Source organism: Pholcus phalangioides, unplaced genomic scaffold (genome assembly GCF_987345545.1).
Source record: "Pholcus phalangioides strain wild (caught in Gottingen) unplaced genomic scaffold, Ppha-v1.0 ptg000017l_1, whole genome shotgun sequence".
Classification (NCBI taxonomy): domain Eukaryota; kingdom Metazoa; phylum Arthropoda; class Arachnida; order Araneae; family Pholcidae; genus Pholcus; species Pholcus phalangioides.
In genome coordinates, this window is record NW_028301610.1 from 47,601,349 (window position 1) to 47,745,351 (window position 144,003).

The 144,003-nt window shown below is 36.9% G+C and overlaps 1 protein-coding gene across 1 annotated transcript; it reads right to left on the reverse strand.

Moving 5' to 3' along the window:
* Positions 1 to 35,596: 35,596 nt before the first annotated feature.
* On the reverse strand, positions 35,597 to 110,545 carry LOC149073988 (uncharacterized). The gene is made up of 10 exons (XM_089247278.1): positions 110,460 to 110,545; positions 72,576 to 72,772; positions 72,370 to 72,457; positions 69,965 to 70,066; positions 57,576 to 57,704; positions 56,068 to 56,250; positions 41,373 to 41,835; positions 37,192 to 37,617; positions 35,834 to 35,892; positions 35,597 to 35,674 (listed from the first exon to the last, which is right to left on the reverse strand). The coding sequence occupies exons 3-10, from the start codon at positions 72,430 to 72,432 to the stop codon at positions 35,597 to 35,599; spliced, it is 1,503 nt and encodes a 500-aa protein (XP_089103404.1). The 5' UTR covers positions 72,433 to 72,457; positions 72,576 to 72,772; positions 110,460 to 110,545.
* Between the last annotated feature and the right edge of the window lie 33,458 nt (positions 110,546 to 144,003).

Below are 144,003 nucleotides of genomic sequence, written 5' to 3' on the forward strand. Positions count from 1 at the left end.
ACAGAATTATTAAAAACTCAGAATTAATGAGAAAGTTCCAGAATTATTAAAAATTCAGAATTAATGAGAAAGTTACAGAATTATTAAAAATTCAGAATTAATGAGAAAGTTACAGAATTATTAATAACTCAGAATTAATGAGAAAGTTCCAGAATTATTAAAAATTCAGAATTAATGAGAAAGTTACAGAATTATTAAAAATTCAGAATTAATGAGAAAGTTACAGAATTATTAATAACTCAGAATTAATGAGAAAGTTCCAGAATTATTAAAAATTCAGAATTAATGAGAAAGTTACAGAATTATTAAAAACTCAGAATTAATGAGAAAGTTCCAGAATTATTAAAAATTCAGAATTAATGAGAAAGTTCCAGAATTATTAAAAACTCAGAATTAATGAGAAAGTTCCAGAATTAATGAGAAAGTTCCAGAATTATTAAAAATTCAGAATTAATGAGAAAGTTCCAGAATTATTAAAAATTCAGAATTAATGAGAAAGTTACAGAATTATTAAAAACTCAGAATTAATGAGAAAGTTCCAGAATTATTAAAAATTCAGAATTAATGAGAAAGTTACAGAATTATTAAAAACTCAGAATTAATGAGAAAGTTCCAGAATTATTAAAAACTCAGAATTAATGAGAAAGTTCCAGAATTAATGAGAAAGTTCCAGAATTATTAAAAATTCAGAATTAATGAGAAAGTTCCAGAATTATTAAAAATTCAGAATTAATGAGAAAGTTACAGAATTATTAAAAACTCAGAATTAATGAGAAAGTTCCAGAATTATTAAAAATTCAGAATTAATGAGAAAGTTACAGAATTATTAATAACTCAGAATTAATGAGAAAGTTCCAGAATTATTAAAAATTCAGAATTAATGAGAAAGTTACAGAATTATTAAAAACTCAGAATTAATGAGAAAGTTCCAGAATTATTAAAAATTCAGAATTAATGAGAAAGTTCCAGAATTATTAAAAATTCAGAATTAATGAGAAAGTTACAGAATTATTAAAAACTCAGAATTAATGAGAAAGTTCCAGAATTATTAAAAATTCAGAATTAATGAGAAAGTTACAGAATTATTAAAAATTCAGAATTAATGAGAAAGTTACAGAATTATTAATAACTCAGAATTAATGAGAAAGTTCCAGAATTATTAAAAATTCAGAATTAATGAGAAAGTTACAGAATTATTAAAAATTCAGAATTAATGAGAAAGTTACAGAATTATTAATAACTCAGAATTAATGAGAAAGTTCCAGAATTATTAAAAATTCAGAATTAATTAGAAAGTTACAGAATTATTAAAAACTCAGAATTAATGAGAAAGTTCCAGAATTATTAAAAATTCAGAATTAATGAGAAAGTTCCAGAATTATTAAAAATTCAGAATTAATGAGAAAGTTACAGAATTATTAAAAACTCAGAATTAATGAGAAAGTTCCAGAATTATTAAAAATTCAGAATTAATGACAGTAATAATTCCTGAATTGATGGAAATTGACAAACGAAATAAAATAAATGATCTTTCATAATGAAAATGAAACTAAACCACGGCTCGGACTCGAGTGATGACCTCCACTCGGCATACACACGGATCGGCACGGTCAGAGGCTTATTTATGGTGTGCTGCTTGGGTTTATACAAATTTTGTCGCCCTTCTCCTATTCAAGTCTAATTTTAATGACTCAAATTCACAGCCCTGTGCCATTACGAGCTTGAGGCGACCACCGATGGATAGCGCCTTCATTTCCAACCGATCTCACTAATGGCAGTAAATTGCAATACAGCGATATGGCCAGAGTGGTGTTTGGTGAATTAGCCCATGTGCGCCGTAACCCTCTTGGGCTCCGCCCCTGTAAATACAGCTTTGTCTCTTGGTTACACTTATGATCATTCAAATGCTCGCACACTGTTTTTGTCACTTTACATCCTCACACTCGTTCTAGGTCACTCTTTTGGTCACTCACCATCTTTGTCCTTCGTTCTCTGGTGTTCCTATTCACGTGTTTGGTTCTCTGTTAATTATGCACATGGTTTTACAACGTTTTGTTCGCTCACAAACCTGGTCTCTTGATCTCTAGGTCAACTCCCATGCTCTTAGACTCCCTGATTCACCATTTTGGTCAATCACTGAGATAGTACTTCACTCTCTAGGTGCTCTTTTGGTTACTTGCTGACGTAGTCCTTCGCTCTTAGGTTACTCTTTTGGTTATTTACATGCTCTTGCACACTGTTCTGGTCATTCACTGACCTGGTCCCTTGATTTCCATTCCTCTTTCACGCTCAGACATACTTTAGGCCATTCTTTTGATCGGCAACCGACCTCGTCCCTCGCAACTCTCGGTCACTCTTTTGATCTCTCGGTGATTGGCTATCTGCTCTCTTGGTCACTCTTTTAATCCCTCACCTACTTCCATACTCCTTTGTTCACTGAAATGCTTGCAAACACTGTAGGTTACTCGTTTGGTCATTCACTGATCTAGAAGCAGACTTATGGTTCTTATCGCTTGTCGGCTATAAAACTTTTTAACATGCTTCTCCCACTCTAATAATTTTCTTCACCATTCATTCCTTAAATTTGCCGCCCCTCTGAACTTGGCGCATTGTGCTATAGCCCACTATGCCCCTTCGTAAATACCCATATGGCACGCAGCGGATAACTGCGGAAATGCGGGACGTATGGTCACTCTTAAGTATATCTCTTTTTCTGAATTTTTAACGAACTATACTTGAGTTAGCATTCTAAACAGAAATTGGGGGATAAAGAGACACTTCTCTTTATTTATAAAAAGTACATACATCATGATATTTCTCACGTATGCCCACCCCCCCCCCCCTCCCACAAAGCCTGCTGCAGGGCCCTTAGGCTGGGATTTTTGGTGGGTTCCTCGGCGTATAGTGAATTTAGAGAGTGGAAAAACAAAAATCACAAGAATTTTCTCGGGCTCTGTCAACCCCACCCTTATGGGTGACCATGTTATCATGGTATAAATATGAATATTCATGTTACGTATTTGTCATGATCGTTTTTTTTTTGGTGAAACACATTAAAATATATTTTCCCTCCCACCCTCCCCCCCCCAGGGCTGGAAATATAAAGAGTGGACCAACTGCCCTGGGTTGAAAAATTTAGGGGGGGGGGGAATGGCAGTTTTCGGCTGGAACAGAACACCGCTACAAAATTATCGAATTTTAAAGTTGTGAGGTCGGAAAAAACATGTTTACCCGTGCGACAAAAACTAGTTACAGCCCCGCGTTCCCCCTCCGCTATCTTTCAGCAATTTTAAATGTAATTGGCTAATATGCTCTCTTGTTTGGTAACGTCATCAAGGTTGGGGTTCTGACTGGGATCCAGCCATGGGGCCAGGACGATTCTAACATTTTATTTTTTCTCGTTGTAAATTATCAAAAGACCTATGAAAAGTTCGCTCTGGTGGTCCGCCAAAGGTCCCAGCCGAGGTACTGTGATTTTCCCATAACTGGAAATATTGATCTTATTTTTAAGATCATTATTTCCAGTTTTCTGTCGATTAAATATAGTCAATCCACGTAACTACACCCTGATCTTTTCAGCCCATTTGGTGTCGCCATCTAGTTCACAATAACATAAATAAAAACCTTTGAATTTTTTCCAGTTACAGTGAGAGTTAACAGATGGTGCAAAAATATGCGCGTTAGAATGTTTTGCGCCATCTGTCAGGCATAGAAAATCCAGTGTTTCTTGAACGTTTTTAGCTTATGTATAGGCTGACCATATTTCCTCGAGAGAAATACGGGACATTAAGATTCCAAATACGGGAAAATACGGGACACTGCCAACTATCGCCAAAACCGAACAAAGTTGCCAAATATTGTTGAAATTACAGAAAAATCAAAATGGTGGGAAATGAACCATTACTGCAAATTGAAGTGGATTAAAATGAATTCCACGAAGAAAAACGTTCACCAAGACGAATGTGGGAGATTAATATTCTTATTTATAGTTGTAATTATCATAAAATAATTTATGAGTTGAAAAATAATGTCAATCTTTGACTTCAATAAAGAGTAAATATTCATGTAGGCTTCGTGTAAAATACGGGAAAAACCGGGACACTTTTGCCAAAAAGTCGGGACGACCAAAAAAACAGAAAATAACGGGACTGTCCCGGGAAATACGGGACGTATGGTCACCCTACTTATGTATGATTACTTATGTATGATTATTATGACTTTTTAGCTTATGACTATTATGAAGCTTATGACTATTATGATATGACTAGGGTGACCATACGTCCCATATTTCTGTTTTTCTGGCCGTCCCGACTTTTTGGTGAAAATGTCCCGGTTTTTACCGTATTTTACACAAAGCCTACTTGAATTTTTATTCTTTATTGAAGTCAAAGATTGACATTATTTTTCAACTCATAAATTATTTTACGATAATTACAACTATATATGAGAATATTAATCTCCCACATTTGCCTTGAACGTTTGTTTTTCGTGGAATACATTTTAATCCACTGCAATTTGCAGCGATGCATCATTTCCCACCATCGTGATTTTCCCGTTATTTCAACAATATTTGGCAACTTTGTTTAGTTTTGGCAATAATTAGCGATGTCCCATATTGTCCCGTATTTCTCTCGAGGAAATATGGTCAGCCTACTTATGACCCCTTTCGGACCATATTTCCTTTTCGTGGCCAGGGCTGTCCTTACCAGAATGGGAAGCGGTGCGAAAATGATGGAGGGGCCAGATGCGAATTGTGAATATTGTGAATATTGTGAATTTGATTTAATATTTGTACAATTTGTGATAAAGCTGTGTACTGGTATGGGTTTTGTATAGGTGGTATATACAAAGTGAATGGGTATAGTTATATATATGTTTCAGTTATTTTATAATTTTCTAAATGTATGGTATTTTCCATATATGTTGATGTATCAAAATTTTTTTTCCTACCCTAAAAAACTAACAAACTAACACATTAACCTTGTATATTTCTTTTTTCTACCCGTCCTAAAACCCTAGGTTGGTACAAAAGGACGTAAAACAAGTCAAGTCAAGTCAAGGGGCCAGATGCGTCTTGATAATTTAGGGGGATTCCCTTAGCCCGAATTTTATATATTCTGTGGGAGAGGGGAATCGAAAATTCAGAAAATTTATATATCATGAATATTCAGAATACATGCTGAAAATAATTCCAGCACCAATGGATATTCAAAATAAATAGCAGAAATATTTTTAGAATAAATGAAAATTCTCAGAATAAATGAAAGAAATACTTTTAAAATTGAGAATTCAGAATAAATAAAATAAATATTTCCAGAAGTTCATGAAAACTTCTGAAAATGATGAAAATTCAGAATTCTAGAAATGAAAAGCTTATGAAAAATTATTCCAGGATTACATCGTTGTGATGTGCTCAGACATCTTACATATTTACTACAAAAAATGTATTTAATATGCCTATGTTTTTGGTAATTTGTGTTACCGTAAATGCGGGGCCTTCAAAAACGCGGGGCACGGTGCTCTCTCACCTTTCGCACACCCGTAAGTGATGCTCTGCTTCTCATTCTCATCCCAATTATTTTTGACAGGTCTCTATGTCACTGTAGTTCACTGCAGAGCTATTCCACATCATTTTAGTGGCCCGCGGGCCACCAACCTGAGGTAATTTATTTTTACAGAAAGATAAACACAGGGGCCCAAAATAATTGAAGACCTCGTTTAGTCTGAAATTATACCTTTATCGCGTAATTCTGTGTGACATAATTTCTTACTGGAAACATTTCTGATTAATTACTACTTTTAATTATTCTGGAATTTCTTTGATTAATTAATTAATTTACAGCTATTTACTGTAATTATTTATTTCGAAAATATTACTCTGGTCAATTTTGAAACAATTTCTTTCAATAATTCTGGAATCATTTTTTTTATCAATTATTAAATAATTTTATCACTATATATATAATTCCGAAATTATTTCTTTCACTAATTTTAAAAATATTAGTTTCAAAATTATTTCTCTCATTAATTCTGGAAATATTCTCCCATTAATCTTTATCAATAGTCCCTCATTAAGTTTTATTAATTATGAAATAATTTTATGAAATTCAATTACGAAATAATTTCAATAATTCAGAAATTATTGCTTTCATTCATTTATTTCAATTATTTCTTTCTAAAATTCTGAAATTATTTCTTTCAAAAATTTTAAATCACTTTTCCGAATTATTATTATTCAAGTGAAATATGATGGGAAGAAAGAGTATAACTGCTTTTAGAATCCCGTAGAACCAACACCTTCTAAAGCACATAGCTATAGATGGCGTTGGTAGAACTCCCCACAAGAGGGAGGCTGACGCTATCCTTATTAAGTTTCTTGGGGGCCCCACAGGCCAGGAATTTTCAGGGGTCTCTTCATATAAAATTTCTGATTCAGGAAACAAATTATTAAATTCATCCAAGACTTCCTCTACAGTAAAATTTCTAGAGTAAAAGAATAATATGAGATTCATTCCTGTCTGGAGTCTCACTAGCGTGTCCCATGTAAGGGCTATTGAAGAAGTTTTGCACACACACATGCTTTTGATCACCATACGTGAGAAACTTCCTCCTCAAAAAACTTTAGCTATAACTTGGAAAAACTGATGGGGCTCCCGGCTGTGACGAATCTCATACTCTTTTTTGACAAGAAACTTGAAGTAGAGAATTCGTAAAAAATTCCTTTTCCTGACGAGCCATAGTATTCATTCGATTTTAATATTGTGGGATGGAGAAGTCCCTGGAAAATCTTGTTTTGGAGCCCAAAAAAGTGTACACGTCTCTTAGGAGAGCCTGAGAGAGTTCCAGCCCCCCCCCCGGGGGTCTTCATTGAATCTCTTTTATTTTGTTTTTCAAACTGTATTTTTATCACTGTGGGGTCCTTGAAAATTTCTGGCCCATCCACCTGAGAGGAATTTTGTTTTGTACTCTAGAAATTAAACGAGAGGGAGTGTTTCTGCTATCTAAAGTAGTTCCTACATGGAAAGACTGAGAGCGGTTCGTTCCGGGGGCCCTCATTGAATCTTGTATATTTTGTTATTTTATACTGCGAATATATTATAGCGGGCCACTAAAAATCTTTCTACAGTTACCCTGAGTGAATTTGATTTCATTGTGTTTTATGCAACAGAAATTTAATTTAGAGGGGCCATTGAAAAATCATATTCTTGGGACGACCTCACAAGAGGAGGCTAACAGAGTTCCAGCCGGAACCCTCATAGAATCTTATGCATTTGTTACATGTGCATTTTTTTTTATAGGGGCCTTGAAAAATCCTGGCACCGGGTCTCTGGGTGAATCTTTTTACGTTTTTGTTTTTTATATCAGAAATTTACTATAAAAGGGCCCTGAAAACGTTTGGTGTTGGGGTTCCATTAATGTCTACATCAGTGTTTCTCAAAGTGGGGGCATCGCCAACCTTTGTCAGAGGCGGCAAAGTTGGAAATATTGATGTGTGCGCCTATTTATGCTTTGAAGTGGTTCTTTTAAGAATACACATAATATTTATTAAACTCTTCTGGGGAGCTGCAGATGAACCATGAGTTGGGCAAGAGCTGCAAGTGGCAAAAGGTTGAGAACTATTGGCGCAGAAGGATAAAAATTGACACACATGCTGGAAACGACGTGGAGTTGTATTGAAACCTTAAAAATAAGTACAGAAATGGCCAAAAAATGGCACTTCATCTGATAACAAAAGCAAGAATCGGTATTACAATGCACCTGTTAGAAAAGATTAATTCATATATTAAACATGGATTAAAATTCTGTCCAGTGCCATCTTTTGGCCATTTTTGTTAATCAATTTTTAAGGTTTCAATAAAACCCTATGTCGTTTTCAGCATGTATCAATTTTTATACCTCTGCAAACATTATTCCGTGAATTATTGAATCTCGAAATGTTAACCCTTTGAGGGGGCGGTGGTTTCGCTGAGAAAACACTATTTTGTGTTGCCACTTAATATCTTTATTGAATGTTATAACTGTTAACTAGCTTGTGCTAGTTAAAATAGAAATAGAGAATAGAGGAAATGTATATATATATATTTAAAATTATTATTTTCAGATATATTTAAAATTGATAGTTTGAAGTATTTAAATTTGTTATTTTGGTTTCAACTATTTAGAACTGTAGGTCAGGCGCCGAAAGCAGGCGACAGTACCCGATATACTATAGTAGAGCAACAAATAATTGAATAATAGGAACGTAAATAAGAATGGTTGTCTATGGATTGGTAGACATGTTTCTTGAAGGTTTAAAGTAAGTGGCGTCATGTTGATGAAAGAAGCTTTGTCCAAGCCGGTGGGAACATAGTCCCAATTAAAAGAAATACAATCACAGGCCGATGTAGTAGATGGGGCAGTCGCCATTCTAGGGAATCCATTAGTTACCGTCACAAAGCATCTGGTCGGTTGTATTTCAAGGGGTGCCCTAGGCAAGAAGGATCGTCCGAGGAGTGTTGTGTTGGAGAAAAAGCGGGGAGTCATAGAAAATAAAGGGGACCAACGAATGAAAGACAAATTTCAAGATTGAGAATAGATGACGGCCATTTAAGTAGAAATAGAATCCCTTTATTTAGGGGGTGCAATTAAAGTATAACAGAGGATCTAAAATGCCGAGTATGTTAGTCATGAGAAGCTTCAATGAAAGAGAAAGCTTGAGATGGTTAAAGGTTAGGCAATGGCCGTTGGGGGTTCTCGGGGTCCCGAAGGGAGAGTCGCTTGGACAAAGAAATTAGGGATGGATCGGCAACGGCCAATCTTTATTCATAAGGTTGATTCCCCGCTTTTTCTTCTAGACAACACTCCTCGGACGATCCTTCTTGCCTAAGGGCACCCCTTGAAATACAACCGACCAGATGCTTTGTGACGGTAACTAATGGATTCCCTAGAATGGCGACTGCCCCATTTCTTTTAATTGGGACTATGTTCCCACCGGCTTGGACGAAGCTTCTTTCATCAACATGACGCCACTTACTTTAAACCTTCAAGAAACATGTCTACCATTCCACATAGACAACCATTCTTATTTACGTTCCTATTATTCAATTATTTGTTGCTCTACTATAGTATATCGGGTACTGTCGCCTGCTTTCGGCGCCTGACCTACAGTTCTAAATAGTTGAACCCAAAATAACAAATTTAAATACTCCAAACTATCAATTTTAAATATATCTGAAAATAATAATTTTAAATATATCTGAAAATAATAATTTTAAATATATCTGAAAATAATAATTTTAAATATATCTGAAAATAATAATTTTAAATATATCTGAAAATAATAATTTTAAATATATCTGAAAATAATAATTTTAAATATATCTGAAAATAATAATTTTAAATATATCTGAAAATAATAATTTTAAATATATCTGAAAATAATAATTTTAAATATATCTGAAAATAATAATTTTAAATATATCTGAAAATAATAATTTTAAATATATCTGAAAATAATAATTTTAAATAAATAAATAAATAAATAAATATATATATATATATATATAAGGGGAGGAATGTTAACTAGCTTGTGCTAGTTAAAATAGAAATAGAGAATATGTATATATATTCCCTCTATTCTCTATTTCCGCTCAATGAAACTGGTGAGTGATGCATGGATTATATTCTCTCTCCCATATGTGATTTATAGTGTAGGTTCTCGTAATTAATTGTTTTGGGGGCGAACTGAGGTGTAATGAAAAATCACGGGCCATATAATGTTCAGGGCCGAGAACTTAAATATTTTGGGGGCCAATTGAAGAATTTGTTAAGTATTTTTAAATGGAGTTGTATTAATTTCTTTTAATAAGGATGGTAATATGAGAAATACAATTTGCATTAATTCAATTAACTACAGTGTAAATAAATTAATTAACTTCCAACACCTCGTGTATGACTACTCTGTGTAAACTTTGCCTGGAATATACTACTTTATAGATAGATACACAACGCAATTGAAATCAGGGAACGGTATTTGCTTATGTACTTACGAGAACGGTCTCAAACCCGAACAGGCTGACATAACACGTAATTTTCTAAATCGCCCACCCCTGAACCACCGCCCAGTTGTGAAGACAATTTTGAACAGGTGGTTTCGCTGAGAAACCACCAGGGTTGGTCGATTAGGAAAATTGCGTGTTATAACATTCAATAAAGCTATTAAGTGGCAACACAAAATAGTGTTTTTATTGACTTATACAGGGTGATTTCAAATTCATGGGACAAACTTTTAGATTTGATATAAGACAACTAAACAAGCATGTTTGATCATGTAATGTGCGGTCAAATCACAATTCCTTTTGTAACAGTACAGGCTGTATACCCTGTAGTACAACACTTCACCAAAAAAATAAAAATAATCATATTTTTCCAACGAATTTTCTGCGACATGTTCTATCAACCATTTAAGGGTGCTTATGCACCTTCGTATTGGATTGGAGTTTGCTTTTTACTAGTGCAATCCTCATATGATAAAGAGGTACAATGACTTGTGATAGAATTTGCGTTACCCAAGTTGCACCATGAGATGGCCTACCGCATTACAATACCCTGCATCTTGGCAAGAACGGACCTTGAATCCTGCGAACTACGGGGCAGCAGAAAGGCGCCAACTGCAGGGGCCGATTTTTTAGGGCGCACTGAAGGAGGCGATTTTTTATCAACAAAGTATTATTCGCAAAGTATTACAACTTGAAAAATGTCCAGAACCGGCCCTGATTGGAAGCGAGTTTTTATACGGCCACTCGAACCTTAGGTAAAAACATTATAGGCAAATATATTGAAAATTATGAGAATAATCAATTTATAAAAGAAATTTCATGCAATTGATGTGTTGTATGATCACATCAGCTACGAGTACATGCAAAAAGAAGTTTCACTCATTCAAATACGTTTGTAAGCAATTATTTGATTTTAAATGCGAACAAAAAACGAATTCAACTGAAACAACTAAATCGGTTCCTCTCTTTTCTTTTTTTCTTGGAGTTTTTATCCATTATTTTTCTTGGGAATCAATCGAGAAAACAATAATCGCAAATTTCATAAAAGTAAGTAAGTTACTTACGATTTGAGTCATCAAGATTAGCTTCAGTGAGTGGCACAATAAGTGACAAAATCATTAAACAAACAATGACGAAGAAAACTCTTCCAAACATTCTATAAATAAAATAATTTACGAATGATTATAGTTTGCACTCACATAATAGTAGATGAGAATAATATTCCATAAGCGATTAAGACGAAAAATATATTAACATTTAAACAATACTTTTTACCCTATTAGCTCTTGTTATTTGATATATATATATATTGTTCGATTGCATTTTTCTGTTGAAAATAATGTTTTTAATTTTCATAAATGCATTGCTTATTTAACTAAGAAATACCAAACAACGTACTTCCGACAGCTCAGATTACAAACGTAGAGAGAAATTAGCTTTGAACGTAAAAAAAATACAATAATTAAATCATTGCAATATAAATTAAAAAAATGGAAAGATAATGTCTGTAATTTCAGGTAATCTGACCTGCTGATAGTCCAAATTAGTGAAACAGTATGAATAAAACCTCTTGGAGCTTTATTGGTAGGAGAGCGTTTGTAAAAAGTCAAAAAGAAGTGTGATTTCTCTGCGACTAATGTGAGAGAGAAATGTATGACGCGTTTTCAGAATATACCAAGGCATCTATATACTGCTGGTGTTGGTATTTTCTCGAATATTCGATGGACTACGTAAACAGAAATACCCTCACACTCACACACACTCTTGATAAATTTGGAACAAGGCCAACTATACTTGCAGGCACGTGGACAGGTTTACCATGCAATTTTTTTTTAACGTAAAAACTAGGCATTAGAGTTTTCTTCATCATGAGACACAATCCACTAACATATTTATTTTCGCATGAGGCTTTTTCGGATCACGTGATGTTTCCTCTTTTTAGCGAAGGGTTTGAGGGACATACAAACGTATCCATGGCAACCAACATGGCGACTTTTTCCGCGGCTTATGAAAGAAACAAATACGCATAGATTCAAGAAATGTAGAAATAAATCAATTTTTTTCTTCTTTGTGATGGGCGCTAAATGTATCGATTTTTTTGAAGTTCAAGTTATGGATCTGCCTGTGTGTTTCAAAAAATGCTTCAATTAAAGTGGCAGAATTTCTTCAATGTAATCTACGGGCCATTATTAACCCTTTTACGATCACGTGAGAAACATTTCGTCCAAACGCCGGTAGAGAAAATTCAATCCAGTTCTGAGTCTTCTTTTCTCTCTCCTCACCAAGGCGAAGCTTTATTGTAACTATATGTACCGAAGCTGTTTTTTTTCTTTCCCTTTTTCCCATACTCCTGTTAGTGATTCCCCTCCCCTACATATAATGGTTTTCTACTATATGCATGTAAGAGTAAAAGAGAACACGTAGGGTGAGGGTGAAAAGAGATATCTGATGTATACCTTCTTATGTTATTATACTGTTTTTCATTTTTTTTCTATTTATTTATTTTTCTTCCCTTCTTTCAATTTTTTACTTTTCTTCCTTTTCTTCAATTTTTTACTTTCCCTTTCTTCTTCCTTTTTCTAACGTGTGGTTAGGTTAGGACAAGGTAATCAGATTTATTTCCTATTCGTCGAATAGAAATCATCCAAATTTGTTGCTAAAAGCTCGTACGTGAAGGGATTAATTTAAAAAAATCTGAGGGCACGGCAGTACCCCACCAAGTCGAGCAAAACAAGCACGGCCGTAACATCCATTTATACAAATATACAAATACAACGCCACAACAGGCAAAATGCCCAACGAGGTGGCTGAGAAAAAGATGCCCATAAAAATATGGATGTCACATATTTCACAAATACAGCAACCCAATTAAAAATGCAATTAACAAAAATTGTAAACAATATATACACATGATAAAATACTATACAATGCCCATAATGTATTTATGGTTGTCTTATTCTAAGTATGGATAGCTTCTAGATTTACACCAACATGTTTATCGTATTTCTTCTTAAACGTGTCAATTGTGCTACAATTAATTATCTCTGGGGGTAAGCTATTCCATTTATTAACAACTCTATTAGAGAAAAACTCTCTGCGGCACCATAAACTAGAATTGTCCCTTTTCAATCGATACTGGTGTCCCCATGTAAAAGCAGTCGATTGACGGTGTAGCAATAATTCATGGTCCATCCTATCCATCTCGTTAAAAATTCTGAATACTTCGATCATGTCTCCTTCACACCTGGTGCTAACAAAGACGCGCGTAGTTCTTCTCTGCACCCCTTTAACCAAGTCTTTGCTTTTCAGAGGCTTAGTTCGTCCTGGACTGGAGTATGCTGTGGTGTCCCTCTGTAGGTATGGTCTCCAAAACCTTAAGCATACTCCAGTCCACGACGAACTAAGCCTCTGAAAAGCATAAGACTGACTTTAGGAAAACGCGAAGAGACCTTTTTGAAAATGAAACCGAACGTTCTATTCGATTTTTTGACCACCACTGAACAATGTTCAGAAAGCCTAAGCCGCTCGTCAGTAAAAATTCCCAAATCGGTCACACTAGTTGCATCCGGGATAGTGACACCATTCAACTCGTTAGAGAAACGTCGGTTGTCCTTACCAAAATCAGCGACTATGCACTTGTCAACGCTGAAGTCATCATCCATTCATTTGCCCATGCTCCAATCCCGTTTAAGTTGGTCTGGAGCAACTCCCTATCGCTTTGATGCCAGACTACACCCATCAGCTTCACGTCATCTGCGAATTTTATAGCAATCCCATATTCCCACCGATAACCTGCTCAAGTTTATGGATAAAAAGTAAAAAAGTATGGGGGCCAAGGACACTTCTCTGAGGTACTCCACTTCTGACGCCTGTCCAATCAGAGAATTTCCCGTTCACCGAAACTCGTTGTGACCATGAGTTTACCATGTAGGTATTACACATTTTTGGCGCGACGCGCCCATTATTTTCATTCCTCCTCTGCGACTGCGTGAAGAAGGTCGATGCTTTCTAGCTGCTGCTTCGTGTGTTGGTGTTAGCGAGTCGGCAGTAAAGTTTTACGTCTGCCCCCTCCTGGGGCTAAGGGTTCACTCCGTCGTTTTTCCAGCGGTACTTTGGACATTGTACTGAAGTTGCTGGACGGTCTTGGACGAGAGCTTGGAGAGGTCGCCTTCGGGAAGATTCATGCTTGAGCGGGCCCAAGAGCCGCTAAATATCGCATTTTCGCATATTTTATTTCAGATCTGGGGCCCCGGCACTCTGCTTTCTCGGCGTGGTTGCTGTTTTGTCCTCGTGGCCTGAGCGAGGGAGTGTACCTCCCGGGAAGTCTGTGGATTTTAGGCGTTGGCTGAGCTGGATGATGACCTTGATACCGGCTTTACACAGGAAAATAGCAGGAAAGGCAGGTGAGTGCACTTGAATACTTGTCTGCGCAATATGGTGAAATTTTGCCCCATTTTGGACGCGAGTTTGGGGAAAGATAATGATTTTATTGTTTTAAAGGGAAATGCAAATGAAATTTTTGGAAGGGAGTAGTATGGGCCGCACTATAGAACCGGAAGTGACGTGTTGAGATATAGTACGAGGTGTCTTATCTCTTTTCGGGTGTTAAGTGGCAGCTGTTGTTAATTAAATGACTTCCGGTGTTGAGATATAGTACGAGGTATCTACTATAGTACGAGATGTATAATTACAAATTATCTCTTTTCCTTTCGTTAAGTGACATCTACTGTTAATTAAGCGACTTCCGGTGTTTATCAAGTGACTTCTGTTGTCTATTAGGTGACCTACGCTGTTTATCTCTACAGAATGCCGACATCCGGTGTTTATTAAGTGACATCTGTTGTTCATTAAGCGACTTCCGGTGTTTATTAAGTGACATCTGTTGTTTATTAAGTGACATCTGTTGTTCATTAAGTGACATCTGTTGTTCATTAAGCGACTTCCGGTGTTTTTCAAGTGACCTCTGTTGTCTATTAGGTGACCTACGCTGTTTATCTCTACAGAATGCCGACATCCGGTGTTTATTGACATCTGCTGTTAATTAACCGACTTCCGGTGTTTATCAAGTGACCTCTGTTGTGTATTAGGTGACCTACGCTGTTTATCTCTACAGAATGACGACATCCGGTGTTTATTAAGTGACATCTGTTTTCTATTAAGATACTTCCGGTGCCTTATCTCTATTCAGGTGTTTATTAAGTGACATCTGTTGTTCATTAAACGACTTCCGGTGTCTTATCTCTACTGTTTTCTATTAAGAGACTTCCTGTGTCTTATCGCCATTATTTTTGACTTGTGTGTTGACTTATTTCTATTGGTAATTAGGGACTACGGATCATTGAGGACTACGGACGCTGTAAATATTTTTGACAAGCTTCTAGACTCATCGAGTATCGAGTGACTATATTTTGAAAAAACGGGACATTTCACTCCAGAGCGTTTCCACCATCTAAGAGGGGGCTTTTGTCCTAATTTCCGGTTTTTGCCAGAATTCTCACCTTGTCTCGGCACTTCCCGTCTCTTTCCTTCCCCCAATGATATGCGTTTTGACGACGTTATGTTACGACTTTAAAGCATGTCTTTACGCCCCTGTTATCACTGTTATTCGCTGATGTATTTATGTTCTCTTACTTATCCCTCTAGCTGACAGTGTTCAACCACATAGAAGCCATCCGTGCAAAGAAAGGATCCGAAAATTTTAGCAGTTCCTTTTATTCCAAATTGATTGTATTATGATTTCAAACGTATCCTAAAACAATGTATTTAGAAAAAAGAAAAATATCTAGTTAAGAATCTCAAATATATTTACAAATCAAACTTCTATTTATCTCAGACTTGTCTCAGTAAATAGTTTGCATTATGTTGTTTGTCAGTCGTTATAACTATTTTTTCCAACTTGCTTCTCACCATACAATTTTTTTTTTCTAATTCGCTGTCGATCTACTGTATTGCCGTTAACGCTGAATCGTTTTAAAATAAGAAACATTGTAGAAAAATTGAGAATTAAAAACGATTTAAAACAAATTTTATAAAAGTAAAATAAAAATGACGTTTTATATAAAAAAATTAATCGAAATAAGTCTTCAAAACAATAAAAATAAGATATAATTACAGAAATAAATAATTTTGAACGACTAAAGATAATAATCTAATATAAATAAAATAACAAAAGTAATGAAAAAATGAAACATGAAATAGTAACGATGAAAAAAAAATAAAGGAGTGAAAAAACTAACAATGAAAATAAAATGATTACACAAAGATAATAAAAATCAAATAGATAAAATAATTACGATGAGTAAATTAAATAAAGAATTAAAAAATAACAAAAGAACGAATAAAACTAATGTTAAAATTTGAATAATTAAAAAATTAAATGAAATAAAATTGAATGATAATACAAATAAAATAACAAAGACAAAAATCCAATAGATAAGATAAAGACATGAAAAAAAAATTGAATAAATAAATGCAAAAACTATCAATAAAATTAACATAGCGGTAGTAAGAATAACAATGAAATTAAAATATTAAATGATTAATAAAATGAAGCAAAAACAAATGAAAATAAAAAATAATAATACTATGAAATAAATAAAATACTAACATAAATAGCTGTATTAACAACTGAAAAAATAAAACAGATCAAAATAATTAACTATGAGATGGTTGTTTGAATATATATTCTTACTAAATTTAAATGTATTCGAATGTGTTTCTCACCAAGCACCCTCGCTGCATACAACGATTTCAATATAACATTACTGAATTCTTCAGCGGAAACTTCATAGAGATTTTCATCACCACACTATAAACATTCAATTTTTCCTGATTTGAAGAAAGATTTTGCTGATTATATTCAAATACAAATACAACGCCACAACAGTCAAAATGCCCAAAGAGGTGGCTGAGAAAAAGATGCCCATAAAAATATTCTTGCAGCATTATTCCTTAGATATCACTGTTCCATACCATACATATGCACAAACATCTAAAGTGCACGCAGTCAACTGCTACCATTCACTGAAACGAACATTTTCTTAAAAGACGAGAGGAGAGGTTTCGGTTACTGATGACAATGATAAAGGCTAAAAAAAATAAACTGCGGTTTCTGTTATGATGTGTGTCAACTAAAGAGTGGACATCCTTCATGACATTGGTGCGAGAAAGAATACAAGTTACAATGTTCTCAGAAGCAAGTGTGTGTAACCAATAAAATAATTATACTCTAAGAAAAGGGATAAAAAAACATTAAAAGTGATAAAAACGATTGAAAAAAAAATTCAATATGAAAGTCAACTACCAATATGAGTCTTTTTTTTACTATTTCTAAATCGCATGTCATATCATAACTTAGAATGACTATTATTAACCGAGCATTATTTCTCTCTAAATTATTTAATAGGAATCTTTCATTCATTATTCCTTTCGTAAAAGTTCTCAGTGAATGCTTTCCCAAAACAGTTTTTGGTTTTCAATCTTTGATTCGGTTATACTCGATTTTTTTTCTTGATGAAGGACTGAATTCTCAGTGGTTATCCTCTCATTCAGTTTACTATCTTTTACTAATTTTGACACATTCCACTTCAAATCAAATTGAATTTGTTCTTTTTATACATGCAGAAAAAGGTGAATTTATGAGAAACATGTTTACCATCTAGAGGCACCGAAGATTAAGCAAATTACGTTATAATTAAGGAAATAAATAAAATAAACAAAATATTAAAAAAAACACACAACATTAGCAAGACAGAATTATTAATGTCAAATAAAAAATATAAAATAGACAAAGAAAAACACATACAAACACAACATAAATAAGACAAAATTCTTATCTTATGATGAAAAGTGCAAAAGAAACAAGGCTTTAAACATTGAAACAAGACAGATTTTACATTTACTTTCACACAAAATTACAAGATTTAACGAAATGAAATGATTTTTTATACATAAATTATTCTTCTTAGATTATTTTCATTTTTTCATATATTCAACGGAATGGGTTAAATCTCGTTTTTTCTAGTTTTTCATAGATTTCACAGCGATGTTCAAGGCCTCACCTAACCGTTATGCTTTAAAACGGGCCAATAACACACGAAAAGGAAGACGCAAACACGAAAAGGAAGTATTCCTTTTCGTGTGTTATTGGCCCGTATTTGTGTAATGTGTATGTGTGTGTATTTGTTTGCTTACAATAAAAAACCATACAGAGATAATAAACATTAGAGAAACTGCAGAAAGAAACCTCGACGCAAATTTGTTTTTATCGAAAATGCAAGTTTTATCTAAAAATAATTCTTTGAAACATAGCGAATGATGAGATCAAAATATAAGTTTGAGTTTGTATAGGCCTACAAAGAGTAAAATAATCGAATCCGTGTTTTAGTAACTCAAAACGATCAAGGTTTTCTGTTTTAATTGGTAAAGATGATACAGAAAAGTTATACATAAGTGTCTTTTTATCAAAAAAAATTGGTAATTTGAAAATTCAGGTAAAATGTATGGAAATAAATTAATGCATTGAAAGAATGTCACGTGAAAGAGCTGAATTAAATCTCATCATATTGAACATCATTCGAAAATTGTATGAATCCAAATCCATTTGAAAAATTTAGTTTAGAAAACGGAAGTTAATTTGGGTTTAAATATAAAAGTGGAAAATATATTATGGAGTAGAGAAAAAAACAAGCCAGAGTATGAGTTAAAAGACGTTGAATGAATCGATGATCTTAGTAAAATCCCTTTGATTTCGCGGGAATAGAGAAGTTGAAAATTGCAGTATGGATGCAAATGATTGCAATATCAAAGCTATGGACAAAACAAATGCAGAAATGTATGAGAACAAATACATAGCTAACCATCATATGCGAATCACATCGAAACCTATGTAATTTCAAAGATGAGAGAAAAATGAAATCATAACCACCGTATGAGAAGAGAATTAAAACGGAAGACTCATCTTGATTTGTTTGAAAAGAATACATGCAATCGACGTAGTTACTCCGGATTTGAAAAAACTCTAACAAAGTGTATTTTACAATATTAGATAAATATGGAAATTTTTAACTTTAGTATTGCTGCTCTTGTTTGGCATTCGGAGAACAAACCAATTAATTGATTCGTTTTAAAGCATAACGGTTAGGTGAGGCCTTGAACATCGCTGTGAAATCTATGAAAAACTAGAAAAAACGAGATTTAACCCATTCCGTTGAATATATGAAAAAATGAAAATAATCTAAGAAGAATAATTTATGTATAAAAAATCATTTCATTTCGTTAAATCTTGTAATTTTGTGTGAAAGTAAATGTAAAATCTGTCTTGTTTCAATGTTTAAAGCCTTGTTTCTTTTGCACTTTTCATCATAAGATAAGAATTTTGTCTTATTTATGTTGTGTTTGTATGTGTTTTTCTTTGTCTATTTTATATTTTTTATTTGACATTAATAATTCTGTCTTGCTAATGTTGTGTGTTTTTTTTAATATTTTGTTTATTTTATTTATTTCCTTAATTATAACGTAATTTGCTTAATCTTCGGTGCCTCTAGATGGTAAACATGTTTCTCATAAATTCACCTTTTTCTGCATGTATAAAAAGAACAAATTCAATTTGATTTGAAGTGGAATGTGTCAAAATTAGTAAAAGATAGTAAACTGAATGAGAGGATAACCACTGAGAATTCAGTCCTTCATCAAGAAAAAAAATCGAGTATAACCGAATCAAAGATTGAAAACCAAAAACTGTTTTGGGAAAGCATTCACTGAGAACTTTTACGAAAGGAATAATGAATGAAAGATTCCTATTAAATAATTTAGAGAGAAATAATGCTCGGTTAATAATAGTCATTCTAAGTTATGATATGACATGCGATTTAGAAATAGTAAAAAAAAGACTCATATTGGTAGTTGACTTTCATATTGAATTTTTTTTTCAATCGTTTTTATCACTTTTAATGTTTTTTTATCCCTTTTCTTAGAGTATAATTATTTTATTGGTTACACACACTTGCTTCTGAGAACATTGTAACTTGTATTCTTTCTCGCACCAATGTCATGAAGGATGTCCACTCTTTAGTTGACACACATCATAACAGAAACCGCAGTTTATTTTTTTTAGCCTTTATCATTGTCATCAGTAACCGAAACCTCTCCTCTCGTCTTTTAAGAAAATGTTCGTTTCAGTGAATGGTAGCAGTTGACTGCGTGCACTTTAGATGTTTGTGCATATGTATGGTATGGAACAGTGATATCTAAGGAATAATGCTGCAAGAATATTTTTATGGGCATCTTTTTCTCAGCCACCTCTTTGGGCATTTTGACTGTTGTGGCGTTGTATTTGTATTTGAATATAATCAGCAAAATCTTTCTTCAAATCAGGAAAAATTGAATGTTTATAGTGTGGTGATGAAAATCTCTATGAAGTTTCCGCTGAAGAATTCAGTAATGTTATATTGAAATCGTTGTATGCAGCGAGGGTGCTTGGTGAGAAACACATTCGAATACATTTAAATTTAGTAAGAATATATATTCAAACAACCATCTCATAGTTAATTATTTTGATCTGTTTTATTTTTTCAGTTGTTAATACAGCTATTTATGTTAGTATTTTATTTATTTCATAGTATTATTATTTTTTATTTTCATTTGTTTTTGCTTCATTTTATTAATCATTTAATATTTTAATTTCATTGTTATTCTTACTACCGCTATGTTAATTTTATTGATAGTTTTTGCATTTATTTATTCAATTTTTTTTTCATGTCTTTATCTTATCTATTGGATTTTTGTCTTTGTTATTTTATTTGTATTATCATTCAATTTTATTTCATTTAATTTTTTAATTATTCAAATTTTAACATTAGTTTTATTCGTTCTTTTGTTATTTTTTAATTCTTTATTTAATTTACTCATCGTAATTATTTTATCTATTTGATTTTTATTATCTTTGTGTAATCATTTTATTTTCATTGTTAGTTTTTTCACTCCTTTATTTTTTTTTCATCGTTACTATTTCATGTTTCATTTTTTCATTACTTTTGTTATTTTATTTATATTAGATTATTATCTTTAGTCGTTCAAAATTATTTATTTCTGTAATTATATCTTATTTTTATTGTTTTGAAGACTTATTTCGATTAATTTTTTTATATAAAACGTCATTTTTATTTTACTTTTATAAAATTTGTTTTAAATCGTTTTTAATTCTCAATTTTTCTACAATGTTTCTTATTTTAAAACGATTCAGCGTTAACGGCAATACAGTAGATCGACAGCGAATTAGAAAAAAAAAATTGTATGGTGAGAAGCAAGTTGGAAAAAATAGTTATAACGACTGACAAACAACATAATGCAAACTATTTACTGAGACAAGTCTGAGATAAATAGAAGTTTGATTTGTAAATATATTTGAGATTCTTAACTAGATATTTTTCTTTTTTCTAAATACATTGTTTTAGGATACGTTTGAAATCATAATACAATCAATTTGGAATAAAAGGAACTGCTAAAATTTTCGGATCCTTTCTTTGCACGGATGGCTTCTATGTGGTTGAACACTGTCAGCTAGAGGGATAAGTAAGAGAACATAAATACATCAGCGAATAACAGTGATAACAGGGGCGTAAAGACATGCTTTAAAGTCGTAACATAACGTCGTCAAAACGCATATCATTGGGGGAAGGAAAGAGACGGGAAGTGCCGAGACAAGGTGAGAATTCTGGCAAAAACCGGAAATTAGGACAAAAGCCCCCTCTTAGATGGTGGAAACGCTCTGGAGTGAAATGTCCCGTTTTTTCAAAATATAGTCACTCGATACTCGATGAGTCTAGAAGCTTGTCAAAAATATTTACAGCGTCCGTAGTCCTCAATGATCCGTAGTCCCTAATTACCAATAGAAATAAGTCAACACACAAGTCAAAAATAATGGCGATAAGACACAGGAAGTCTCTTAATAGAAAACAGTAGAGATAAGACACCGGAAGTCGTTTAATGAACAACAGATGTCACTTAATAAACACCTGAATAGAGATAAGGCACCGGAAGTATCTTAATAGAAAACAGATGTCACTTAATAAACACCGGATGTCGTCATTCTGTAGAGATAAACAGCGTAGGTCACCTAATACACAACAGAGGTCACTTGATAAACACCGGAAGTCGGTTAATTAACAGCAGATGTCAATAAACACCGGATGTCGGCATTCTGTAGAGATAAACAGCGTAGGTCACCTAATAGACAACAGAGGTCACTTGAAAAACACCGGAAGTCGCTTAATGAACAACAGATGTCACTTAATAAACACCGGATGTCGGCATTCTGTAGAGATAAACAGCGTAGGTCACCTAATAGACAACAGAAGTCACTTGATAAACACCGGAAGTCGCTTAATTAACAGCAGATGTCACTTAACGACCGGAAAAGAGATAATTTGTAATTATACATCTCGTACTATAGTAGATACCTCGTACTATATCTCAACACCGGAAGTCATTTAATTAACAACAGCTGCCACTTAACACCGGAAAAAAGATAAGACACCTCGTACTATATCTCAACACCGGAAGTCATTTAATTAACAACAGCTGCCACTTAACACCAGAAAAGAGATAAGACACCTCGTACTATATCTCAACACCGGACGTGTGACGTCACTTCCGGTTCTATAGTGCGGCCCATACTACTGAAGGGATTTTAAATCAGCTGTGGACACCCACGATTTTGAGGTAAAGCTTTTAGCATGGTTGGGGGGATATTATGATAAGCAACTCAGAGAAATATCTGCTGAGGGTGCGGACTGTCTGATAGCCGAAAATGTTTTATTAGAAGTTTTTGATAAATATATTACCGCAGAGGAGGAGGACCAGTGCGATTACCTACCAGAGGTGCTCACGGCAACTTGTGTATTTTTTGAATTTGTCGATAAAAACCCGTGTCGCCATAGTTTGGCAAGTAATTTTAGAGTGAATAAAAAGGGTAATAAAGTCGATGCTGGAAATGGCGGCGACATAAAGAAAAGGCTGAGACCCCGGAAGAGGAAAAATAGCAAAAGTGAGTGTGGAGAGGGAAAAAAATACCAAGGGTAAAAATGTAAACAAAGGAAACGCCTCCTTGGGAAATAGCGTTAGCAAAAATGTAAATGATGTAAATAATGAGAAGATAACTGAGGTAGTAGGAAATGATGGTGCTACGTAATAACACCTTCGTAATAAACACGGAAGATGAGAGTACAAGTGAGAGTGACGTGGAAACAAGGGGTAAAATAAAAATTGATGTAAAGATAAAAAATCCTGAGCTGGGAGTAAATGTCGGTGCGAGTACAAGTACCGCTACTGCGGAGGAGGCTAATGGTAATGGAGATTTGATGAGTACCGTGGATGATGAAAATAATCAGGATTTTGTACCGGTCCAAAGGAAAAAGAGAAAATTTAATATACACCCAATAGTATTGTCTGATTGGGGAGAAAACTGACTGAGGGACTACGGAGTCATGAAGACCAAGTGTGAGTTCATCCCTGAGGTTCAATCCACGGAAAAAACGGTCTCTGTAAAAGTATTTTCGGAAAATGATTACAGATTTGTAACTGCTAAATGCAGGGAACTGAAATCCCAATTTTACGCATTCCAACTGAAAACGGAAAGACACCTAAAAATTGTAATTAGGGGTTTGCCATATAATGTGAAGACCGATGAGATAGCCGCGGACTTGTTGAGTCAGGGTTTTGAGGTAGTGCGGGTCTCAAATATGAAAAATTATAGAACTAGGAAAACGTTGCCACTGTTTTTGATAGAATTCACCATGGAAAATAAGTGACTCTTTAATATCACCCAAATAGGTGGTGCTCCTGTGGAGGTGGAGAGGTATAGAGGCAATAAAAATGAATTGCAATGTAGGAACTGCCTTAGAACGGAACGGGACATGCATCGTATACGTGCTATGATAGGCCTAACTGTGCGTTTTGTGCACAGCAACACAGTACTCGAGAATGTCCAAATAAGGGAAATGACGATTGTAGAAAATGTTTCCTATGTGGAGAGGAAACTCACACAGGTACGAATGGAGTCTGCCCTGTGAGGTTAGATATGCGGAGAAAGGCAAAAAACATAAGAATATTCATCCCCTCGCTGCCCGTGGCTGTACGTAATGAGCTTTCACAGGTCTTTTGCAGATGCGGTGACAAACAGGGTCCAGGTAAACGAACCGGACGAAATGACGGCAGAAGGTGGGGAGGGGAAAGTGGATATAGGAACAAACAACGGGGCTGTGCAAACATCGCCCAAAGAAGTTGAGGGCCTAAGAAAGGGTAGACACCCCTTATTCAGGGAAAAGTCCCTAAGGGTTGAAGACTATGAAGCGGAGCTGGACAAATGTAACGAGATAAAAAATTTGGTAGCAAATCTGGTTGATAAAATTTGTGTGGACTTTGAGACTCAGGGGGACCCCAATCCACCGCCCACGACGGTGAATGACAGCTCGGTACATCCACCGGAACCCCTGAAAAAGCTCGCCGTGGAAATAGCAGCCTTCGGCGGCTGGTTCGAGCTAGCGGACGCCATCCAAAAGATGTGCGAGGGCAAAATTGAAGCTAGACTGACAGAAGAAAAATAATTTATTTCCCTCGAAAGCGATAGTGATCACAACACCGTAATCTCATGGCTTAGAAGAAAAAATATAGAAATTCTCAGAATCGCACCGCTAACCGAATCAACGAAAACGGTAATTATGAGAGGGTTGGACGCGGCAACGCCAACAAACGATATTCGTAACGAAACTGGGATACCAAATACTAAATATCTCACAGATCAAGACAAAAAAGCGACGCAACCACCGCAAATCGCTTCCCCTGTGGAAAATCTGTCTCCCTAAAAGTGACTTTTCAGACGACATACTACACCTCCAACGGTTGAAATTCATGTCAGTGAAATTTGAAAACTTTCACCGTCACGTCAACCGAAAAATACTCCTAAGGTGCTTAAGATGTCAAAGATGGACGCACGACACAGAAGTATGCAGCTTCGAAGAAAGATGCATAAAATGCCTGAAACAACATAAGGGACAAAAATGCTCAAAAGCATACGGGACGGATGTCCCGGAATGTATCAACTGCGGAGGAAAAGGCCATCCTGCTAATTACAGAAAGTGCCCTGTATACATGGCTGAATACAAGAAATTCTTGAAGAAGAAAGACGACCAACAAACGCAAAATCCAACTGCAAACATTTCCAGAACGCAGACAGCAATCAAGACAGCGGTCATCAAAAGAACGGGGAAAAACTACGGAAACACATCTTTTCTTCCAAGAAGTGTATGGGTCAAATTCAGAGAAAATGCTGAAAAATCCCGAACTCCACGGGAAAAAATAAATCCAATCTCCAACGACCTAAGCAAGAAATTGCCCGAAAAAGACAGCAGAAAACTGACCCCCCAAGCTGAAAGGAAGAAAAATTCAAGTCCAAAATCCACCGAATCGCTACAAAACGAGCCTACGGAAATACCAAAAAACTTAGAAAAATCTCCGCTTACTAGTGAGAAAAGCACAAGTTCATTCTCTACGGACTTCATGAGAAAAGCGTCTACTGACTTTACGAAAAACTGAAAAAATCCGAGGCAGTGCTGTTGAAAACACAAGACCACGATCTACGGACTTCAGTGATCCCAGTTCTACCGACTTCGAGAAAAACTTCGCAATCAACAGCGGAAAAAAGTTGAAGTCCAAACTCTACGGACTTGGTGCAAGTTATCTCTACCGACTTCGCGAAAAACTCAACAAAGTACGAAATCGAAATCAACGGATCGGAACTGTGACACGCCGTCAAACTCAGCGGAAGACTCGCCGCAGACGAAACGCAGCACGAAGAAAAACAAGATGAGCCCCGTTTTACTTAAATTTGACGTATCTGACCTGGAGCAGTCACTCGAAACGCCGAAGAGCTCAAGGAACAATGCCGCACAAAACATCGACTCATCCCCCGACCTAAGTGCAAGTTCCTCGTACGCTGACTCGGTAGTGAGTTCCAACTCCACATATAAAATGTTCGAATTTGCCAAAAGCTGTCTTACGGACGTAATGAACTTAAACTGGAAGAAAGACAAAAAAGCCATTCTAGAAAAATTTTTGCTAGAGGCCGGAAATATCCTAGTTAAATAATTTCATGGCGTAACATCCCAAAAAATATACTAGGAGACGACCGAATGGTATATCTATCTCTTTTTCTTCCTTCCGCTACCCATCTTTTCTCTAAAAAATTCTCAAAAATCATATGAAAAACAAAAAATCGTGTTATTTCTGGGTAAATAACCTTGAAACAACCAAAAAATCAAATAAAAAATCCTCTCTGCTTCTTTTCCATCTTTTAAAACGAGTAGCATCTTTCTCTTTCTTTTCCCCTTCCTATTTTTAGTGTATTTTTATGTGTAGTAATAATCTTGCTTCCCTTTCAGCTAATGTCGTTAGACCACACTCACCAGCCAATACGGTGAGACCATGGCGAATCTCTGACGTCACCAGCAGACTTCACTTTTCCTGCCGATATTAAAACGACGAACAATTTCGTCCGGATATGTTGAGTTTGTAATTCCTAGTTAACTTTAATTTTTAAAAATTAACTTAATGGACACCTGATTTTGACTAATTCCCGACTCTGACAGAATTACATGCACTTACACAATACACATACAAGTACTCTCTTGCCTTTCTTCTTCACATTGGCCCCCCGCGGGCCTACTTTGAGGGTGGCAGATGCTCACAAACGGGCAGGCCCCGCCATAAATTTTTAGCTCTTAGCTCTTACCATGTTGGACCCGATTGAATGCCTCCTGGAAATCAAAGTAAACAACATCTACATTTTTGCCTTACCAAAAGCCTTAAGGCGGATACACACTACACTGACGTGGCGTGTTACCACACGTTAATGCGCGTTCGTAAAGTCTGTGATGATGAAATCTGACGTAACACGCAAAAAATCCGTGCACATTACTCTGACGTGACGTGGGACCACGTAGAAATGCGTGCGATATAAATTCCATCTATGCGTCTTCTGTAGGTACGTTCACACTGTGCTGACGCGACGTGTGAATGTGTCGGTTCATGAAAATCAAATCGTTCAGATTTTCGTCAGTCGTGTGATGGCATGTGAAGACGCCATATTTGTTTACCTCGTTCTTTTTGCTTCGTTCGTGTTTTGATCAATTTTGTTTTGTGTTCGCGTTTTGATTTATCCAATTTTTTTTCGTGCTTTCATTTAATTTGCTTTTTGCTCGTGTGTTGATGATGGAAGAGCAACTGATCGAACACGTTCGTCAAATTCTTTGCTCTATGACCCTACCCACTGAGAATACAGAAATCAAAATGCGCAGAGGAAGGCTTGGGGCGAGATCGGAGAAAAACATGAAGTTTCAGGTCAGTAAACAAATTATTTGTTTAGTCTGAAATTGTAAAATTAAACAAGTCTATTTGAATATGAGATTAATAAATATATACGTTACGGTAAATTTGATATATGCGGTTATTATACATAGTAATTGATTATTATGTACTTACTAATCGTATTGGTGAGTTTGATAAATTGCCCTAAATTTATCACTTTTACTGGTAATTATGCATAGTACCCAAGCATCATTGGTAAATTTAATAACTAATAAGAAATTGTAGCTTTTACTGGTGATTATGCATAATAACCATGCGTCGCGTCGTTGGTAAACATGATAAAACGTACTATATTTTATACATAATAATTCATACATGTATTGCATCATTATATCGGGGCACGATCGTAAAATTTGTTATCATTACATCGGAGTACGCTCGTCAAATTTGTTATCATATCGGGGTCCGACTATGTTCATCAGACATAACTCATTTGGAATTTTTTTTCGGTGTTTTATCTTATATAAAAGGAGTAATTTCAAAGTTTGTATTTACAATATTATGGCTACAAGTGGTAAAAATATCCATTTGTTGAACTTTGGTTGACAGGTCAGTGCTTTCAGCCAGTGGGCGTCAAAAACGAGGGGCTATGTATACTCTATCACCCACCATTTTATGACACGAGTGCGAGCATCCCCCTCTCATAGTTAATAAAATTAATTTAGATATCATTATTTCTCTCACGAAAAATTCGAGTCACGCAGCCATAGGCGGATATAGACTTGAAGGTCTGGGGGGGGGGGAAGGCACAATTTTATGTGTCAATTCATATATACACAAATACATTAGATCAGGCGACTCCAACTTTGACGCTGGGGGGGGGGGGACATATCTCTGCTCATGCACGCACCAACATTTTTAAAACACTTCCGATGCTCTGCTTTTCGGGTATATGTATTATAGCCGGCTGTTTCGAAGGATATTGCTGTTCCTATTCCAATCTTAAAAATTACTAGGGATATTGGCAACTAAAGGCCCTTTCCCCTATGATTTTAAATAAAGTTAGTTAATGGAGAGCTAGCAGGGCCTCTGCCAGGATGGCTAAAAAGAAAGGTCTGCATAGCACCAAACGAACTCTCTCCGGTACCAAGTGGGGTTGGTTATCAATCCGACAGCTGTCACTTCTATCAATTCAATAGGCGTTACATGTCAATAGTCGCCGCAAGCAGACGCAAATTTTAGAGTTCGTAGATTGTAAGAGAGTGAGAGAAGGAGGGAGTGTTTTGTGGTTGTTTTTGACTTTGGTTTTTTTTATCACTGTGGGTCTCTCTCAAACCTTCGACTACAGTATAAACAAAAATATAGTAAAAAAGGAGCAGATGGCTGTCTTGTTATGTTCAGCTCACATCGAAAAAGCTGTACCATATAATTAATTTTCTAACGTGAGTTCCGCGTGGACAGGTTCAAGTAGTGTACGGCTAGGATCACACTATAAAAGTTTGATGAAAAATACTTTACAGAACTTGAAAATTGCTTTTAGGTTTTATGAAAGAAATTTTCAAAAACTTTTATAGAGTTATCCCGGCCTTTGTCAATAAATCTTCATTTTGAGAAAAATCAAAATAGTAGAAGTTCTCAAAAAACAATAGTAGGTATCACGATCAACGCACACAACGGCTACACTTCGACTGATGGTGTAAAGGCTGAAACACACTAAACTGATGTGGAGTGATTTAACGTCATGTCAGAGACATTGTGAATTTCCACGAATAAGATTTCACAAATTCAACATCGTAGTGTGTTTCGGTCTTAATGCATCAGACCAGTGTGCACACAGTATAATGTTTGATATGATATCGCGCAATCTGACGTCACGTGGTTACACGTCACGTCATAGCAGTGTGTATCCGCCTTTAGTTAGAACTCCTTAATACACAGGCTGGCGCATGCACCATTTTGGCCCTCGATAGCGCGCTGCTCAATGTTATCTTACCGTAGAATCCTTAGAACGTCTTCCTTTTTTTAAATATTATTAGTGTTTCTGAATCATTTTTGTCAATTTTTTTTCGAAATTACTGCAAAAATTCCGTGATTTTCGGCTCCAGAATGTCAAAATTCAGATAAAAAAAGGACTTCTAGAGTTTTATAAAGACCAATGCAAGAATCGTGAACTGTGCATTAGAGCGCCAAGTTCCTCACGGAAACGGAGCTTCCCTATGCGAAGTAAGTGAAATTTAATTATTTTTTTAAATAAATTTTTTTACAATCATATTTATGATACATATTTGTGATAATGATATTAAATTTTAGAACTAAATGATATTAATGAAAGTAAAAAAATCAGTGGAAAATAGCAGACGATCTTTGGCGTCATAATTTTGTGTTGTGTGTAGCATAAGAAAGTTACAGTGATTTTAATGTGCTCAATAATTTTCTGGTTTTTCCATTCCGTTTGATTTTGGAGAAATGATGCGTAAGTAGAGGATTTTTAACGAACAGAATTAGTTGAATCCTGAATTTATTGTAAGTTAATCCTGAAACATTTCTGATTGCTTACGTTTGTGATTCCTAGTTTGGCGAGTTATCGCTACTTAGTAACGACCTATCGCTGTTTCAGAGAAAGATTCGTAAGTTATTTTATGATGCGTTTAAAGCAAATGACATGTTTGAATCGTAAATAGTTTATAAATTTTGAGATTTTTAATTAACAAAACAAGTCGAAATCGAATTAATTGGACGTCAGCCCCGCAATCTTGCTTGATCACTCAAGTGAGCTTTTCCGATTTGGTGACTTATCGCTTGTACATTTGAGAGTATGCGGTGGAATTAAAAATAAATGTAATATATAGTAAAAAACTTTTTCAGTTTATTTTCATTTCTGTCCGTATTAATTTTTTTTTACAATAAACAAAATTATGTGTTTGTTGGCAATCGTTAATTAGTGTTACAGTACTGAGCAAAGTTAAGGCACCATTTATCAAAGATATTTCAAGGGGCTCTATATATATATAGCCAAATTAAGTAGAGTGGAGCCTCAATATGAGATATGATTTTCAGGTCATTGTTATCAGTCATAATCTCCCAAACATTAGTCCAGGAAAATAAATTAAAAGGATCCCCCCACCCCGTCAATGTTAGATAGGGATTACACCACAACTTTATTTTCAAGTTCTTTTTCACATATTTTTTTTTATAAATGTACAAAATGTTTCAAAGCTCATTCATTCTACTCTCAATCTTCACTTCGAGACAATGCCATAATTTGGGAAGGGTTAAAGTTTATGCTGTTTTTTTTGTGTGGTGGTGATGGAGGAAAGGTGCTAATATCACTTGTTAGATTACAGGTAAATATATGCTGTTTAATGTGTATTTAATGTATTTACGTTGTTAGTGTTCAATTGAAATTCAAATGCTTTATTCTGAAACAGCTTCAGACAATTTCTTATCACTTTTACTCCAAATAATCATCTGAAAATAACTATTAAAACTTGTATACGTGTCCACTGTTCGGAGGTAAATTACTGAAATTTTTATTCCAAAGAACTGGCACAGAGATATTTTTTGCATTTAAAAGAGACGCCTCTTAAAAGGAGGTTTGGCTGTATTTCAGTTGATGAAGAGCTGTACAATAGGAAGTAATTAGAAGTATATGTCATAGAATTTACCATATAGTCTACTGTATATTTATTCATACATGTTAAGCGACATGAACTTTTTTGTTTGATACTGTTTTTTCTTATCTTGATTTAAAATAGTAATTTTTTTATTAATTTTTTCAAATCAGGTACATTTTAAAGAAAGCCTATTTGAGCTCAAAAGGTAAGATGGCTGGAAGAAGTTGAAGCAAACTGCTGTGCCCCATAGTTTCCAATCCTCCAAAACCTCTCATTCCTCAACAGAAAAAGAATATAGGCCTTCCAGAATTTCTGAGCAGACAGAAAGACATGACCACTGACAGCCCAGAGAGACTATCTTGGGATGATTTTCGCTCTTTCCCAAAGGAAAAATTCCTGAGCAATGATTTGGTATGTAATGTGTTCGAATAACCTTATTTTCTCTGTTCTCTTCATTATAAAGCCAGAAAATGAACAATTAACTGTTTTGTTTAGTGCGGTTCATATCCTCAAGGGGACACGGGATTTCACGCAAGGTATATGAAGTGATTACTCTCCAAATTAATGATAATGTTTTAAAATGCATCATATCTTTAATCATTCATCTCAATTTAAACCGCGGTTTAAACTGTCAAAAACTGACATGCGTCAAAAACCTGCCAACCCTGCTCAGGAGTTCTTTATAAACTTAAATGCATAGTTGATAATAACTTCTTGAAAGATGTCTTCTATGCATGGGTTTATTCAAATATCAATTATATATAGAATGCATATGGAGAGGAGCGTATTATGAAAACATATGCAGTTTAGACAATCTTTATAATAAGTTAAGAGAACTAATAAATGTTCCAATAGATAACAAAAAAATACAGTGCCACATATTGACACTGAGACAGAACTAGATGTACAGAATATTTAAATCTATCATTATAAATGAAGAGTGGTTAGTAAAAAATGAAAACGGAACCTCTCGAATAGATATAGAAATATCAAATAACAATAGAAATACAGAATATAAGTTTTAATATGATAAAAACATATTAATGGAGTGATTTTAAATCAATTATTGTACAATGCATGTTAATAATATACAGTAAAATACACCTAATGTATAAAAGAGCTATTGCTGAAGGGAAAAAAATCAGTAATAAAAATCATATAGGCCTACTAGAGAAGAACCTTACCATCCCTTGAGGCTACATAGTGCATGTAATATATGTGTGTATTTTATGTCGTGGCCTTTGTGTAATTTATGTTTGTATACTGTATTATATTTTGTATATGTATCTTGTAATTTGATGTTTATTTTAAATTAAAAAAGCAACAATAGCTTAATTAAATGAGCAACATATAGCTGTTTTGGCAAAGTTTAAAACTTGGTGATAAAAATGCAAATTGTAAATTAGTCCTCTGAAAAAGTGAAGGTGGTGAGGGAATGAATGATTTGATTCTCTATTATTTCTTATGGGAAAGTTTCCTTTGGATTATGAGCATATTTACGGACTGAATTATGCACAGACCGATGTTCAGAATATAGTTAAGTTTCAAAAAAATCGACAGACTTTTTTTTTTATACTGAGAAATTGAAATTTTTTTTTATATTTCTTCTGGCGTTGCTTCAAGTATGGAATCCTACTGATTAATCAGATAAACCGACTCAAATGCCAAAGAAATAATCTGGTCAGCTAAAGTCAGTCTCCGATCAATCAATTTTATTTTAATTTACAAATGAACAAACATTGCATACCACAAAACATAAAGGAAAGTTATGACAACAGTGAATCTGACAAAAAACAATTTTTTTTAACAAAGAATTTATATTGGATAAACATTTTTACAGTAGTGACACAAAACACTAAGTTCACCGGGCATACAAGAATGAAAAATGAATTGCCAAAAAAAATATATAAGAACAATCTAACATAAAAACTGACTAAAGAAGACATCTCAGGGACAGAGAAGTCGTCCCAAAAAACATGAAAAGAATAAAAAAAACAATAGAAATATTTACATGGGTAAATGGCATTTGAACAGTTTTTAAAAATATTACAAAGTTTAAAAGCTTATTAATGTGCGCTGAAATGAAATATTATATAACCAGGGCTCGACAAATCCCATTTGCCAGGTTACCACGGCAACTATAAAATTAATATTGCCACCTAAAAATTTTGTGTGTGTTGTGATAACTAAAATGAAGCCAGAGGGCAACAAAATTTCCGAAATTGATCTCAGCATGTCTACAAAAATAGAGGTGTGTCAAAGTTGGGGAAAAATATAAAAATATTATTTTGGATCATTTTTAGGGAATAAAAAATTTCTTTTTAAAAATTGCAAAATAGAGAGGTAGCAGAATTAGAATTTATTAAACAGGTTTTAGATTCACGAGCCATATACACTGCTTAGAAACTAACTTGCATTGCACGACCAATGAAGAAAGTTCAATGGAAAGTTCATTCGACCAAAGTACAGACTGTGTGTAATACGTGCCAGTAAGTGGATGTGTGTGTGTGGAGTGAGAGAGGAAAAATAAATTTTAAACATATCTGGGTAATTTATTACTGTTCCGAATGATATTTAATTTTTTTTGCAGTAAAAATGCATACTCAGTGATCAATGGTTAGTCATTTAAAAGTTAAAGCTGAGAAAAATACAAACTTTACAAGCCATCCATACTGGACAGACATTCCACTCCATAACCAATCTTGTGGCTATGTATGAGCTAGTCTGGCAAAGGGATCCACTCCATGCCAACTATATGTTTGGCTACTTTTTTATGCAAGGCCAATATTGCTATTTGTATCCATCATCTAGTGCTTCACACACTCTTCATGTGGCTGAGCAGTCCCTACTGGGTGGACATTCCACTCCATAACTGATCTTGTAGTTATGTAAGAGCTAGTGCGTAAAAAGGGGGGTCCACTCCATGCCAACTATTATGGCATATTTGAGCTACCCTTTTATGCAAGGCCATTGCACCACGTATACCAATCATCTACCTCTTTACACACTCTTTGTTTGACCTTGTGGTAGCACTCAGCATATAATTCTTCAAGTTCATTTTGTGAATGCACTGATTTTCATTGATCAATCTCAGTGCTATTACTGCATTAGCTGAGACAGTGGTCAAGCTGTCTCGATATTGCATTTTATAGGATATGCAGGTGGCAATTACATGCAATTAATTAAAAGATAAAGCTCTGGGTTTTTCTCTTTTGATATTATATTAATTACTAATTAATAGATCAAAACATTAGTGTTGAAAAATACATAAAATAGAGTTTCTCATCTTAAAGCAGCAATATAAGGCATCAATTTGAGGCTTATTAGCATGATTTATGATTAATTTCTTGAATAAATGTTGTCTATAACAATAGTGCCAGATATGAAGAGTCCTTTGAAGTAGTAATGTCTATGTCATCTTTTCTGTATTGGATGGTGGTTATTCTTCCATCCCTGCCATGGCAAAAACATGTTCTGGAGTCTACAATGAGTTTCCCCTCCTGGAGGGGTTGTAATTGAATATATCTCTAGAGACCCATCAGCGAGTTTCAGAAAAATATTTAAAAAAATTATTTCAGAAAATTTTTGGGAGATAAAAAATTTCTTTGCACCTAAATTTTTTTATTTTGTCAAGCTCTGTTTCATGAGCAAGTGTTTAATAATTAAGTAGAGAACAATATTAAAATATATACTACTTTAACAATTTTCTACTAAAGTGTTAATATTTAATCTGGCAAACAAACAACATAAAATGCCTTCAGACTTTAATGAAGGTTTGTAATTTTCTCAAATGAAAATAGTCACATATAGACATACTATTACAATGAGACAACAACATTTATTATCAACTACTTATTAGAATGAGCAATGCTCCATAATACAAGATTTTCAGTAAAATATTTTAAAACAATTGACTTTTATTTTAATACACTGTTTAACAGTCAGGAGTTAACTTATTTTTTTATACTCATAAGTAGCTCACGTGATGAGCGAGCCAGTTTGAAAACCAGTCTGCAGCAGGGCTTGACAAATCAAGAAAAATCTGAGTGCCAGCCAAATTTTTTTGGAGCCAAGAGTATTTCTTTTGCTAGAGCTATAGTGATCACATAGAAAATTTTAGGTGCCAGTATAATTTTTTCCAGTCGCCCAGGCACCTAGGATTTGTGAAGCTTGGCCTATAGTATTAAGTGAAAAATGAAAGGATTTCAAATATCCTTTCAACAGGCAAAAACCTGTGAAGACAAACTTTATTAAACAATTTACACACAAAAGATATTCTTGTTGAGCATTATTTTTAAAAATTTTTTAATTAATCATTTAATTTTCTTGAGGCATTTGACAATCACAAAAAATAAAGAGTATGGTGATCCTATGAAAATAGTTTTTATGATGCGATAGATATATCATGTCACAACGTTTTATATGTCCATACAGGATACTGAAGGAAAAAAAACATTGGTGCAGTGGCACTGACATGAAGAAAACATTGGAGGTGTTGAAAGTTGCTGGTCGTCCCATATATATGGGACTCGAGCGTGAACACAGGAGAAGGAAGGTGCATTGCATTGTAACTTAAGAATTATTTCATCCAAGTGATACAGAGGGGATCATGTCAGAGGAAGAACCTGCACCTTCTTCGAAGTGCATACTACTATTTGGATACTAAAAAAAAAATGGATATGGTTAGCAGTGTCCATAGAATGTCTCTTATTGAACATATTAATGCTAGATATTCCACATAATAAAAACTTTTTTCGTAGGCTCACCACTTTATTTGTTAGTGATTATGTCAAGTGGTTTCAAGAATATTAAAGGACTGACCTCCCAGTGGGCATGGCCTTTATACCCACATGAAAGATGCTGTGTATTTTCTTGATACACTAATGTAAAAGTCCAGCAACTAAAATTTTGATATAATTAGTATGCAGCTAATAAATACAGATTATATAAATAAAAATCACATTTACTTTTATAAAAGAATATAAGTAAGTAAAAGAACAAAGGAACTAAAATTTTCATGACTAGAATTTTCAACTAGCCATTGCAGACATTGTGCACATTTTCCTATAGATTACACTTCCCATAAAAGGCTCTTATTAATTCATAAAATTTTTAATCATAACAGCATATTCATTTCCAGTCCGCAAATGTGCTTAGCATGCTTTAAACATATAAATTTCTAGGACATTTCACAGTTAAACTGTGTGATCTATGAAACTTAACAGGACGGTCACGTTATCTCAAGAATAAAAATTGCACCTGCGCAGAAACTTGCATCGAATGTTGGAAGACAATTTATGTAAGGCAATGGAGTTGAGAAGAAATAGTCAAGGACATTAACATGTTGAGTGTGGTTGTGAACAGCCTGTTGACATCCCTTGTTGCCTGATGCGTGTATTGATAATGTGCAGACATCATAATACAGTCGAATCCTGTTATGAAGAACTCCAAGAGACCGGAGAAATCATTTCGTTATAAAGGAATTCCAGTTTTTTTGCATTGTTCCTATGTAAACTTATTTGGGGGATTAGAAACGCGTTCGTTAAAACGAGATTTTCGCTATATCTGTATTCGTTAAAACAGGATTCAACTGTATAATCGAATTGGTGCAAAAAAAAAAAAATTTTTTTTTAGCCGATTCAGCATAGGGCAAAAGTTATTTTTTTTATTGGATAACCAATAAAAAAGATCGGATCATGTTAAGAATGTTATTGGAGATTCTGTGCATGCATGGTTTTGTAGTTTGAGGGATTGTAGATTGTGTTTTGTAGTTTGAATAGTTTTCTGTGAATATGTTATGTATGAAACTTTCTCAATGCATATACTGCTAACTACACCGATGCATAGATATCGGAACCCAGGGGCTGAAGCCATTTGAGCCCCCCCAAAAATATCTTAATGTAAATAATAATTCGAGGTACAGGTACTTAACCTGAAATGACTCCCTCTAAAGCATTTGAAAGAGTGCAGGTTCTCCCACTTTGTTTATGCTCAGCCATTTGCTTGACGCTAGTATTTTTATTTATCCCTCCCCATCCCATTAGAATGAGTTAGCTTGTGTTTTTTAAAATAAGAATTAGAGGAAAACTTTTTGTAGCAAATATTGCAACTATGGAGTTTAAGTCCTTGGTGAATTATTCTATGCGTGTTTAAATTGTGTATTCTATTAAATTTTTTACCACAGATATGACACTCATGTGGCTTCTCTCCACTATGGATCATATGATGCAATTTTAAAAAACTAGGTCGTGCAAATGATTTACTGCAGACATCACATTTATGTGGTTTCTCCGTAGAGTGGACTCTTTTGTGCATGTCGAAAAGACTATGGTATGAGAATGTTTTATTACAGACATAACACTCAAGCGTCGTCTTCTTCTCTCTGTGGACTCTTTTATGTTTATACAAACCACTACAATAAGAAAATGTTTTCTTGCAAACATCACATTTGTGTGGTCTCTCTCCAGTATGAACAGGACCATGTGCTTTTAATTGGTTCATTTGCTGAAACACTTTATTGCAGACAACACACCTGTGTGGTTTTCTTCCACGTGAATCCTCCATACTCCTAAAGAGGTGTTTGGGGAATCTTCGATTTTCTGTCTCTACAAAAGAAAAAATATAATTAGCACAGTCTAAATCTATTTTAATCAAGGTTGGCAAGGTTTTGGAGATTATGGTAAAAACCACTGTATTTACAGCACTATGTCCAAAACCTACACCTAAAAAACCATATGCGAAAAATAAAATTTGAAGTAAAGATAATGGGTTGTATTAATGAAAGAACAAAATGCTCACAAGCAAAAACAATGAAAGTAAAAGCATAAGCTTCTAGTAAAAGCATAAGCTTCTAGTAAAAGCATATGGGTCATTCCCAAAAAAAGTGCACAAACCGTTTTCGAGACTTTGTAATTTTTTTTACAAAATTCCAGAGCACTCTGGTAATAATTTAAATTTTTTTTAGTACATCATTTAATTCTCTGTCATATGGCATTTCTTAATTTGTTTCAGCTGGTATATATATATATTTTAAAAATCATAGTTGCAAAACATCAAAATTTGGCTGTCCCAGCTTCAAAAAAGCGTTGAACAAAGAGACTTGGTGCAAATCTGGAATTTTTTTCAAAAAACTTGGAATCATATCTCATATACTGTATTTGCCATAGATGAACAAAACTGACAATAAAATTTTGAAAAAAAATTTTTCTTATGAAAAATGTTTTTTATAAGTGTGATCGTGTGCTGAAATTTTTCCCATTTTAAAATGTCCACTCTGTTACGGTCATTTGGGAAATATATTTTTATACCGGATGAAATCTGATAATACTTTTGAGTTCATTGAAAGGTTTACTTTTATAATGTTTGATCAACAATTTTGGATTTGACTTTAACAAAATGACTTAATATTCACATTTCTTTAGTACCAGATTTTTCTGTCAGATGTCCACTCTGTTACGTCATTGTAATTAATTAAGTTTTTTTTTCTATCTATATTACCATCAAGTGTTAGTACATGGAGATATGCTTCAAAATATAAAAAAAGTGTTTTCATCAATCACTTAAATTTATAATAAAAAAAATTATTTAGGCTAATTTGTCTACTCTATTATGCCTTTCAAAAACTCAAGCAATGCAACAGAAAAAAAACTGATTTACAGTAAAGTTTTCTTAATTAAAAGGTTTTGAAGGTTTAAATTAAATTTTTAATATAAGTTATGTATTCAATTTAAACTTTTATCACATTCTTCACCACGTTATTTTTCTCAGTTAAATACGGAAATAAAGTAATACAGATTTTTAAAATCACTGCCAGGCATAGATCAAGGAAGATGTATCATAAGGGGCATTTTAATACGAGTGAAAGTCGTTATATGACAATATATTCTGTGCTTTATGGGACAGAACCATTATTTTCCTACATTTTTGTTTCCAATCCCCCCCCCCCCCACAAGTCCACTCTGGATCACTAACGTGAGAGGCATAAATGCAAGATTTATACCATCATCAAAATATTATTCTATTTCAGCAAAAAATTTTGAAGTAAAAGAAAAATCATCCTGATGATATAATATACAAGTCCAATTCGACAAGATTTTTAACACTTTCCAAGACCAAAATTCAAACTAAGAGGGATGGGGTGCGTGTTTTTAGAATTTGGTCATGCAGTGGACATTTCTCAAAGGTTATATAGGAGTCTATGTATGTATATATATATATATATGTCACCTATCACATTCTGTACATAAATTTTTGAGAAAATAAAAGTGTATTTGCATGGCCTATTTAGAATATTTGAGACCTTTCTCTCTGTTAAACATTTCTGTGCACTCGGTTACAATGGTGTCCACTCTGTTACGGGAAGTGTTTTTGCAGTTCGCTGGCCGAAAAATTTGAAAACACTTCAAACTAAGATGAAGTGAAGTTATTATAAATTACCAACCCATTGTCTGTCAGAAATAAAAAGTTTTGATTTTGAATAGCTAAATACAGGGTGTCCATAATTAAAAGTCCCTATTTTAAAGAAAGTAGCCAACAGGCAAAACCAGTCATCAGAAAATTGTGAAATTTTGTGGACGACTTCATGAACTGATGGAAATTTGTTTCCGGGGGGGGGGGGGGTAGTTGCACATGTCGCTACCAGAGGGCGTTTTATTAAGGAATTACACATTTAGGCAAACGTTTACAATTTTAACACAATTGTTACACAATTTACAATTGTTACTGCAAAAAAGCATGTTCCACATGATGGCCATTATTTTCAAATACCATGTGAAATTGCAAGATAGCATGTTCCACAACTGACCGAAGTGTGTGCAGGGAAATGTTAAGCATGTGGCGTGAAATGCTACCTTTAAAGTCAGGCAAAGTTCTTGGATTGCCATGACTTACCAGAGTTTCAAATGCCCGAAAAGCCAAAAACATGGATTAAGGTAGGGAGATCAGGGACCATAGATTAGGGAAATGCTGGCTGATGGCACGTCCTTCTGTAAAATGTGTTCAGATTCACATTCAGTGTTCACATTCTTAATACACACTGCAATGTGTGGAGGAGCTCCGTCTTGCATAAAAATTGCGTCTGCAAGGCAGTGATGTGCTTACAGAGCTGGAACAATTTCGTTCTGTAACAGCAATGCATATCGCTTCCCGGTGTTCGAACATGCCACTAGACCTGTAGAACATAACTCCTCATAGAAGTAGGCACTGAGAATAAATGATTCAGTAAATCCACACCATACCATCACTTTTGGTGAATGCAACAGAACCTCTAATAGCATGCAGATTTTCTGGTTCCCAAATTCAGCAGTTACAAGCCAAGTGAAAATGTACTTTGACTGTCTAGACTCTAGAGCAGTGTTTCTTAACCTTTTTTTGCCCGTGGCCTCCTTTGAACCATATTTTTTTTCTCGCAAAGTTTTCGACCCTCATCTAGAAGCAAGATCCTTTATACGTATTGAATTGATTTTTTCAGTGAATTTATACTGAACGAAAGTTTTGCAAATAAGATTGGCCTCCAGACCACTGGCCTAGAATTTATTGTGCTCCCTGATAGTCCAAGTTCTATTCAGGGGCGTCTCAACATCAAGGGCACCCTAGGCAAAGTGATGCTATGGTAGTCCTATACTTAGCTGGAAATAAACAGCCGACATATTTCCTACTTATTTTCAAAATTTATTGTACTATACAAAATATCATAAGGTGGGGTCACTTATGGACAAGAGACTCCTGGGCATGACCCCTCACAAGAGTGGGACTGACAGAGCTGCAGCCCGGGGCCTGATATGGTTTTCATCATTTTTTGTTTTTCACACTCTAGATTTAATATAGAGGAGGGGTCTGTGAAAAATCTAGCCGGGGCCGGTGAAAAATTCCATCCTAGGGAACCTGCTGCAAAATGTAGGCTGTGAAGCCTGGGTGGGTCCATGCCCTAAGACGGCCCTGGTTTTATGGGTGGTTTTGTTGGATTCTGTAAGTGTACAGTCACTAATATAAAATCATTATTTTTTTCACACCTTAATTTCTCTCCTCAGCTCTCTGCAGCCCTCCAAACCACCTGTCATGGCCCCTTTCTCCATTTTCTTCTGTGGCCCCCTTGAAGTATCCCAGTACCACTAGGGGGCCATATGGCCCCCGGTTGAGAACCACTGGTCTAGAGGATATTCCAAGGCCATTCTGAATCGACCTCAATACGAGCTAGAAACTGCAGTGAGAACCAGAATCGAGCATCATCACAAGAGAAAGTTTGTACGGATAATATTGGAGGATATTCTGCATGATCTTAATGAATCATTTTCATATTTATGTGATTACATGAAAAGCTGGATAGAATTAATAGATCAATACGTCTTTGCATAAAACTGACCTGTAAGTTTGTCATCATCTAAACTCAGTTGTCTCTTCTCATCATAAGATGTTGGCTTTGCATTATTTTCCTCTTCTTCACTTTCTGCAACTGGCATTACTGGTGGCTGAGGAGGAGGTGGAACTTCCTTTATTTTTTTTGCCTTACTACTGTTAGCCTTTTGCTTTTTCGGAGCACTGAAAGGTTTACTCTGATTAGTGTTTTTCACCTGAGTAGATGAACCAGTTTGAGCATTGTTCTCAATTTTTCTCTGCTTTGGTGATGGGCCAGCGGGTGAAGGGGCTACAACTACTAGTGGGCTATGAACAGGTGATGATGTGGATGATGCCAAAACAGGTGTCATGTCTGTATGAACTTCTGGTTTTGATTTCACTGCATATATAGCACTTTTTTTTTTCTGTTTCTTTTTATATTGACTACTTTGTTTAGTCAAGTTGCTAATTTCTTCAATTAGTTTTCTCAGCTGTGAAAAAATGATATGAATGAAGACAAAAATTATTATCAAAAAGCATTTCAACAACATTATCACAAAAAAATGTATATTCATAATGAATTTCAAAGGTTAAAATATTTTAAAATTTGAAATTAATTTCTATGAATAAGTATTGACATAAGAGATATTGGAATTCTAATTTGGAAAAATGGCACAATATCCTAGAAAATCTACTGACTTTGCTGTTTTTAATTTGATACAGAGTTGCAAATCATGACTAGACCAGGAATTGCGGGGGTGGGGGGGATTTCCTAACTATTCAAGAACTTCAAATATTTGTGGTGGAGATCTCAGAAAACCAACATGTCATTCCCAGAAATAAAGGAAAAAAATGCAACAATATTTTCAAGATTTGATGACACGCAGTATTTCATCATTGAGTTTCATAAATGCAATTCCTGATGTGACCAGCACAACACCATTCTAGTTTTTGAAATAAGGATAAAATTAAGGCTAGATCAGTGCACAATAAGATTTCTCACACACAAATACCCAGAATATTTGGAAAAGGATGCATAAAAATGTGGTTCATTTCTTTCCTAGTTCCAAAAAGAAAAAAAAGAGGAAAAGCCTCTACAACTTATTTCTTTCTTCTTCCCCCCCCCCCTTCTATCATCTATCATGATCTTGTGATCTTGAAAAGTAGTTTTACTACTTTGAAGTACAAATGAAGCATTTTACTGAGCTGTATTGATACAAACCGCAGGTTGTTGACAAATATCTAGTTGTGTCCCTGAATGAGGGGGGGCCATATACCAAATTTTTCAATTTTGTAGTTTTATTATTACATACCAGAAATTAATTGTTGGATAATCAACATGGGTTCAGGAAGGGGAAGTCATGTGTGATTAACCTCCTTTGTTTCTATGATCACATGACTAAGGCTTTGGGTGAGAGCAATGATAGAGATGTTCTTTACCTTGATTTCCAGAAGGCATTTGATCGGGTCCAACATAGTAAACTCTTGAAGCATTTACACGACATTGGGATTGGGGGCAGCTTGCTGCATTGGATAGAATCGTGGTTAAGAGATAGGTCGCAATGAGTTATGGTGAACAGCGAATTCTCTGGTTGGACGGGCGTAACACGTGGAGTTCCTCAAGGAAGTATCCTTGGCCCCAAATTTTTTCACTTTTTATCGATAAACTCAATCAGGGTATCAGTGGGATTGCTAGCAAATGCACAGATGACGTGAAGCTAATGGGGGTAATCGGGAATCAAAGCGATAGGGAGTTGCTGCAGACCAACTTGAACAGGATTGCAGCATGGACAAATGAATGGAACATGACGTTTAGTGTTGATAAGTGCATGGTCGCTCATTTTGGTTCGAACAACCCATGGTTCTCTTACGAGTTGAATGGTGTTACTATCCCGGATGCCACTTAGGTCACCGATCTGTGAATTCTCATGGACGAGCGGCTTTGGTTTTCTGAACATTCTTCAGCGGTGGTCACAAAAAGTGAATAGAATGCTTGGTCTCATTTTCAAAAAGGTCTCTTCACGTTCTCCTAAAGTCATTCTTCCGCTTTTCCGAGTCTTAGCTCGTCCTGGACTGGAATATGCTGTAAGGGTTTGGAGACCATATCTACAGAGGGACATAGACTTGGTTGAAGGGGTGCAGAGAAAAGCTACGCATGTCCTTATTGGCACACGGGGCTTGAGTTATGAAGAGAGACTTCATTTTTTTCAATATGTTAACATTGGATGAACGCAGGTGTCGAGGAGATATGATTGATGTGTTCAAAATTTTTTACGGAATGGATAGGATGGACCATGAACTTTTAGTACACTGCTTTTACAAGGGGACACCAGTATCGATTGGTAAGGGACAATGCGAGGTTATGGTGTCGCAGGGAATTTTTCTCTAATAGGGTTGTTAATGAATGGAATAGATTACCCCCGGAGGTAGTAAATTGTAATACAATTGACACGTTTAAAAAGAAATACGATAAACATGTTGGGGTAAATCGAGAAGCTATCCATACTTAGAATAAGACAACTATAATATTCTTTATGGGCATTTGCATAATATTTTATCATGTGTATATATTGTTTATAATTTGTGATTGGGTTTTTAATTGGGTTGCTGTATTTTTGAAATATGACATCCATATTTGTTATATGGGCATCTTTTTCTCAGCCACCTCATTGGGCCTGTTGTGGCGTTGTATTTGTATTATGGTACCTTTGCAGCTATCTACCGACATTCAAAGACAGCATCTATAAACTGCGTAAATTTGCTTCATTTCTACAAGATTGCGAATGCGTACTTCTTTAAAAAAAACCTAGAATATTGGAATGGCAGTTCAAATTGTAAAAAAAATTTGCCGAGATAGTTGGGGGGAAAAAAATCAAATCAGTAAAAACTCTACCTTGAATGTTCAAAGTTTTGTCATCTAGACGCTATGTGGTTGTCACTGTTTCGGTGTGTATGCAAAATTGGCCTTTGGGAGAGTAAATATTTCTTCATCAAAATTTTAAGTACTAACACTCAAAATAAACTTTAAATTAACATAAAATATATGAATGTATTTTTTTCAATATTTTAATTTTCTACAACTATATTTTACAATATTTTTAATTTTTATCTTCTTTTGGGGGGGGGGCAGACTCGTAACTAGGCTTGAATGGGGGCTTTACAAAAAATAACTTATTTTGCAACCTTATCAAGGGGCTCCAAGAAAAAATCTGTCATAGGCTCTTGAGAAGGCATACTAACTATGGTCCTGGAGAAGAAGGCATGGGGCCCCCATGCCCTCCTTGGAAAAAAACCAAGGGTTTGGAACCTGCGATTATGCAGTAGTAATCAGCTAAATACAATTTTCTAAAGTTTCTCAAAGGTCGAGTTGGCTATCCCTTTGAAAAAAAACCTCTGTTGTAATGCCAATCACACAGACCTACAACATAAATATGTGTACATTAAATTTCAAATCCACACATAACCGATTTGGAGGATAGATGGTACCACCTACTCAACATGAATGAATGAACGGCAGGACTTTGCCACTGGACTTATCCCGTTGCCGAGATCTCTTCTAGCCCAGCTTCGTGGTAGAGTGTGGAACACTTTATTTTGTGTCAAAAAGAAAAAAACCATACAAAATTTTTAACAACATATTTTCCCTGGACAATTGGGTACTGTCACGATTAACAAATTTTGTGGTGATTACAAAGGAGATGGGGTTGGGAGTTGGAGAAAAGTTTTGGGGTTTTCGTTAAAACGGATCAATGTACACATATTAGGATGGAGGTATGTTTTAAAAACAAGTGGGGGGGGGGGGTGCCCATGCCATCTCATCTGTTATCTTACACTTCCCATATTATATACAACGGATACAAAAAAAATGAAATGAGAATCTTATTGCAAAATTTAAAATATCCATCGGAGTGAGTCATCTTGCTTAACACCTTATTGGTGAGCAAATGGGTTTGATAACGGACTAGAAGCCAGCATCAGTTTTATTGGGTTGCAGGAGTGCAAGTGCCCCTCATCCATTTCGGAGCAGCAAATTTCATTTTTGGAGCAGAAATTTTGAAAATGGAGCAGAACTAAACACGAACTATATCTGCAATATAAGGAGTAATTTTTCTGTGAAATGTGAAAAGTTTTGCCAAAAATGGTTGAAACAAATAATTCTAAATAAATTCCATTCACAAATTAAAAGCCATTTAAATTTTTTCTGAATTATCTTATCTGTCATTAATAAAACGTGTATTACTGAAATGACGAATACAAATTATTACTCTTTTCAAATTAAGCAACATGCATACTGAAAACCTAGGCAGCAAGAATTTCTGCTGCTTGAACACCAAAATCTTATTCCTCCTGATATAGCAAAAAAAGTGTGTGCAGAATATAATAAGAGTTTCCGTGAAAAAAAAAAAAAATTGGCTTCTCACAGAATTTAAAGGGATTTATTAAATTTAAAAGCAAAATGCAAAAAATGAGAAAAATATAAATACCTTATTTACTTAAAGAATTTCTCAACCTAATAGCATGTTAATAGATTACAAATCACGATTCGCTTTCAGAAGTACAGCATCTCAATGAATATTTTTTTCCAATTTTTTATGCCCTTGAACATAAGATTTTGTATGTCTTATTCCATTAAACATTAAAGCATTGCATGGACAGATTTTTCAATGTTCGAACAGACTTTTATTTATTTGTTAACAATGAACTCTTTTTCACTGTCTGTGTTACCATGTGCTGAAGATAAAAAGGTCTTCAACAAAACTGGCAAAATTTTGAACTTTGGGCAGCTTTCAAAGTTAAAGTTTGAATATGTCTGCCCAATATCTATCTATCTATTCTCTGAACTGATTTCACTTCTTGTAATTGTTTGGATTGTAGTACAACCCATTCATCACACATAATCAATAGTTCTGTTGGTGATACAATGTTAAACAACATCCCAGCAATACGTGAGGGAGTAATGTACCATCCCAGCAATGCACGAGAGGAAGTGCGAAAAACAAGAAAGGGTGCAAATATTTCATTCTCTCCAACAACATGTTTTGGAAAAGTAGGACATTAATATATATTAGGTATCTCACAGAAGTTATGTAAAATGAGCATGCCCTAGTACAAACTCCTTCCTCTGACTGTTGTTAAGAGCATGCCCCTCCCCCACCAATGCAGTGGCGGACCGTGCGGCCATATTGGGCGCCGCTAAAGGAGGGGTGCCAAATGGAGTTGAAAGGGTGAAAAAGGTTTGTCGACCAAAAAAAACGTGGTCAGTAGCGCCAAAAAAAAAAGGTTCTGCATGGGTAGAGATTTTTTTCGCTCAAGCCGGCCCCGTTCGCCAAATCCGGATTTTCGCGATGTGAAATTGTTACGATCGGCAACCGCCGACGATAACCACATGACCGCATAGTGGCTAGATGACAAAACTATGAATATTTTAGATGGAGTTTTTACAGATTCTATTTTTTCCCAACGATCTCCGAAAAATTTCGGTAATTTAAACGAGTAAACCAATCCTCTTTTCGATGCATGCCGTCTTAGGGCCCTTTCACACGGAGCGGATGCGGGTCCGGAAGAAGTTTTAACAATTGGAATATACTGCGCCTTTCAGACGAGCCGAAAAATCTCCGCACCTAGGAAATGTTCATGCGGGTCCGGACGTCGTCCGCATGTGTCAAAACCTAAGTGCGGGCTCCGCATCCGCACATAGAAGTTTTGACAATAGGTTTATTCGGGGCTATTCAGACGATGCGGATGCGGATGCGGAGCGAATTCGTCCGCATCTTTGGCTACTTTTTGAAGGTGATTTTGCACGGAATTTTTTTAATTATTTGCCATAAATACCCTTGAAAACACCATATGAGGGTCCCTGTTCATCAAATACGATGTACCCACATACGTCTATCCCTTTGTTTCCTTCTGAGATTGAGATATAGCAACTTTAACGGCCACTGACGGGACCAAAATTATAAGCCGTTCTGTTCATTACGAATATTTAATTGACTAAATACTTTAATAACTTTTAAATTTAATTTAAAAATTTTAATTTTTTTTCTTTTAAATTTTTAAAATTATTTAAAAAATTATAAATATTTGAAATATTATTTTAAATATTTATTATTTTTTTAAATTTTTAATCTTTTAATTTTTTCAAACTTAAAAAAAATTCTTTTATAAAACAGTGTTATCCACGTACAGTGTTCACTCAGGGCCGGATTAAGACGTTTGAAGACCCTAGCGCTTGAATATTTTTGGTGGTTCCCCCGATACCTACAAGTTTATTTTACTCAATATTCAGTCTATAAACTTAAAAAATGAAATTTTATATTTCAGAAATGACTAATCTAAGGATGGGATTTCACTATAAAAGGTTTATGAAAGTTATTTTATAAAACTTGAAAAAAGCAACTAATAAATTTATCGGTTGCATTAGAGCAAATGCAACCGATTTTTTTATATATAACCGATAAATTTATTAGTTGCTTTTTTTTAAATAATTGTTATAAAATTTTTATAGTGTAATCCGGCCGGGATTATACTATAAAGTTTTATAAAAGAACTTTTATGAAAGTTGAAAAATTCAACCAATAGGCGCATCGGTTGTATTCAAGAAAATGCAACCGGTGCACACACACATTTTGCATTCAAAAATTTCAACCAATAAGATAATATTGGTTGCATTTTTCACGTTTACAAAACTTTTATAGTGTAATCCCGGCCTAAGGCTGGTATTACACTATAAAACTTGAAAAATGTAACCAATAAACACATCTGATACATTCGAGCGAACTTAACTGATCGGCCTATCGGTTGCATTTTTCAAGTTTTATAAACTAACTTTTATAAAACTTTTATACTGTAATCCTGGCCAAAGACAGAATTGTGATGTGAATATTTCTAAGCACAGACATTTTGAACGTTCCCACCCCTCCCCTTTTCTTCTACTTGCAAATTCTTTGATATCTCCTGAATTTTTTTTTTAGGAACATATTAGTTTTGGATGTTTTTGGATTGGATTTTTCGAACATTGGATGTTTTTGGAATTTTTCTTTCATATGTTTCCGGAAAGACAGATTTGTTTTCAAAATCTTTGAAAATATTTGAAGACATTTTCTCCCATCGACTACTTGTGAGGATCGGAATTAAGACATCTTTATTCCCATATTCTATGTGGCTCTAGACTAAACCACCAAAGAATACCTCTAGGCTGCATATGGGCACTGAATCAGGGGTGAAGGAGAAAAACAGTTACAAAAATTGCGAAAAAATAGTTTTTATGCACGAATTTCAACCTAAAGGGGCGAAACACCCGCATCTTCAGTGCTCGTGTGAAAGGGTATGCGGACCCGCATCCGCATCCGCTCCGTGTGAAAGGGGCCTTAGAACGCAGGTTGGCAGCCGCGAAATTACCGTTATTTTCAGTATATAGCAGGAGAAAAAATGGTCTCCGAAATCGGAAAATTCGGCATATTTATTCAGGGACTTTGATAGCCCGCCAGTTATACCAATAACAGTACAGGACTTTATACTTCAAGGTAGTATAACTACTTTCCAAGGTCACGAGATAACGCGATTGTGGTAGATGGTGGGAAGTGAAAATAAAATTGAAGTTTCTTCCCCCCCCCCCGTATCTTTTTCCGTGTCTCGGAAAGAATGTGTCCCGTGAACATCATTTTCATGCGAATTTTTGCTTAATTAAGGGTATTTGACGTACTACAGTGCATTAGCGGTACCTCCGCGAACCACAAACAAGAATTGGCGCAAATGCGCAGGGATTCGGCGCCTTGGCGCACCATGTAGCAAGAGAACCGTTTCGGCGCAGTTTGGCGCAATTGGCGCAGCTCTTGCACCCCTGGGGTTGAGTTCCCTCGCTCCGGTGAATTTGATGAAAAAAAATACAAAATAGAAATATTGTGTGGGGGAATAATATATGCAATTTAGGGATCACCCGTGCCATCTCACTTAGCACCTCACTTGGTGAGCAACATGAATACAACAATATGAGTAAGCACGTGTGTTGTGGACATGAAATGCATGAAGAACTTGAATAGAGGAAAGAGAAATACACATATACACACATTTACATATATACAACTGCCAGGACGAGTCGTCTTGTCCCAAACCTATTTTGGTGAGCAATGAGACACCTCTAAACATCCTTTGGTATTTCAGGTCAGTATCTTATCGACCTGGGCTACCGCGCCCCTCAAAAATTAGAAACAGTTGGACTAAACAGTAGGATGGGAGATGGTACCCCGCTTAGGCACCATAATCATATAGCAAAAAATCTCAAAAACAAATTTGTTTTTATTTTAAAAATTTTGAAACCAAATTTTTTTTCATACCACTATTTCAATATCCTATAAGATTGACTCAAGCCAAAGCAAAATGACAGAAATGACTTGGTTACAAAAACAACTTTTGGAGAAAACACAAATAATTAATTTTGGTACCTCTTCACAATATATACTATATTCTTTTTTGGGGTCTTCCACAGTCCAGTCTGTCAACTCTCTTCAACAATGCACACAGCAAATTATGAAGACACGTAAGTTTTGGCTGTGTTAAGGCTGTATACACTAGTGCCCGGATCATGCAAAGAAAGCATTCACAATTGGTTGTTTAGTAATTTATATGGTGTTGTGAACAATTCTTGAGCTGTTTTCACTGGAACCACCTGGAATCAGTTTTTTCAATGAACACAAAGGAAGTTTGTATACCCACAAACGGATTAGAACCGCTGCAGGGGGTCGTGCGTTGCAAGATCAGTGCACTAGTGTATACGCGCATAAGAATGATGCTCCTTCGAAACCACTTCAAAAGCACAGTGCAAAATGTGTAAATTACAAGGGCCGATATAAATAAGTCGAAATGGACCAGATGGTTTTACTGTATTGACCATCCTTTTTTTTTTAAGTATTTGTTTACGTTTTAGTGTTCAATGCCAGTGTAATAGTTTTTGACAAATGAAGCATTTTCATTCCTAGCTCTTTGCTGAGCATTGTAAATATTGTTTATGCCTCTGCATGCCCTAAAAATACAGAAGACAACTGAATGCTATTGGGTATCATCAGTCACAAAACCTAGAATAGGACTATGTATCCAATTGCTTTGTTATGCAAACTGTTGTTTCACCTATATACAAAATGTGCACCATAATTTTGAATGATGAATGTTAGTTACTGTCCATGGAGTAGTAAATACAAAATTATATTTTTTCAACCAGGCGGAAGTTTTTAATGACTACTCTACTTGTTGAACTCTCAAAATAAGCAAATTAAGAATTAATGAAACAAATGGTGCACATACACCCCCCCCCCAAATAACCTTAAAAAGATGCAATTTCTGCTTTGACAGAATCATTAATTACAATCTACTATGCTTGTATTTTTTGGTATTATATGGACGATTTCCCTCCTCAATTAAAATCAATTACACAAATTTTTTGATAGGATTTGGTAAAAAGGCTTAGGGCTTCCAAATGTCGTAATCCAGTATTGGGTATTCTGAAAATGGATGTTTCATTTCCCTTCCTACAGAGTTGTTTTTTGGACTGCCATTTTCATATTAGTCATCCAGTTGCAAAACCCATTAGGTGCTAACCAGATTTTTTTACAGAAAGTGAAAAAGAAACTTTTGTAGATAGTACTTTTTGAGCTGACTGCTTGAAATTTTAAATCTTAACGACATAACATTAACATTTTAACAAGAGTCAGCTCCAAAAATACACTACCAAAGTTTCCGTTCACTTTCTGAAAAAAAAATCTGGTTGCTGCTTAACAAGTTTTGTAACTGGACGATTCATATTATCCTAAACCGGCTGAACTATGGTTACAATTGCATCTGCCCTGCTTGGGTTCTTGGGTCTTCTGTGAATTTAGACGGTGATTGATCAAATTGTGTAAACGTGTGAGAAAAAGCACATGAAAAAAAAATTCTAAAAACCTGGAAAGGAAGAATTTTCAATATCTTAATATCAACCTATCATCAATATGAGTTTTGTTGATAGGTTTTTGTAAAAAAAGTAGGAGAAATATAAGACATTTTACCAAAAAGTAGGAAAAGTAGGACAAGTGGAAGCCTTGGAAATTACTTTGATTCAAATGGATACTAGTGAATGATGGGGGGGAGATCATACTTTCATTTTTTTAGAGGGTCCTACTTTAACTTAAAAGACCCTGATTTTGCCAATAACCTGGGTCCCAGGTAAATTAGAACATTTCTGTACAACTCATGCTAAAAGTTTTTCTCATAAATCACAACCCAAGATATACGACCAGAAATGTCTGCAATTGGCATGATTAATTCATTCCTGAAACTAATTCATATCATGAAAATCTGATAATCTGAATCAAACTTTTCCATGTCAAATAACTGAGATACAATTGATTCACTCCTCATCCTAAAAATATCAGTAATAATCAATTAGCATAGTGTTGTATTTTTAAAAGTATGTATCTTATACATAGCTGATGTGCTGTCATGTGGTTATCACAACAGTTTCGCATTGCAAAATGCCAGGTTAAATCCCCACAGGTGGCCAGATGAAGTTGGTTTTTGGTCTCATAGTTAGCAAGCAGTCCATCAAATTTTTTCAGACATTCAACTTTTAAATGCATAGCTTTGCATGTGTGTAAAGGATACTTTAAATGTTCATTACAACAGCCAGTTTGAAGATAAAAATTCAAAATCACCTTTGCACATAAATTGAGGTCATATTCTTTTCATTCTATATTTTGAATTTGCTAGTAGATGTTCCAATTAATGACAACTTTTGGTCTGTCGCAAAGCATGTGTGGTTGTGATTTCACTAATTTGCTAAAATGTTTAAGTAAGTTCTAGTCTCTGTAACTAGAGATGGGACAAATATTTGGTATTTGGCCTATTCAGCCAATTTGCTGAATATTTGGTTCAGCCAAACAATGCTTAGGTATTTGGCAGAATATTTGTGTAAATCTAAGTATAACAAATTAATTTTAAAAAACTATAGGCCTATTAATTGTAATTTTTTTCATAAATTGAAAATCTACTGAGTATATACTCTATTGTGTGGTGTATATCCTCTCCATGGAAAAAAGATTGTCAGGGTGAGTTTCTAAGAGTGGAAAAACATAAAACTAAAAATAGAATTCTACTGTAATAAGTTGGAAGTGAGCATGAATATACAATAGACTCTTGACTATCTGGCCTAGTTTAAAAACAATAACATATTAATGAATTACAATATTACCTTTTACATTTGTGTAATCATTTATCAATAAACAGTACAAAATAAGTTACAATTTTTATGTAAGAACTTAGCCTGAATTTTTTTATAATTATGTTTTGCTCATTTTGAAAGTGTGTATTTGTACTTTACAGCAGTGTTTCTCAACCTTTTTGACATGATGTCTTTTTTAAGTGAAGGTTAAGGCACCACAGACTCCCTATAGCCAAAGCCAATTTCTGCTCTGCCTCCTCATGAAATCCAGAATTTGTTGTTTTGTATAATTTGTATATCATAAAAAATTGAAACAGTAAATTAAAATTTCACAACACTAAATATGTCCATGCAATAAGAGTAAATGAAAATGATACTACAGACCCATGGGATCCGTTGAAAAAAGTGGCTGTACAGTGTACATGATTTTATGTTTCCTGCAGTTATAAAGTTTATCATGAAATGTGTGCAATAGTTTTATTCTTGTTCCTTTTTCTGTAGTAAATTTTTGAAACAGAACAGTTCAGAAGTGCATAACAAACATTTATCAAGTGCTCACGAGGTCAGACAGGGGTGGGAAGTGACTAAGTCCATTTCGGAGCAGCTTTGGAGCAGCAAAATTCAGGATTCGGAGCAGTTTTGGAGCAGCAAAATTCTGGATTCGGAGCAGCAAATTCTGGATTTGGAGCAATTTTGGAGCAGCAAAATGTGGGATTCGGAGCAGATATTTATAAATTGGAGCAGTGAAATTAACAAGAATATTTTCGTTAACCCTCAACCCTTTTCAAAATAAAACTGCACTGTCTTTTGCTATGAAACATCTCTTCATCAGCTTGATTTTTGTTTTTGGTGTTTTAGTCTTTTGACACCTTGTTTGAAAGAGTGGCTGTCATAAAATTTTTTGCACCCGTCTATTTAGGATGATTTTTGCTTACTGAGGGCACTATTTGCTGCCTTGAACAGCAGCACTTCAAATGAGCTAAAAAAATGTTTATAAGTTTTTAATTTTTTTATACTTGGAAAGAAATTGTTGCAAAATGGGAGAAAATTTCGGAAGTATCAACTCGATGTTTGGCGATTCAGCACTCATTATCTGGCGAGATTGGCGATCTGACACTCGTTATTTGGCGAGATTGGCGATTTAACGCTCGTTATTCGGCACCATTGGCGATTTAACCCTCGTTATTCGGCAACATTGTCGATTTAGCGCTCGTTATTCGGCAACATTGTCGATTTAACACTCGTTATTCGGCAAAGTTTCTAAACTAACATTCGTAATTCGGCGGACATGCGCTTTTTACTCCCGGAATGACAATTTTTTCACGAAACATCGGGATTTAACACAATGACAATCGACTACAGTAATTTCTGCTGCTTCCAGTGACGACTTTTTTTTAAACGGAAACACTCGAATTTGCACTTTAAAGCTGAAAGGCACTGCAAACCATCTTCAGTTCCACGATCACGGGCAATATCGGGATTTCGCAATGGAAAGCCCGATCAGGGGCCGATAGTTTAAGTATAGTGGAATAAAACACGCTCTTTTCGTAAAGAAACGTTTCGTGGCTAGCAGGAACAAAAAAAACTTTTGGCGTCCTTTCCGAAATTCCGGGCATACTGAAGCGAAATTCGCTATTTGGCGCAGAAAAATGCGAAAATACGCTATTGGAGCAGGGTGGCGCAAGATATTAGTTTTGGCGCAGTGCGGCGCAATTGGCGCAGAGTTCCCACCCCTGGTCAGAAAATATGAATGAGAACGGGTCCTGATATAAAAGGGATGTTTTTGATGGTATAGGTCTGGGTAGGAAATGCGTCTGCAGTTATAGGACTCTGGCCTATTCGACTTTTGTACCTGGACTTCCCTTCAACCGGATAATCAGGAGTCTATATTGAATATATTATTAAGTTCACTACCTGAAGGATGTAAGGATGTACCTAGACAAGATACGTATTGAGCTACTGAAAGAGGCAAAAGGGTCAAAGAACATCTAAAGAGAAAAAATAAGTAAATAAATCGTAAATATTATGATGCATTACTGGTTGAGAGTAAATAATGGTTATGATGAAAATTAATAACAAGTGTTAAAAAAGATAAAGATTTTGTAAGTAATATTAAAATACAATATATCAGTGTTTCTCAACCTTTCTGAAAACAAGGACCAGTAAAATGTCAGACAATTTGACGGACTACTTGTGTCCCAAATTACAGGGCATTCCAATAATTTTTGTGTTGACCAGATTTTTTTATACATTTATCCCGTTTTTTCAATGATACTTATTTGAATTTATAATATTTACTAAAGTCATGAATACACACACACACACTGCATCTTCATAATATGAATTATATTATGATAATTATGACATAAATTATAAATATTCATCTCACATTTGACAGGTTTAATGTTTTGTCCGTAATTTTTTTTTTTTTTTTTTGAATTTTAACTACAATCAGTGATTGTGCCCACTTCAGACAATATTACAATATTTTTGATGTCACATATTTAAGAATTATTATTTAAGATCTGAGTTAACCATATTTTTCTCAATGAAATATGGTCATCAGATCATTTGAATATTTTTTCCATGAAACACATTTTTGTTTACTGCGATTCATTCGTAGCAGCCTTTTATTTCCACACTTTTCAGCAATTTTAGTAGCAATTAATAAATTGAATTCAAAACAAATTGTGGTTTTTTGCACAATTTATTGTCATCCGTATTTAAAATCACAATTTTCTGCATTCTCCTCAATGATATATGGTAAACCTAGGTATGAAGGTATAATTTTATTTGAACCCATAAGGATATTACTAATATCAATTATAATGGGTAAATAATTTTATCAAGTCAGTCTGCAGACCACATATACCACCATCACAGACTATAGGTTGAGAAAAGCTGCAATATATCATCATTAAATTTTATTGTCAGTATCATGTCAATAAAAAAATCTTTGAATTACCAATTATTTCTAATATTTATTTAAATAAATTGTGCAGTTAAAACTCTCTATCAATCATTTAAAATCACCAATAATTTCATTTTCAATTAAAAACACCAATTTTATTTATAATTATGATGAAATTTAATAAAATCGATATTCAGTATTCAACCAAAACATTAGCCAAATATTCAAGTATGTGATTATTCAAACCAAGTCACTATTTGACCCAACCCTAATAGTTGCAACAAGAATATTTTTTCTTACTATAGTTTGAATCACACAAAGAAGGTAGTTATACACTTGGAAAGTAATATTACTTCAAGACATCCGTTTTATATGTGATTTTTGAGGGTCTGTATAAACAGTACAATTCAAAATATATTTCTTTTAAATGCTTTTTCTGACTTCCTATGTATATAAACATGCCATTAACTGAAAAAAAAAAATTCCATGAAAATTTATCAGCTTAAAAAAAAAATCATGCATTTAAGGGTTAATTTATCCTTGGATTCAGAAAAGTTGAGAAACACTGTTATAAACCAACTTATCCTCGAGTAATTTTTAAGCAGAAATAGAATAGAATTGTACCTTTTCTTGTAATTGCTGAAGCTTCAGTGCCCTTGCCCTTTCCTCTTCATCGCTGGAAGAACTACCAGAGGAATCTGAAGAGCAAGTTGAGCAAGTTTCCTCTTTTACTTGAGGTACAGGAACTAATGGTTCCACAGGCACTGGCTTGTCTGGCATCTTTGCATACTTCGTTTCAAAGACAGTCTGAAATACAGAATGCACAGAGAAGGAAAAAAAAACTAGATTTTATACGATTTTTCTGGAAACAATCTTTCATAATGAAACCACATTCATTCATAAAAGCTTCAGGCATTAACTAAAACTTAAAAATTAATTTATATTATTCGAGATGTTTTTCTCTTTTTTTTTTTGCATAGCAATGTATGAGTGCAAACATGTGTAAAAGAGTAAATGTTGTGTTTAAGCCCAAACAGAAGAACTGCTCAGGAAATGAGCCACTTGCTCCATTTCTGGAAATATATTATAGCTAATGTGTCGCATTAACCATCTTATTTACAAAGAATGCTCAAAAATGAAACCACCAACAGTAAAATAAGTCGGGTACTGTTTATGGTATATCAATGGCGTCACATATTCTATTGCTTTTCATGCACAGACAAAATTTTAGTGACAGGATCCTCCACAAGGTAACTCAAACAAATTGAAATTTTCAGATATTTTCTACTTGTAACTCATAAACTGAAGTAACACCATAGGTGAAGTAACACCTCAGTTAATTTAACTTTGATGGTTCACTTTTGCTTCAACTTTTTTGTGACAAAGTTTTCACATGACTATACAGCAGCATCTCAATCCAAGGTGGTCTGTCTCATTCACCTCGGATTACTGAAAACTTGTATCATCCGAAAAATTAATAGAAAGCTTTAAAAAATTGGGAGTTAGGGGGTGTTCCTTTTTTGCCCTTACCTCGACAGCCTAATTCATTATATAACTGCCAAGACCCATAGACTCTGCATGGTGGAGGCAGAAACGGGCTCCAGCCCCAAGAACCTATTATGAATGGTTTTTTTCCTACACTGTTAATTTCTTATAAAGCCTGCGAAAAATTCTGGCTTGAGGATCCACTGAAAACCCTACTCCACGGATCAAGATCCCTTTGAATTGAAATTGTTTGCATTTGTGGAGAATTTAATGAGGCAAAATGCAACAAAACTCATTTTTTAGCCAAAAAAAGATACTAAAAAAGAATTTTGAAAAATTCCTATACTTTGGATTTATATCTTATATTTATATACTTTTTGGATGTTATATATATGTTCAACTATTGTTTTAAAAAAGAAACTTCAATACAACTATTTACAAGGAAGCTATTTACAAGCTTAGCTTCAATATTCATGAGGAGACGGAAAATGAAAATATGTCAAATGTAAATGTAATTATAAAAATAAGATGTTTTACAAAAAAAAAAAAACTTGGCATATATAAGTGTTACTAAATATTTAATTGAAAGTGTAATCAGAGAAGTTCAATACAAGAAGCATGAGGAAATATGTGAGCATGAACAATACCTGTAATTTTCTAGCCATAGCTACTATTTCATGATCGGGTGGATTGTACTTATGGCAATTGCTGAATATCAATCTAACATCAGATAAAAATTCTGAAGGTATCCTGTATTCTCTGTTGTCTAACTTTGTCTGAAAAATTTAAGAAATAGTATATTAAAAATATTACATATTGTCATCAGGCAAGGTATATAGCAATCATTCTCCAAAACATTTTTCATAAAAATATGAGTGAAATAGTATAAGTATTCAAAACAATAAAAATAATTCATAGAGATGCCTCTAATCCTAAAACTCAGAGGGGTGCACAACCTTTTCAGTCTGCGGACCACATATGCATCATTGCTACCGCTTGCCAGCTAAAACTATCATAACTATATGACATATATCATACCCATATTTTACAAGAATTTCCAGTAACCTTGGAAGACAGATGATAGCACCAGTAAGAACACAAAACAAGCACAACTCTGACAACGTAAATGGCAGATTTTCACAAAATTGGCCTAAACAGTGTCCCCAGCAGTTCAAACTAAATACATCTGACACCAAACTTTTCTTTTTTGTCACTTTCAATTTATGTTAATTTCTGAAGAGTCGCTACTATGTTTTAAATTTTTTCATCAATGGGCTTTTTTTACTTTGCCTGGACCATTTCCATTTGTTAAGGAAATATCTTTCTCCTGGCTGTTTCCAGCCCATTTTTCAAATTTTATATACACTGGTGAAATAAATTAAGAGAATTTGCATATTTTATCGAATTTCATGAAAAGAACTGAACTGAATGTAAAACCACTGCTTCTAGACAAAAATGCAAATCTTCTACGTCAAATACGTAAGCGTACACGTGTGTGTAGGCGGAGCCAGTAGAGAAACAGGCGTTATAAGCGTGCGTAAGTAAAGACGCATTTCGTTTGCTAGCACAACTCTGCAAATTTCTTGGTGTTATTTTGCAGCAATCGGTTAATTTCAAATTGTAACAGTAAAAATGAGTAACCACCAATGTTTAGATGATGGAATGAGATGGCGAATTGTCGGGAGGCTAGAAGCAGGCCAATCTCAAGTCCAGATTTGTAGAGTTCAATTTAACGCCCGGCGTCGTGTGTAACTTATGGAAACAGTTCCAGGATACCGGATCCATCTAGAGAAAGCCTAGGCAAGGTCATCCAAGAGCCACAACCGCCAGAGAAGATCGCCATTTGTCGATTATAGCGAGGCATAACAGGAGTGCTACAGCTTCTCAGCTCTCTCGTGACTTGTATGCAGCCACAGGAACCCGTGTATCAAGGGTGACTGTTTCCAAAAGACTTCATGAGAGAGGGTTGTTTGCAAGAAAACCTGCTGTTTGCGTCCCGCTCACTTCTACAGACAGGAGAATCTGTTTATCATGGTCAGAGAGCACAGAGATTGGAGTATGGATCAATGGGTGAACGTTCTTTTCACTGATGAGTGCCGGTTCGGCCTAAGCACCAATTATCGCCGTACGTCCATATGGAGAGAACCAGGGACCTGCTACTTACCCTCCAATGTCTGCGAAATCGACCATTATGGCGGAGAAGGTATAATGGTCTGGGCAGGCATCATGTTGGATGGCCGCACACCTCTCCATGTCTTTGAAAGAGGCACTGTGACTGGTGTGAGGTATAGGGATGAGGTCTTGGAGCCCTATGTTCGCCTTTTCAGGGGTGCAGTTGGCCCTGAGTTTATTTTAATGGACAATAACGAGAGGCCACATAGAGCTCTTCTGCTCAACGATTTTCTAGAGAGTGAGGATATTCGCCGGATGGATTGGCCAGCCAGATCTCCAGACCTTAACCCTATAGAGCATGTCTGGGACTCTCTGGGGAGGGCAATTGCAACTTGCAACCGCCCTCCGGGAACCATCCAGGGAATGGAAACAGCATTGCTGAACGAGTGGGACAAATCGCCACAGGAAATGATAAACTACCTTATTTCAAGTATGAAATCGTGCTGCGAGACCTGTATAAGAGGGGACCATACTCTATTAACCCATTTTTTTGTTTATTCTGCAACTGCTGTTTCATACCTTCCGACTCCAACGAGTGTTACGCACAATCATGCATGTGGATTGGATTGGATTAAATTTATTGGCGCAAGGACCAATTTGGTCAAACTGCGCCAAAACAAATATAAAAATAAGAAAAATGTCCTTTTGTCATGTCAAAAACTAAAACTGTGCATGATAAAAAAGCAACATGAAACATAAAACAATGACATAAATTGTAAAAACTATAATTTGTCGTATAAACCAATGGCTTTGATGAACTTAAAAATATGAGATGCACAGCTATTGTCATTTAAAATGTCATGAAGTGAAAGATGACTTTGACCAAAAGCGGTTGTAAAATGATGACGATGATGTAAACAAGTAAAAGCATGAGCGATGGTCAATGGACTTTGACAATGAGGGCACTCTGGTTGACTCTCTCGTAATAACAAATATGATTGTGTGAGGCGACTGTGTCCTATGCGTAACCGGGCAAGCAGAACTTTCTCCTTTCTGTTAGTTCTGCAGCTCGAACGCCAATGGCCAAGTGTGGGCTTGATGGCATGTAATTTGTTATTAATTTGATTGTTCCAATGGTTGTGCCAGCGGCAATGCATCACTTCTCAGAGGATTGAGAAGTGGTCACTGGCAGGAACCAAAAGACTATTATAAATGTTGGTTGTTGTTCGAGCTGCGGTGTCTGCTTTTTTGTTGCCCGGTATTCCTACATGACCTGGTATCCAGTAAAATTTTACTGTGGTACCATGATGGATGAGGTGATGCCGTTCATGAAAAATGGCATGAATAAATGGATGAATGTGAAAACTAAAAGAACACAGTGCTTGTAATGAGCTGAGCGAGTCGCTATAAATGATGCATCGTCGGTGGCGTTCGCGTCGTATATAAGGTAGAGCCTGAAAGATTGCGTGCAGTTCTGCCGAATAAATAGAGAATGTGTCGTGAAGTTTGAAAGATGTCTCCTCACAGCAGATGTAGGCACAACCAACATGCCCAGGGCTCTTAGAGCCGTTGGTATATATGGGGAAGTACCTGTTGTACCTACCCCTGTGCCTGAAGAATATCTGTCGATATATGACATCTGCTGTGGTGGCTCTAGAGTAAGATGATAATGAAAGAGAGACATCTGGCAGAAACTGTTCCCATGGTGCCAGTTGCCCAGCAACTGGCGCCATGCGACTAATGTTTATTCGTAGTTCTTCTATGAGTGCCCTCATACGAAGACCACAGGACGGAACACATGAAGGGTGAGCAGCAAAAAGTCTATGAAATGACGGATTGAAAGTGACATTATGAAGTGGATGACCTGGCAAAGACTTCATTTTGACATAATGTTTCAAAGAAAGTTGTTGGCGTCTTGTTGTAAGAGATGGCTCGTTGCATTCAACATACAGACTCTCCACAGAAAGCTCCAGAGCAAATGCGGAGAGCGAGATGATGAACTGGGTCGAGCGCACTCAGATAGCTCTGAGGTGCTGACCCGTATACAATGGAACCGTAGTCGAGCTTCGATCTTACAAGGGCCTTATATATGTGGAGGAGCGACTTACGGTCTGCTCCCCACGATGTAGAAGAGATGACCTTCAAGAGGTTCATCGTCTTCATGCAACGAGCTCTTAACTGTGCAATATGAGGTATAAAAGTGAGTTTCCTGTCAAATGTGATGCCGAGGAATTTTGTGTTTTCTACAATAGGTATTCGATTATTGTTAAGAGACAGTTGTGGGTCACCATGAAGGTTTCTACGCCTACAAAAGTGCACAGCGACAGTCTTGTCGGCTGAGAAAGAAAAGCCGTTATCATGAGCCCACTTGCTGATCTTGTTCAGTGCAGTTTATAATTGTCTCTCGGCTGACCTCATATTCACTGATTGATATGATATCAACAGATCATCCACGTAGAGTGCGCCAGTGACTGACAACGGGAGTTGGTTCAACACCCCGTTGAGTCTTAAAATGAAAAGTGTAACACTTAAAATGCTACCTTGAGGTACACCTTGTTCTTGAATTTGGGGAGCTGATAATGTGTTTCCGATCCGTACCTGGAAGATGCGGCGAGCCACAAAGTTCTTAATGAAAATGGGCAAGTTGCCCCACAAGCCGCAATTATAGAGGTCGGAAAGAATTCCGTGCCTCCAAGTACGGTCGCAGGCCTTTTCTATGTCAAAAAATATGGTTATCATGTGCTCCCTCTTTACAAATGCTTGTCTGATTGATGTCTCAAGGCGTAACAAATTGCATGTCGTAGACCTGAACCGTCTAAAGCCGCTTTGATGTTTAGATAAAATATTGTTAACCTCAAGGTAGTGCATAAGGCGATAGTTGATCATGCGTTCCATGAGCTTACATAGACAACTGGTCAAAGCAATAGGTCTGTAACTGTTCAGTTGTTGAGGATTTTTGCCTGGCTTCGGAAATGCAAGAACTATGGCTGCTCACCAGATGTCAGGAAATGAATGACTGACCCAAATCCGATTAAATAAAATAAGTAAATGTGACAGTGATTCTGGTGAGAGATGTCGAATCATGGAATAATGAATGTTATCGGGCCCTACAGCTGAGTCAGGACTTCGCTGCAAGGCCGTTGTCAGTTCATGAAGGGTGAACAATGAATTGTACCCCCTCTGGTGTAGAAGGCCGGAAAATATACGATGTGCGTTCAGCTGATGATTTAATGAGATGAAACGATGAGGATAATTCGCATCGCTGGAAACAGCGGCGATGGTGTCCGCAATATCCCTCACATCACTGATGATAGTGCCATTGATATTTAAAATGGTGATAGGATGAGACTGATAATGACCATTGATTTTTCGGATCCGGTCCCAAATGATTTTGGATGAAGTTGATGAATTGATTCCCATCGTAAACTTTTGCCAGGACTCGCGTTGAGCCTGGCACCTGGTTCTTCTCGCTATCGCCTTCGCTTTTAAAAATGCCAACTTGTTTTCATGGGTAGGATACCGCCGAAACCTACTCCATGCTTCCTTTTGAGCTTTAATTGTAAGATTGCATTCATGGTTCCACCAAGGTTTAGGAAATTTAGGAAGTTTCGAGGAGACTTTGGGTATTGTTTCATTGGCTGCTGAGATCATACAACTGGTCACAAGGTCGACACAATGGTCAACATCGGGTTGCGAAACCATATCCTCCGTGATTTCTGCCTTGACCGTGAAGTCAGCCCATCGGGCAACCACAAGCTTCCACCGAGGAGGTCCCTCAGGTATGCTATGGTGTCGATCAAGGCACTTAACCACTACAGGGAAATGATTGCTCCCGTGGAGGTCTAGATAAACCGACCAGGACCAGTTGGGCAAGAGTGTGGGTGAACATAACGATAGATCTATTGCAGTGAAACTATTGTTTGGGGCATGGAAATGATGAAACTGCCATCATTCATGATGGCGAGGTCCATGTCATCTAACAGTCATTCAACTATTGTCATTCCCCACGAGGAGTGTTGCTGTTAGAACCCCATATCATGTTATGAGCATTGAAGTCTCCAAGAAGAAAAAATGGTGGTGGTAATTGATCAATCAGTTCTTCCAGATCTCTCTGTAAGATGGTGTCATTTGGTGGCAAATAAATGGAACAGATGGTAACTCTTAGGCCTGTAGAGATTTCCACCGCGATGGCTTGCAGGTTCGTGTGCAGCGTTAGAACGCACGACGACACATGATGTGGAACCAGCAGAGCAACACCGTGGCAGGCTCTACTCCCATTATCGTAGTCAATATGAAAGAGGGAATGTTGACTGATGTTCCATGTCTCCAAGGGCTTTGTGAAAGTTTCCTGGAGTGCCACGCAAACAGGATGATAACGATTGATCAAATCCTTGAGATCTTCGTAATTGGATCTAAGACCACGAATGTTCCATTGAATTATAGAATTAAGTAGAAGTGGACGGTTCAAGGTCTTTGAATTTATTCTGGTCTAGTTTACGGCGAGTAGTACCGGAATCTGATCTATTGTCAAGCTCCATGTCACCAATTGATGTGTCATCAATTAGTGACACATTCTTCATGGATGGACATTTCATTTTCATTCATTGAATGGTTTCTTTTTGGATTTGCTTGCAGAGTTGATTTTTGGTTTAGTACCTGTAGTTATTTTGAATGTGTTAGCCATTGCTTTTCCCGCCTCTTCTTCGAAGGTAGTGGACTCCCTCCGGAATCCAGGGGAGCAACAGCAGCCACAACTATTTCATGGTTGGTTAGATGATGTTTGAGTGAATGTATCAGCTATGAGTAGTTCGGTCTGAGTTGATACAGATACTTTAGTGACATTGTTAGTCTTATTAGCTGACGATGGATTTGTTACCATATTAGAGTATGATTTAGTACCTATTGGAGCTTGGTTAGAGGTTATGCGACGGCGTGCTTCAATATATGAGATGTTATTGAGGACTTTGATCTTCTGGATCTCTTTTTCTTTGTTCCATTTTGGACATTTCCTGTCAAATACGGGGTGGTCGCCACCACAATTGACGCACTTGAATGGTGAATTAGTGCAGTTATCCGAAATGTGGTCCTTCTCACCGCACTTTGTGCAGGTGGGTTGACTACGGCACGCTGTTCGTGAGTGACCGTATTTTTGGCAGTTGAAGCATCCAACAGGGTTAGGAATGTATGGTCCAGTTTTGAGGTTATAATAACCTATTTTGATATCTTTCGGCAACGTTGGTGATGAGAATGTGAGAATTATATTACGTGTTGGAGCTGGATTGCCATCTTTGCGGCTCATAATATGTTTGACAGATGTTACGCCTTGAGACGCCAGTTCTTGTGTTAGTTCTTCTTCATCCATGTTAATTAAGTTAGTATCTGAAATGACACCACGTGAATAATTCAACGTGGGATGGATTTTGACTGTTATTGGAATGTCTTTGAGAGATGTGAGCTTTTGAATGAGTTCGGCTTGTTTGGATGTGTTAGTTTCGATGAGAAGGTCTCCTTAACGAAGGGCCTTCACTGATTTTAAGGTACCTACTGTGCCATAGAGAGCTTTATCTATCAGGAATGGGATACTTTTGACAGCTGTTTATCGGTATCCGAAGAGTGAAGAAAGAAGAATGAAACAGCTGATGAATTCGAAGCAGTAGTTACAGTTACATTTGGTTGATTCAAAGCAGTTCTTTGATGTTTTGGTGAGTTTTGATTTTTTCCCATATTTAAATGGGTATTGTTCTACTCTCACCCACCATGCAGCCCTACGAGGGGACGTGCACACGTAACCGATGAAGGTTAGTAGTAACGCCAGGTTAGGTGAGAGCTATACATCACCAAAGCAGGCGAGCAGACGCGTTCAAGATCCAAGATCTTCGTGAAGCAGCACCAACAAACCTCAATGAAGTCCGGCAGGCCCGGCCCCTCTACCTGCCCAGTAGTGTAACCCCTTCAGCCACCGAGGCGACCACAGCCGATTGACCTGGACGGGGCTAATCCAAGCCTCCCGTTTTGGCTGAATCCGAGGCCAAAGTTCATCAGGCTAACCAGGATCCCCATCTCCAGCCTTACGGGTCTCCACGCATGGCAAACACGCAGGTAGACAGCGTCCCAGATAGGGAATACGCTAGAAGCAATGCCCCATCTGGGAGGACCCCTCCCCGCCTGAGCGAGGCCCACAATGAGGGGTTGGACACAAAAGACAAGGATATGTACAGGACAAACAGATGCAAGACAAGTATTGTAAGGTGTATGAAAATTAACATGTAATCTGGGCTATTGAAATGTGAATGATATGAGCACAAATATGTGAAGACAATGACGTGTGATAGATTTGGCGTTACCCAGAGTGCACCACGAGGAGGCCTATCACATTACACCCCATCATGCACGTGTATTACAATTATTGAATGGTTATTTGTTTTGCATTGTATCAATGTATGTACATTAGGGTGGAACAAAAAAGGGTGTTTTTTCACTTTTTTTGGAAATTGATGTTGCCTTAGTATTCAAAAGATGCCTTCCAAGGTTTTAAGACATTATACCAAAATCTAGGAAAATATTTTAATATCTTGAGGTTCCTCACGGACCCTAAAGGTCGAGCAAAAACACTTTTCTAGGTGCACATTATAAAAATCTTTTTAAACATTATACTTATATATATATATATATATAAGTGAACCATTTTTGTGGGGGTGGGGACAAAACTATAACTATGTTCCAAATTATAAAAACAAAAAAAAAACATAGTTTGACGTTATAGGTATCAGGAGAATGCCTCTATTGCTTCCTCTGCTATCACACTGTTATTACATTTCACTTTTTTGCAAAATAGTTTGCTTTTTTTTTTCAAACGATGGAAGAGTACTCCTTGATTTTATTCCGGCTTGAATGAAGCCTTCACGACTCTTGGTTGTTGATGCAGCAAGAGATGCTTCAGTTACGAGTCTTAAGCACAGTTCAACTGCTTGTGTGAGACACGGAAAATTTGGTATAGGTGGAAAAGCAGGTTCAGATAATTTTTTTGTGGGTCCATTTCGTGATTTTTTATAATGGGTGGTTCAGTCACTCGCACTTGATCACATGCAATTAGTTCCGAATAGTGCTTAGCAGAAAAGTTCATTTTCGGAACATGGAATGTACGGATTTTTGCTTTTGATAATCCTTCATTTCTAGTTTTCAGAATTCTCTTGATTCCCAGTTCTTTGCCCTTATCATTTCCACAAGATATCTCTGATCTGCACTTAAATCACTGTTGTCACTGTCCATTATCGGAATGTTATTAGAGATTGGTTTAAATTTCACAATATATAGGTAATCTTTCACAATTTTCCAAACTTTTTGCGATATCACTTTGAAGCCCGTGTGGACTGATGGAACATCCATCTAGATGCTTCGCAAGATCCCTTAGAGGATCGCTGAGACGCTGAGATCGCTGAGGATCGCCTTAGAGGACTCACTGAAGTGAAAAAGACAAATAAGCCATTGCAAGGAATAGCCTATTTCTTTCTCTATTAATCTGATAACACCATTTTTATAACCAGTATTGGCAACAGTTTCGCCGCATCCAATCGCCATCAATTCTTTCGTATCAAAATCTTACTTCAAAAAGTCTAGGATTGATGATTTTATATCCCTTGCTCTACTGCTTCTTGGAGTTGTGTGACCGAGATAAATTGACCCGGGTTCCTGCAATATAGTTATATGTTCTTCAGATATGGTTCTATATTATATGGAAAGAATCATCTACTTTGACATTAGCTACGGTTTCGTCTTTTCGACCATCAAAATATATTCCTTGCACATTTTGTTCTAGGAATTTTATCTTGCAAAAAACTCTCTGTGGTGCTCTTTCACTCCTTATTTTCATCCGGTCTATTGTCATATTTGGCTTCTCTTTCGTCAATAACCCAACATCTTCCAGCACTGCATTCGCAATAATTGCAGCTGATCGATCAGACACACCAGTTCTATCACAAGCAAGAGCAACATTTGATAATTTAGTTCTCATCTGTGAGGATGATGGCAGAACTTGAAAAACAAATGAAGTACTTGCGTCGGCACTGATTGATGGACCAGCTTCAAGTACTAGTAGATAGAAATGCTAACTTCAACAGCAAACTGTGTTTTGGCTCATATAGATCACTTTCCTCAGAATCGTTGGATATAGATGAGTTTTCAGTGGTTGATGAACTAGTTTCCGTCGTTTCTTCTTGAGATGACTTCAAACGGGATACCATTTTCATTTTGCTTTGTTCATTGTTTTTCAATTTCTTCGTTGTTAGGACATCTACTCGACCAATCGCCATCTTGCGTGTACTTCTTTGATCTTGCCAGAAATCTTGCTCTAAATTTGGGACCTTTCTCAACTTGTCACACTTAAAGTCTTCAAAATCACATTCACTTGCTGCAATGTCAAACAATTTTCGTGCTTAGCACTGAAAAGATTTCAAGTTCAACTTGAAAGTTTGAGAATCTTTCCTTGCTTTCATATTTTTCTGAAGATTCTTGTATTTAAGTCTGAAAATTTTGCATATCCGTTGGGGAGAAACTGTAGGAATGGAAGCAGTTTTCCAAATATTTTCTATCTTTGGCACGATAGTTTCAAGAATGTCTGCAATAGCTGGATCTTTTCTTGATTGTTGTGTCTTCATATTGCGTTGAGTCACCAAATAACAACGAATAGCGTAGCCATAGGTGGGCAAGACCCAAGAATCCAACTCTTTAGGATTTCCTAAAATGTCACAACAATAAAAGCTTCTGGTCGTCATTTTGACTGCTATACATCTTCTCAGTTAAGGGGTAAGATAGCAAATGAATACTGAAAACAAGGGAAAAACATCGAGGTCACTGAATGAATCATGTGTTCAGGGGAATAGGAAAGCCTCCTCCGAAGTGTCATGTTACAGAATTCCACACATGCGTAAAACTTTAGGGGCGATGAGGAACCTCAAGAAGTTTGAATTTTGGGGAAAAAAATTAGGAATAGCATTTCTTCACATAAAGGCATATTTTAAATTCTATTACAATGGCAATTTCGAAATTTTTTTTTTCCTTCCACCCTAATGTACATATCAAATTTCATTGAAATCAGTACAGTAGTTCTAGAGATGATCGACCAAGTCTGCAAATTCTCTTAATTTCTTACACCAGTGTATATAAAACAAATTTCTATCTTACAGTAAAAATATACTCTTATTTTTAATTAATAACACATATTTTTAGGATCAGTATGCTTTCATGTGTTTCATCTTTTTTATAATTTTTTAATATTTATCAATAGTTTATAGCCAAATGAAAATTTTTCCAGCTTTCTTTTCCATTCGTGACATAAAAAAAAAACATTGCTTAAAGTCCTACAATACCAGTTGCCACTTATCAAATTTCAAATTTTGTGTTAAGAATGTAGCCATCACTTGAATCTCCTTTTAAATTAATCAGAATTGTAAATTCATTCATAAATCAAGTTTATTCAGGAAAAAAAAGGTGAGTGTTTTTATTAAATGTTCCTTCTCCTGGTGCTTTTTTTTGTGAGATATATATAATTGAAAATCATTTTCACTTTTACCACATGTTTCAGTTCAGAGACTTCTATTGTTTTCAACATGCTTAGTTTTTTTTATCTTGTGCTCTATCAAAACAAAGACAAATTAAAAATCTGTAGTCATTCATAAACTTTACAAAACAGAGTGAGAAATAAAATAAAATAAAAATCAAATTGACAATTTTTTTTTAAAGTATCAGTGTGCTTGTCCAAGTTGAAAATGAGATACCAAAATAGGTGGAAGAACATGTTGCAATTGTCGAGCATAAATATCAAGTTGAGCGCTGAAACAGGCAAAATGCCTGGTTGGAGAGAGATCTGCCTATATTTGAATTTCAATTAATTTTTTTTTACCATGAATTTTTTAACAAACTTCATTGCTGACTACATTTCGTTTATTAACAGGTACAGAAAGTACCCCCTAAGAATTTTTTGGCTGACATTTTTCCATAACTTTACTAATTTTTGTCCTATTTCATGAGAATGACCCAAATATATGAGTTGTCACACATAAACATACACTCACACAACATGTTCCTACATGTACATGTTAGAAATTACACAGAGAAATGTGTACGTGGTGGCATGTACGGTTATGTAGTAGTAACCTTGGTCATGCGCGAGTGGTGCAGTGATGAGATGTTCATCTTCCATCATGAAGGTTACTGTCAGGGTCCATGGGTTCAATCGAAGAGAAAATAGAAAACAAGTTCTTTACCTACCGAGCCTGGGACGACCACAGTAGTGTCTTCATTTTCCACCCAACTACATTGGTAGGAAATAGGTATAATATGGCAATATGACTGAAGTTGGTGCGCGGTAAAGTGGTAGTAACTTTGATCTTTTTTTTATGAACTACATTTTAATCCGCTGTGATTTACAGAAATGCTTTATTTTGCACCATTGGTGATTTTCAGTGATGAATGGCAACTTTGTTTACATCTGACAACTTTTTTTGATTTCCTGTACTTTGCTGCAGAGATCGTGATTTAATATATTTTTTTGAAAAAATATTGTTGGTCTAAGAAAATATAGTTTTTGTGTATTTGTTATCTTTTGATTTATCTCTGGTAGAAACTTTCCTATTGGGATTTTTTCACAGGCATCAATGACCAATCAACAGGATATGATAAAATTTTAGGCACCATGATGATAATAAAAGTGGTATTGCCGCCTAAAATTTTTCATGTATGTGATTATTGGATTTAGAAGGAAAAAAAAGTACACTTGACTCTCAAAATATTTGGTAATGAACAGATTTTTTTCAAATTTGTCAAGTTCTGGCAATGACAATATGTGGTATTGTAAAAATTAAAATTTTAATCAAACAAATGATGTGAATTTTTAAAGGAATGAAAAGAAATAACTTAAAGTACTAACTTTGACAGTTCCCAAGTCCATCGGCTGCTTTATTATGTCACAGTAATCGAATAAACTTAAGCCTTTCACATCAACAGGTTTGTAAAATGGCCATGCATAACTCTGTAAAAAAATAGATTTTGCGATGAACCACAAAAAAAAATGGTAATGATTAACAATAATTGGCATGGGTCTATCTATGAAACCCCCCCATCCACAAAAAATTTATTATTTATAGATATTTATTTCCTTTGGTAGTTTAGGGGGGGGGGCTTGTTTGACTTGGATCCCAAGGGCAGATTTGTTAAAGCATCACTGACTGAGAGAATGAAATTCATAGTACAAGCCTATGAATGATGCATCTCACCTTCTTCTTTTGTGCTAATGTAGCCAGGATTTCAAAATGAAGGCCCCCTGTTTTTTTGTCTCATTTGGAAAATGCTGTAGTCATTAATATAAAACTAGCAAAAACATAATAATATAAAATAAATCAGCCCACACTATATCTTTGATCTTTGAAAAGAATTGTGGATGGCATGAGGATAATTGGCAGTTGTAGATAATTCATTTAAATTGTCATTATTTCTTATGGGGAACGTTAACCTTGATGCACAAGTGTTTTGAATTACTAGCATGTACAAGGAACAAATTATGCTCACAAACCAAGGTATCACTGTAACTGAAAAAAACATGCTATCATACAATAAATGCTTATCACTATATATACTCAACTATGTGTTACCTACAAAAATTTTCAATGCAACACATTCCTCAAGGGTATAATATTGTGGTTAAATGAGCGAATACAGTGAAAAATCTAAATTTCTTCATGGGGGTGATAGAGCAGGTTTGTATATAATCTTCACAAAGTATAATCCAACAACCAAATTGGACTTTCAAACATTCCTTTGAAAGAGGGGTTTATTTGGTAATGTGGTGAAACAAAGAATTCTCTGTGGTTGCTGGAACTGTCTTCTGCACTAGACCAAATTTTATAAGATGCAAAAAAAAAAGCTGAGGACAACAAAGAGAAACATTCAATGCAAACTTATTATACTGATTTTCTTCAGACTATTTTAACCATAAAAATATGTCATGTGACATTGGATGATTCTATTTTTATGTCCATTCTTATTCTTGAGGTATAAGTATCCCTCACTTTATGCAATTTATTCCACAAAATAATCACACAAAGTGAGTGGGTTTTGACATGGGTAAGATGGGGATGGGGGGTTTTCTTCAGAAGGATAAGAAAAAATAAATCCAATTTGCAGTAGCAAAATAAAATTTTTTGAATGAATTATTCAAACTTATAAATCTAATTAATTCAGGTTATATAGATAAATTTAATTAATACTTTTGACTTCTGTCTTCACAACTTCCAGCTGATTCTAGTAAGAGTACAGATATTTTCTTTCCTGAAGAGCCTGTCCTATCATACCAGGCTCTTTAGGATGATAAATGAAAATGGTGGAGATTCAGCTGGCAAGCAGCATTCTTCGTCTCTATAAAAACTTGGCAAGACTAGAGAATTTTGAATATTCTTCACAAATATGGCAATTCCAGATTCAATAAGTTGTTTCTTGGATTAAAATTTTAATGCCATTGTCAATTTGTTACCAAAAGATGTTCATTAGTGAGATCAGGTCAGATGGATTTCATTGTTTCTTCCACGTTTGTCTCATCTACATCAACAAATCCAAAATCCAACAGATATTGTCATTTTAACTATTTCACACCTTTAATCTGCAATCCCATTTTTAAGATTAAAACCAAACTACAGACCAAATTTTGCCGGCCAAAGTTTTTAAAATTAACTTTTCAAATTGTGTTATAGCAAAACGGCATAAAGCGAGGGATATCTACCTGCACTATACACATCAATGTACTTGTACTATATATACATAAGATACTAATGGGAATCACAGTCTAACATGCTCTGCAGATTCAAATTTTATTCTACTTAGTCTCAAATACTTTAAGAAAGAATTGAATGATAATGTTGAAAATACATTGATCAATTTGGCATCTGCATACTTCCCTCTTTTAAAATGAGTTAAATCAAGCAGTCTGATAAATGAAATGAAAATTTATCAAATATGTAATGTTATTTAGTTTTCCACCATAAATGCCTAATGATATTTTTAATTCAATTCACTACAATAGGAATTAATCATACGAATCACTTTACCTGAAACTATAGAAAATATTCACTACGTGATGAGCACAAATGACTTTTTATAACACACTGACATGTTTCAGCACTCATGAATGCCGAAACATACGTCACGTGTTATAAAATGTCATTTGTCCTCATCACATTGTGAAAATTTTCTATACAATAGGAATATGTAACAAAAAGTATGATAATTGGTACAGTAATGCAAAAATAGGAATAAACATAGCATACATATAGAGGTACTTACAGAATGCTTCTTTGCAAATAATTCCTTTAAAACTGACTGACAATATTTCATTTCCTTAAACATCTTTTTTCAATTTGGCATTGCTTGGCTGTAAATAATTAGAGCACAGGTAATCCTCACAGGTTTGAGTGAATTGTAATTCTCAACATTATCCATACAAAAGAAAAAAATTAAAAAATTTGATGGACATAGAAAAATTTGTTCACCTCAACTGTCACTGGAAGTTCAGGAAGGTCTTTTGAGGGCTATTTGCTTTGGCAACCGCTTTCTCGCCTTGTAGAAACTTTGCTGACTTTTTCTGGAACAGGTGCTACTATGGGAGGGGCAGGTAGTGGCGGTGTAGGTTCTAATACAACATTTGCTGGGGTTGTTGTATCTGCTTTCCACTTCACCCCTTTTTTACCTATAAATTTAATTGAAAACATTTTTTTTCATACATTCAATTTTCAAGTTAAGTAAATAATTTGAGTTTTTGATATTCACATTCAAAATGGATAAATAATAGTGAAATTGTAAAAATGAATAACACCATAATAATTAAGGAAACAGTTATTTTCCGGATATTATGCTGAGGTGAGCTCAGAAAGAAAAGTCATCACGTCTCTGCCGGGACTCGAACCCAGGCCCTCTTGCATACCGGACAAGCATGCTACCATCTACACCACTGAAAATTAGGAAGGCAGATTCATGTGTCTCCAGTGGTGTAGATGGTGGCATGCTTGCCCGGTATGCAAGAGGGCCTGGGTTCGAGTCCCGGCGGAGACGTGATGACTTTTCTTTCCGAGCTCACCTCAGCATAATATCCGGAAAATTACTGTTTCCTTGATATCTTTGGCTGAGAAAAAAGCCATCTATATCTCTCTAAACCATAATAATTGTTGGCGTTTTGTAAGGAATTAATCAATAACAAATCTACTTCAGATTCCTTATATGATTACTTCCCAACTAATACACTGCTGGCCACCCAAATTACAACACCAAGAAAGACAAGAGATATCGCAACAATATTTATTTTGTAGATAACATGTTGACCAAGCATCAAATGATTAAATTTATAGACTTCTGTGAAGTGTGGTTCCTGCCAAAATCAGTAGCCAGAGTAGCCGCCATTGTTGGAGATCACCGCTGCCACACGCCTCTGCATTGATTCAAAGAGACTTTGGATGTGTTCTTGGGGTACAGCAGACCAAGCAGCTTCCACGCGTTGCCAAAGATGATCTGGGTCAATCGTTGAGCAACCATGGACCACATGTTTTCTATCGGCGAAAGATCCGGAGAGCGAGCTGGCCAGGGAAGCAATTCAATCTGGCGATTGACGAAGAACCTTTGGACAATGCGTGCCACGTGTGGTCGCGCATTATCCTGTTGAAATATGGCTGTGGGCAAGCCCTGAAGATAAGGAAGGACAACTGGCTCCAACACCTCGGAGATGTAGCGCTGGCTTTTTAAAGTACCGGCAATGCGTACTAGAGGAGTGCGAGAGTGATATCCAATACTGCCCCATACCATAATACCCGGTGCAGGACCAGTGTGGCGGTGCATAACGCAGCTGTTCAGCATCCTCTCTCCACGGTGTCTCAGACCATCGTGGTGTTGCAGACAGAAGCGTGACTCGTCAGTAAAGACAATTTCATTCCATTGTGTCGTCCACATCCTTCTTTCATCGCACCATTGGCGGCGGAGACGTCTGTGGTTCTGTGTCAAGGGTAGACGAAGCAATGGACGTCTTGCGGACAGACCACTCTGCTGTAAACGGCGTCGAATGGTACACGCAGACACTGGATGATGCGGTACAGACTGAATGTGCTGTGCTATGGTTCGTGATGTGGCTGAGCGATCCGTCACTGCCATACGCACAATACGCCTGTCATCACGTGAAGTGGTGCACTGAGGTAGATGCGATTGAAAACGCCGGTCCGTCGTACCCTCCTGCATCCAACGATCACATATCCGCATTACAGTTGTTTGGTTTCATCCAACACGACTACCGATTTCCCTGAAAGATAATCCACAATCTCGGTAGGCCACTATCCTTCCTCTGTCGAACTCGGATACTTGATCAAAAGATGATCGCTGTTTTCTACGAGGCGTAATTGATTGTTTTTTTGAAAAAACCACAAGAAAAACACAATTGCCGTACTTCAAATCGTCGAAATCTCCAAGCCTTAAATAGCGCTTTGAAGTGATGCCACAGCGCGCGTGATGTGCGTCTGCGCTGAAATTCTAATCATTTGCATATCTCACTTCCGCTAATGCATGTTGTAAATTTCATATTATTTGCATACTTCAGGGTGTTGCATTTACGGTGGCCAGCAGTGTATAATAATTTACATTTTTACAAAATTCATGCATAACTTACACACTTAATCATTTAATGTGATGAGTAGAGCCCAGATTATATGCATTTGCGTATTTTGACCTTTTTCGGCATTAATGCATATAAATGCATAAAATCAAGGAATTTTCAGAATAAGTGCATATTTTGTGAAGGTTTATTGAAGCTCAATCACTTTTTCATAGTTTTTCAAACGAAAATTGCTCACAATATTTTCATAACATCGGTTTTTTTCTCGAAATATCAACTGTTTTATTGTAACGCTATTTTTAGAGATAGCATCAAAATGTTCAATTCTTTTAGAAATCTATATATATAAAATTGATTTTCTGTGTGTCTGTGTGTATGTTCTCTATACAAATCTACAATTTTAGATCGATCGTCGCCAAATTTTACATATATACCAAATGGGACCCGACTTGAACGATAGGCTACTTTAAAATTTCGCCAGACCAGGGCAAATGCCCTAAACGGGCAAAAAACTGTCCGGCAACAATGGTTTTTGGGCCTCAACAATCACTTTCCGAACGTTTACTTTGGTTACCGTGGTTCCGTAGCAATGCGTTTCAGACGTGTATATGCCTTTACAATGGTTTGTCACTTCTTTAATCCTGTTAGTATATGTATAATAGTTTATGCCTTTATAATAGTTTGCCACATTTTCAATATATTCTCAGTAATGAGGCTTTTTGAATAGATGTCATAATCATCATCAGCATCAGTTTGAGGGTCAAGCAAAGGATGATTCCCATAGAAATGAGTGTTAAAATTGCCGATTTTACTGTAGAAATGCGGAAATTTGGTGAGTTTTTCCGCCCCCATCAATAATTTTAAAAATTGTATTGAATTCTCGATTTTTGAAATATTCAATTCGCTTAGAGATATACGAAGCCCAGGAGATTAAACATGAAGTAATTAGTAGGTAGTAGTAACCTACTTTTGAATTGAATATCCATGCAATAACATTGATTTCAACTTTTATTTATATCTTCTCAAGCATGAAAATTCAGTTCTCCGTATTGTCTTTTGATATTTATTTGCATAAAGTCATATGGGTTAGGATATTTTAAAATTAGTTATGAGCCCGTAAAAAGTGGATCGAAAAAATTCCACAGCTTTAATTAAGCATTTTTTGAAAGCTAAAACAGGCAGATGGGTAACTTGAAGTTCAGGGGGTGGAGGTTTATCGAAATACCTAGCGCCCCTTAAAAAAGAAAAAATATATATTCATTTCTACGTTTCTGTAAATCTAAATTTGTTTATTTCATGAATCGCGCAGCAAGTCGTCATATTGGTTAACTTGGACACGGTTTATATGTATCCCTCAAGAAAAAGAGAGGGAGATATCACGTGATACAAAAAAGCCTCACTGAAGAAACCCGGGCAGCGCCGGGTATTACAGCTAGTAGCCTCTAAAAATCCTTTTTACTGGTATTTTGTTACTGAACAGTCGCAACTAACTAGAAATTAGAAATGCTTAAATAAAAAGTTTTGGAAGTTATTTGCATATGCAGTATATGCATATATGAGGATATTTTTTTGTAAATGAATATGCACCATAAAGCATATGCATTTTAAAACATATTTGCTTTTTTTGCATAGTGATTTTTTTACCGCATATTTTCTCGATTTTGATACATATTTTGGAATATTTAATTTTTTACACAATTTTTTGAATACAAACACAAATGCCACAACAGGAAAATTTTAGGTGGCGATAGTTTGCCACAACAGGCAAAGGTCTAACGAGGTGGCTCAAAAAAGATACCCATAAAAAATATGGATGTGTGTGAAGATACTATATATTTCGGCATTTTTAAGTGCATATTTTAGCATTTTTGAGTGCATATTTTAGCATTTTTGAGTGCATATTTTAGCATTTTTGAGTGCATATTTTAGCATTTTTGAGTGCATATTTTAGCATTTTTGAGTGCATATTTTAGCATTTTTGAGTGCATATTTTGCCACTTTTTAAGCGCATGTAATCCGGGCTGTAGTGATGAGAATGTTGATATAGTGCGCTTCTAACAGATCCAGTGCATGTCATCTTAAAAAAGCAAGACTGACTGAACATTAGAGATATATATTCGGTTTAGTTCAAATGTTTATTACATATTTGGCCAAATATCTGTAATTTTAAAGGTGCATCTAAATGTGCATGCATTGTTCTCGGGTAGTTTGCTGAAATTTCCGATCAATGTGTATGGCTGTCATATAATACATTAGTACCCAGAAGTTACAGGATATGTGGGACTGATGACATCCCTGAGCAAATCAGGTATATATAGTTTTCCATAGAAATACATATAAATAACGCCTGTCTTTTTCTTTCTTACTATGACTACAACACCATGGTATTCTTCTATGGCTTCACACCCTAACTTAAGTGGTTAGTTGGTAAAAAAAAAGCTGTATTCCCTAAAATCTGGGTAAATGAAAGTCATGCGTTAAATGCTTTAAACATTTTGATAACACCTTGGCTCATTGAAAGAAATGAGCTGCTTGTGTTTGGAGGCAAGAAAAATTTTCTGCTACAAGTTGAAATTAATTGAAAGTTACAGACCAAATATGTGTGGTTATCAAAAAGCATCAAAAACTTATTATTTTTTGAGCTTCAGGTATGAAATTGTGACCTCCTTTGTAGAAATGGCAAATACCAAACAAGCTTTGGGATTCCATTGCTAAATTCTGTTATTTATCTGTAAGAGAGAATGCAATAAATCTAAAACAAATATACAGTATTCATATATTGCTTACAACTTTCCCATTTAGAACGTTTTAGTACGCGCATGAGTGCGACTTACTTTTGTAAGTAATTCTCATTAAGATTTCCAGTTTGGAGTATTTTCCCACTTACAATGTTTTTTTTTTTTCAATTTTATAAGCGGTATCCACTGTAATTAAAAGTTAAGCACACACATTCAGAGATGCCATTGGCGCGCTACATAAAGTAGCAAATACCTGGAATTTCGGAAAGACTCATACAAATTTTGTTCACGCATAAGAAAAAAAGTCGAGAGAAAAACCTCCCCAACTTTTTTTACCATGTATCATGATCGCACGACCTTGAAAAAGTGATTTTACTACTTTGTACACTGTACTGTATTGATATACACGTGGGTTGTTCAAGAATAAGATGAGGGATATCTAGTTGCTTCCCTGAATTAGGGGCCATGTACAGAAGTTTCAAATTTAAGATTTTTTTTATTCCCTTGCAGATTTTCTCCCTTCCGGTTACATATTACATACAGGAAATAACGGTACTTTCGCGGCTATCTGCTGGCATTCAAAGACAGCATCTATACGGCGTAAATTTGTCTTGTTTCTACAATATTGCAAATGCACATTTTTTTTTTTTTAACGTAAAGGATTGGAATGCTTGTTCAAATTGTAAAACTTTCCAGAGATTGTAGAAAAAAAAAACAGAATCTGTAAAAACTCGACCTTGAATATCCACAGTTTTGTGATCTAGCTGCTATGTGTTAGTCACAGTTTTGCATTGCGAAAATCATGGGTGTGTACGCAGAATTAGCTTTTAGAGGGGCACAAGGATCTAATTCTTCACAGAAAGTTTGGGTAACTTACACTCGAAAACAATTTTAAGTTAACAGATAGTATAAAAGAAATTATCTTATTCCAATATTTTAATTCTCTACAAAAATATTTTTAGTTTTTGATCTTGGGGGGGGGGGGTGGAGGGAAGAGGCCCCCTTATAACCTCCCCTCATAAAGTTTTGCTTTTGATGAAAATCTCAGTGTTTGGAACCCGTGATTGTGCTATGGTAATCAGCTAAAAATGTGATTTTCTAAGGTTTTCAAATTTTGAGTTGACTGTTCCTTTGAAAAAACTTCTGGTTGCCACAGTGATCACACAGACCTACAACACAAATATACATACATTAAACTTCAAATGCAAGCATTACCAGTTTGGAGGATAGATGCAGGGCCACAATGGGAAGGGAGGAGGGACAGGCTGGTCTATTGTCCTGGGCTCTGGACTAGAGGGGGCACCAAAAATTCACCCTTTATAACTGCTTCTTCTACATTACATGGGTGTGCCAAAATGTGTGCTTGCCCTGTTAGAGAAAGTATCTAGTTGCCACCACCTACTGAATACAAAACACGCCAAATGCTGGGCACACACATAAGCACACTGTTAAGTTTCTCCAACACAAATGTAGCATAGCTCCCATATTCAGGTGCGAAAGAATGTGGCAGTTAAATGACAACAGATCAAAGTGGTGGACCATAAGGGAGAGAAAATAAAATCATTTTACCAGGAAAATCAAAGTATGAATAGGGAATCAGAAGATAGGCCCTAAGTGTCTGAGTCTGAGAGAGGAGAGAGAGAATCTAATTTGCTTTAAATTTGATCAGAAGATATTCAAAGTGCTAAGATTAAAAAAAAAAAATGTACAATCAATCAGAAGGGAATTTATAGATTGATTTATTAGTAAATATATAAATGTGTGCCGCCTTCAACTGTTAATTAAAGTGGATCCTGCTTATAACGTTTTTCAAAAAACTGTCAAAAAAATGATGTAAATAGGAAAACTTTAAACGGGAAATCTTAATGAGAATTACTTACTGTTAGGACCATGAAAATAAGTTGATACTAAGTGGAAAAATGTTCTAAATGGGAGAAAAATTATAAGCGGGATCAACTGTATAGTTGTTTTAGATTTATTACATGTGCTGAACTCCATACGTTAAATTCTCAGTGCTAATGAACTTCTTCGCAAGCTTTTCCTACTAGTAGACAATGAAAGTAAATGAACTTTCTTGTTGAGACGTGAATAAATAAATAAATAAACCTTTGGGTAGAACACATTTTTAGAAATGAATTACTTGATTCACAGATACCTTCTTCTCCTATCCAGAACATGACCCACTGCTCAGTCTCAACAAAGAAATATAAGCAGGTGATCAAAGACCTGGGACATGCTGGAAGAAAATTCAAAGAGATACCAGTGAATTATGGGGGGGGGGGGGCATAATTTTTTTCAAGGTAAAGAGAGGGACCCACTTTCACTCAAAAAGGACCTAGATTTTTCAAATAACCTGGATCCCGGGACCCAGGTAAATTAGAGTACAGCGGCATCTCCGCACATTTATATATTTTCCTCTAGCCCTGGGCACCAGACCCACCCGTCTCTTCCCCACTTCCAGTTGTGGCCCCCCCCTATCCTCCACATTAGCAAAGAGTGGATTTGAAATTTAATGTGTTGTAGGTCTGTGTAATCATTGTGGCAATAGAAGTTTTTTTTCTTCAAAGGAATAGCCAATTCAAAGTTGGAAAACCTTACATAAAACCGAAATTTTATTTTTAGTCGATTACCACTGCACAATTGTGGGTTCCAAACCTGGATTTTCACCAAAGGCAAAATCTGGATAGGGCATGGGAGCCGGTTCCCCCCCCCCCCAAGAAGATAAAAAATGTAAAATACTTTTGTAGAAAATTAAAATATCGGAAAAAAATACATTCTTATACTATTTGTTAATTTAAAATAGTTTTTGAGTGTTAGTGAAACAAACTTTTTCTGCAGGGCCGTAACTAGAGGGGGGGCAACTATCCCAAAATTTGGGGGAAAATTTAGGGGGGGGCAGCAGTTTTAGGTGGGAAAAAAGAACACCATTACAAAATTATAAATTTCAAAGTTGTGGGGGCAGCAAAATAATGTTTTCCCCTGCTTTTTTCTGTGAAGAATTATATCCTTGTGTAATGTGAGGGCCCGCCAGTTGCCAATGTTGTGATGGGGGATCCGCACAGGGGATCGTCATAAAACTCAATTATAATATAGAATATTAGTGTTTTGTAAAATGTTATATATTTGTGCAATATAATATAATTGTCCTGCAAAGTGTTATATACAAATGTGCAATAATTTTACCTTCATGCTGTCAGTGGGTGCTAGGACCATCTCACGGTCAATAATGTCATAAGCTTATACAATTTGCAATAGGCCTAAAAGTTGTGGATCCTGTCCAGATCTCCAATTTCCTGTATTTGTGTTGTTGCCAGATTCTGTGATATATTTTGTAAAATATTATTTCTCTCTCACGAAATATGTAAATTTGATGCAGAGTTCAGTGCTATGCCTTCGTTCTTGTGATTGGTTGCCATCATGAGGGGCATGGGAAGCTCTCATGTAAATACCAGATATAAGGAAAAATGTTCACTTACTTCTTCCTCTTGAAACCATTATCGAGTCATATAGAAGTTTCGTCCTGCTGAGGCGAGCTCCAGTTGATCTCTCAATCACAGTCATGTGCTAAATTGTGGAAAAGGTGGGCTTCGGCATCTGTAGCAACTCATCACCTGTTCTCATTTGATAATAAAACGTCGTTTTGGTCCCGTCGACTGTGTGGATTGATTGGTGAACAGATCGGCTGCCTCTGGGCTTCTCCCGATGGCTGCCTCAAACTGTCTCCTACCCAATGACTGGCTGATAGCTGTAACAGATACTTCAAGCTACAAATCGACGTGAACCTGGATCCAGGGTTTCTTCGACCGCTTGGCATGTGAAAGACCAACTATTGATTGAGACACTTCAGACTGTCATATGGACCGATGAGAGTGAAAACTTGTGTTTCCAGTCATCAAGACAAGTGGTGCGAGTGATCTAAATTATTGTTACATTATAATGGTGTGTTAAGAGAGAAAAAGTAATTGATAATCGAGTGTGTAAATGTTAAACTAAAATTTTGATTGTTTAATAGAATAAATATTTATTCTTTAATGAATGACATGTTCTTTTCATTGTTGTCATCTATTCAATGATCAATACTGGATTTAACTTAACAATGAACCGGGAAATGAAAGTTAAACATTGCACTTGCACCCCTTCAAACGCTGATTCTGCATACACACTCATGATTTTTGTGATGTGAAACGGTGACTACTGCATAGCAGCTAGATGGCAAAATCGTGAATATTCAAGGTAGAGTCTTGCAGATTCAGTTATATTTTTCTCAACAATCTCAGAAAACTTTTTACAAATTGAACGGGCATTGCAATCCTTTATGATTTTTCAAAAAATGCACATTAGCGATCTTGTAGGAACAAGGCCATATAGACGATGTCCCAGAATGATGGTAAATAGCCATGAAAATATCGTAATTTCCAGTATGTAACCAGAGGGGAGAAAATCAGCAGGGGAATAGAAACTCTGCAATTTTAAAATTTGGTATATGGCCCCTTATTTAGGGACACAACCAGATATTTGTCATCTTATTCTTCAACAACCTGCATGTATACAGTACAGCTCCATTTGTACTTCAAACTTGTAAAATAACTTTTTCAAGGTCGCACAATCATGATAGGTGGTAAATGAAAGGAGAAAAGTTAGGAAGGATTTTTCTTCTTGGGACTACGAAAGAACGTGTGAACTAAGTTTTTATGCGTTCTTTACGGAAATTCCGGATATTGCACCAATGAGCACGTCATTGGCATCTCTGAGCTCTTTCCAAACATTACACATTTTCAACCCATTTCAAAGAAAACAATTCTCTTTCAATTTTACTCATTTTTGGTGTCTGTAATGTCTGTGAACTATGTGTAGCAAGGAGGAGAATTCTATAAACAAAATATATACCACTGACAAGTTGTTTCATCCCATCCAGCCACCTTCCATACAACCCACGGGTAAAACCACCCCCCATGTTGACATAATATTTGAATGCCCCCCCCCCCATGCAAGGCAGCAAAAAAAAGGAAGGGGATAAACCATTTTCTCAGAAGAGATAGAAAAGAAATTAGAGCTGGCATTGGCTTTCTTTTAAACAATGGACAAGGAGGGTCTCTTCCAAAGCTGCATTAAGAGTAAGCATGAACACTCTATGGATAAACCGGAATCTAAACATGATATCAGCACCTTCTGTGTTCGGAAAGGAGGTACTACTACCACTGGCCTGTGATTGGCTGCTAGTGTCGGGTAGGAAGAGTCTTTTTTCCCATCCCGGCGCCATTTTGTTTACTCACGTGGAAAAGCTAAATTAGGTCGGCTGCTCATGGTTTGTCTTTAGGCTAATTGTTTATCTCTTAAACTATTGAAAAAGGCCTTTTTAGGACTAACTAAAATTCTCTGCACAGCTGGTGTTATATTAGACATGTCTCAGTATCCGAAATTTTATTGCAGGTAAGATGTTTCCAAAATGAACACCAAAACAGGAATCCATATGCATAGTTTTCCAAAAGTTAACAACAGGTATGTTGAAAATTACTCTTATTTTCTTATTTTATATTATTTTCAAGAAAAACTAGATATATAATTCTAAGATAATATATTCTAAGGTTATGGATGGAAAGTTGAGGTAAAAATAATATATTTGTCGCTGAAATAGCTAGGAAATCTGCGTGTTTTGATTTTTTATGGCGATTTCATCATTTGTATCCAAGTTAGAGGTCATGAAGTGCAATTCAGCCATATTAAATAAATAATAACAACTAATTTTTAAATCGCGATGCTTGAATGATGAATCTATTTCCTTTGTAATTAGTGCTTAATTAATTTAATATTAGTGCTGCTTGAAAAGCTTTCTTTGTTGATGAGTTAATTCTCACATCATTGACGGTCAATTTAGCAGTGAAAATCGGTGGCAAAGCGATGTAATCAGCAGTAGAGGAGGGGGAAACCACGTCCATCAATCAGCAAGTTTTTCATTTCGCTTCTCTGATGGCATGCTATAAATTCTGCAGCCATTCTTTAACATTGAGTGGATATGCTTACCTTTCAAGTGGGTTTGGTCTCCTCCTTAATCCATTTACTGAAAAAGAAGGTTCAGTGATCAACATTGGTTTCCAGTATATATATATGTGTGTAAAATCCCGCCCTTCAACTGATAAGACATTTTGCTTATGTATACCAAACTGTCTCTCAGTAAGGGATACAGAGGAAAATGCAGATAAAGATTGTTGATAAAACTTTATTTTTCTTCCAGATCCTCTAGGAAAGAATAAGAATCTTCTATGGGAGAAAAAGTGAAGAATAACCACTGGAATGGGAATTCATGCTCTTTTAATTTTTTTTCCATTTCAGATTTTCCCAAATATTAAGAATTTTCTGACTCTTGACAAATATTTAATTTTCCCTGACCATTTTCTGATTCCCTGATTTTCCAGGTTGCTGAAAACCCTGTAATGTTTGCCCCAAGCAGCTAAAATCCTAGTTACAGACCTGGCTCCCACTCAAAAATTAGTCATTTGATCATTTTTGTCGCACCACTGTCATTTTTTGCAATTAAGAGTTAATTATACAGGGACCTTACAATTCTGAACGTGCAAGCTTATTTTTTATACTCATCTAGGGGTTGGTGCGCTAACCCCTCGATGTAGGACTACCTGTGGTAGCAATTTTCTTCTGCGGCCATGTCGCCATTTCTGTTGTACTACTGTGTCAAGAAAGTTTCTGACAAGTACGAACCGGGTATCAAACTCGCAACACCCTTTGGTATTTCAGTTCAGTATCTTATCGACCTGGGCTACCACGCCCCTCAAAAATTAGAAACAGTTGGACTAAACAGTAGGATGGGAGATGGTACCCCGCTTAGGCACCATAATCATATAGAAAAAAATCTCTAAAACAAATTTGTTTTTATTTTAAAAATTTTGAAACCAAATTTTTTTTTCATAGCACTATTTCAATATCCTATAAGATTGACACAAGCCAAAGCAAAATGACAGAAATGACTTGGTTACAAAAACAATTTTTGGAGAATACACAAATAATTATTTTCTGTCTCTCTTCACAATATATACTATATTCTTTTTTGGGGTCTTCGACAATGAGCACAGCAAATTATGAAGACATGAAGTTTTCTAAAGACTGTATACACTAGTGCCCGGATCATGCAAAGAAAGCATTCACAATTGGTTGTTTAGTAATTTATATGGTGTTGTGAACAATTCTTGAGCTGTTTTCACTGGAACCACCTGGAATCAGTTTTTTCAATGAACACAAAGGAAGTTTGTATACCCACAAACGGATTAGAACCGCTGCAGGGGGTCGTGCGTTGCAAGATCAGTGCACTAGTGTATACACGCATAAGAATGATGCTCCTTCGAAACCACTTCAAAAGCACAGTGCAAAATGTGTAAATTACAAGGGCCGATATAAATAAGTCGAAATGGACCAGATGGTTTTACTGTATTGACCATCCTTTTTTTTTTAAGTATTTGTTTACGTTTTAGTGTTCAATGCCAGTGTAATAGTTTTTGACAAATGAAGCATTTTTATTCCTAGCTCTTTGCTGAGCATTGTAAATATTGTTTATGCCTCTGCATGCCCTAAAAATACAGAAGACAACTGAATGCTATTGGGTATCATCAGTCACAAAACCTAGAATAGGACTATGTATCCAATTGCTTTGTTATGCAAACTGTTGTTTCACCTATATATAAAATGTGCACCATAATTTTGAATGATGAATGTTAGTTACTGTCCATGGAGTAGTAAATACAAAATTATATTTTTTCAACCAGGCGGAAGTTTTTAATGACTACTCTACTTGTTGAACTCTCAAAATAAGCAAATTAAGAATTAATGAAACAAATGGTGCACATACACCCCCCCCCCAAATAACCTTAAAAAGATGCAATTTCTGCTTTGACAGAATCATTAATTACAATCTACTATGCTTGTATTTTTTGGTATTATATGGACGATTTCCCTCCTCAATTAAAATCAATTACACAAGTTTTTTGATAGGATTTGGTGAAAAGGTAGGAAAAGTAGGACACTCAAATGGTAGGAAAAATGGGAGCCCTGGATTCCCCTCAAGGACAGTGGAATTTCCTTTACTGGATATATCTTTGCATCAGTCAGCTGCCAAAATTTTAATAGTCTTAGTGGAGAAAGACATCTTCGGAAAAAAAAAACATTGTTGGAAGGGGAGACATTCAATGTCTGTGCTTAGCATAATTCTGCCTTAGATTAGTTACTTCTGAAATATAAAATTTCATATATTATTAGCTTTTTTCATTTATAAATTCAACAGAGTAAAATATACTTGTAAGGACTGGGAGGGGGGGGGGTCCAAAACCATTCAAGTGCTTAGGGCCTCCAAATGTCTTAATCCAGTATTGGGTATTCTCAAATTAGATGTTTCATTTCCCTTCCTACAGAGTTGTTTTTTGGACTGCCATTTTCAAATTAGACATCCAGTTGCAAAACTCATTAGCTGCTAACCAGATTTTTTTACAGAAAGTTAAAAAGAAACTTTCGTAGAGGCTCAAAAGAGCCTCTGAGTTTTTCAGAAAGTTTGTTTGCTGAGTTTGTCAGCTCAAAAATGAAAGTTTTTGAGCTGACTGCTTGAAATTTAAAATCTTAACGACATAACATTAACATTTTAACAAGAGTCAGCTCCAAAAATACACTACCAAAGTTTCCGTTCACTTTCTGCAAAAAAAATCGGGTTGCTGCTTAACAAGTTTTGTAACCGGACGATTCATATTATCCTAAACCGGCTGAACTATGGTTACAATTGCATCTGCCCTGCTTGGGTTCTTGGGTCTTCTGTGAATTTAGATGGTGATTGATCAAATTGTGTAAACGTGTGAGAAAAAGCACATGAAAAAAAATTCTGAAAACCTGGAAAGGAAGTCAAAAGGGCAAATTTTCTGAAACATAGGAAGACGCTTGGGGGTCAGTCAGGTGTTACGTCAGCATCGATGAGGGGAGGGAGTTTTGGGTTTGCTGACAAGGAAGGGGGGGGGGGTCTGAATGATGTTTATATCATCAACCACCCTTTATAAAAACATGAAATATTCTTAATGGCATCTTACTCGGTGTGCCAAAAACGAGGAAAACCTTTTGCTAGTTTGTGGGCACTTGTGAACTAACATTCTCCCTATTGATAAGTCCTCTACAGAGGCGCTTTAGTGATCTCTAAATGTTCTGCGGTTCCTTCAAGCATGGGCGGAGATACGGGGGGGGGGGGGACGTGGGGGCATTGCCCCCCCCCCCGAAGTGTCAAAGATGAAGTTGACTGATCTAATGTATATATGCATATGCGAATTGACATCATCATCATCGTGCGCCCCCCCCCCAGACTTCCAAGTCTATCTCCGCCTATGCCTTCAAGTGATCTGAAAATGTGTTATGCTGCTTAAGTGCTCTGAAACTGTGCAGCGGGTCACTCTAGTGATCTGTAATTATGCCGCAGATCACTTCAGTAATCTGGAAATGTGCCACAGGTAACTTGAGTAATGCAGAACTCCACTGGGGGCTGCTTAAGTGCTCTAAAACTGTGCCACATGTCACTCAAGGGATCTCTCTAAATGTTCATTGAACCACTTAAGTGTTCTGGAACTGCGCCACAGGCCTACTTGAGTGATCTGAAAATGTGCCACTCAGTTAATTTTTAGAAAATTATGTTTGAGGTGGTGGACTACATTTGGTCCGTGGGCCATGGGTTTAGTATATATGGCTTGAAGCAGTGTTTCTTAACCCCCGGGCTGCGAGAATATATTCATTACCCTTTCATTTTTCAAAGCATGTCTACGAATAACTAATTGGTTTATTTCACTATTATGGTACATAATATTTTAATTTTCAAGTCTAAAACTCATACAAGGGGAAAGATGAAAAACCCTCCTGGGGGGGGGGGGGGTTCTAGAACAAAGGCTTCCAGCCGCAATTGTAAATTATAAGAATTGGGGGGATCCCTCTTCTCGTTATCACACTGAAAATCCTTCGTTTTGTTACAAGGTTTAAGGGAACAGAAACATGTCTCTGGTCCTCCCCTCCCCCCTTGAAACTAGTATTTTTAATTGTATTTTTTTTCTTTTCGTATTTTTGGGTATCCCTCTTCACAAGACCCAAACAATACAGCAGGGGTAGGGAATGTTTTTCCATACTCTCCATCCCTTTCCACGAAAATATCCTATTACTTTAGGGCTCTGTTGACAACCAGATGATCCTGTTGTTAGTGTGATCACGGTTTGCCATTGTCAGCACCACAGAAAATGTCCTGAAGACAATAATACCATGAGAAAACTCAGTATCCCACGTTCCTTGGAGACTGGAAAAACATCTGTGCTACTTGCCAGTGACCAAGCTGCATAACTTCAAAGGGGAATAATTGTGAGTGATTATGAATTTCCGGGCAATAGAAAACCACCTTCGACCATTGGACCCGTTATTTATGACAAGTGGTAAAAACCTCTAGCAGTCTTATTATAATGATTTAGTATGTGTTCTCGGAAACAAAGTATTTTACACATGCGTGGCAAATGTCAGCAACTAATCAGTGAAGCACCTGCTGTATACAGAAAATAGTGTGTTTTGAATTGATCATCAAGGTGCATAACTACTGATAACTCAAATACTGTTTTCTTTGCAAAAATGCAGTGAATTACTTTGCGAGAATTTTCGTTTTGATTTTTTTTTTCCAGTGTCATATTTTTTATTTGTCCCAATGATAGGTTCACAAATCTAAATTTTCGTTAAAAAATAGAGAAAAGTTTTAGAGTATAAAAATCGCGATCAAAGTTTTGAAATTTATCAAGTTACACAATTTAACATAAGCATCTATCGTGAATATACCAAAAAGTGTTTCTCCCAAAAACAAACAATTTTCTGCTCTTCAGTGGACTTTTATAGTGAGTTACAATATAGACAAATTTTTTATATCATTACCTTTTTTCTAGCTAAGATTAAATACAAAGTTTGATCGTAAAATATATTTTACACTAATTAAATTTAAAAAGTGCTAATAAATAAGTGCTGTGTCAATGTCAGCACAAAAAAATGTCATTGCCCACTATGAATGAAAACTTCGTATTTTTACACACTATGCAAAATTAGTCTATAAAATTGAATTTCAAGACATTTCAATTGATTTGTGATCAATTGAATTTCTTAATGAATTAGAGGTGCTGAAATGAAGAAAACATTGAGGGGCTGGAAGTTGCCATTTGTCCTGTATATACGGGCTCAAGTCCTTATGCAGGAGAGGGAGTGGAGCGTTGCCCCCAAAGCAGAATGTTTAGCACTGTTCTGCGACGAGCCCTCAGCTGACTGGAAATGTTCTGCGGTAAAAATCCCCATACATGTAATAGTGTTTTTATGCACTTTTTCTTAAAATTCTTCCAAATTGTTCTGCAGTAACGCTAATTGTTCTGCGACGTACGTCACAGATTTTGGCACATTCTGCTTTAGGGAGCGTTGGATTGTACATTGATTATTGGTGACTCAGCCACCTCATAAAATATATTGGGGTGCTAAAACAGCCTCACTACTCAGGTTCCGGCACTTAAGCAATAAGGATGTTTACTGCAGTTGCTGATGAACCGCTTCATTTATGTTTTGACTTCTGCACGTTATAATACATTACCGAAAAAAGAGAAATGTTGCATCACTCTGCAATATAATCATGGATTCAATTCATTAAGCAGGTTTAATTAATTAAAATGATTTAAATTAATTAATCAATTAATTAAAAGGGTTTTAATTTATTATTCAATTAAATAAGTGTTTAATAAATTGATTAAATGGGTTTTTAATTACTTAATTAGCTCACAATCAAGAGGTAATTGATTGTTTATTAGTTATTAACTTATGAACGAGTAAGTTATTCCAGACCGGGCCATAGACTCATAGAAATTTGATTCACCGAGCTGCAGTTCCAAAAAGATTGAGAACCACTGGCTTAGAGGATGGGTCACAGTGAATTTCTCAAAAAGAAATTTTGAAAAGAGCACTGGTCTTATAAACCAGTGGTTGTGAGTCAAAGATTGACAACACCATGATTACACAAAAAAGGACATCATAATTCCAGAAATCATAATAACCATACTTGTTAAAAAAAAGGGATAAGGATAAAAGTAAACAAGGGGGGGGGGGGTAAGAGTAATTTACGAATCAATTTCAAATAAGAGTAAACAACAGAGATGCCAACATTGGCTTAAAGCTCGTCAATAGTGATGAATGTTCAGCTTTGCCATGGGGGGGGGGGGGGGTGGACAACATAATCATAGTACAATAAAAAATAATCACTCAAAAATTTAATTTTTTTTTAAATTTTAATTCAAAGTTCATTAAATGCAGCACCTCAGTGGCACTATCACCTAGAGGACAAAGGCCACATGAGCCTCCCACCTCTTGAAACTACGTTCAGAGGTTACTGAGTCCCTTAGTAATTCATGAATATTCAATGCGATCCCAACCTGCATATGCCCTTGTTGGCCATATATACGGACAGGGTTCTAGCAACCCTAGACCCCCCCCCCCCCATCCACGTTTTTTTCGTATTAGATCTCCTATGGCGAAACATTCTTTCAGACACAAGTTCCACAAACTTGACCATGCACTATGAAAATGAAGCCTGGTCCAGACTTGCGGCACTGAACCATACAAAAACCTGTTTTTATCCCACAGCGTGGAACGGTTTTGATGGAAAACAGGTTTTTGTGTGTTTGGGTATCGAGTAGAGCCAACACCTCCTATAGCAAAGCCTTTGCGCAAAGCTTTGACGCCACTGAGGTCGTCCATTTCATCTACAGCCATTGGATAAAGCACGACGACATATGTGAAATCTTAGAACATAATGAAATGAACGACTTCAGTGACATCACGAGTTTCGCACAGAGGCTTTCTGCTATAGAAGGTCTTGGTAGAACTGCAGGTTTAGATGTGGCTTTACAGATCGCTTTCCGTGCACAGACAAAACAGATTGGCTTGTCAATCCGAGTTTGTCTTCTCTTGAACTCTCTCACATGCGTATACGAATTCTTCATTATGATGTAAAGATTGATGCAGTTTTATAAAAATAATAATAGAAATAAGTAAAACCACCACAATAAACTCAAAGATATGATTTTTTTTAGAACTGATTTCTATAATATTGAGAGTGTTTTTCCATAGCTCTGTAGTTCATTGCAGCCGTCTGTGGAAACTACGGACAATCCGTAACAGTTAAAACTCTGAAACACATATTATTGAAAAAATTATGTATATCTAATAGAGATGCGAGGTGAGAATATTCTCCTGGGTGCAAAAATTAGAGAATAATTGAGAATATATTCATTTTTCTTGTGAATAATGAAACATTTTTTACTAATTTTGTTTGCATTATGAAATATAAATTAGTTTTTATTGCCTGAAACATTGAAAAAAAAGAGCAATTTTTGACATAATCACCCCCCAATGGCAACTTTTAGTTGGCCATGATGAGAGAGGTTTTAAAAGTTTGGTTATTAAGATTTTAGAAACCTTGAGATTAAAACCTTAAAAAAAAATATTTTAAAATCAGATAAATTTTCAGAAATAAGTTCAGAACAAAAAATTAAACCAAAGGTGATTGATAAAGGTATTAAATATATTAGAAAATTACCTGCTAACCGTTAACCATGATATACTTTAGTGCTTTATTTGTGGCAACACATGCTTTTGGCAATTTGCCTGTTGTGGCGTTGTATTTGTATAATTTGTTGTATTTGTATAATTTTGTTTACATTCATTGTTTTTGCGTTCGTTCAGTTCGGATGGCTTGTTTTTTGTGTCCATTAAACTTCAATTCCTTTTTCTGCTCACTTGTACTTAAATAATTTGATTAGGTTATGGTACCCAGTGATCCTCCACTTCGTAGTGAGTTTGATTGTTTAATAATCACGTCTACGGTTGCGGAATTTGGACTTCTGAAACGAAGTTTAGTACCTGTTTACTTTTCGAGCTTAAGTTTCCAATGCTAGTAGGAAAATGGAGAAGCTTCATTCCATCGATAAGTTGGAAGGTATACAGAACTGGACAAGCTGAAAATTTGATGTGGAACTACAGCTGACTATCCAAAAAGTGATGCCGGTCGTTTTGAGAGAAGTCATGTATCCCGCTTCGTTGGATGAAATGCAACCGAGCCTGAACGACCAAAGTTTGCCACTGATGTCAAAGCTTTTCAGGAGGCTGATGCTACTGCACAATATATAATTGGGTCAAGTGTTCATGGTGAGTCAAAGCAGCATATTCTTACCTGAAAATCTGGCAGAGATATGTGGAATGCATTGCACACTGTATACGAACAGAAAAATGAGAGACGCTTGGACTTTTTGTAATCTGTTATTTAACTACACCAAGGATCCAGCTGACAGTATCTCCTCCCATGTGTCAAAACTGTGACGAATTTAGCAAGATTTGCAAGAGCAGCTCGAAGAAGAAAATGTAAGTCTTCCTGTTTCAATTACCCTTCCGAGTAAGTATCAGGAGTTCCAAAACGCTTGGGAGTCAGTTCCACATAACGAAAGAATCGTAGCAACTTTGACTGAATGTCTCAGGCGTCACAAACAGAGATCTTGCAGTTCCGAACCAAGTACTGTAGCATTTATTGCAAAAAATGCTAATGTGACGGCTAAGAAAACGCTTGAAACTTCGAAAACCGAAGAAGAAACTGGTGAAGTGCTACTCCTGCGGGAAAGTTGGTCATATCAAAAAGAATTCTCAGGGACAAGCACACACATTCATGTCTGTCACAGATGTTAACAAGGACTGTTGGATAATTGATTCAGGGGTTTCTCATCACATATCGACTCGTTCGGATTTCTTACAAATACAAATACAACGCCACAACAGGCAAATTGCCCAACGAGGTGGCTGACTTAAGAACATCATGGATCCCCGAGCCATTTTTTGGAGGCCCTACCTACTACTACTACACCACACATGCACCCCGTCCACAACCCCTCCTCCCCGCGGAACCCCCCAACAAATCGGTACATGCGGGAATGTGCGTGTACGTGTAGTGAAACCTGACGTGAAGTTTTTTTGTTGTTTCTCTGTAATGCTTGTTATGTGTAGTGCTGCCATCTGCCACAAGTTATTCAAACTATGAGTGAAGTGTTATGATTGAATGATTTATCGCTGTAGGAATGTTGCTCTCTGTGGCGAGACTTTTTAATGGGGAGATCGGCTCGCATTTGCGCCTTGAAGTTGGGAACCACAGAAAACCAACTTCAGCCGACCACCACTGTGGGGTTCGAACCTGGATCCTCGCATCGCGAGTCTGTCACTATAACCACTCGACCACCACAGCGGCATTCTCTTCGTATGTTTCTTTTGATGAGTCAAAACCGCTTCGTCTTGGTGATGGAACTTTCATGTATGCTGAAGGATACGGCACGATTGATGTGGAAATGCTGGTATGTGGGAAGTGAAAACCAGGTCAATTGAAAAATGCTTGGTATGTCCCTAAATCTGACCAGAATCTGTTCTCACCAGGATCTGCTCTGTTTCATCGAATTTGCTACACAAAGCACAAGAGAGTTCCGAAATGGAAAGCAGATTGTTGCTGTTGGAATTCGTCAACTCAGTGGTGTGTACAAGCTTTTGATAAGTCATACTTTCTAAAGCTTGTCTTGCAGTGAAAAATTCTGACATTCAACTGTGGCATGACCGATTAGGTCACTAGAACAATCAACATGTACAGAAATTCCTTAAAAGTAAAGGTATGGAGATTCAGTCTAGTCGAAATTTTTGTGATGCATGTGCATATGGTAAAATGCATAGACTCAGTTTCGGTACCAGAACAACGAGGCCAACTACAGTTGGTGAACTGATCCATGCAGACGTCTGTGGGCCAATGCCTGAAAAATCGTTGGGTGGAAGCAGATATGTTGTATTCAAGGATGACTTCTCGAAGTACAGATCGGTATACTTCTTGAAAGCAAAGTCTGAAGTTCCTTCAAAGGTGAAACACTTTCTTGCTGAAGTACGAACTCAAGGTCATATTGTTAAAGTGCTACTAACAGAGTTTAAGAATTCCAAAGTTGAATCCACTGTAAAAGAAATTGGATTGATTCACCCAAACTCAATGTCATACACACCAGAGAAAAATGGAGCAATTGAGAGGTAAAATTGGATTCTTGTGGAAGCCGCCAGGACTATGCTACACGCCAAGGAATTGCTGGAAAAGCTATGGGCAGAAGCTGTTAATACCGCAGCCTATGTTATCAACCGAACTGGACAGAGTAGTGTTGAGGAAAAATCTCCTTATGAACTGTGGTATAACAAGGAGTCACCATTCAGTCACTTAAATGTGTTTGGTGCTGAATGTTTTGTACATGTTCCAAAACAGAAAAGGAAAAGTTTGATAAGAAAGCTCAGAAAGGATATTTTGTTAGGTATTGTGGCGATAAAGATGGCTACAGGGTATGGATACCCAGTAAAGATGAAATAGTGCTTTCAAGGGACGTTGTGTTCAAGAATGAAGTCATAAGCAAGCAGATTTTCATCAACAATTCAGAGTTTACTGAAAAAGTTGCTGAAGACACAGATGGTTCCAGGCAAGTTGAATCACAGTCAGACACTGATATGTATAATTTAAGAGACAGGTCAAAGCTGAAGCAGCCATCCAAACTTGATGATTATGTCATGCTGGCAGAATGTGATGAACCAGTCACTTACACAGAAGCAATGTCATCAAAGGATTCAAGTCATTGGCAAGCTGCTTCACAAGAAGAGATGGATTCTCTAATTAAAAACAAGACATGGAAGCTGGTGGATTTTCCAAGTGATAGAAAAGCCATAGGAAGTTGATGGGTGTTCAAAGTGAAGAAAAATACAGATGGTGCAGTGACTATAGATATAAGGCACGTCTGGTCGCTAAAGGATTTGGAGAGATACCTGGTGTAGATTACACTAAAACGGTTAGTCCAGTTGTTCGCTGGGATACTGTGAGAATAATGTTAAGCCTGGCTGCTAAGAAGAAATTAAAGGTTGTTCAGTTTGACATCAAACAGCATTTCTTCAAGGAGAACTAAAAGAAGAAATCTACATGAACTAGCCAGAAGGTTTCGAGAATGGTTCAAATCAGGTCTGCAAATTGATGAAGAGCATCTATGGACTGAAACAGTCCCCCCAGGTGCTGGAATGAAAAGTTCAGCAAATTTCTAGGAAATTATGGCTTAAAATCTTCAAGTTTAGATCCATGCTTGTTTGCTAATGCAGAGAAAACCTTTTTTCTTATCCTTTATGTGGATGATGGTCTGATATTTTCCAAGGACTTGGAAATGCTAAATATTTTTCTTGACCAACTCAGATTTAAATTTGCAGTTGTATTAGATAATGCCAAGTACTTTTTGGGTATGCAAATTAATTATTTGGATGATGGATCAATTTTCATCCACCAGGAATCTTATTGCAGACCAACCTTAGCCCGTTTCAATACGACAGATGCAAATCTGGTAGGCACGCCTATTGAAAAGTGTTGTTTAACAGCAGAGATGTCTACTGCGCTCCAGCCCTTAATGTTCCTTACAGAGAGGCTATTGGAAGTCTCATGTTTCTAGCTATGGTCACTCGACCTGATATAGCTTACATGCTTGGTATGCTCTCTTGGGTATTAGACAAACCTCAAGAGTGTCATTGGAATGTTGTGAAAAGGACGTTGAAATACCTAAAGGGTACAGTGATTTGGAGTATTTTGTACTCATGATTCCAAAGCTGGTGGTTTAGAAGCATTGTGATTCAGATTATGCAGATGATCCTGTGTCAAGGAGATCAACCTCAGGCATGGTGTTTTTGTGCAGCAGTGGCGCAATAACATGGAAAAGTCAACGTCAGAAATGTCTAACTCTATCATCTACAACTGAAGCTGAGTTTGTGGCGGCAAGTCAAGCTGCAAAAGAAATAGTATGGCTTCAGTACTTATTTCAAGAACTTGGGAATTCAAGTGGTGTCCCTTTACTACAGGTTGACAACCAGAGTGCCATCAGACTCATAAAAAATCCAGAATTTCACTGCAGAACCAAGCACATTGATGTCAGATACAAGTTCATTCGAGAACTGTACCAGGAAAAACAGCTAGATGTACATAACTGTTCGACTCAAGAGCAAACTGCTGACTTATTCACTAAGCCACTTCCTTGTGGAAGGTTTAATCATTTGAAAGAAATGATAGAGATGTGTGAATTGAAGGAAAAATTATGTGTGGCATTGTGTGTCTTTATATTTTTTCCTTTTTTGTATCCATTCAGTATTATTGCATCTAGCATCTGTGCTCATGTAGGCCTATTGGTTGCTTTTTTTGGTTTTTTTATTTGTTAGCATGTTTAATTTTAGGGGGAGTATTGAATATATTAGAAAATTACCTGCCAACTGTTATAACCATGATATACTTTAGTGCTTTATTTGTGGCAACACATACTTTTGTTTACATTCGTTGTTTTTGCGTTCGCTCAGTTTGGATTGGATTGGATTTTGAATTTTTTGGCGCAAGGACCAATTTGGTCAAACTGCGCCAAAGCAAGACATAAAAATGAGAAAAATGTCCTTCTGTCATGTCAAAAAACTAAAACATATAAAACGGAACATGAAACGTAAAACAATGACATAAATTTTAAAAACTATAATTTGTCATAAAAACCAATGGCTTTGATGAATTTAAAAATGCGAGATGCATCGTTATTGTCATTTAAAATATCATGAAGTGAAAGATGACTATGACCAAAAGTGGTCGTAAAATGATGACGATGATGTGAACAAGTAAAAGCATGAGCAATGGTCAATGGACTTTGACAATGAGGGCACTCTGGTTGACTCTCTCGTAATAACAAATATGATTGTGTTAGGCGACTGTGTCCTATGCGCAACCGGGCAAGCAGAACTTCCTCCTTTCTGTTAGTTCTGCAGCTCGAACGCCAAAGGCCAAGTGTGGGCTTGATGGCATGAAGTTTATTATTTATCTGATGGTTCCAATGATCCTGCCAGCGGTGATGCATCACTTCCCGGAGGATTGAGAAGTGGTCACTGGCAGGTACCAAAAGGTTATTGTCAATGTTAGTTGTTGTTCGAGCTGCGGTGTCTGCTTTTTCGTTGCCCGGTATTCCTACATGACCTGGTACCCAGTATAATTTTACTGTGGTACCATGATGAATGAGGTAATGCAGTTCATGAAAAATGGCATGAATGAATGGATGAGTGTGAAACGTACAGGAACACAGTGCTTGTAACGCGCTGAGAGAGTCACTATAAATGATGCATCGTCGGTGGCGTTTGCGTCGTATATGACGTAGAGCCTGAAGGATTGCGTACAGCTCTGCCGAGTAAATAGAAAATATGTCGGGAAGTTTGAAAGATGTCTCCTCACAGCAGATGTAGGCACAACCGACATGCCCAGGGCTCTTAGAGCCGTCGGTATATATGGGAAAGTACCTGTTGTACCTACCCCTGTGCCTAAAGAATATCTGTCGATATATAACATCTGCTGTGGTGGCTCTAGGGTATAATGATAATGAAAGAGAGACATCTGGCAGAGACTGCTCCCATGGTGCCAGTTGCCAAGCAACTGGGGCCACACGACTGATGTCTAATTCTAGTTCTTCCACAAGTGCCCTCATACGAAGACCGTACGATGGAACACATGAAGGTCGAGCAGCAAAAAGTCTATGAAATGACGGATTGAAAATGACACGATGAAGTGGATGACCTGGTAAAGACTTCATTTTGATATGATATTTCAAAGAAAGTTGTTGGCGTCTTGATGTCAGTGATGGCTCGTTGCATTCGACATAGAGGCTTTCCATGGGAGAAGTTCGGAAAGCTCCAGAGGAAATGCGGAGAGCGAGATGATGAATTGGGTCGAGCACACTCAGATAACTCCGAGGTGCTGACCCGTATACAATGGAACCGTAGTCGAGCTTTGATCTTATTAGAGCTTTATATAAGTGGAGGAGCGACTTACGGTCTGCTCCCCATGATGTAGAAGAGATGACCTTCAAGAGGTTCATCGTCTTCATGCAACGAGCTCTCAACTGTGAAATATGAGGTTTAAATGTAAGTTTCTTGTCAAATGTAATTCCGAGGAATTTTGTATTCTCTACAATAGGTATTTGACTATTATTTAAAAATAATTGTGGGTCATCATGAAGCTCACGACGCCGGCAAAAATGCACAGCGACGGTTTTGTCTGCGGAGAAAGAGAAGCCGTTATTATGAGCCCACTTGCTGATCTTGTTGAGTGCGGTTTGTAATTGTCTCTCGGCTGACCTCATATTCACTGATTGATATGATATCAACAGATCATCCACGTATAGTGCGCCAGTGACTGACAACGGGAGTTGGTTCAACACCCCGTTGAGTCTTAAAATAAAAAGTGTTACACTTAAAATGCTACCTTGAGGTACACCTTGTTCTTGGATTTGGGGAGCTGATAATGTACTTCCGATCCGTACCTGGAAGATGCGTCGAGCGAGAAAGTTCTTAATGAAAATAGGCAAGTTGCCCCTCAAGCCGCAATTATAGAGGTCGGAAAGAATTCCGTGCCTCCAAGTACGATCGTAGGCCTTTTCTATATCGAAAAATATGGCTAGCATATGCACCCTCTTTACGAATGCTTGTCTTATTGATGTCTCAAGGCGTAATAGATTGCATGTTGTGGACCTGAACCGTCTAAAGCCGCTTTGATGTTTAGATAAAATATTGTTAACCTCAAGGTAGTGCATAAGGCGATAGTTGACCATGCGTTCCATGAGCTTACATAAACAACTGGTCAAAGCAATAGGTCTGTAACTGTTCGGTTGTTGAGGATTTTTGCCAGGCTTCGGGAATGCAAGAACTATGGCTGCTCGCCAGGTGTCAGGAAATGAATGACTGAGCCAGATCCGATTAAATAAAATGAGTAAATGTGACAGTGATTCTGGTGAGAGATGCCGAATCATGGAATAATGAATAGCATCGGGCCCTACAGCTGAGTCAGGACTTCGCTGCAAGGCCGTCGTCAGTTCATGAAGGGTGAACAATGAGTTGTATCCCTCCGGTGTAAAAGGCCGGAAGGTGTACGATGTACGTTCGGCCGATGATTTAATGGGATGAAACGATGGGGGATAGTTCGCATCGCTGGAAACAGCGGCGAAATGGGCGGCGATGGTATCCGCAATACCCCTCACATCGCTGATGATAGTGCCATTGGTGTCTAAAATATTGATGGGATGAGACTGATAATGACCATTGATTTTTCGGATCCGGTCCCAAATGATTTTGGATGAAGTAGATGAATTGATTCCCGTGGTAAACGTTTGCCAAGACTCGCGTTGAGCCTGGCGCCTGGTTCTTCTCGCTATCGCCTTTGCTTTTAAAAATGCCAACTTGTTGTCATGGGTAGGATACCGCCGGAACCTACTCCATGCTTTCTTTTGTGATTTAATCGTGAGATTACATTCGTGGTTCCACCAAGGTTTAGGAAATTTAGGAAGTTTCGAGGAGACTTTAGGTATTGTTTCATTTGCTGCAGAGATGATACAACTGGTCACAAGGTCGACACAGTGGTCGACGTCGGGTTGCGAAACCATATCCTCCGTGATTTCTGCCTTGACCGTGAAGTCTGCCCATCGGGCGGCCACAAGCTTCCACCGAGGAGGACCCTCAGGTATGCTATGGCTTCGATCAAGGCACTTAACCACTAGAGGAAAATGATTGCTCCCGTGGAGGTCCGGATCAACCGACCAGGACCAGTTGGGCAAGAGTGAAGGTGAGCATAACGATAAATCTATTGCAGTGAAACTATTGTTTGGGGCATGAAAATGAGTGAAACTGCCATCATTCATGATGGCGAGGTCCATGTCTTCTAACAGCCGTTCAACCATCTCGCCACGTGGGGTGTTGCTGTTAGAACCCCATATCATGTTATGTGCATTGAAGTCTCCAAGAAGAAAAAATGGTGGAGGTAATTGATCAATCAGATCTTCTAGATCTCTCTGTAAGATGGTGTCATTTGGTGGCAAATAAATGGAACAGATGGTAATTCTTAGGCCTGTAGAGATTTCCACCGCGATGGCTTGCAGGTTCGTGCGCAGCGTTAGAACGCGCGACGACACGTAATGTGGAACCAGCAAAGCAACACCGCGGCAGGCTCTACTCCCGTCATCGTAATCAATACGGAACAGGGAATGTCGCCTGATGTTCCATGTCTCCGAGGGCTTCGTAAAAGTTTCCTGGAGGGCCACGCAAACAGGATGATAGTGATTGATCAAATCCTTGAGATCTTCATAGTTGGATCTAAGACCACGAATGTTCCATTGGATTATGTTGGCCATAAATTAGGTAGAAGTAGACGGTTCGAGGTCTTTAAATTTATTCCGGTCTAGTTTCCGGCGAGTAGTACCGGAATCTGATCTATTGTCAAGGTCCATGTCACCAATTGACTTGTCATCAATTAGTGACACATTCTTGAGGGTGGGACATTTTATTGCTCTCTGTATCGCTTTTCTTGAATATCCGGTCTTTTTGGATTTATTTCCAGAATTAATCTTGGGTTTAGTAACAGTAGGTTTTTTGAATGTGTGCACTGTTGCTTTTCCTGCCTCTTCTTCGGAGGTAGTGGACTCCCTCCGTAATCCAGCAGAGCAACAGCAGCCACAACTATTACACGGTTGGTTAGATGATGATGTTTGAGTTGATGTATCAGCTATTGGTTCAGTCTGAGTTGTTACGGATGCTTTGGTGACATTGTTAGTCATATTAGCTGATGATGGATTTGTTAGCATATTAGAGTATGATCTAGTACCTATTGGAGTTTGGTTAGAGGTTATACGACGGCGTGCTTCGATATATGAGATGTTATTGAGGACCTTGATCTTCTGGATCTCTTTTTCTTCATTCCATTTCGGACACTTTCTGTCAAATGCGGGGTGGTTGCCACCGCAATTGACGCACTTGAATGGTGAATTAGTGCAGTTGTCCGAAATGTGGTCCTTCTCACCGCATTTTGCGCAGGTGGGTTGACTGCGGCACGCCGTTCGTGAGTGGCCGTATTTTTGGCAGTTAAAGCATCGAACAGGGTTAGGAATGTATGGCCGGATTTTGAGGTTATAATAACCTATTTTGATATCTTTCGGCAATGTTGGTGATGAGAATGTGAGAATTATGTTTCGTGTGGGAGCTGGATTGCCATCTTTGCGGCTCATAATATGTTTGGCAGATGTTACGCCTTGAGACGCCAGCTCTTGTGTTAGTTCTTCTTCATCCATGTTAATTAAGTTAGTATCTGAAATGACACCACGTGAATAATTCAACGTGGGATGGATTTTGACTGTTATTGGAATGTCTCCGAGAGATGTGAGCTTTTGAATGAGTTCGGCTTGTTTGGATGTGTTAGTCTCGATGAGAAGGTCTCCTGAACGAAGGGCCTTCACCGATTTTAAGGTACCAACTGTGCCATAGAGAGCTTTATCTATTACAAATGGTGATACTTTGGCCAGCGGTTTTTCAGCATCTGAAGAGTGCAGAAAGAAAAATGAGACAGTTGATGAATTTGAAGCAGTTACATTGACATGTGTTTGGTTTGAAGCAGTTCTTTGACGTTTTGGTGCATTTTGATTTTTTCCCATATTTGAATGGGTATGGTTCCACTCCCACCCACCATGCCCACCATGGAGCCCTACAAGGGGACGCGCACACGTAACCGGTGAAGGTTAGTAGCAACGTCAGGTTAGGTGGGAGCTATACACCACCAAAGCAGGCGAGCAGACGCGTTCAAGATCCAAGATCGTCGTGAAGCAGCACCAACAAACCTCAACGACGTCCGGCAGGCCCGGCCCCTCTACCTGCCCAGTAGTGTAACCCCTTCAGCCACCGAGGCGACCACAGCCGATTGACCTGGACGGGGCTAATCCAAGCCTCCCGTTTCGGCTGAATCCGAGGCCAAAGCTAGCGCATCAGGCTAACCAGGATCCCCATCTCCAGCCTTACGGGTCTCCACGCACGGCAAACACGCAGGTAGACAGCGTCCCAGACAGAGCATACGCTAGAAGCAACGCCCCGTCTGGGAGGACCCCTCCCCGCCTAAGCGGGGTCCACAATGAGGGGTTGGACACAAGACATAAACATGTACAGGACAAAACAAGACGCAAGACAAGTACTGTAAGATGTGTAGAAAAAACATGTAATCTTGGCTATTGAAAGTGAAGGATATGAGCACAAAAAGCGATGACAATGACGTGTGATAGATTTGGCGTTACCCAGGGTGCACCACGAGGAGGCCTATCACATTACACCCCGGCTCAGTTTGGACGGCTTGTTTTTTGTGTGTCCATTAAACTTCAATTCCTTTTTCTGCTCACTTGTACTTTAATAATTTGAATAAACAGAAAAAAATTTTTGTTAAAAAAATTTGGTTTAATTTTTTGTTCAGGACAAAAAAAATAAACCAACGGTGATTGATAAAGGAAGCAATTTTTATACAATCGCCTTTATTCTAAGAAGATACAGAACTGTTGTTTTCTTCAATGTACATACACTTAAATTCTGTATCACTCATATTTCTTTAAAAGTTGTGCAATTCTGCCCTGTTGGTTTAATTTTCTTACTTTCAAACTTTAAAATTCCAGTCAAGAAGATGGGAAGAGAGACAGAGAATATTCTCTCAAAGGACTACTATTATAAATTACTAGAGAATATTCTTATCAAAAATAATAATTATTCTCAAGTTATTTATCGAGATTATTTATTATAATACATGTTATTACATATGTTCTTGATAATACTCTGGAAAGATTTTGGTAACTGGAGAATATTCTCATCGCAGAGAATATTCAAGAATATTCTCTGGAAGGACTATTATTAACAACTTCAGAATAATTCTTATTATTTTCTATAAGAATATTCTCAAGTTATTTATAATAATAGTCCCAGAGAATATTCTTGAATATTCTCCAAAAGATTATTCTCGAAAATTTTACATCTCTAATATAAAATTTCTATTTGATAAGTTAATATTTAATAATTGTAAAAATCCATTTTCATTATAATTAATAAAGGGTGGCATGCAGTTTAGAATATGGTTATAATCTTTATGATAATATGATTTAAAACGAAAAGAATGGTACGTTTAATTTCGGGAATAGACAACGACCATACGTAAGCATAGCCATATTAGGATAAAATATGTTCAACTTGATAAACCCAATTAAAAATGGCATTGTCATTTTTCTGATTTTTAAGGGCAATAAAACTTTTTTTAGTTAGGATGTTATCGCCAAGACTGGCAATGTAAACCCATAAAAAAAATTAGAATTAAAAATAGAATTAATTTTATTACTGATTGTTTTAGAGTTGCTCTTGTCCAGTTTCATGTGGTATTATATAACCAGGTGTGTTTGATCTCAATCAGAAAATTCTCTTTAAAAAAGTTAAATGGAATTTTTCAATTTCATCAAAGTACTCGTGACTCAAAACGCCAGCACTGTACAATAACGCTAGGGAAACAACTGAGTTAAACAATTTCAAATGAGTTCTAAGGTTATTGCATTTAACTTTAAATAACAAAGGTGTTAAAGAGTTAATAGCAACTTTTGCTTTATTAATAAAAAAAGCAGCTATGGAGAAGGAACCAGAGGAAGAAAAAAGCGCGCCTAGATAAGTGTATTGTTTGGACACTCCTATTTCTTGATTTTTCCAGAACCATCAATCTAATTTGCAGATTTTGCCCCTTTTTCTAAAAATATAACTTTTCTTTTTCTTCAAATTAACTTCCAATTCAATACTTTCAAAAAAATTTAAAACTAAATTTATTTTTTGCTGTAGATTTTGCTTCATATCAGCAATCACGACCATAGGGAGGCCAATCATCTGAATAAAGCGGGATATGTACTTCAGTATTAGAATCCACAAAGAGTCAGTAATACCCAAATTTTCTAATAATGAAACTATATCATTGATATATAGCCTATAGAGAAAACAGATGAGGGATCAAGATCTCTCCCTGCAATACACCAGATTTTATAGGGAAACTTGGTGGAATCTCGTTAAAATGTACATATGCTTTTGATTTATCATAGAAATTTTTTTATAGTTAAAACAACCAGGGACTAATTCCATAATGAAGTAATTTCTCCCATAGAATGCTATAATTTACAGAATCGAATGTGTGACTGAGATCAATGAAAGTGGTATAAAATTTAAGTTTCTTTTTTGAAAATTGCAATTGAATTTATTTCTCTTATTTTGCTTGTGTAAACAGAGAAGATATAAATCTCATAGGCTTTCTGGAAGGACAATTGTCCCTTGGGGCCACACAGACGTCTTTATTGTTTGTGTGCGCGCTCAACTTCATATGTATATTTGTGTATTGTTAAATTAATTTAAAAAAAAATTAAAGAGTTCACAGTGAAAACGTGATCAATGCAGCCAAAACGCTCCCTAAATCCTGCGTGATAATCACTAATGATATTATTTTCACCTAACCAGAAGTTAAGTCATTGATTTAGAATGGAGGCGAAGATTTTGCACGTACAGCAAACTAGAGAAATTGCATGATAATTTGATACAAGATGAACGTCACCTTTTTTAAAAATGGGGTTGAGAATTAATTTTGACCATGCATTGGGGAATGTATTGGTTGATAATATTTTATTAAAAAGAATTAACAAAAGAAATTTAGAATTTTCTGACGAGCATATTAAAAATTCATTTCTAATGTAATGTCCAGGTACCTTATTTTGCTTGAGTTTTTTAAGATTATAATCAAGTTCATCCATGAGAATGCCCGATCTAAAATCAAATCTTTATAAGAAATTATGAGATCTCTCGCAGAGTCATAGGTGTACTTGAATTTACACTGATGTCCATAAATTAAGGATAATGCCAGCTCCGGCAAATAAAGGTTCAGAAACGAAACAAACGTTACTTATTCATAAAGTCCATTTATTAAACAAAAGATAAAGCCCAAAAATGATGGTGTATGTATGATACCATTCATAAAAACTACGATTTTTGCTCCCTGGAGCAATTGTAAAAAATATCTCCTTCACAAAAACTTACTATTACATGGTTGGTATGATGGTTAATACATTGTATGTCTCCCATCCGATGAAATACAGACCGTACAACGCCTAGGAATGCTGAGTATCAAATTATCGATCTGATCTTGGGGAAGATCACTACACTCTGCAAGCAATGCTCTCCGAAGTTCCGGTACACATATAAGAGGTGGTTGACGGGCTGCAACTCGTTGGCCAAGCATGTCCCACACATCGTCTATCGGATTCAAGTCAGGTGAGAATGCTGGCCATTCCATACGGGTGATATCCTCAGATTCAAGGCATTCATTTACGATGTTTGCTCGGTGAGGACGGGCGTTGTCATCCATGGACACAAATTCTGTGCCCATGGCACTCAGAAACAAACGTACATGTTGTTCCAGAATGATGTCCAGATAAATTTGGGCTTTCATGGTTCCGGGTTGAACATGCAGATCTGTTCTGGAACCCAGTATAATTCCACCCGAAACGAGCAATGCTGCGCCACCGTAACGGTGTCGTTCAATGATGTTGTTTTGGTGGTAACAGGTACCTGGCGTTCTCCATATGAAAGTCCGACGTGAATCAGACTGCAAGCTAAACCTGGACTTGTCGGAAAACATCACACAAGCCCACTGTGATGATGTCCACATTGCATGTTCTCTACTCCAGGCTAATCGCTGCCGACAGTGAGTTGCCGTGAGCGGAACACATCTGACAGGCCTGCGAGCATATCGACCAATATCTCCCAAACGTCTGTACACGGTTTGCCTTGAAACTGTGGTACCCGTGGCTGCAGATAGCTGACGAGACAGGTCAGATGCTGTGCTCCGTCTGCTTCTTTTGGCAGTTACTGCCAAATACCGGTCATCATTTGGCATTGTAACTCGGGGGCGACCTGTACTGTAACGTCTACTGACATTTCCGGTATCTATCTTGGAATCGGTGCCAAAGCCTAGAGATGACACTTTGGGCAATTCCAAGTTCCTCGGATACTTCCATCTGAGTACGCCCACATTCCAGGCAGCCGATAATTCTACCACGTAAAAAATCATCCACATGCGTCCTCTGTGTCATAACTATTCGCTTATGGCACTGAGCGCCTTACAGAACTCTTGTGAACAATTTCACTTCTTTGCCACCATTCCTTACATACCCCCCTCTTACACTCTCGTCATTGTGACGTACTATCGGCATCATCTGGTGGCTTCCTGAAATTTGCATATAATTCTTGCAGATGTGTGTGATAATTCTATAGGTGAAACTTTTGCTTTAGATTTCGATTTCCGTGTGATTCTGAATTATCCTTAATTTATGGGACATGAGTGTATTACAGGCATTACATTAATTTATTATAAAAGAGAAATTATAAGTCTTGAGTTTGTTTCCAGTCCAATGACTTACAGCAGAGTAATATCAGTAGATAGCATGTTTATTTCTTGAATAAAGTGCACAAGCCAGATAATAGATTAAGATAATAAATGCTAATAAAAATAGCAGACTAATATTCTATGAACCTCCTACCTCTCTAATCAGGACCACAACTAGAGGGGAGCAAAAGGGCCTCGTGCCCCGGGTGCTAGACCTGAGGGGGTGCAAATTTGATTCTGAAAACTCTTTTTCAACATTACGGGGGGGGGGGGGGGGGTGTCAAAATGTGCGCTCGGCCCGGGTGACCAAGCATCTAGTTGTGGCCCTGTCTCCAATACACAATCAACTACTGATCTATGAACCTACTATAAAAAAAGGGAAATTTTCCCAGAATCCCCTGGGTTTACTCTGATTGGAGGATAATGAGTGATGTCACATAATTGCTAATTTACGTATACTGATGACACTTTTTTAAAATGTATATGCACAAATTATCTCTTCAAACTCAAATTAAACAAATATTATCTCTAACTTGATAATTACACAAATTATACATACTGTATATACTCGTATATAAGCCGAGGTTTTTTTTGTGGAAAAATTCATTCCCTGAGTGGGAGGGGGGGGGGTGGTCGGCTTATACTCGGGTCAGTTTGTGATAAGAAAATATCGACCCTGCAATCAGTAGTCATTTTTGTAGCAGTGTTCGAGAAACCGGCATTATTGGTATAGGATATGTTCAAACCCCAAAGAACTGATGTCAAAGCCGAAGCAAAGAAATCGAAAATATCATTGGTTGGTGGTGGCTAACGTTGATTGTACAGCCTTAAAATGTGAGCATCAACAAGTCTCTCAAAGACTATTTGAGGAATTTGTAGATTGAATGGATGAGTTCCGATGATAAAGAAACTACAAAAAGTGGTGCCTTAAAGAAACATGACATTGGCCTAGTGTGGCAATGGGCACATAAGGCGTGGAATTCTGTTTTCACCGAAATTATCATCTGATCCTTCAAAAAGTGTTGCATCAGCAATACGATGGATGGAACTGAAGATGATATCCTCTTTGAAAGTGACAATGGCTATGACAGTCCAGATGAGGATAAAAACGAAGATGCTGCACCCACTATGATGATTTGATGGATTACGATGAGCTTGAAGACTCAGAAGAAACGGATTAAAAAGTTTGAATCATTTTCTATTGTAAATTTCCGTAAGCTATTCATTTTGCATGAAAAATATAAGAATTCTCTGAAATGCACAGATTTTTTTGGGGGTCGGCTTATACACGGGTTTTCAATTTATTGCGGTTTTAGTGGCCCTGAAGTGGGAGGGGTCGGCTTATACATGAGCATATACGGTAAATATATATACTTCATTTGAGCAAAAATACATAAGTATATAATTCTTTCAATCTAACAATAAGTGTACAAATTTTCAATTGAAATGTCTGGAATGATTTTGCTGTTCCTTCTAAATTTATTATTCACCAGAATTCCTTTGAATTTCTGGTAATCCTTAAATCAATATTGAAATCTAAAAAATAATTTTGCTTGTATCGTCTCAGGGTACTTTTGTAACTTTTCTTACAAGATATATAATTTAATCTATCATTTTCTGAAAGAGGACCTAAATCTCTTAATGATTTGTTTACATGATGTCAAAACATTTTTTTTACACTCATAATTGAACCATGGTTCATATAGCTTAAAGTTAGAGCCAGTATTTCTTTTTACCATGCCCACAGAGAGAGCAGTATTTTTTGATGGCATTCTCAATAACAGACCTATTTTTTCAACAGAGACTTGGAAAAAATTCTGGAGAGATTGTCTTTTTGGAATTTAATGTCCTATGGAGCTGTTCTCTGAGAGTAGGATTCCAAGTTAATTTGTTAATGGTTAATTTGCAAAGTTTTTCGTTATAATGTTTCAAAGACGTATTTGAATGAAAGGATGTAATCAAAGGGTTGTGGTCAGACTCAATCCAGTGAAAAATTTCAAATTTTTTTAGTAGGGGAGATCACATCATAATCAATGACACTAGACCCCTGCCCCCCCCCCCAAAAAAAAAAGTAAATTGTCCAATAAAATCACTTGCCATTCTTCCTTTTAGGATTGTCAATGAGCAATCATTACATAGATCCAAAAATAATTTACCATGAATATTTAAATTATTATCAAGAGATTTACAGATTAATAAAAGTGAACGATGAAAAATATTATCCCCCGTACATAGATCACCTAACATTACATCTACACACAATATAATATTAAAACCTTAGTCATTCAAATTGAAGATTACATTTTTTAGGGGGGGGGGGAAATTAAATGATCATAATCTGTGCCCGAGGGTAAATAAACTCCAGCAATAGCGATCTGAGACATTAATTTGTTTTATTTTATTAATTTTACAAACAATCCAGTTTTGTGATGAATCAAAATGTACACTATTTGAAATACCTGATTTGATTTCAAATATTATACTCCAGAGCATCTACCAAATTCATAAGTTCTATTTGCATTTACTTGAAATAACTAGGTCTTTCCAAATTATTGGTGACACTATATCTTTTGACATCCAGGTCTCAGAATGGAAATTTCAAAATTAGAAATATAGCAAAAAACATTTTGCGATTACTTGAAAATCCATTATTATTCCAGTAGAAAATAGTAAATTTGCTCTTTGGCTACCAAGATTTTTTTTTTTCAATAGTTTCATAGGAATTATCCTCTGGTTACCATTAGTTATATTATTTGGATTTAAAACAAAAATTGTCATTTTGATTTTCCTCATTTGAATTAACATTTGGATTGTTAATATTAAAAACATGGCACAGACCATCAACATTCAAAACAGCACTTTGGTTACAATGATCCTTTCCGGCGCGGTGTCCACATAGCGAAACCACCTTTTTAAAATTCCATCAAAAAATAACAAATTTTCACACAATAATCATTTAAATCTTATTAAATAGCTTAAGATTTAGATTTTCTGTCAGAGATGGCAGCATCATACTGGTTTTGTTTTGCAAGTGGTAAAAAAATCCGCCATTTTCTCTATTTTTATGATACTTGATTTAAAATTTATTTCCTAATAAAAAAAATGTTTCTTCAAAAATTGCGGATGGTTTTTTATAGATTTTGCCCTATATGTTGAAATCAATCCATTCAATAAACTTAAGAATAGTTTAAAATCAAATTATGGAAGTTTTAAAAAGGTGGTTCCATACTGAGGACCTCGCACACCTAGAGCAATGAGATACACCAAGTGACGTCAGTGTGAAACCACCTCTCTGAGACGAAGCTACCTTTGTTTTTCTTCATTTTCTCCCCTCTTTCTTGTTTACTAGAAAATGTGTGACAGCAGTATTTGTGGTGGAAATTTCGGGGGTTAGAATGGAAGACACAACATATGTTATTTTTTTGTCCCACACATAACCATTCTTTCATTCTAGTGGTTTTAGAGCAGCTTTTTCTTTTGACGACTACTGTCTATGCTCTCTCTACTGCTTTAATTTTATTATCTGGAATTTATTTTGCCTTTAGTCTCCCCCCCCCCCAACTGATTATTGGGCATTTATTATTTTTATTGGTGGTGTGAAAGGCCTATAAAATTTCTAAGTACAGTTGAAGCAATATTATACTAATTTCAGAGCTTCTCTCTGATCTGGAGTCTAATGCATCTGATGATACACCAGATAAAGAAAATAAAACAAAGCTTACTGCATGGATTATATAGAAAATGATGCTGATGTATACACTGCCCAATACCTGAATCCTCTCGACAATTTCCCATGGTTCAGGAGAAAAAACAAAAACCCAGATTTCAAGGAAGAAGTGGGACCATCTCAGTAAATTCTACCAATGCTGGATACATCGGCAATCTTGATGTTCTTATTCTTTTTTTCAGTGCCACTGATGGAAAATTTGGCATTTCAAATAAATTTATATGCCACTCAAGAAGGAAAATTTACACTGCCATCTCATTGAAAAAGACCAGCTATCAATATGCTTATGCTGATCATTTTGGCCTACAAAATCGGTGGAAAGGGAATTTTTCAAACAAAATGTTGCTTTTCCTGCATTACATCCTAGGGAAGCTTTCAGTGTTCTAGGTGTGCAGTGTCCCCGCTGTGCGACCACCTGTTGTTCGCTAGATTTTGATGAAAATAAAAGAATAGTTGCAAAACATTTATATGAGTCCTATGCATCAAGTATGTGAAGTTAGTTCGGCCAAAAAAAATTTTTTTTATATAGTGCCCCTCAAAGGGTTTTAATGCATCTCTTAAAACATCAGACCAGTGTACACAACGTATAATGTCTGATATGATCCCGCGCCATCTAACACGTGTTCCAACCTTTCTGATCTTAATATGCGTTAGGAGGTAGGGGGCGCAGATCTGACGAAATTTTGCTGGGGGGGGGGGGGGGCAAAAATGGACAACAACATGCTCCTAAGAAAACCCGGCTTTAAAAACAGATCTGCAGCTGTTCCCTAAACAATACTTAGATAAATACTCATAAATCCATAAAAATATATAGATCAATGCAATAAGCAATTAATATATAAGCAAAATTATACTTCACGACGGGTAAAACAAAACAAGGTGGTTTTAGGCTGATCTCTATATAATATTAGCTACAAGAAATAACTTGAAACTACTAACTTTTCGTATACTATTGCGATCACCTTGATTACTAATAATTAATCATTACACAAAGCTGCAACTTAAATATATTCGCCTTCTTCTTTAATTATACAGGGCTTTATGACATTCGCGGTCACAGAATCAAAACAAGTTACAATACAATACAATAATAATTATACAGGGCTCTCGGCTACTAGGACCATACCCTGATCATGAGAAAAAATAGAGGAGAAAATTGACAGGAAAGAAGATGCTCGATCATAGCAAGAACCACAAATAAAGCATTTTCACAAACAATGACAATAACAAAAGCATTAATAATGCCTCATAGTTAAACAGATAATGAAAAAAAAAAAAAAATTATTACAACAGTACAAAGTTACGAGTATGGAAAAAACTGGAGAGGGAGGAAAAAAAAAAAAATTATATATATACATATGCACATGCAAATAAGTAACAAAAGAAACAGTAGCACGCATTAGCCGAAACACTACGAAAACAAAGAATCAAAATACAACAATAAATATTAAAATGAAATGTACCTTACATTCAATGAAAGAACCTTAATACTGCTGTCACATAATTCATTAGGAGCAATCAGGAGAAATAAGTAAAAAAAATTATATATATAATAATAAAAAAAGGAACAAATACATCTGTTAAAAATAGCCCAGACTGATGGGAGGAAAAAAAAAAATTTTTAACAAGATAACAATGAATTCTTTTCACTGAAAGCGGAAAGTAAAACAAGAGAGAAAGAGGGGGGGGACACAAACATAAAGGCAACATTATCTACTTGATAACAATCCGGGGGGGGTGCTTAAAAAACCTTTTTTTTTTTAATGTTCGACGTTTCCTTGCTCTTGCCGCGGGCGAGAAGAGAGAATCGGTACAATCAATTGCACAAGAATTATTGGAACCAGGATCTTCATCAGATGGAAGGGGGTCATTAAAGTTTATACCTGAAAAAATACCTGAGGCCTCCATGGCCACATTTACATCTGAAGGTGGCATGCACGTGTTTTGGAGAGATGATTTAACTGAATTCACGATCACCGGTATCAAGGATCTAATAGAGTTATGAAGGGATTCTTGGAGACTGTAAGCTCCTTGAGAACGTTTTCACGAAGCGCATTTATTTCCTCATGTACCAGAGATATGATCTCAAGTTTCAAAGAGTTAATGTCCGACGACGTTGAAATATTACCACGACCAGCATACGACGAATTATTTGATTTACACCTTGCGCGTGCGATATTTATAGGGACGTGGTTTTCAGCTTTGTATTTGAGGACTTTAGCTTCAAAAATAAATGACGAACAATTCCGGTCAGTGGCTAGGTGTGAAGCTTTGCAGTTTATACAAGAAACTGAATTTTGACATAGCTCAAAGACATGGTCATCACCACCACACTTTTTACACAATTGAAGAGGGGCTCTACAAAACTTTTTTCGGTGCGAGTAACTAAAACATCTAGGGCATTGATTTGGATGATCGATGAAGCGACGGGGATGGAAAATCAAGAACCACAGTTTTACCTCACTTGGTATACTTTTACCAAGAATCGTAACTAATACTGTGTGTAAAGGATTATTGTCTTTGATGAAACGACGAACACTGATAACATGGAGGTTTTCACCAAGAAGCTCTTCAGCAATTTCGCTGACTGGAATATCAGTAGGAACATTATTGAGCACAAACTTAGATGAGATGGATTCCGTAAGAAGGAAAGGTTTAACCGGAATATCAAATATATTCTCAATGTTTAAGAACTCCTTCGCAATTTGTGGATTACCTGTGGTGATAAGAAGCTCACCAGCACGTGTGAAGCGGATTTCATGAATATCTTTGGAATTAGAGATTTGGCCACATATAAATTTTTTCAGTTCAATAGGTCTTGTTTTCGGAACGGCTACCGGACCCGAAAATTTGATAGTATACAAACACGCAGGTTCAATAAGATCGATGATTTCAGCATCACAAATCGAGGACGACCAAACATTAGAAAGGCTGGGCACCTTACCTTTGTTGGCCGAAGAAAAGGAATCCGCCTTGGCAGAACACATGGTTTTCGGGAACTCTTTGGCACCTTCAACCATAAATTGAATTAGTTTACCATTGTTTTCATCTTACAAACAACATGACCACGTGGGGTAACTAAGCCTTTATTTAACTGTATAAAAATTCACTTTGAAGCGAGAAGGAAAAAAAAAATTAAAATAAAATATAAAGCAGAAAATTTTTTTTTTTTAACACCGAACCGCACGATCCCAACAATCCTGTACTTGACCATCCAAAACAAGTTACAGTTACAGTTACAATACAATACAATAATAATTATACAGGGCTCTCGGCTACTATGACCATCCCCTGATCATTAAAAAAAAAAAATTGAGAATAGAGATGCCAGGATCATAACAAAAACATCTAGGAAATTAGAAAAAAGAAATTATACCTATCAATTATACATTAACAGTCAATAATAATAATAAAAAAAAATAATAATTGTCAAAATTGAATGATGATAAAAACCATGAATAATACATTGTCGCAGGTGATGACAACAACAAAAGCATAAGAATCATAGCACAGATAATGACAACAATAAAAGTATTGAAACAAAGCAAAGAATAGTAATACTGAAAAATTTATACACATACATATATATACACACACACACACACACACATATATATAGTGAGTATCGATAGGATGAAACTTGAATACCAACAACTAGACGAAACGGGAACTACGAGTGACGAAACGTTCAAAGAGAGGAATAATTAGGCTGACCATATTTCCTCGAGAGAAATACGGGACATCGGGATTCCAAATACGGGAAAATACGGGACATCGCCAATTATCGCCAAAAACGATGCCAAAACCAAACAAAGTTGCCAAATATTGTTGACATTACGGAAAAATCCCAATGGCGGGAAATGATGCATTACTGTAAATTGCAGTGGATTAAAATGTATTCCACGAAAAAAAAAAAAAAAAAAAAAGTTTACCAAGGCAAATGTGGGAGATTAATATCCCATATATAGTTGTAACTATCATAAAATAATTTATGAGTTGAAAAATACGTCGTGTGAAATATGGGAAAAACCGGGACACTTTTGCCAAAAAGTCGGGACGGCCAAAAAAAGAGAAAATACCGGGACTGTCCCGGGAAATACGGGACGTATGGTCACCCTAGGAATAATAATATTAGGAGGAGTCGACGCAAAATCTCGCCAACAAGAGACCGGAAAATGAAGATTGCGGAAAGTAGCATTACGCACAGAATCATAATGACTGCAATAAAAAAGAAAATGAGAAGCAGTTTCCAAATTGTTACAATGGCTACACAATGGACTATCCGCCCTATTAATGCGATGTAAATACTCAAAAAGAGGAGCCCTGTTACAGAGGAGCTTGTAAAACATATTTTCAAATTTACCGGACGAAAAAAAGGATGAATACAATTTGCAACAATCATAAAATAGACGGAAATCAGGAAGTGTATTTTTAAGTGATTGAGTGAAATATTTTTTATATCGGGATTTAAAAATTGAGATCAGATCTTCTGGGTAGAGGCTGGAAGGGGTTACACGCTGAGAAGAAGCCGCAGTGCGAACGTGACTATCAATAATCTCATTAAAAGTAATGCCAGAGTGACCAGGGACCCAGATAATAGAAATGTGATTAGAAAGAGAGCTTGTGAAAACAAGCTGGTAATAAAGAAGAAAAATGACTGTAGGAGAATGGAATGAGAACGCTCGTGCTGCAGAAATAACAGATTTGGAGTCTGAGATTATGACAATGGGTTGCCGAGAACCAGGAATAAAAAATCGGAGGCCAAGAATGATTGCAAGAGCTTCCCCGGTAAACACAGAAGAGCTAGAATTGATAAACCATGTCTTGACGACGTTAGTTAAGGGACAGAAAGCACCGCAGACAACTTGATTTTTCTTAGAGGCATCCGTGGCGATGATGATGGAAGATGGGTCCAAGGAGTCTAAATAGTGCTGGAACGAAAGTTGCAAAGAACCATGGGGGAAACTTTTCTGAAAATCCAAGTCATCAGTGATGAAAGAAACGTTTTGAAGATGCCAAGGGTAAAAATCAAAAATAGGTTGAAGAGTGCTTGTAAGATTGAAATCAATAGTCTCGGAAAAATTTTCCATTTTCATCCTCAGAACAGTTACAGTTGAATTAAGCAGGGCTATCGGCTGCAGTGACCATTCCCTGGCTGGGAGAGAGTAATGTGAGGTAAGTAATAAAAAAATAAAAAATTCAAAACAACAGTAGTAGCTTACTAAAAAAACACAAAGAATGGAAATAGATGATATGGAAAAGAAAATCTTCAGATCTAGGGGACGATGCTAGATCACTTTTGTGAGTTATGAGATGTAATCAAAACAAATTTGGCAAAAACATCTATTGCCATTCAACGTTTACCAAGAGCAAGTAGTTTTTAAGTAAAAACTATAACTTTTAATCACTGAGCTATAAGTCTTCTTCTTCTTCTTCAATTATACAGGGCTTTATGCCTTCGGGCCATCCCCTGTTAGAGAAAGAATATTCCACAAGAGCATAGAATATGTTATAAAATATACTAACGAAAGAGCTGTCATCAATCACAGAACACATAGGAATTCCAGCAATTTCCATTCTTCCCTCTTCTTCAGAAGGGTATGAAAAAAAAAAAGAAAAGAAAAGAAGAAAAAAAAAAAACACAAACCAGACGAAACAAACGCAGATGGAGATGTTATATGAGATGGAGAAGAAGTCTTCAGGCTTAGGGGACGATGCTAAGCCGCTTTAAAATGATATGATGACATGGAGTCCCTGGATGAGTGTGTGGTAACAAAAATGAAACCAAACAACCAAGGCAGAAAAGGACAAAAACCAAACGAGAGAAAGAAAAAGGGGGAGAGAAAAAAAAATAAAAACTCACGAAAAACGTTGACTAAGGGTAACAAACCTCTCAAAGCTACAGATAATGTTCTCAGATCTGCCTGAACAGAACTCGGACCAACACCTAACTGGTGGAGAAAGAGAATTAAAAGTTGAGAACCGAACCTGGGAGAACCTAATACAAGAAAACAAAAAATGAGAGGAAGTTTCAGGAATCTTGCATTGTAGACAGAGAGGGTTAGCCATTTTCCTAATACGATGTAGGTATTCGTTCAAGGTTCTATTGCAAATGAGTTTGTAAAATAAACATTCCAACCTTCTATTCGAAAACAAAGGGGAGAAGTTCTGGCAGCAGTTATAGAAGAAGCTAAACTCAGAAACTAAGAAAAGAGCATTGCGAATATTTTCCTTGAAGTAGCGATAGTAAATCGAACGAATGTCCTCCACATAAAGGCTAGAAGGTAGAAGATCAACAGTAGAAGAAGCTACAGTACGAACATGATTGTCAATAGTTTCATTAATGGCAATGCCCGAATGACTTGGGACCCAAATTAGTGATATGCTGTTAACCAAAGAACTAGTATGAACCAGTTGAGCATACAGGAGATGAGTCACCGTAGATGAATGAATAGAGAAATTGTCGAGAGCCATGATGACTGATTTGGAAGCCGTAAATATGAATATTGGAGAATTAGACGATTGAATGAAGGATCTGAGACCTAAAGTAATAGCAAGGGCCTCCGCAGTGAAAACTGAGGAGGCTTTATTAATGAACCAAGACTTGATAACTTTAGTAACCAAACAGAAAGCTCCACAAACCACTTGAGATGATTTAGACGCATCTGTAGCAATTACATGAGCATTCAGCGGCAGAGACTCAATGTACTCTTGGAATATTGTTTGATAAGGGATGGTAGACTTAGTTTTTTGAAAATTAAGACCCTCCGATATGAAATAGATATTTGAGGGTATCCACGGTCAAAAGGAATAAATTGGACGCAACATGGACCTATGGGAAAAACCAATGATTGAACCATTATTGAACTGTGATATTTTCCTAGCCAAAGATGGAGAGAGGCGACAAAAACCCGAATCCATATGGTTAGAGTGACCCTGCGTGGGAGAGGCTGTGGCAGAAATACAAGATAACCCAATTCTGAAGAGAATAGAATCCTGAAAGGAGGGTAGGGCGAGAATGGTTCTGAGTTTATCTATGCGAGTTGACGTAGGGAGGCCTAAGATAGATCTCATCGAGGAGTTATAGATGGTGTTTATCTTAGTGAGAGAAGATTTGGCTGCATTGAACCAAGCCACAGCTCCGTAACCAATGGTACCTCCAATGATGCTCATTAGCACAGGTTTGAGGAACTTGCAAGGAATATTTCTTGAGGAGTGAGAGATGGAGCGACAAATGTTTAAAGATAGAGTGCCCTTAGAACGCAGAGATGATAATTGTTTTTTCCAGGTGAGAGTACAATCCAGATGAACACCTAGAACTTTCAAGTACGGATCAAACGGAATGGATTCGCCATTAATGCTGAAAGAAGGAAAGTATGGAGGTCGTCTCCGTGAAAAAATAGAAAAACGAGATTTGGATAGAGAGATGCACAAGCCACTATTTTCAGCCCATCTGAGAATGTTAGGCAAGGTGTTCATCAATCTAGACTCAGCATACTTCCCATCTAACGCATTCATCTGAAGAAAAATATCATCAGCATACATAAAAAAATTAATGTCAGAATTAATATATGAGGTTATATCTAGTGTGAACAGAGTGAAAAGTACGGGGGAGAGGGTAGAACCCTGTAAAAGACCGCAGTTGGGAGCAAAAGCACCAGATCTGGAACCCCTCCAATGAATGACATGTTTACGGTTCGAGAGATAATTAAAGAGCCAAGTTAAAAATTTACCATGAAAGCCCAAGCGGGCTAATTTGGCAATGAGCAAATCATGCCTCACAGAATCATAAGCAGCTCTCAAATCTAGAGCAATAATGTAGCTAGTATAGCCCCTTTGGAGGGCATATGAAATGGAGAACACCATATCTTTCATGCAAACCTCAGCACCAGTTTTTGGTCGAAAACCATAAAAGTTTTTTGGAAAGAGCTCAAATCGTAATGCAATCCAGGTGATCCTAAAAAGAATGATTCTCTCAAAAATTTTGCTAATAGTGTTTATAAGGGTCAGAGGACGAAAGTTCTTCGGATCAGTTGTTGGTTTTCCTGACTTGGGAATGAAAATAATACGTCCTTCTTTAAAAGACGGCGGCACCAGCGATGAAGACCAAAGGGTATTAAAAGCATTCAGAAATTCAATCCCCTTATTTGGAAGGAGTTTATATACCTTCAATGGAACACCATCTGGACCAGGGGTCGTTGAACGACCAGAACAAATGGCTCTACGAATTTCCGTGGGAGTGAACGGTGCATCCATCTGAGCCTGGAACTCACGAGGAGGACCATAAAAAGTAACGGTGTGAGATCGGCCAGGTGAAGAGAAGTGGTTAAATTTTAAAAGTTGGATCTGTACGAGAGGATCGACATAACTATTATTAGCAATCTTGAAAATATGCCGGGAATCATCCCAAGTTTTCACCACGATATAACGGTGTCTACGCAAGACAGAAAAAAGGACTGAGGGCTGAGTAAAAGGATGAAGTTCTTGAGCCAGAGTCTTCAATCGTAGAATGCGAAGGTGGCGACGAAAAACAGAAGCTAATTTTTTATATTTAATCCAGTTGTCCTGAGAGGGCACACGGCGAAATAAGCGGAAAGCCCGTTTTTTTTCGATAAGAGCGATACGCCCTTCTTTATCCAACTTAAGCCAAGGTTGTTTCTTCCGGTACACAGAGTACCTAGCTGAGTTAACAATGGAAACAACATGATTGTAAATATTGTCGAAATCGTTAGTAGCGGGGATGACAGAGAGACCTGCCATTACCGCTGACCATTTAATGAAACGGAATTCCCGAGATATGAATTGTTTATTCAAAGAGACGGAAATTTTAATTGGCAAATGATCACTATTGAATAAGGATTCACAGGGAGTCCAGATAATATATCTATAAAGACCTGGACTACAGAAACATAAGTCGATATAAGATTGTGAGTCCTTGCTATAAAAGGTGGGGCAAAATGGAGGAACTAGACAAAGGTTATGATTAAGATACCAATTAAATAACATAGTACCTGCAGGAGATACAATATGTCCTCCCCAGTTTGGATGATGACTGTTGGAATCTCCGATTATGATGAAATTCCCAGAGATGTATGAGAAAATATTGTCAATAGCAGCGATATTGAAAACACCTGGAGGACGATAAAAATTAACAACATACATAGAAAAATTATTTAGAAAAACTTGAACAATCATAATTTCAAAAAAGGGGTCAGAAATTTTCCATATCAAAGATGAGGAAAGAGATGAATTCACCGCGGTCACTAAACCACCACCTGGGAGAAGTCGATCATTTCTAAAAATCTGAAAACCAGCAAGAAAAAAATGGTCCTTCGGTTCCAGAAAAGTCTCCTGTAAACATAACATATCATAGTTTAAACAAAAATTTCTGATAAAGGTTGATTTGGACTTGATGCCTCGGACATTCCATTGAAGAATTCTAAAATTCATATTATTCATAGTTTTTTTTTTGGAAAGGATTAACTAGAAAAATATATTGAACTGAAGAGAGGGAAAAGCATCAAATTCACAGAAGAGAAGAGAAAAAAAAAACCACTTATTTTTTGAGAAAGAAAAAGGAAATATCAAGCGAGAAAAACACAATAGGAAAGGGAGGGGAAAAAAAACCAAACCAAACTCGATTTGATCACAAAAATAAGAATACTGAACTCTTGTCAGCTCTAAATGAGGTAAAGAAAAACCATTATCAAACTCGATAACAGAGAGAAAGGAAAAAAGATCAAGCGAGGAACAAACTTTAAGCGAGAGGGGGAAAAAAAGGGGGAGGGGAGACAAAAACGAAATTAAGTGAAAACTAGGTTCCAACATTTGAGGCCGAGTCATTTTTCAGTCTCTTAGCTAATCGTCTTTGTTTAACCCTTTCCGCAGGAGAAGTATAGAAAATATTCGATTCAGGATCTTGAGAAAAGTCACTATCGTCATTATGCTCAGGGGGCAAAGGTTGATTGAAGATAGCAGTCGAAGGACCAGAAGTGTCCATATTCACATTCGAATTAAGTGGCGGTATTATATTCACCTTATGTACAGCTAGGTTAACCGAATTGACTATTTCGGGAATAAGCGCTCTAATAGAGTCATTCAGCGATTCCTGAAGACTTATTTTCAGATCTTTAAGCACAATTTCTTTGATGGCAGATACTTCCGCTTGGACCAGGGAACTGATCTCAGCCTTGAGAGCACTGAAGTCAGATGACATGGAAATGCTGGTCCGAGCAGCATATGAAGAGGAATTCATTTTCTCAAGCGATGTTTATTGGAATATGATGTTCGGCTTTATAGTGATATGCTTTTGACTCCAAGACATAAGCAGGGCACTGACGGTCAGAGGCAAGATGAGTGGAAGCCTTAGGTCATCCTCACACGGGGAAACTAAGATCGAGCTCGAGTTGCTTCAACTTGAGAGTTGAGTTGACTAGAACGAGTCGAGTTGCCCGTTCTCCCTCACACGGCGCTACTGAAAAAAAATTCAAAGCCCGGGAAACTGAGTAAAAACAGCACAGTCTATAGTTTTCCTTCTTATCTTCCGGTACTATCTTGTTAACCGGGTTAGGAAAAATCGAAACAAATAAATAAGAAAAATAATTTCTATTATACGTGAAATTGCTAAAGAGAATTTCAGCTCACAGGTAAATACAAAATTTCATTATTTAAATTGATATCATTTTGAAATGACAATAAAATGGTAAAAATTAGATAATTTTTTAGTATAATTTCATGTTTCATTCGGAAAAAAAATTCACAATAAAATGTCTGTTTTTCCTCTATAAATGTGCCTTTCAGTACCTATATATATGTCGGATTTAATATATTTTTATTGTTTATTAGTTGTAAATATTGTCACGCAGAATTTTAAGTAGTTTCATCAGATGAAACGAATAGTACTAATAGGCAAAACTAGAGACAAACAACACATGAATTGTTGTTTATGTTTCAGGGAATGATTTTCCCCGAATACTCCCACACACAGATGTGCGTGTACGTGACCTAGATTACAGACATTCCAAGCAAGGGGGAAAATCAGGGACCATCCCTGTGGAACACGTGCTCGTTTAGGTACATGTAAAAGTAGACAGTATTTTGAAATTTTCTGCAGGTTCTTATCCAGGGCCGTCTTAAGAGCAACATGGGGGCTCCCAGCCATGTATTTTTTTCCTGAGATACTACTTGGCAAATTCATTTGGTTATTCCTGGAATTTTTTACCAGATATAATTTTTGTGACGCTCCGTCTTCTTTTGAAATCGCCCCAGCGGGGGATTGCCCGGGTGGGCCCATCTAGGGGGATCAGGGGGCTATTGCCCCCCCCCCCGGCTTTCAAAAATACACTATAAATAGTATATATACGTACATACAGTGAGTATATGTTCTTTGCCCCCCCCCCCCCCGAAAAAAGTTGAAATGACAGTCCTGGTTTACCATTTCATTCAGTGGCGTCAGAGCCAGGGGTGCAAGCTCAAGCACCCGTAATAAATGCCCGTAATAAAATGGGCATTATGTCCATTTTGGAAACGTCAAAAATGACGTAAAAAAATTACCATTTGCAAATAGTTCGACTTTCAGAAGATAGATGGCGCTATTCGAAAAGACGGGGGGGGGAGGTCGGATTGGCCCTATGGATCTCACGCCACGCCTTTACCGATTGCGCTATCATAGCAGGAACCACATGGTGTTATTTAATGAAGACTTTAAAAGTATTGATTAGTTATATTACACAGTTAACGTTTAATCTCTTGCTGAGTTTAGATGATGGCAGTTATTTTATCGTTTTCTTTCATTTTTTTATCCATGAAAACTCTGTAGTAATATAATTATAAAGATAATTATTTGCGTTATTTATAATTATCGAAAAAAAAGATTTTAAAAAATTCATTTTTTTGGTTCAATGAATTCGTTGCATCTTTTTCAATGGTTGACAGATTTCACAGATCTTCTGATCTTCCGTAAAAAACATGATATGGATGAAATTATAATTTATATAACGTAAGTTGATTAATTTATATGAACAATTACTCATTGAAAATTTTTGCATTTCCATTCAAAACAAAATCGCAATTAAAAGTACTTCATTTATCTTGTGACAACCAGTAACGAATAGGCCTAGGGTAATTTTGAAACACCCTCTGAAGGTTCATTAACGAACATTTTGGATAATTTTGATATTTTCACCCGGAACAGAATTTTTCAGTTGGAAAGAAATTCGTGATTTTTTATGGCGTAAATGATTTTGCGTCATAAAAATCACGTCATTTCATGACTTTCATGGCTAATAAGGTCATGAAATGACCTGATATTTCATTAAGGTCATCAAGAATCACGTTATTTCCTGACCTTTATTATTCGTGGTCTTTGAAATGACGTGATTTTTTTTTTTGACTGACGTCAAGACCAAATTTTCACGTCATATTTGACGTCAGGCGACTACTTGGGTAATTTGAACAAAAAAAATGTTATTTATAGAAAAAGGGGCAAAATCGGCAAATTAGATCGATGGTTCTGGAAAAATCAAGAAATAGGAGTGTCCAAACAATAGTGACTTTTCTGTGATTTTAGCACGAGTTGGCAACTTTGCTCAATTTTCATAATTTTTGGCTGTGCCCCGTATTTTCCCTCATTTTGAAGCCCAATTCTATGTATTTTTCTCAAGCAAATATGGTCAGCCAACTTTAGCAATAACTTTCATATAGCTATAACCATTGAGAAGAAATATTAGTTCTCCTATTTCTCTTCTAAGGCTTTGCTTTTTGCAAAATGTTAAGGCATCTGTTTTTGCAAAATGTGGTGAGTCTTATATTTTTTCGGGAAATATGGTCAGAGTTCTTATAACATTCTGATCGATTATAAGCACTCAGCTAAGTGATTAAACTATAGTGAATAAGTGTTTACTTATAGCTCGTATCGTAAGCACATGTTTGGAGTGTAGAGGACGTTAAGCAGCGTGGTTGGTGTTACGCCCCTCTCGCTCTGCGTTTGTGCCTTACCCTTTATTTAATTTTTTACTAGTGTTTCCCTCTTTAAGTACAGTTTTCTTTATTTATTGTATTCGAAGGAGTAATTTTATTTAATTTCCTGAAGTGAAGGATCAAGGCTCTTGGTTAGGGCTCTGCCCGTTTCCGGGGTCTAGTTTGACTCCTTCAAATGTGCAGCTATGGCTGTTCAAATAGATACACAGCCAGCGGGCAGTGCAGACAAAGTCTCGTCTACAAGTCATAATTGGAATACGCCATTAACTGATGAAGACATCTTGGACGGTTTTGGTGAGTCCCCTCGTATTTTGCTAACTTTCAAGTTTTCGGGTGCAGAAATTATTCCCAGATCCAGACCTTTGTGCCTGAAAAAGGATATCTGCTCAAAAATCTCTGATCCTAAACACATCTCGGAGATTCGATTCACACGCTCAAGTGAGCTGTTAATCTCTACGGAAAATATTCACACTGCGAAAGAGATAAAAAAAATAGAAAAGATTTTGAGCATTCCCGTTAAATCGGTCCTTTTGAAGGATTCGATTACCTCCAAATTTTTGCTAAATATTCCGTGTGATATTGCAGTAGTGGAAATTGCGGAAGAACTGCAATCGGAGGGGTTACAGGTCATCGGTATTCGAAGATTTATAAAAGAAAGAATTCTCTTACAAACTGTTCTGGTTACGATTCTTGGTAGGAACATTCCGCCGGAAATAAAGTTATGGTTCTTGATATTTCGGCCACGTAAATTTATTGAGCGTCCTAATCAATGCCTTCGCTGCTGGAGCTTCTTTCACCGCTCAAAGTTTTGTAGAGTATCATCTCAGATCTACAAACGATGCGGCCAAAATCATAACCACGAAACCTGCCAAAACCCTATCTCCTGCATTAACTGTAATTAGGCCCTCCTCACACGGGGAAACTAAAATCGAGCTCGAGTTGCTTCAACTTGAGAGTTGAGTTGACTAGAACGAGTCGAGTTGCCCGTTCTCCCTCACACGGCGCTACTAAAAAAATATTCAAAGCCCGGGAAACTGAGTAAAAACAGCACAGTCTATTAGTTTTCCTTCTTATCTTCCGGTACTATCTTGTTAACCGGGTTAGGAAAAATCGAAACAAATAAATAAGAAAAATAATTTCTATTATATGTGAAATTGCTACAGAATTTCAGCTCACAGGTAAATACAAAATTTCATTATTTAAATTGATATCATTTTGAAATGACAATAAAATGCTAAAAATTAGATAATTTTTTAGTATAATTTCATGTTTCATTCGGAAAAAAAATTCGCAATAAAATGTCTGTTTTTCCTCTATAAATGTGCCTTTTAGTACCTATATATATGTCGGATTTAATATATTTTTATTGTTTATTAGTTAAACTATTGTCACGCAGAATTTTAAGTAGTTTCATGAGATGAAACGACGAAAGCTGGTTCCCAGAGGCAAAAAATAAACTATAGACAAAACTAGAGACAAACAACACATGAATTGTTGTTTATGTTTCAGGGAATGATTTTCCCCGAATACTCCCACACACAGATGTGCGTGTACGTGACCTAGATTACAGACATACCAAGCAAGGGGGAAAATCAGGGGACCATCCCTATGGAACACGTGCTTGTTTAGGTACATGTAAAAGTAGACAGTATTTTGAAATTTTCTGCAGGTTCTTACCCAGGGCCGTCTTAAGAGCAACATGGGGGCTCCCAGCCATGTATTTTTTTTTCTGAGATCCTACTTGGCAAATTCATTTGGTTATTCCTGAAATTTTTTACCAGATATAATTTTTGTGACGCTCCATCTTCTTTTGAAATCGCCCCCGCGGGGGAGTGCCCGGGTGGGCCCATGTGTTTACCACAGACCCGTCATCTAGGGGGATCAGGGGGCTATTGCCCCCCGGCTTTCAAAAATACACTATAAATAGCATATATACGTACATACAGTGAGTATATGTTCTTTGCCACCCCCCGCCCCCCGAAAAAAGTTGAAATGACAGTCCTGGTTTACCATTTCATTCAGTGGCGTCAGAGCCAGGTACCCACGGTAATTTGTGGCATGGATCCGAGCACCCCAGAATTGAATAAGAAATTAAACTTTCCGATATAAAACTAAAGACGAGCACCCACAGTTTCGAAACAATTCCGACGCCCCTGATTTCATTATAATTTCAAAATAATATCAATTTAAATAAAGAAATCGTGTATTTACCTGTGAACTGAAATTCTGAAGAAATTTCATTATATCCTTTCAACTGATAATTTATTATATATACTCTGGATTGTTTTTCAATGAGTCCAAACTCGCATGACGAAAATATGAAGGAATGCTAAAGGCAGTTTCTCTAGTTTCTTCAACAAAAGTTGGCGGCGACTAGCATGTCAGTCGCCAAGTGACCGAGTCGCGTTCGATATTTCGTCGCCAAGACGCTAATTTCCTCGTGTGAGGGCGACTAGAGCGATATACGTACTGGTCTTCGGGAGACGGTTTCTCTTATCAGTTGCCGAACTTCAGTTTCCCCGTGTCTCCTCACACGGGGAAACTAAAATCGAGCTCGAGTTGCTTCAACTTGAGAGTTGAGTTGACTAGAACGAGTCGAGTTGTCCGTTCTCCCTCACACGGCGCAACTAAAAAAATATTCAAAGCCCGGGAAACTGAGTAAAAACAGCACAGTCTATAGTTTTCCTTCTTATCTTCCGGTATTATCTTGTTAACCGGGTTAGGAAAAATCGAAACAAATAAATAAGAAAAATAATTTCTATTATACGTGAAATTGCTAAAGAGAATTTCAGCTCACAGGTAAATACAAAATTTCATTATTTAAATTTATATCATTTTGAAATGACAATAAAATGGTAAAAATTAGATAATTTTTTAGTATAATTTCATGTTTCATTCGGAAAAAACATTCGCAATAAAATGTCTGTTTTTCCTCCATAAATGTGCCTTTCAGTACCTATATATGTTGGATTTAATATATTTTTATTGTTTATTAGTTAAAATATTGTCACGCAGAATTTTAAGTAGTTTCATGAGATGAAACGAATAGTACTAATAGGCAAAACTAGAGACAAACAACACATGAATTGTTGTTTATGTTTCAGGGAATAATTTTCCCCGAATACTCCCACACACAGATGTGCGTGTACGTGACCTAGATTACAGACATTCCAAGCAAGGGGGAAAATCAGGGACCATCCCTATGGAACACGTGCTTGTTTAGGTACATGTAAAAGTAGACAGTATTTTGAAATTTTCTGCAGGTTCTTATCCAGGGCCGTCTTAAGAGCAACATGGGGGCTCCCAGCCATGTATTTTTTTCCTGAGATACTACTTGGCAAATTCATTTGGTTATTCCTGGAATTTTTTACCAGATATAATTTTTGTGACGCTCCGTCTTCTTTTGAAATCGCCCCAGCGGGGGATTGCCCGGGTGGGCCCATCTAGGGGGATCAGGGGGCTATTGCCCCCCCCCGGCTTTCAAAAATACACTATAAATAGTATATATACGTACATACAGTGAGTATATGTTCTTTGCCCCCCCCCCCCGAAAAAAGTTGAAATGACAGTCCTGGTTTACCATTTCATTCAGTGGCGTCAGAGCCAGGGGTGCAAGCTCAAGCACCCACGGTAATTTGTGGCATGGATCCGAGCACCCCAGAATTGATTAAGAAATTAAACTTTCCGATATAAAACTAAAGACGAGCACACACACCCAGTTTCGAAACGATTCCGACGCCCCTGATTTCATTATAATTTCAAAATAATATCAATTTAAATAAAGAAATCGTGTTTTTACCTGTGAACTGAAATTCTGAAGAAATTTCATTACATCCTTTCAACTGATAATTTATTATATATATACTCTGGATTGTTTTTCAATATGAGTCCAAACTCGCATGACGAAAATATGAAGGAATGCTAAAGGCAGTTTCTCTAGTTTCTTCAACAAAAGTTGGCGGCGACTAGCATGTCAGTCGCCAAGTGACCGAGTCGCGTTCGATATTTCGTCGCCAAGACGCTAATTTCCTCGTGTGAGGGCGTCTAGAGCGATATACGTACTGGTCTTCGGGAGACGGTTTCTCTTATCAGTTGCCGAACTTTAGTTTCCCCGTGTGAGGAGGGCCTTACACGTGTAGGAAATTTCATCATGAAATTTGGCGATGTAGTTTGGATCCCAATTTGTGGATTGCAACAAACCCCAACAATAAGTTTATGATGTCTTTGTTTTCAAGGTCAACCCATATAGTTTCAATATCACTTCTCTTCACGTTACACTCTCTAGCCTTCAAACATGAGTTCACGTATATCAACACTACACCCCCTTTCCTATCCGATCTATTTCTCAAAAAAGTATCGTATCCTGAGATGTGTAAGAAAGATTCATCCCCATCGTTTGCCCAAGATTCAGTAATGGCTATAAGATCCATTTCTTCCACAACCATCATAGTTTCTAAAAAGATCTTTCTTATTACCCAAGCTCCTGGCATTAATTAGCACACATTTTAATTTGCCCGGTGATTTAGTGTCAATCGAGAAGCCATCCAAGTCAGAGGTGGGTAATTCTCCGTCAGTACTGCTATTTTCCCCTAGAGGTGTACTGCTATTTTAGTTTAGTTCTCACTAGTTTTGAGGATTTTGTTGAACGGTTGGAGACCAGTTTTTTTTCCAGTGATCATCGTGTCAATAGTTTTTTCTGTAACTTTTCTTCGGGTGAGGTTGATAACAAAAGACTGGCTCCTTGTTTCTGGAGAACTAACTTTGATGTTTTGAGAGAAAGTTAGCGGAAGTTTTCAAAGACCGGTTGGAATCAGTAGGGGTGGTAAGTCAATGGGAAGAATTTAGTACGAAACTGTCCTCTGAAACTGATCACTCAAAAATTTATTTTTTTTAAATTTTAGTTCAAATTTCATTAAATACAGCACTTCAGTAACACTGGAACCTAAAGGGCTCATGTGGAGATAATAACAAGGGGGGGGGGGTAATAATCATGTAGGGATGGACGAGGTGACCTTTTATTGTTTACTGATAAAAGAAGGGCGTTGAAGAAAGCAATAAGTGATAGTAAGAAGGAAGTTGAATCTAGGTTGTCAGATAACTGGCTGAACCAAAGTCATTTTTTAGGTACGTCAATAATGGATGTAAGGAGACAGTTGGCCCCCTCTCGATAGGAGGGTCTAGGGTAGAGAGCAACGTACGCATGTGTAGTGTTTTCAATGACTTTTTTGCGTCGGTTTCTAATAGAGAAAATGATATTCAATGTACTGGTGTTGCATGGGGTAATGAAATCCTCAACGATATTTAAGTGGAAGACGTGGAGGTCCTACATCTTCTAAAAAAATGTATGTGCAAGCAAAGCACCAGATGATATTTATCCTAGGGTCTTCAGGGAATGTGCTAATGAATTGTTGGGGCCAATCGCCCAGATTTACAGGAGTAGTGGTTCTGACGGTACCGTCCCAAGGGATTGGAAGCTTGCTAATGTTGTTCCGATATTTAAAAAGGGTAGTAGAGAAACTGTCCAATTATCATCCAGTTAGTTTGACGAGATTCCTCTCGAAAATTTTGGAAATTATAATCAATAGGGAATTGGTGCAGTAGATAGATGAGAATAATGTATTGTCGGATAATCAGCATGGGTTCAAGAAGGGGAAGTCATGTGTAACTAACCTTCTTTGCATCTATGATCACGTGACTAAAGGTAAGACGCCTTCATATACGAGCGGAACCATCAGGCATTCTGGTCCTCGCTGAGGTCCTACAGGGTTGCTGCACTTAATCGTCGCTTCGGAAATGGCCGCCAAGCAGACTTAAAAAAAAGGATCGCGTTGGAGACTTGACATGGCAACCTAACAGAATTCCCCCGCGCTAAAAATGTGGGGACAAATTCATATGAGAAATTAAATTTAAGGAAAAAATGATAAATTTCAGCGATCGAATTTTCTGTGGGAAATAGAGTAGCCACGAGTGGAATTCGTTAAAGTTCGTGTGCGATTACGATGTAAACTTCAATTACACACTAATAATTTATAGCAATAATATATTCATACTTACTTTTGAACTTAATTTTTTTTTCCTGTTTTAGCATACATACTTATACGTAAATATTTAAGGTGAAAAAGGGGGGGGGTGAAATTCATTCCCCAGATCCCCTTAATTTTAGGTTCGGCATAAAAAAAACATTTATTTATAGAAATGACAATTAAGATTAATGTTTCTGAAGTTATTTCCTTCATGTAAACACCCAGAAGAAAGGGATTTCATAAATGAACACTACTGACTCTGAATATTGTATATATAATTTATTACAAAAATCAATAATTTTAGAATGTTTGATCATTTCATTTGAATTTTCTTTAAATGCTAAATAGCAGACACAGGTTCAATAATTTCAATTTATGAGCTCAATGAGTGAATAAATTTATTGAATAAAAAAATATGCACACACATAATTAATGTACATCACTTATGAAAGCAAGACTTTACAAATATCATATTTGTAACACCACACCCGTTTCTACACCATATAATGAAATACCACCCTACTTTAGAGGATTTAGCCAGTAAATTTTGAATTACAGAAAAATCTTTAATAACAGATCAAGAAATTTGGAATTTTATTGCAGACAAGTTACTGACACGAATATAAATGATATGTAGTGCTTTGCTCCAAACTGTGTGACCCAACAGCAATTCACCTGGAAAAAAAAAATTATTCAGATCAAGCAATTATTTCTGGTAAGAATCCAGTGTGTTCATGGGGGTTTGAATTATGTGCAACACAAGAGTATTCTATACATGACACTGTGTTGAGCTTCCATAAGTGTTACTACAGAATTGCTTCAGCACTAATTATTTGGTGAAGGAATGCAGAATGATTCCTGGTAGGAATCTACAATGATCATGGGTGTTTCAATCATATGCAGCAAAAAAGCATCTAAAAAACTTTAAACATGGTGTCAACTCGTAACCAGAGAGTAAATTTTGCAATATAGTCTTTTTATACCCCTTCTAAATTCGCAATACCTGCCTGGGAGTCTTTTCATTTAGTTGAAGAAAAACTTATTTACACAGGGTTCAACAAATCTCCAATGCTAAGTCCATATGATGCATATAAAATCTATATTGGTACTTAAAATTTCCTTTGTGATAACTAAATTGGAGTCTATTTTCTGATTTTTAACAGTTGTCTTTTAACATAGGAAAATGATAGAAAGTACCGAAAAAAGTAAAAAAAAATATTTAGGACTTTTCTTGAGCTTAGCATCATCTTTGGCTTCTGAGAACTGGGCTGGCCTAAAAATTTTTTCGATTTGTCAATCCCTGACCTACATCTTTTTTATTTATACTTCCATTTCGTATATGTGTACCATAAAGTCCATAGTGTACTTTTCAGTTACATTACTAGCTTATTGTTTCAATTATATTTCCTAAATAATTATTTGTTCAGTGAAATTATCCTTCAATTAATCAGAATAGAAATAAGTGACATGAATAGAGTTTTCTTTTAACGTAACCCAGTTTATGCGATGGTAAAGGAAAACATATCAACAATGGGAATATATTGAGCATACAAGAAAGATTGAATTTGTGTGCATGCAACAGTTCATAGTTTCAGTGAACATCATTAGTGTGATTACAATCTGGACAATGAATATAAAACCATTTTCATGAAACAGGGGAATACATATTTACATGTAGTATTGTTATATGCGATTAGTTGGTAAAATTCACGTGTTCTGATGTTGTGGTAATGGACATCAGAAATAAGTGTCCACCAGTGAATGAGAGAAACCTGATTTTCACGTTTTTCTTGCCATCATAATAATGTGTCATGTGCTTGTACGTCTGTATAATGAGATTTGTTGTTGACAGTTGTCGAAAACTTTCCCGCCTTCTAAATCTTTTACACACAGTGGACACCTTAATGTTTATTTTCTGAAATAATTGTATTCATATTTTTTGTATTACACTTACCATGATATACCAAAATGTCACTATTAAGAAAAACCCAATAGCATTGAGCATGCTTTTTTTTAACCACAAAGTCAAAAATTAACAAATCAACGATTATAATGCCAGCTAACTTTTTTTCTTCTCAGCTTTCTTATATCAGTTTCTAATTCCCCTTAAATTTTACTCACAGAACATATTAAATGTAAAATACAGGCTGCAAAATAAATTAAGTGAATTTTTGCTTCATTATTTCTCACATCTGCGGCTTTTTTTAACTTGCTGTGTGTTGAGCATTTGAAGTTGCAGGCTTCTCTAAGTATTAAATGGCAAATTAAAGAAAGAAAACATGCTGACAACATTAAAAACTGATAATATTTTTGAGCGTTGGGTTGTTTTCATGTATCTATGGTTTTGAAGAAGAAAAAATTTCAGAATTCATACTCCACAATCTTTGAATGCATTTTTTGCGAAATATCAATTTTTGCCATTGCAAACACGATAACAAAAAAATGGTTAGACCAATCATTATGAAATTTTCTACACTTACTAAACTAACTTAGGGCTATAGAAGGAACTACACTGCTCAAACCAATTAGGGGAGCAAGCAAAAAAGTGAAGAAAACCGTGCGAGACAGCCACGTATTGGCATACAATGGATAGTACACGCGTATCAATGCGCAATACAGAAAAAAGACGTAAAAAAATTTGTAATTAAGCTTTAATTCTTTGAAAATATGGAAAAAACATGAAAAGATGATTTAGGGCAACAATTTGGTTACATGTAAAGGATAAAAAAAAGTACTGTTTAGACATGATGCATGAGTTTTAATAGGGCGTGTGGTCTCCTCGAACAGCTAAGACTGCTGCACACCTGTTTCACATGGATGCGATGAGGTGTTACTCTACTGTTCCACTCCTGAAGAAGTGCAATCTGCAAGTCTCGGACAGTAACAGGTGGCCTTGGTCGCGCAGCAATGCGTCATCTAAACATGCTCGATTGGATTCAGGTCAGGAGAGCACGCTGGCCATTCCATACGCTGTATTGTTTCAGCTTCAAGCATGTTCTCCACCAGACGAGCTCTATGCGGTGGGGCATTATCATCCTGGAAACAAAGGAATCTCCAATGGCTCCAGCGTAAGGGATGACATGAGGTCGCAGTATCTCGTCTGCATACCTTCGGGCCGTCAAATTGCCATTCCGAATGATATGCAGGTCCGTACGTCCGCCTATGCTGATTCCACCCCCATACCATCCAACCAGCTCGTCTGTATTGTGACCTTTCACGAACGATTGCGGGGTTATTTCGAGTGCCCCTCGAAGTCCCTCCATACCAGAACACGTCGGGTGTCACACTCCAGACTGAATCGGGACTCGTCTGTAAACAGCACTTGGCTCCAATCATGTTGCTCCCAATCTCGATGTTCAGCAGCCCATCTTCTTCGGGCCGCACGGTGGCGTCGGGTCAACGGAATGCAGACCATTGGACTACGTGCATAGAGCCCTCCCTCATGAAGCCGATTACGTACTGTTTGGCTGGACACCCTTCGTCCTGTTGCCAAGAGCAACCATCTTTGTAGCTGCGTAGCATTCTCTGTTCTGTTTCGACGGGCTGTTAACCGTACATACCGGTCATCAGTTGCTGTAGTGGCGCGTGGCCGACCTTGCCCTGGTCGACGTCTAACATTTCCTGTTTCTTGGAATCGATTCCACAGCCTTGCAACAACACTTCTGGCGACTCCAACAGCGTCCGCGACACTACGTTGTGTTTGCCCGGATTCCAGTCTGCCTATAACACGTCATGCCATGGATTCCGGTAAATCACGTTGTTGAGACATCCTCAAGTCACCTTGTCTCAAAAAAAAAATACTGCGCAATCGAATTTCACAGTTACGGCAGTAAAACAGACGTTTCTGCAACATCCCGATTTCTGCCCTTATCTCCTTTTTCTGGTTTTTGACGTCATGAACTTTCATTTGCATATGAAGTTTTCTTCTTCCGTTTCCTGCTAGGCTTTAAATTATGGATGATTCATTTTATGTTACTTATCGGTATACATCTTTGCGTAATTTTGTTAAAAGCATGTGCTCCCCTAATTGTTTTGAGCAGTTTAGATGTATTAAAGGATTTAGTGGATTCCTCAATAACAAGTGGAGTATTTTATTCTGAACTAAAAAATTCCCTCGTACATCCTATATTTACAACTTGGAGATTCCAATGATACCAACAACTATAGACGTATCTCAATTCTCCCGATTTTTTCAAAAATTTTAGAAAAATGTATGAAATACCAACTGCTCAATTTCCTGAATCATCAAAAATTCTTTGCAACCAATCAATATGGACAGTGCCGTCTTAACGCATGGGCCTACCCGGGCACGGCCCGGGGGCCTCAAGAGAAGAGGGGCCTCAGGAAAACGAGAAGTAGTTGAATTTTTCAAGAATTTTTAAGGTAGGGTCTCAGAAAAATCACTTGGCGCGGGGGCCCATGTTGCTCTTAAGACGGCCCTGAATATGGATTCCAAAAAAACAAGAATACAGAATTGGCAATTCTAAAATTAACGGGCTTGATAAACAATGGAATAAATAAAAATAAATATTCGATAATAGTTTTTTTGAACGAGCATTCGATTTTGTGGATCTAAACATTTTAACAGAGAAATTATATTCAGCCGGTATAAGAGGAAATATCTTAGAATGGTTTAAATCATACTACTACACTAGACGACAAGCTGTCATAATAGAGAAAAAAATTACCAATTTTCAAGAAGTAAAAAAAGGCGTCCCACAGGGGTCGGTCTTAGGGCCGATACTATTTTTAATTTATATAAATGAACTGAGTAAACTAAATCTAAATGGTAGCATTATATCTTTTTCAGACGACACAGTTTTATATGTTGAGGATACAGAAACAGAGAGAGATAGTTTTGTTATAAAAGAACAGAGAAGGACCTAACAAAAATAAATCACTGGCTAATTAAACACAAATTAAAAATAAATACACAAAAAACTAAATTTATGTGCATGAAACCAGAAATACAAATGACGGTACAGAAATCCACGTATTCCCGCTGCGGTGGTCGAGTGGTTATAGTGACGGACTCGCGATGCGAGGATCCGGGTTCGAACCCCACAGTGGTGGTCGGCTGAAGTTGGTTTTCTGTGGTTCCCAACTTCAAGGCGCAAATGCGAGCCGATCTCCCCGTTAAAAAGTCTCGCCACAGAGAGCAACAGTCCTACAACGATAAATCATTCAATCATAACACTTCACTCATTGTTAGAAAAACTGGTGGCAGATGGCAGCACTACACATAACAAGCATTACAGAGAAACAAAAAAAAACTTCACGCCAGGTTTCACTGCACGTACACGCACATTCCCGCATGTACCGATTCGTTGGGGGTTCCACGGGGGCGGGAGTTGTGTGGGCGGGGTGCATGTGTGGTGTAGCAGTAGTTGGTAGGGCCTCCAACAAATGGCTCGGGGATCCATGATATTCTTACGTCAGCCACCTCGTTGGGCAATTTGCCTGTTGTGGCGTTGTATTTGTATTTGTAAAATTACACACTCACTGCCAAGCTCAAACTGTATCAGTATGCAATTGGGAAGAAATAGGTAGGGTGTTCAATTATGAATACTTGGGAATGGTTATACAAGATAACCTAAAATGGAACATACATAGTGAAAAAGTGTTAAAAAAACTCAGAATGTATTCAGGAATCATTTATAAACTTGAATTTGAATACATAGTTGAAAATAACTTCCTGAAAGATATCTTTTATGCGTGGGTTTATTCAAATATAAATTACGGAATATGTGTCTGGGGAAGAGCATATTATGAAAACATACGCAATCTAGACAATCTTTACAATAAATTAAGAGAATTAATAAATATTCAAATAGAAAACAAAAACATACAGTGCCACATATATGTACAGAATTTATAAATTTATCATCAAAAACGAAGAATGGTTAGTAAAAAATGAAAATAGAACCTCGAATAATAATAATATAAAAATATATATGAAGTGCCTAAAAGTAACAAAACATCATTTCAAAAAAGTTTTTGCTACACCGCACCAAAAATAATGAACTTCATCTACTCTAGTATAATTACACAAATAGTAATAAAAATACAGATTACAATGTCGTTATTATGATTAAAAACACAGATATTAATGCAGTACCTTGAAATAAATTATTGCACCAATGCATATTAATTATATACTAAAATACATCTACTGAAGAAAAGAGCTGTTGCTGAGGGAGAAAATAATGTAATAAAAATCATATAGGCCTGCTGGAAGGACTTCATAGTCCCTTGGGGCTACATAGTGTATGTATTATATATGTGTGTGTTTTGTGTCGTGTAACATATGTGTTCGTATTTGTATATTGTATTATATATTTGTATATTGTAATTTGCTGTTTGTTCGTTTTAATTAAAAAAAATTAAAATTTGAAAATTTATTTGATCGCGCAATTTATTATTCTTATCGGTACCCCAACTCCCCTCGCTTCTATAAATGCAAATACCAACAGAAAGCGCAAAGTGCGGCTTATAGGGCGAAGTTAAAATTTGAAAATTCATTTGATCGCAATTTATTATTCTTATCGGCGCCCCAATGCATCTCGCCGCGAGAAATGCAAATCCCGTAGGAAAACACGACGTGCGGCTTATACAGTGAAATTAAAATTTGAAAATTTATTTGATCGCACTTTATTATTCTTATCGGCGCTCCAACGCCCCTCGCCGCTAGAAATTCAAATCCCGACAGAGAGCGCGAAGCGCGGCTTATACAGCGAAATTGAATTTTTAAATTCTATCTTGTCGGGATTATGACCCACACCCGCCATTTTCATAGCACTCTGACGAAGTGCGACGAAATAAACAAGATGTGATGCGAAGAGAAAAGGGGGGGGGAGGGGTGAGCAATAAAAATGATCATTCACGAGTTTAGTAAGTAATTACAAATTCAAAAAAAGCTTCGTTGTTAAGCAAATACGGGTTAACCAATTTTTGACCACTTACGATTCTTGACCAAAAATCGCACAATTTTTTTTATTTACGATGACTAGCTACTAAAATAACATATTTTTGAAGTTTCAAAAAATTGGACATCAATTTAGCATGTTTTACTTTGAAATTAATTTAAATTTCCAATTAATTAACTTTCTCATTAATGTAAATTAATTATTTTGGTTTAATCAAAATAATTAATAATTACAATTTTGGGAAACCCAATGTACCATGTGAAAAAAAAATTGGGGGAAAAATTAATTTTTTTTCTATTTTTAAAAAAATTATTTCTGTTCATGGCCAGGAGAAAAGAAATTTCAGATAGAAAATCGGAATAAAATTTCTGAAAATTTCATTTTTGAAAAATCAAATTTCATTGTAAACAAATTTTAAAAAAATATTATGACACTCATTAGATCCAATGTTCATTTCACGTAAAAATTTCAATGAAAAGTATTTGAAATTTTTTTTAAACGAAGCATTGCGCAACATCAGTCAAAAATGGGCTTAAGTGTATAAAATAGTCCCGTAAAAAAACACGGGACACCATCATGTACTAAGTTTGTGGTCCGTCAAATTGTTCCATACATTTTTACTAGTCCTTAGATTCGAAAAAAGGTTGAGAGAAACACTGATCTATTCTATTCCTACGAATTTCACGCGAACACGTGTTTAATATAATTTTGATTTCCACAAAAATATTTGTTCCCGTCTCCAACCATTTTCGGATGGATAATGAAAATAAATTATAAAATATGGCGCCACTTGTGTGTGTGTGGAGGTACTTGGAAAATGAGAATCACGAAGAGGCGCCATTTAGGAATGTTTGTCCACCCTCAAACAAATCAACAACCTATCAAAGGTTTCGTTTCCAGAAAAACAAATAAATCTATCGTTATTTTCACCAAGACGACATGGTTCGACACCATAACGAAATTAGAAAACCCATCGAAACCCCTTCATGTTTATCCGATTCTGGGAAGAATGCGGTAATGTGTGTGTATATATACGCAATAAATAATTTCCGTAAATCCTTGACTTCCGACGCTTTTGTTTATTCAAAATGAAAGCCACATTGTGCTGCTGTTCGTGCTTGTTTGGACGGAATTCTTCCCACGGGAGATGTGACGCGTAATTTTATGACTGTTTTTCGAATGTAGCGAGCAATCGCTCGTCGAGTGTGAACACATCATAAATCTGTCGGAAATCGCAATTCCGCCACCTGCGAAACGATCTTTATATGTTTGCAGTAAAAAAGCCCGAAGACTTGTAAAACTTGGGTTTTTCTGATAAAGGGTCATTTTCAAGTATTGCGTCAGCATCGATGGGGAGGGTGGGGTTCGGGCTTGCTGACTTTTGATGAAGGGGGGGGGAGGAGGAGGGTTTGGATGATGCTTACGTCATCAACCATCCCCTTTATAAATTATTATATAAAATATTCTTAATGGCATCTTACTCGGTGTGGCCAAGAACGACAAAAAAAACTTTCGCTATATAGTTTGTGGGCACCTGTGATTCTCCTTATTTATAAGTCCTCTGCATAGCCACTTTATTGATCCCTAAATGTTTCTCGGGCGGAAAGTTCAAATGATCTGGAAATTTTTCCGGGCCGCTCAAGTGCTCTAGAAATGTGTCGCGGGTCGCTTAAGTGCTCTGGAACTGTGTCGCACGTCACTCAAGTGATCCGTAATTATGGCTCGGATCACTTGTCTAGGAATGTGCCGTGGGTAACTTGAATGATGTAGAACTGCACTGGGGGCCGCTTAAGTGCTCTAAAACTGTGCCAAGGGATCTCTAAATGTACCACGTACTGCTTAAGTGTTCTGGGAATGTGTCGTGGGTCAGTCGAGTGATCTGTGAAGGTGGCACGGGCCTACTTGAGTGATCTGAAAATGTGCCACGGGCTGCTTGAATGCTCTGGAATTGTGCCACTGGTCACTTTAAAGATCTGTAAACGTGTGCCACTTAGTTCATTTTTACAAAATTAGGATTGGATTGGATTGGATTTTCAATTTATTGGCGCAAGGACCAATTTGGTCAAACTGCGCCAAAGCAAGACATAAAAATGAGAAAAATGTCATTCTGTCATGTCAAAAAACTAAAACATATAAAACGGAACATGAAACGTAAAACAATGACATAAATTGTAAAAACTATAATTTGTCGTATAAACCAATGGCTTTGATGAATTTAAAAATGCGAGATGCATCGCTATTGTCATTTAAAATGTCATGAAGTGAAAGATGACTATGACCAAAAGCGGTCGTAAAATGATGACGATGATGTGAACAAGTAAAAGCATGAGCAATGGTCAATGGACTTTGACAATGAAGGCACTCTGGTTGACTCTCTCGTAATAATAAATATGATTGTGTGAGGCGACTGTGTCCTATGCGCAACCGGGCAAGCAGAACTTCCTCCTTTCGGTTAGTCCTGCAGCTCGAACGCCAGTGGCCAAGTGTGGGCTTGATGGCATAAAGTTTATTATTAACTTGATTGTTCCAATGATCCTGCCAGTGGCGATGCATCACTTCCCGGAGGATTGAGAAGTGGTCACTGGCAGGTACCAAAAGGCTATTGTCAATGTTAGTTGTTGTTCGAGCTGCGTTGTCTGCTTTTTCGTTGCCCGGTATTCCTACATGACTTGGTACCCAGTAAAATTTTACTGTGGTACCGTGATGAATGAGGTGATGCAGTTCATGAAAAATGGCATGAATAAATGGATGAATGTGAAAAGTAAAAGAACACAATGCTTGCAATGAGCTAAGAGAGTCGCTATAAATGATGCATCGTCGGTGGCGTTTGCGTCGTATATGACGTAGAGCCTGAAGGATTGCGTACAGCTCTGCCGAGTAAATAGAAAATATGTCGGGAAGTTTGAAAGATGTCTCCTCACAGCAGATGTAGGCACAACCGACATGCCCAGGGCTCTTAGAGCCGTCGGTATATATGGGAAAGTACCTGTTGTACCTACCCCTGTGCCTAAAGAATATCTGTCGATATATAACATCTGCTGTGGTGGCTCTAGGGTATAATGATAATGAAAGAGAGACATCTGGCAGAGACTGCTCCCATGGTGCCAGTTGCCAAGCAACTGGGGCCACACGACTCATGTCTAATTCTAGTTCTTCCACAAGTGCCCTCATACGAAGACCGTACGATGGAACACATGAAGGTCGAGCAGCAAAAAGTCTATGAAATGACGGATTGAAAATGACACGATGAAGTGGATGACCTGGTAAAGACTTCATTTTGATATGATATTTCAAAGAAAGTTGTTGGCGTCTTGATGTCAGTGATGGCTCGTTGCATTCGACATAGAGGCTTTCCATGGGAGAAGTTCGGAAAGCTCCAGAGGAAATGCGGAGAGCGAGATGATGAATTGAGTCGAGCACACTCAGATAACTCCGAGGTGCTGACCCGTATACAATGGAACCGTAGTCGAGCTTTGATCTTATTAGAGCTTTATATAAGTGGAGGAGCGACTTACGGTCTGCTCCCCATGATGTAGAAGAGATGACCTTCAAGAGGTTCATCGTCTTCATGCAACGAGCTCTCAACTGTGAAATATGAGGTTTAAATGTAAGTTTCTTGTCAAATGTAATGCCGAGGAATTTTGTATTCTCTACAATAGGTATTTGACTATTATTTAAAAATAATTGTGGGTCATCATGAAGCTCACGACGCCGGCAAAAATGCACAGCGACGGTTTTGTCTGCGGAGAAAGAGAAGCCGTTATTATGAGCCCACTTGCTGATCTTGTTGAGTGCGGTTTGTAATTGTCTCTCGGCTGACCTCATATTCACTGATTGATATGATATCAACAGATCATCCACGTATAGTGCGCCAGTGACTGACAACGGGAGTTGGTTCAACACCCCGTTGAGTCTTAAAATAAAAAGTGTTACACTTAAAATGCTACCTTGAGGTACACCTTGTTCTTGGATTTGGGGAGCTGATAATGTACTTCCGATCCGTACCTGGAAGATGCGTCGAGCGAGAAAGTTCTTAATGAAAATAGGCAAGTTGCCCCGCAAGCCGCAATTATAGAGGTCGGAAAGAATTCCGTGCCTCCAAGTACGATCGTAGGCCTTTTCTATGTCGAAAAATATGGCTAGCATATGCTCCCTCTTTACGAATGCTTGTCTTATTGATGTCTCAAGGCGTAATAGATTGCATGTTGTGGACCTGAACCGTCTAAAGCCGCTTTGATGTTTAGATAAAATATTGTTAACCTCAAGGTAGTGCATAAGGCGATAGTTGACCATGCGTTCCATGAGCTTACATAAACAACTGGTCAAAGCAATAGGTCTGTAACTGTTCGGTTGTTGAGGATTTTTGCCAGGCTTCGGGAATGCAAGAACTATGGCTGCTCGCCAGGTGTCAGGAAATGAATGACTGAGCCAGATCCGATTAAATAAAATGAGTAAATGTGACAGTGATTCTGGTGATAGATGCCGAATCATGGAATAATGAATAGCATCGGGCCCTACAGCTGAGTCAGGACTTCGCTGCAAGGCCGTCGTCAGTTCATGAAGGGTGAACAATGAATTGTACCCCTCCGGTGTAAAAGGCCGGAAGGTGTACGATGTACGTTCGGCTGATGATTTAATGGGATGAAACGATGGGGGATAGTTCGCATCACTGGAGACAGTGGCGAAATGGGCGGCGATGGTATCCGCAATATCCCTCACATCGCTGATGATAGTGCCATTGGTGTTTAAAATAGTGATGGGATGAGACTGATAATGACCATTGATTTTTCGGATCCGGTCCCAAATGACTTTAGATGAAGTAGATGAATTGATTCCCGTGGTAAACTTTTGCCAGGACTCGCGTTGAGCCTGGCGCCTGGTTCTTCTTGCTATCGCCTTTGCTTCTAAAAATGCCAACTTGTTGTCATGGGTAGGATACCGCCGGAACCTACTCCACGCTTTCTTTTGTGCTTTAATAGTGAGATTACATTCGTGGTTCCACCAAGGTTTAGGAAATTTAGGAAGTTTCGAGGAGACTTTGGGTATTGTTTCATTGGCTGCTGAGATCATACAACTGGTCACAAGGTCGACACAATGGTCGACGTCGGGTTGCGAAACCATATCCTCCGTGATTTCTGCCTTGACCGTGAAGTCTGCCCATCGGGCGGCCACAAGCTTCCACCGAGGAGGACCCTCAGGTATGCTATGGCTTCGATCAAGGCACTTAACCACTAGAGGGAAATGATTGCTCCCGTGGAGGTCTGGATCAACCGACCAGGACCAGTTCGGCAAGAGTGAAGGTGAGCATAATGATAAATCTATTGCAGTGAAACTATTGTTTGGGGCATGGAAATGAGTGAAACTGCCATCATTCATGATGGTAAGGTCCATGTCATCTAACAATCGTTCAACCATTTCCCCACGAGGGGTGTTGCTGTTAGAACCCCAAATCATGTTATGTGCATTGAAGTCTCCAAGAAGAAAAAATGGTGGTGGTAATTGATCAATCAGTTGTTCTAGATCTCTCTGTAAGAATGTGTCATTTGGTGGCAAATAAATGGAACAGATGGTAACTCTTAGGCCTGTAGAGATTTCCACCGCGATGGCTTGCAGGTTCGTGCGCAGCGTTAGAACGCGCGACGACACATGATGTGGAACCAGCAGAGCAACACCGCGGCAGGCTCTACTCCCGTCATCGTAGTCAATACGAAACAGGGAATGTCGCCTAATGTTCCATGTCTCCGAGGGCTTCGTGAAAGTTTCCTGGAGTGCCACGCAAACAGGATGATAGCGATTGATTAAATCCTTTAGATCTTCGTAATTGGATCTAAGACCACGAATGTTCCATTGAATAATGTTGGCCATAAATTTTAAATGGATGTAGACGGTTCAAGGTCCTTGAACTTATTTCGGTCTAATTTCCGGCGAGTACCACCGGATTCTGTGGGATTATCGAGATCCATGTCACCAATTGATTTGTCATCAAGCAGTGACATGTTTTGTACTGTAGGGTTCTTCTTTGCTCTCTGAATGGCTTTTCTTGAATATCCGGTCTTGAATACTTTTATTTTAGATTTATTTCCACTATTGATTTTTGGCTTAGTAGTTGTAGTTACTTTGAATGTGTTCGCTGTTGCTTTTCCTGCTTCTTCGGAGGTGGTGGACTCCTTCCGTATTCCAGCAGAGCAACAGCAGCCACAACTATTACATGGTTGGTTAGATGATGTTTGAGTGGATGTATCAGCTATGGGTTCGGTCTGAGTTGTCACAGATGCTTTGGTGACATTGTTAGTCTTATTAGCTGTTGATGGATTTGTTACCATATTAGAGTATGATGTACTAGCTATTGGAGTTTGGTTAGGGATTACACGACGGCGTGCTTCAATATATGAGATGTTATTGAGAACCTTGATCTTCTGGATCTCTTTTTCCTCATTCCATTTCGGACATTTCCTGTCAAATGCGGGGTGGTCGCCACCGCAATTGACGCACTTGAATGGTGAATTAGTGCAGTTGTCCGAAATGTGGTCCCTCTCGCCGCACTTTGCGCAGGTGGGTTGACCACGGCACGCCATTCGTGAGTGACCGAATTTTTGGCAGTTGAAACATCTTACAGGGTTAGGTATGTATGGCCGGATATGGAGGTTATAGTAACCGATTTTGACATCTTTCGGCAATGTTGGGGATGAAAATGTCAGGATTATATTACGTGATGGAGCTAGATTGCCATCTTTGCGGCTCATGATATGTTTGGCAGATGTTACGCCTTGAGACGCTAGCTCCTGAGTTAGTTCATCTTCATCCATGTTAATTAAGTTAGGGTCTGAGATGACACCACGTGAATAATTCAGCGTGGGGTGGATTTTGATTGTTATGGGAATGTCCCCGAGAGATGTGAGCTTTTGAATGAGTTCGGCTTGTTTAGGAGTGTTAGTTTCGACGAGAAGGTCTCCTGAACGGAGAGCCTTCACTGATTTCAGAGTTCCAACTGCGCCATAGAGAGCTTTATCAATCAAGAATGGTGATACTTTTGACAGCTGTTTATTGGTATCAGAGCTATGCAAGAAGAAGAATGAGACAGATGACAGATTTGAAGAAGCGGTTTCTGTGACAATAGTTTCACTTAAAGTAGTTCTTTGACGTTTTGGTGCATTTTTTGTTTTTCCCATATTTGAATGGGTATTGTTCCACTCCCACCCACCATGCCCACCATGGAGCCCTACGAGGGGACGCGCACACGTAACCGGTGAAGGTTAGTAGCAACGTCAGGTTAGGTGGGAGCTATACACCACCAAAGCAGGCGAGCAGACGCGTTCAAGATCCAAGATCGTCGTGAAGCAGCACCAACAAACCTCAACGACGTCCGGCAGGCCCGGCCCCTCTACCTGCCCAGTAGTGTAACCCCTTCAGCCACCGAGGCGACCACAGCCGATTGACCTGGACGGGGCTAATCCAAGCCTCCCGTTTCGGCTGAATCCGAGGCCAAAGCTAGCGCATCAGGCTAACCAGGATCCCCATCTCCAGCCTTACGGGTCTCCACGCACGGCAAACACGCAGGTAGACAGCGTCCCGGATGGAGCATACGCTAGAAGCAATGCCCCATCCGGGAGGACCCCTCCCCGCCGGAGCGGGGCCCACAATGAGGGGTTGGACACAGAAGACAAACATGTACAGGACAAAACGAGACGCAAGACATGTACTGCAAGATGTGTAGAAATAAACGTGTAATTTGGGCTATTGAAGGTGAAGTATATGAGCACAAAAAGCGATGACAATGACGTGTGATAGATTTGGCGTTACCCAGAGTGCACCACGAGGAGGCCTATCACATTACACCCCTACAAAATTAGGTTTGAGGTGGCGGGCCACATCAGATAACCTCGAAGACCACATTTGGTCCGCGGGCCATGGGTTTAGCATTTATGGCTTAGAGGGTGGGTAGTAATGAATTTCCTAAAAAGAAATTTTTCGAGTTCTTAGCCTTCAAATAGCATTGAAATTAACAGAAATTGATTATAATGACATATAAAAAATTTTCTTCTGATATTTTAATTGTTTTTAAATATTTTTTGCATCAAAAAACTACATTTTTCATCTTGGGGGGGGGGGGGCTGCCCCCATCCGCGTACGTCTCTAATCCCAATATGCCTTGGGAGGTTGTGGGCAGAGCTGGCGAAATTTTGCTAACGGGGGGTACAATGGCTGAAAAATTTCTGACGTTATACTTGAACAGCCCCTAAGACCTAGGCTTTACCAAGGCGAGTCGGTAAAACCCCGAAATACGTTTGCAAGTGTTTTCATTTCGGACTATAAAACAAATAAAATAAAATTATAATTATTACAAATAATTATAATTACTTCATTGAAAACGGGTTTCAACTGTTCGAGTAAATTAATTAATTTACTCCGAACAATATGAACTTTAAATCAATCACTTAATTAACGATAGTTAGTCATTATTTAGTTAGCGTTAGAAACTAATAAGTCCTAGGCGGTTTATTAATTCGAAAGTTAATTATTACAAATAATTATAATTATTAATTAATTTTCATTGCA

Coding starts and splice junctions, on each gene's coding strand:
- LOC149073988 (XM_089247278.1), bottom strand. CDS start 72,432: ATGTTTAAGGAAATGAAATATTGTCAGTCAGTTTTAAAGGAATTATTT. Junction 57,705..69,964: donor TGGACTTGGGAACTGTCAAA/GTTAGTACTTTA, acceptor TAAATTTTTCAG/ACAAAGTTAGACAACAGAGA. Junction 41,836..56,067: donor TTCAGCAATTACAAGAAAAG/GTACAATTCTAT, acceptor ATTTTTTCACAG/CTGAGAAAACTAATTGAAGA.